Genomic DNA, 134,607 nt, shown 5'->3' with positions numbered 1-134,607 from the left:
CTAGTTTCGGCCCGCCGGAAATGGCTTCGGGCGTGCGTCACTTCCGCCCGCCGGCGCGAGGCCAGGGGACCGAGGCCGGGGGGCGGAGCCCGGGACCAGCCTTCCTGCCCGCCCCCTGCAAGCTGAGGGGCGGGGCAGCGAGGTAGATCCGGCAGGGACCCGGGTAGTCGTGCCTTGCTCGAGCGCTCCGTGTCCTTCTGTCCGTCTCTGGATGAATTAATTGGGTTTCTATTGCCATTGCTGGATGACCCACTTTCCCCCAAATGCGAGCCCGGGTGGCCCTGGAACGGGCGGTTACAGGCGCTGGGGGAGGGCCGGCCAAGAAGCAGCGACTTGGGAAGGGGGCCATAGTTGACTTAAAAACGGACAAGAGGGCTTCCCTGGTGGCGCAGTGGTTGAGAGTCCGCCTGCCGACGCAGGGGACATGGGTTCGTGCCCTGGTCCGGGAAGATCCCACGTGCCGCGGAACGGCTAGGCCCGTGAGCCATGGCCGCTGAGCCTGCGCGTCCGGAACCTGTGCTCCGCAACGGGAGAGGCCACAGCAGTGAGAGGCCTGCGTACCGCAAAAAAAAAAAAGGGCAAGAACGGTGAGGTCCCGGGGGCTCTCAAGAGCCAACCCCGAACCAAGGCCAGGTGGAAGGGGTCCAGGCTCATGAAGGAAATGTGAAGTCAGCGCTTTCCCCCCAGTGGAATGGAGCAAAGGTCTAGCGATGCTTCATCCCCTCCTGATAGCTGCTACACCTTGTGGAAGAGGAACAGTTGGGCTCTCCTTCAGAGCTCCACATTCTTGTTTTGTTGCGGCCCGGTTGGCGGGATCTTAGTTCCCCCACCAGAGACTGAACCCCCTGGCCCTCTGCAAGCGCAGAGTCCTAACCATTGGACGGCCAGGGAATTCCCACAAAGGTCCAAATTCTTAAAATGTAGGGATTCAGGGAGTTGAAATGGTAAACAGCCGGTGCTGACGTGGGGGAGGTCCAGAAGTAATCTAGGAGATAAGATTCTTGCATGCAGCCTGTTACTGCTCTGCTCCTTACAGATGGCTCCGGAGTCACTTTTTAAAGGCAGAAATTAAGACACTCTTAATTTCAGTTCTAGTGAGAAGGTCTTTGGGGACACTTTCTTCCAGAATTCGTTACACTGGCTTAGCAAACCCATGACCCTTGTTACTGGCAAGCAACCACAGTATCTGTTTCAGTTTTAAACCACTGTTTTAAGGGCCTTCCCTGGTGGTCCAGCGGTAAAGAATCCGCCTTCCAATGCAGGGGACAATCCCTGGTCCCGGGGAACTAAGATCCCGCATGCTGCGGGGCAACGAAGCCCCCGCACCATGACTGCTGAGCTCACACTCCTCAACGAGAGAGCCCATGCACCCTGGAGCCCTCGTGCCACAACTAGAAAGATAAAGCCGCACTCCACAACTAGAGAAGCCTGAGCGCCACGACAAAAGATCCCGCACACCTCGACGAAGATCCCGTGTACCGCAAATACGACCCGACACAGCCAAGAAAACAAGGAAAATAAATAAATTTAAAAAAGAAAACAATGGTTTTAAATATTTTATTCCACACCTGACAGATGTATACTTAGAACTTTTTATGACACCTAGTGCACAGATCAGCAGCAGCCTGACGCATGGCAGAGACCTTATTATCTCTAATGGGTTGAAACAAATATGATCCACGCTGCCCTTGCATAGATATATTGGACTCGTGTTATCCAACTATAAGAGCCCATAACTAAATGCTTTGACTCCTATGACTACAGACCCTCGACATCATAGCTAAAATTAAAAGAACTCTAACCATGAGATGTTTATTCAACAAGTATTGATTGCCTGCCTGCCATGTATTAAGCCCTTGACTTACCACAGGTTATTTCTCACAACCTTATGAAAGAATCCCACTCTTAAAATCCCAGTTTAACAGAGGAGGAAACCAAGGCTTGGCAGGGCTGCCTGACTTACTCATAAGATCATACAGGTGGTAGAGGCGGCGCCAAACTGGAGCCTAAGACTCTCTCCTGCCAGAGCCATCCTTTCAATTCCTTGATTCAGGCTCTCACTGAACTGTTCTGCCTGCTGTTCCAGTTCAGATAATGTTCAAAGTCAACAACATAAATCCCCCTCAACAATATTTTTTTGAATAATTAAGTGTAGAAGAACTCATATTCTTCCAAAGTCTAACTTTGATTTAATGCAATGTAACAATGAAAATTAAAGTCAACATAATTTTTAAATCTTTGTAAACCATTGTTTAGGGAATTATAGCAAACACGAGCACCTGCTAAATTCATCTTTTTTGTTTATCAACAAATATTGACTATAGACACATCAAAAACTACAGAAGTAGACAGGAGATGGTGGAAGTGAAATTACACCTGCTAAATCAATAAGACATGGACCTTTGGAAACTTGACCATCAAAAGAAAAGAATCTAACTCAGTAAGTAGAATAGGAAAGATTAGTATAGAAAAGATCCTAATGCAGCAAGTAGCTGAGAAAGAAATTTGAAGGAGGAAATGGTAATGGGTCAAAGCTATATATGGGAAAATCCAAACAACAAGCCCTTCTAAGTAGGAACTGATGACAGAGCTTGGCTTATGAAACACAGGTGCTAATTAAAATACTGATCTGCCTCATTTCCCCCAAGGCGCCAGTCTTTAAGAGACGGGAAACAAAGCAGTTCAGAGAGACCATAGGTTAATCCACAGGGCTCAAAGACCCCTGTGCTGGGAAGTTCAGGAACAGGACTGCTCCCTCAAACACCAGGAAGCAGGGCTTCCCTGGTGGCGCAGTGGTTGAGGATCTGCCTGTGAATGCAGGGGACACGGGTTCGAGCCCTGGTCTGGGAAGATCCCACACGCCGTGGAGCAACTGAGCCCGTGAGCCACGGCCGCTGAGCCTGCGCGTCCAGAGCCTGTGCTCTGCAACAAGAGAGGCTGTGATAGTGAGAGGCCCGCGCACCACGATGAAGAGTGGCCCCCGCTCGCCGGAACTAGAGAAAGCCCTCGCACAGAAACGAAGACCCAACACAGCCAAAAATAAATATAAAAATAAATTAATTAATTTAAGAAAAAAACCACCAGGAAGCAAAAACAACTCATTGGGCTCCACATGTAGCACTCATTACATCATAGAGCCTTTCTGGTAAACGATAATGTCCATTCTTTTAGGTCCTTGACTCAGACCCCCTACTATTTCTGCTTCCGTAGGCCTTTGCTATTCAAATTCCAGAGAGGTCAGAAACTGCAGAGTGTTAGAAACCCGATTCCAGAAGCTACCATTCAAATTAACCTTATGGGTAAACAGTGTGTTCAGAAATACAAGTGCAATGAGATTCCATCTTATCTGGCTTTACCAACTTGGACTAAGGAAAATTACTCAGTTGTCCTGAACAGCTGCCCTTCAGAAAGACTACAGAACCATTTCATTCCCACAATTCCAACAAAAGTAAGGAGCAGAAACAACCCAGAAGTAGGGCGCTATCTGGTGGACTAATTTCACAAAGTCCAGAATATCACTCCCTGTGGTAAATAGAATAATAGCCCCCAAAGATGTCCCCATTCTCATTCCCTGGAACCTGAGAATATGCTGCCTGATATGGCAGAAGGGTCTTTGCTGGTGTGAGTAAGTGAAGGATCTTGAGATAGGGGTATATCCTGGATTATCCGAGTGGGCTCAATGTAATCACAGGGGTCTTAGGAGAGGGAGGCAGGAAAGTCAGTCAGAGATGGAGACGGGACAATTGAAGCAGGGGTTGAAGTGACACAGGGCCCCAGGGCAAAGAACATGGGCAGCTTCTTGGATCTGGAAAAGGAAAACAGATTCTCCCCCAAAGCTCCCCAAAAGATCATAACCCTGCCAACTCATTTTGGACTTCTGATCTCCAGAACTCTAGGATAATAAATTTGTGTTGTTTTAGGTCACTAAATTTGCAGTAATCTGTTACCGCATCCATAGGAAATTAATATATTCCCACAACAATCAAATACTCCAACACCCAAACAGCTGATCAAATTCATATTTCATAATTAAATCAAATTTCATAATTAAACCATTGTAGTTGAAGTATAAATGCCCTTAGGAGGAATAATAGCTTTTTAGCCTTATCATTTTTTAGTATGTACAAGCTATCACATCTTTTTCTGAGAGGAAGTTTGAAAGAGAAAGAGCTTGGGGATTAAATGAGGCCAAGGAAGGACCTGTAGAGGAGGAAGGGGTGTCTAGAAAGAAGAAAGAGGAAGTCACTGCGAACATTTTGTTTCACAGTTTTGCCTGGGCCCGACCTTGGCCATGGTTTTACCTCCTGAATGTGCTTTGCTCTGTTCCACGACCCAAGGCATCACCCCTGATGCTCAGCACCATGACCTAGCTTGTTATCACCTCACGGCTTTTGCCCTTGCTGTTCCCTTGGCTTCGAATGTCTTTCCCCAGACCTTTGCAAAGCAGGCTCCCTTCACTCCACCCATTGTCACTTAGAGTGGCCTTCGCCAAGTTCTCTGTCCGACCTAGCCACTTCTCCCCCACCTCTCTGCAGCACATTATCTTGGTTTATTTTCTTTGTTGCAAAGAATCACTAATGGACATTATCCTGCTTGATTTCTTGTTTATTATCTGTCTCCCCAGCAAAAATACAATCTCCATGGAAGAAGGAACTTTGTCTCGTCCTCAGTCTATCCCCAGTACCTAGAATCATGCCTCACACATAGTAAGTGCTCAATAAATGCCATTGAATGTATTGAATGAGTGAATCAGTTATGTGACATCCGAACTCTTCCATGTCACCTTCTTGATTAAGCCTTCCCCAACCACGTTATTTAAAACTGTAAAACATCTCCAGTCCTTCTCAGCCACCTCCCCTACATTACTTTTCTTTATAACACTTATTACCATCTAATATATTTAATAATTTACTTAGTTTTAAAATTATTTGTCTCCCCTATCAGACATGAAGCACCCCAAATGTAGGAACTTCTGTCTGCTTTGTTCTCAGCCTTGGCCTCAGGCTTAGAACAACACATAGTATTGAATGAATGAATAGATGTTGCATAGGGAGCAGAATTCTCCTAAAAATCCAGATTTGGGGATCTTCTTGAAAATGTGGGAAATCCCACAGCATTGAACACCCTTCCCCACACCAGTCAGTGGAGCTGAGGACAGGCTACCCGGATTAGACAGAACGTGGGCTTTCTCAGGGCCACGTTCTCCACCACCCCTACCTCTGTTAAGAGGTTGTCAGTTGCAAAACCCATCTCACTTGTACTTTGTTTATCTCAGGGTAGAGAAATATTTCTCTAACCTTGTCTCTGTCCAAACTGAAGGAAATGAACGCTAGACTGGAAGGCCCAGCCGTCCATTCTCACTCACATTATAGACTACAGAAATACCAAGACATTTAGAATTCCCTAAGTGTGCTACACTCCTTAATCCCTTTGGGTCTTTGCATACAGAATACCCCTGTCTGGAATGCTTTTCCTCCATCTCCACCTGAAAACTTTCTCATCCTGACACTGTGAATGGAACACTGAAGGATCAGGAGGTGAGAATGGAGAGGTGGGAAGAAGCACGATCATATGGGACCATTGTCCTCTACATTAGGGAGTTTCTAGGATTTTCTTCTACAAGTGATAGAAAACAACTTAAGAGCTGTCTGTTTTAGAGAGAAGCTGAGAGATCCTTTGCCATGTAGCCTGGGAAATATGAATATTATATATTTATATAATAAAGAGAATGTTATATTTCTGCCATCTGAAGTCAGTCTGTGTTCAGAACACTTGTGGTCTGACGTGGCAATGAATACTGTTCCAACAGCAAGCCACGTCACCTCAACACAAAGCCTGAACAATTGCAATCGTCACAGTGCCCACTAGGGGCTGATCTCACACAACATTTCTATACCTACAACCTAAGTTCTACACTTCCTCATTTCTGACTATTGACTTTTATCCACACCATTCTCTCAAGCCTCAAAGTCCTTGAAATTCTTTCTCTAATTTGTCTCCAGTATCTGATAGCAACAAATACTTCATTGGAAACTGATGGAGTTAGGACTGCTGAGCAGTGGTCCAGCTGAGGTTTGTACCATCTCAAGGTCACCATTGAGCCTCGAGTTTTGGAGCAGAGCTCCTTGGTAGCTCTGGTAGACAGGATAAGTCAGTCAGCTACAGGCATGGTTTATCCTTAACTGAAAATATTTTCACAATATCCATGATGGGGAGTAAAATCACATTTTGAGGGAATAGGATTTGTGAATTCTACAGTAGGTATGCAACTTAATTTTTTAAAAAGAGGTTCGACTAGCTGGAAAAATAACTATAGAGGTAAAATGGACACAGTTATGAAAGCCCAGAGAAGTGAGGAGGCATCTGGAGAGTTTCTCTCATTTCTCCCCCTTTACCTCATCAAATCAGTTAACTTAAGTAAGTGGGTAAGATACAGAATAAAAATTTTAATGCCATTTTTTTTTACTGGGGGGAGAGGGTAGTTCTAGGAGCACGAGAATCACCTGCGAAGTTTTTTAAACTTACCAACATCCAAACCTCACACCAGAGCAATTATATCAGAATTCTTCAGTTGGAGCCCAGGTAATGCATGTTTTTAAAATATTCCCAGGTGACTCAAAGCACAGTGTTGACAACCACTTCTCAGGCCTCTTTGGGCCTCAGGTACTCAATGAGCACTTGTTGAAATGAATTTGTAAAATGATGAGGTTAACAAAGATGACTTCTACTGTCCATTCTAACTCTACAGGTCAATAAGTTCATGGCCAACTATAATGTAATTTTTTTCATATTCAAAATAATCCCCCCAATCTAGACTTTTCTGTACGAGAAATAAGCAGGCATCTATTCAACACTGGTATAGACTGAGGAAGTAATTTCTCTACCCCTTGGGAGAGCCATGAGATAAATGAAGAATTACATGCTATTGGACTAATATGGAAATTATCTGAGTTTGTGTTACACATATGGTATGGGTCCATCTCAGATCTTTTTAGCTTATTTGGGTGTATTGTCACAGTGGCTTAGAACTGGCTGAAATGAAATATTTTTTTTCCTTCTACATTGTGTCACTCAAACTTTACACCTTTAGCAACAGGTAATCTAACTGTCCAATAAGAAATACGAGTTTTGGGCTTCCCTGGTGGCGCAGTGGTTGAGAGTCCGCCTGCTGATGCAGGAGACACGGGTTCGTGCCCCGGTCCGGGAAGATCCCACGTGCTGCGGAGCGGCTGGGCCCGTGAGCCATGGCCGCTGGGCCTGCGCGTCTGGAGCCTGTGCTCGGCGGCGGGAGAGGCCACAACAGTGAGAGGCCCACGTACCGCAAAAAAAAAAAAGAAATACGAGTTTGTCTACTAGTATAATCTGTGATCAAGGATTAAATGAAGTATAATAGGACTGTTTCATGACCTCTGTAAATGAGATCTCAGTGAGAGACAGGATATTGTCTTGGCTCCCATTACAACTGATTCCAGGAAAATGGAAATTGGCTTTCTTGGCCCAGGTCTACGTAAGCATTTGTTCTCTCACTTTACAGAAGCAAATTCTCTTTCTTTTAGAATTTGCAAAGATTGAATTCAATGTCATTAGTGACCATATCTTTTTATAATTTGTATAGCCTTAATGCACAGCAATTTCTATCTTTCTCCCTTCCTCCCTTCCTTCCTTCCTTCCTTCCTTCCTTCCTTCCTTTCCTTCCTTCCTTCCTTCCTTCCTTCCTTCCTTCCTTCCTTTTCTTCCTTCCTTCCTTCCTTCCTTTCTTCCTTCCTTCCTTCCTTCCTTCCTTTCCTTCCTTCCTTCCTTCCTTCCTTCCTTCCTTCCTTCCTTCCTTCCTTTCCTTCTTTCTTTCCTTCTTTCTTTCTTTCTTTCTTTCTTTCTTTCTTTCTTTCTTTCTTTCTTTCTTTCTTTCTTATCATTTTTAAAGGCTATTAAAAGCCAACTGAATCATGTACCTGGTAAAAGGTAAGCCCAGGAAAGCAAAAGTCAGGAAAAATTAATTAAAAAGCCAGTATCATCCACTTGCCTTTGAGCAGATAAGGATTATTACAGAGAAAGACAAAGTCAAGGTTCATCTTTTGAAATAAAAAAATAGGATTTTTGAGTCTAAGACAGTAGTCTTGAAAGCCAGGCTTTGTTGAGAAACAGTTTTCTGAATTAGTTTATTTTAGTTCCCACTGGCATATCTTGAGGAGAAACAGGTGAGAAAGATGAAATCTTCAAGGTGGAGCATAGCTGAGTAGAAACCTTGCCCCAATGAGATGGCTGTATTTAAAACAGGGAGAGACCGAATTAAGAGTAATGTATACCTGAAATTAACACTATTATAAATCAACTTACTTTAATTTGTTTCAAGAAGAGTGTCTTAACTGGTAGATTTAAGGCCCTACCCCCTGCACACACACTACCCTGTGGGGTGAGAGTGTGAGGACAAACTGATCCACCTTCAAAAATAAAGCAGCTATAATATTATTTGTCAATGTGAATGGTCGTGTATGAACATCCTCAACCCCCAAACGACGGCCAGCTTTAATCAGAGCTAAGACTTATTTTCTGCACAGAAAAGATAAGGAGCAAGGCTGCACTGGAGGGCTAGTCCCTCACTTAATTCGATGCAATGAATACAAGCATGGGTACAAGATGATAAGTGGGGCCAGTGGAAAGAAGTGGTTCTTCTGATTATGACTTCTGGAAGCAATCGTGAAGGAGGTGACTTTTTTGTTGGACTTTAATGCTCAGATAGATCTGAAGGGATTGGAGGGAAGGTTTTGGCTGGCAAAGAATGGTATGGGAGATGCCATGAAGGCCAGGGCACACTAAAATAAAAAGGATTAGGTGATGCTCTTGCTAGACTCTGGTGTCTAGTAAAAGTTAATGATTTAATGACCAGAAAGCCCAACCTGAGAGATGATTTGTCCTTTCATAGCTCTTCAACGTTTTATGATGTATTAATACATCATGAACATAATATTGATCATTGTATTGAAAATCCTAACAACCATATTCAAATATAGAGAATGGACATAATTTATAATCTGTCCTATTTTTACATAGAACACTGCCCGCAAAAAAAAAAAAAAAGAGAAAAAAAAATTCTTGATGTGATCAAACACCAAGTCAGGGAAAGAAACATGTACTGGCTTAAAAATCTAAAGAGACTGAGGTCACCTGTCATTTCTTGCCAAGTGTACAGCCACTGGATTCTAGAAAAATGAGAAGCTGGTTGTTCATTTTATAAGTAAACCACAAAGTTAAAGATTCACCACATATTGCATTAAAAACCAATAGCTGGTACAAGCTGGTACTGTGTATTTCTGATACAAGAAATGAGCCATGCCTGCTATTAACGAATAATGACATGATACTATGGAAGACTACCTCGGAAAGCATACCAGAGCGGCTTAGTCGTATCATTTAATCTTGCTGGTAATTATTTCTGGGCTTCTCACCGAGAGACTTCAGAATTCTCTAGGCCAGGAGTTCTCAACTGGGGGCAATGTTGTCTCCAGGGGACGTTTGACAATGTCTGGAGACATGTTTGGTTGTCACAACTGGAGAAGATATACTGGCATCCAGTGGGTAGAAGCCAGAAAGGCTGCCCTAAAATGCATAGGATAGTCCCACACATACACACAAAAAAGAATTACCTGCTCAAAATATCAACAGTGCCGCGGCTGAGAACTCTCCTTGGCACGAAAATGAGTACTCGAAAAGCATTCACCCCCAAATTTCTGACTCCAAATCCTAAATCAGTTCTGCAGATTTTTGGTGCAATCATTGTACAGGAATCTATATCCACCCTAATATATGCAGTTGTCAGGTAGAAAGTAGGGGCATGAATTCAAATCCTCACTTGACTATTTATTGAGTGAACTCTCGTTTAACCCCTTTGGGCCTTAGGTCCCTATTTGTAAAATGGGGAAATAATAGTAACTATCTCGTAAAGTTGATGTGATGTTTAAGTAAATAAACAAAAGTAAAATTCTTAGAACACAGTCTTGCCCACAACACTAAATAAATGTAAAATTTTGTATTGTTAGTATTAATTTTATCATCATCATCATCATTACTTGGCATAAAGAGAAATGTAAAGGTTTTCATTTACCTAGACTGATTTCCAAAAGTTCAGTCATTAGAATAGTAATTTTATTATTTCCAGTATCATCTAAACTACTATTTACTTAAGATTTTCCTTTAAATTGTCACACTTCACACTCTTCATAAACTTTTCCTGTCCTTTGCAGGTTTGATACCTTAACTGTAACTTCCTAATGCACATAAAATAATGCCATGCTATCAAAGCAAAGATTTTGTGTTTGACATAAAGTCATCTCATGTGTCCTGTGCCCCACTGGTAAACATGCCACAGTTAGACAGCCAACCCCTTTCTAATGGACTCCTGTCATTCATTTGGCTGCCCAACAGCAAAACATTTTATTAATCTTGCTGGAGGCAGAGTCCACCTCCCATCAAAGAAGTTATAAATGCCAATACTCCCTTTCCCAGCTGCCTTTGCAGCCGAGGCAAGAGCACGTGACCTCAGCCTCACCAATCAGACGTGCTTGGCCCAGAGTGTGAATCAGGAGCTGCTGACCAAAAGAAGCAGGCATGTGTCAATCTTCTCAGTCTTAGCACCATGAGCTTCAGTGGCTATAGTGGCATGCAGCCCTGGGAGGCTGAGGTGGCAGAGATTCTCTCGCTGACCCAAGATTACCCAGTATTGAGTGAATTCCCAGAACTGCAAACTCAAATGCTAGAGGGACCAAGGCAAGTAAATGTGCAACACGAGCCAGGTCAGGTTGTAGGGGTGACGGTGCAATCTTGAGGTCTCGTATCCTCTTCTAATGTGGGCATCTACTGCTCGGTTCCAGCCATTGGTTTTCCTGTGGAGATAGAAGCCCTGTACTACCAGGTCTGATTTTTTGAGAGAAACAGGAACTCTGAATTTTATGTGGACTTGATGGGCAACCAATTCAAACACACAAATAAACACGCACCGTGTAGGGCATCATTGATGGGCACGTGCCTGTGAGCCAGCTTCTGTCCTCAGGCCACCTATATGCAAATGCCGGGGTATTCCTAAATCCTCTCACTTCTTATCTCGCCTTCAGTGGAAGGGTTAATGAAGAGAGAAGTTAAAGCAGCCTCTCTATACCCCTGTAATATTTGTAAGACTTCAAGTAGCTGATAATATGAAGTAAAAACATCATTAGTAATAATAATATTATTAAGTAGTAGTATCACTTATTAATATTATTAAGCAGTAATAATAACTGTAATATTAGTAAGACTTTGAGACTCCCATAGTTTCTACTGGCCTTCTACGCAGAAGCCTTATTCCCTGAATACAACACAGTTCCATGTCTGTATTTTGTTCATGTTGTTTCATCTTCCTTTATCAGCCCCACTTTGCCTGACTCCTTTTCCTTCTAGACCCTATTCAAGGCTCACCTCCACCTGGAAGCCTCTCCTGGTTTCCTTTCCCACTTCTTCCTCCCCCACTCATCCACCTTAGGTTAGGTATCCCATAATAGGAACAAGGATAATGTTCCAAACATTTTAAAAAAGCAATGTCTTTGTACCAATTCTCTAGAAAACAGCTAGACAAAGCTTACCTCTTAACAGTTTATCAGGGGGTATAATCCCAGGGCAGCAAGAGTAAGGGGGAAATAATTGGAGTCAGGAAAGGACAAAAAACAAACATAAGATACTACGTTCCTAAGCAGGCCACCACTTCTCAAGAAAACACAGCTGGTTGCTAAGTCCTGTGTGATGCCTCTCAGAGGCAGTATGAAACTGCTGTACCTCAAAGCAGTTACTTGGGTGGTAGGAGGGGTGAGGGATCCGTATTTTAGCTCCTTCCTGTCTTCAGCCTCCCATTGGTCACAATGTGAGCCGTGGGCTGGTGACGTCCCCACACCAGAATGAGTGGCCATGTGCACACAGATCTAACAGTGGGCCTGCCTCGCCCGTGGCACTTCCCCATCATATGAAATGATGTGTATGTGCTTTTTTCAACAATTACACGGTCAATGACACCAATAGCATCCTTATCACTTACGTCTTTAGCATTTACATGTTGCCCAGCACACAGGAGGGAGGGAGGTGAGTTTGGTTTAGGTCGGCAGATATCTGTAAAACATCTAGAGGTTGTCAAGTGGAATGAAACCCAGAGGTGGGTGATAACCATGTTGAAATACAAAAATCCATTTTTTTGGCTGTGCAGCTTATGGGATCCTGGTGCCCTGACCAGGGATCAAACCCGGGCCCTCAGCAGTGAAAGCTCGGAGCCCTAACCGGTGGGCTGCCAGGGAATTCCCAATACCGCAGCTTTAACGGGTCTTGTTGTATTAGTCAGGGTTCTCCAGAGAAACAGAACCAACAGGATATATAGATAGTTATATATAGAGGAGATTTATTATAAAAATTGGATCACTATATATAAGAGGAGGTTTATTATAGGAATTGGTTCACACAGTTACGGAGGCCAAGGTGTCCCACAGTCTGCCATCTGCAAGCAGAGAAGCGGGAAAGCCCGTGGTATAATTCAGTCTGAGTCCAAAGGCCTGAGAACCAAGAGCTCCGAAATCCCAGGGCCGGAGGAGACGAAGGAGAGCAGGAATTGGTTCTTCCTTCACCTTTTTTGTTCTATTAGGGCCTCCGGAGGATTGGATGATCCCTGCTCACATTGGTGAGATCGGATCTTCTCTACTCAGTCTACTGAACCAAATACTGATCTCTTCCTAAAACACCCTCACAGACACACCCAGGAATAATGTTTTACCAGCTATCTGGGCATCCCTTTCCCCAGTCAAGTTGACACAGAATTAACCAGCACACCTAGCAATCCAAGGTGTATGGGCTTCTGGCCTTGCTCTCCATTCCTACACCTCCCCCACTGCCTCTCCTACCCTCTCTGGCCTCTCGGGTATCTAGATTCTCTTCAGGTACCACAAGACAATCTTACCTTGGGTAGTGGCTCTGGATAAAATGCCACCAAATTAAAACAATCTGCAGTGTATGTAATATCTACCATTAGGCACCTGGGGTTTTACTCTTGTTGATGTTGAGTGATGTTCACACGCCTATACAATGCAGTTGACTTTTCTACAAGAAGGTTTTTGTGTATTTTTTCAACGAAATAAAAATGTTCCTTTTAATGGTCTCTATTGTACTAATTAGTTTTAAACACTTGCCCCCAGTAGAGTTTCTCTCCACCCCCAGAATTCCCCTGATGACACAGAACTAACAATAAATGAGCATTTTTACATAGAAAATGAGTCCTCACCCATATGGAATTTTTGTATTTATTAGGGGGTAAAAAGTACCTTTTGCAATTCTTTTCATGTCTCATTTTGTGCATCCACTTAGCACATAATTATTCTTTGTGTTTTTCTCAGCTATTTACTAGACATCTGGCTACATAGCACCTGGGTAGATCTCTTCACTCACTGATACTTTAAAAGGCTTCATGTTTTCTAGCCATTTAACATGTACTCCAAAAGTAAACTGCAGAATTTTCAATTTTCTCTTCTCCAGGGGCTAATAAATATACGAGTGGGATTAAAAGGTGGATTTTAAAACATAAATTATGGAAAATAAAATAAGTCACTGTATCTAAATTATGAATTAAACTCTTAGTAATGCTTGATTCCACTTATTACTTTAAGAATCTTATCTCTAAAAGTAGTCTTGACTATCAGGAAAGATAAAGAAACCTAGTTATCTGTTAAAAAGTGGTGCATAAAGTTCACCACTTCACGCTTTTGGCAACTACATTTTGAATGGCATATTGGTCAGCAGGTGATTTTTTAACTTTCTGTTGTATTAATTACTTATCTGTTATCACTATGCATGACTTATATTACAATTTGCTACAGCCTTTCTTTAAAGATAGTTTGGGAATATTCATGAGATCTGAAATGCAGGCTGAAAAAAAAGATTTTTATGGAACTGCATGACTTAGTCTACCTTTTGCCATGTGTAGTTCATCAAATAAAGCTTAATCAGACTGCTAAGAGGAGCCCACACAGGCTGTGGTCCTTGGGAAAGCAAAGGGCTTCAGAACAAATAACTTTCAACATGTACCTTCTTTATAGAAAGTTCAGGCCTTGAAGTCAGCCAGTAATATAGAGCCAAAATATGGGGGAGTTCAAAAGGCTTGGAACTCTTATCTCAGGCATCGTAGTCATAGCGTACCCTTAAAAAGTAAAATTTAATTTATAACATGAGTCAGGCTTTAAGATGCCATAAAAGTAACGGAGTTTGAAAGTGGGGATCCTGCATCTTGCTACTGACACTGCTTTGCCCAGAATCATGAAATGAAAGCCAGAAATAAAAATACTCTTTTGCACATTGACACAGGCAATGTTAGCCTTGGCCAAATTTTTGGAATGACGACGAAAAAAGTCTTTCATTGGTGCCAATACACTTTAATAAGAAAGGTCTCCATAAATGGACCTAGGTGGAATCATAGAATCAAAGTCGTCTTAAAACAGAAGGAACTTTACAAGGTACTTGGCCTAACCCTCTTGGCTTTAGAATTATAAAAATGGAAGCACTTTATAAAGAGGAAGGAACTTGGGTATGGTCATCAGATAGTTACAGAGACACGGGATGGTGTGGAGCATCTTGTGGCCGAGGTGACCAAGGAGACCCACGTGTCCTGCGTGACCTTGTTGTACACTGCCACCTGCTCTAACTCACTGCGATCAGGCCAACTCTGATTCTAATCAGACCTCTTTACACAAATGAAATTATATTTGCTAATTAAAAACATTAAATCAATTAAAGTTTATTATTAATTTGTAATGAAAAAATAAAACCATCTGAGAAAAGATTGCTTCTGTTCATGTGATATGTATATTCCTGAAAATTTGCAAGGTTAATGTTTACAATCAAGTATAGTTTAGATACTTGTGCTCGCTTCATATGACTCCCGGGGTACTCAGCAGAGTTAACTGCTTTCTTTCTTGAAACACTCTCTTATCTTGCCTTTCTAGCCACCACATCCTTCCAGTTCTCCTCTGCTCAAACTCACGGCTCCTTCTCTGCCTTCTGCTCTTTCTCTGTTCAGCAGGTGACCATTGGCACAGGTAAGGCTCAGTCCTGGGCCTCATTTCTCTTTCCTTCTCTCTCCTTTTCTCTCTCTTCACACTCTCTATCAATAATCTTCCTCTGGGTCTTCCCTGGTGGTGCAGTGGTTAAGAATCTGCCTGCCAATGCAGGGGACATGGGTTCAAGCCCTGGTCCGGGAAGATCCCACATGCCGCGGAGCAACTAAGCCCATGCGCCACAGCTACTGAGTCTGTGTGCCACAACTACTGAAGCCCACACGCCTAGAGCCCGTGCTCCGCAACAAGAGAAGCCACTGCAATGAGAAGCCCGCGCACCTCAACGAAGAGTAGCCCCGGCTCGCCACAACTAGAGAAAGCCCACACGCAGCAACGAAGACCCAACACAGCCAAAAATAAATAAAAGTAAATTGAATTAATTAATTTAAAATAATAATAATCTCCCTCCTGCTTATGACTTCATACATGCCAACGATTCCCAAAGTTTTCTCTAACCCAGGCATCATTCATCCCCAAATGCCAGTCTGCCGTAGCCACCTGGGTGTCTAATAAGCATCTCGAACTCAACATGACCAAAGCCCAAAATCTTGATGCCCTGCTGGGAGATCTCTTCAATTCACCCCAGCCTTCCTCACCTCACATCTGGGAGAGACATCTTTGATTTTCCTTTGCCCTCTGTCCCCACATCCAATCCATCAGCAAATCCTCTTGGCTCCACCTCCAAATCCGAGCCCACCTCTAAACTCCGCCTTTGCATCCAGGCCAGCTCCATCGCTCACCTGCTCAGCTGCAAAAGCCTCTTCACCTATCTCTTCTGCTCTGCCTACCTGGGATCCATCACGTACACACAGCAAGGGCTATCTTTGAAACGCTAAATCAGATCGCACTGCTCTCTTGTCTGAAACGCTAAATCAGATCGCACTGCTCTCTTGTCTAAAATTCTTTAGTGATTTTGCAATTCTCTACGAGTAAATTCCAAATCCCTCACCACAGCCCTCGAGGTCCTGCTTGGTCTGATCTGCTTTTCCCTTCTCTGCACTCAGCCCACTCTCCCCACCCTCCCCTCCAGCTGCCACAGGACATCTTTCCTCTGTTATTCAAAGGCACCAGAGCCTTTTGACCTCAAGACCTCTTTTGGCCTGAAATCGCCTCCCTTTGTCCTTCAAACGCTGTGTCTGTTCTTCAGGGCTCATCCCCCAGCCCCTTCCTCCTACTTGCCTCTCCTTCCTGCCCCCTGACAGGTGGTCTCCCCAACTGTTCACCTTCATATCACCCTGTTTCTTTCCTCACAGCCTCACACTTTTCACAATCTGTAACTATGTTGTTTGTGTCACTGTCTAGTCTTTATGTTTTCTCCAACAGAACGTGAATTCCACCAGGGCCGGGACTTGGTCTCGTCAGCACCAACCCCCAGAGCCACTGGCATGTAGTAGATACTCAATAGATTATCTATTTCATTCATGAACTAAGTAGTGGATTAGCATGCGCTAATTCTCCACACTTACAAGAACGGTCATGGGAAACAATTTAAGAATTACAGAATCACTCACACGCACATACTTCATCTGTGGGTATGTAGGTGAGAATCCCAGCCTTTCTAACCTGCACTGGTTTAAAGTGAGAAAAACATGCACAGACACACACACACACACACACACACACACACCCCACACCTATTTCCAGCCAAACCATCCAGTTATTAAAGGAATATTTGAACGAATTAAATTCCTGCTCAAGAAATTTTTCCATCCCTTGGGGTTTGTCATAACAAAATCTGGTCTGCGACAGACAGCTTTCTAAGGAATTCCTTCCTCTCACTCACTCACTCACCAAATACATGTTGTAAGTCAGCTGCCGTTATTTCCACATGCCATGTATGACAGGTGCCATACAAGCTCTGGATATAGAAGGGTGAAGTGGAGATATTCGCTGCCCTATTCCAGGGTGAGAACATGCAAACAGAGAAACAAATAAAAACAATCCAGTGGGGTGAGGGCTGACCTGGAAGAGACAGCCTGCCTCCCACGATGCTACATATGCATTTGTTTTATCTCGTTTCTTTTTTATCACTTTTTCTGATGAACCGTCTGACTTCTCTGATGGGCTCGCTCTTTCTTTTTTTTTTTTTTTAATAATAATTAACATTTATTAAACATTTACTAGGTTCCAGATATCATGCTCAGCTCTTTATATATAATATTTTTTTATTTTTTTACATCCTTATTGGAGTATAATTGCTTTACAATGGTGTGTTAGTTTCTGCTTTATAACAAAGTGAATCAGTTATACATATACATATGTTCCCATATCTCTTCCCTCTTGCGTCTCCCTCCCTCCCACCCTCCCTATCCCACCCCTCCAGGTGGTCACAAAGCACCGAGCTGATCTCCCTGTGCTATGCGGCTGCTTCCCACTAGCTATCTACCTTACGTTTGGTAGTGTATATATGTCCATGCCTCTTTCTTTTTACCACCCACCAAATATGCTTTCTGAGCCCCATCTTCAGCCTTCTATTCCCTTTCTCCGTGCTCGTCCTCTGCACATCTCAAGACGCTAACACCCCCTGGGTGAATGGCTCCCTGACCTGGCTCCGTCCGTCCCTGTCTTCTCAGCCAGGCCCAGCTCTTCTTCCTCCAACTGCCCTCTGAACTCCTCTCTTTGGGGGTCTTCTGGAACCTTGGCTTCCACGTTTCCCTGCTAGAGTAGCTCCTTCCTTGCTTGCCCTATTGCTAAAGGTCGGCACCGAGTCCCAGTCACTCCCGTTGGAAACCTTGGTTTCAAGTTTTCCGTTTGCTACTATTCGAGTGCAGCCATTCTCATCCACATCAACTTTCCAAGGTCTCCTCAACTCTCCCCCTGTCCCCTCCACATATCACACTCCTAGTCGCCTCCTGATCATTCCCCAAACAGCATTCACCACTACCAATGCTGTCACCCCATGGCCTTCCCCCGCCCCTTTCAAATTCTTGCCACGTCACAGCCCCCAGAGTAAGGCTCATGCCCCCAGGAAGTCTTCCTCATCCCTTTGAGATAGTCATTTACTACCTCAATTATATCTTGGCTTCCAACTGTACTTTTTAATATCTATCCTCTGCAGATAAATGTTAAGTTCCAGAAGGGCAACCACTCCGTCTTTTACCTTCCTTTCTTCTGCCCCGTGGTGCCTAGCACAGCACTATTACATTCCTCACTTAGCGACTGATACATATGTGTTGATGAGTGAGTGCTGGGTTCTGAAATCCTGCAGTATAGACCGAACATGTTTCATCTTCAGAGAAGCACTGACAATGGAGCCCTGTCAACCAGTCAGCACTGAGGCAGAGCTCACAGGGGCAGAGTCTACAGGATGGAGCCATCAGGAGAGGGATGCTGTGCAGTGACCTGGGCAGCTGTTGAAGGTGCCGGTGGCAGTGGCCAACCACAGGCAGATCAACCCAAGAGGATGCACAGAAAGCTGTACCGGAAGAGAAAGTTCCAAGGGAAGGGCACTCTGCTCCCCTTTTGGTGGCTCCAGTTAATTCTCAGACTCTGAGAGGCTTCAAAACACTCTGGGCTACTATTTCCACCTCTTCCTCCCATTCTCACAATTTCTCCTTTTTCCCTTTCCTTTCTCTTCTCTTACTCCCATTATGCCTTCCCTTTTGCCCTTCTGCAGTGGACATCTCTTGCTTTGGCCAGCCTACCATCCATTCACCCTCTTTTTATTTTTATTTATTTATTTACTTTTTTGCGGTACGCAGGTCTCTCACCGTTGCGGCCTCTCCCGTTGCGGAGCACAGGCTCCGGACGCACATGCTCAGCAGCCATGGCTCACGGGCCCAGCCGCTCCGCGGCATGTGGGATCTTCCCAGACCGGGGCACGAACCCGTGTCCCCTGCATCGGCAGGCGGACTCTCAACCACTGTGCCACCAGGGAAGCCCCACCCTTTTTTTACTAAGAGCACCCCAGTTTTCTCTGGGTGACCAGTCCCCCCACTCTCAGACCTCGTGGTTTGTAGGGGGGGGGGTTGGCTCCACGCTCAGCTCCAGAGGTGACAGGGAAATCCAGTCCTCACAACCTCCCTCCAGCTACGGTGGCCAGTTCACAGATGCGTGCTGAGTCCCAATTTGGGCCAGAGAATCGGACCAGGACATACAGTGAAACTTACAGGAAAGGAAAAGCTCTCGTGTTCTTTTCTACAGCTTTGGAATTGGGAGGATGAAAATATGAATCCGCTGGCAGTCATTTTGCCTGTGAGAGGGGGATCCCTTTAAATGGGGAGAAAGCAGAACTGAGAAATGGAGAGGGACAGTAGATCCTGGCGATATAGTTTGAGTAGCTGGATCCAGCTATGCCTGAAGCTAACTACTTTTTCCAGTTATACGAGCCATTAAATTCCTTGTTTAAGTTATTGTTAATCAGACTTTTAGTCACTTGCAACCAAAAGAGTCCCAACATACCTTCCTAAATCCAACTGTTCGTAGTATTTTAGGTCTGGAAGTAAATGTAGAGAGGAAGTCCAACTCTTACATTTACTTAGTTGAAACCCAAGAACTGGAGACTGTGACTCTGATAGTTGTACCAGAGACCAGCCTAAAATTCAGGTCTTTGCTCTCCCAGAGCTACGGTTTATTTTTTGGTTTGGAGGTTTTTTTGGCCACAAAATGCTACATTAAATCAAGGTGTTGTCTCTTATGTAGATGCTTTATCTCTCCAACCAGAACATAAGCCTCTGGCTGTGGGAACTGTGTCCGAAATTTTTCACATGCCCTGCAGCTTAGCATGATGTCTTACATGTGGTAAATATGCAGTAAGTCCTTGTTAACCAATCAGTGAGTTAAGAAGGTATTTTGATCTGTGAGAGTTTTGCTTTTATGCTTACGAGATGAAATGTGTTACTTTCAGGGTTTTTACTACTGAAAAAAATTTGGAGTATGAAAATACAGTTGTTTTCAGAAACTATAATCATTTCCTGCAGATTTTAGTCTTTTTGTCTTAAGCAAGATTTATTAGCATCTACATTTATTATTTAATGTAGAGAAAAAAGTGTAAACAAACATGACAAAATATTAACTTTTTTGCTTTTGTTTATATGGAAGAAAATAGCAGTCCAGGGACTTCCCTGGTGGGGCAGTGGTTGAGAATCCTCCTGCCAATGCAGGGGACATGGGTTCAATCCTGGTCTGGGAAGATCCCACATGCCACGGAGCAACTAAGCCCGTGCGCCACAACTACTGAGCCTGTGCTCTAGAGCCCACGAGCCACAACTACTGAAGCCCTTGTGCCTAGAGTCCGTGCTCCACAACAAGAGAAGCTACCACAATGAGAAGCCCCACTTACCACAACTAGAGAAAGCCCTCACGCAGAAGCAAAGACCCAATGCAGCCAAAAAAAAAAAAAAAAATCAGTCCAAAAATCAACTATAATTTTTGGGTTCTAATTAAATTACACTAAATAAAGAAAATACTATTAATTCTCCCTGCAGAAATAGATATTAGGCAAGTGTTCAACTTGACGGTTATATTTAGAAAATCAGCATCTGTGTATTTTTGTTATTTTGAATACTGTATGGCTACAATATAATCTGAAATACTTGTTTGTATTATCATATGAGCTTTCACCAGGGTATTTCTAAATGGATGTTTTATTAAATACAAATTATCCAGCATAATGTATTTGCTCTGAGAATCATAGCAACTGATGAGATTGTTTTGTTTGTTTTTTGAGATGTTGCATTAGTTTCCTAGGGCTGCCATGACAAAATGCCACAAACTGAGCAGCTTGAAACAACAGAAATTTATTCTCTCATGGTTCTGGAGGCTAGAAGTTCAAAGTCAACATGTTGGCAGGGCTGTTCTCCTTCTGAAATCTGTAGGGGAGAATCCTGCCCTGCCTCTTCCTGGCTTCCGATGGTGGCTATCAGTCCCTGGTGTTCCTTGGCTTGCAGCTAAATCACTCCAATCTCTGTCTCTGTCATTGCAAGGCCTTCCCCTGTGTGATGGAGTCTTTGTATGGCATTTTCCTCTTCTTATAAAAACACCAGTTATAGTGGGTTCTGGCCCATCCTAAGTATCTCCTCTTAGCTTGGTTACATCTGCAAAGACCCTATTTCCAAATAAAGTCACATTCAGAGGTACTGAGGGTTAGGACCTCAGTGTGTCTTTTTTTGGGGGGTGGGGGTGAGATACAATTTAACCCACAACAGATATATAAGTAACATTTTTAAGAAGTGTTAGAAACTTAACCTTGGTGGGCTAAGAAGGAAAGACTCTCTGGCAAGATTGATTTCTGACTTGCTACTGAGACACATAAAGTTAGATTAGAACTTTGGCTGGCATCACCACTTTGAGAACCACCAAAATCCAAGAGATGCAAATAAACAGGCCCAGTCTAATAAAGAAAGATGCAGCACCTGTAATAATTTAGAATCACTAAATATTCATAAAGATACCAAAAAAATAAAATCCCCAAACGCCTCCCATCACCCCTCCTGTGCCCTCTTTTCCTCCATCAAGTCTGCTCACTCTTCTTTCCTAGGCAGTTCTTTTTCTGCCCTCTGGACCTCCAGCTATGACATCCTTCCAGTAATGGCCTGGGGTCATAGGAATTCCCCCTTGCTGCTGTTGCTTGGAATTATCCCAGCCACCTCCTCACACTCCCACGGGGAAGGAGAAAAGGATGAGATGATACCAGAAATAGTTCTGTTTCAGTCAAATCCAAACTTGACTGTGGGTGCATTTAAATTATCAAGAGGTGGCTGTAGTGGTGGTGATCTAGAAAAATAAGGTGTGTCAGCTTCTTCCTTGGCCTCTAGGCTTTCTATCTTTCACCTCCCTGGAGCCATAAACCATATCTCTTCTTGATGAATTGCCGGTGTTCCATAACTGCGCAGAACTTATCTCCACACTGAGCACCGCACATCAAATTGCCCTTGTTCCTCCTGAACTTTGAGCTTCAACAGCCTGGGGTGGGAGAGGGAGGGAGGGAGGAAAACTGTCACTGATCAAGGGTTCTAGGAGGGGTCAGTGACACAGAGATCCATTCCAAAGCCAGCACGGAGGTAGGGCAGGGAAGACTAGGCCCTGAGAATACTGGGGCTGGGAAAAGGAGGTAGTGAAACTATAGAACGCAAACTAGACACTAAAGGCAAAGTACTCATGAATGGTCAAAGCGTTCGTTGTTAACTTATATCTTCTTCCTTCTGCCCCATTCCACTGTCAGTACCCAGAGGACAGCTGTGTCTTGTTTACCACTGCATCTCCAGCACCCAGCATCCCACCTGGCACACAATGGACTCCAATCTCTTTGGCCAGCTTTCATTTCCTGTCATTTGCAAAGCCCTGTCTTATTTCCGAGGTGTAGCACAAACTAAAACACCTGACCTGGAACACTTTCTCCTTTCAAATGATGCCCTTCTTCTCACCCCTTGGTTCACAGCCTAAATGTTAGCTCCTTGAAGAGTTCTATCTCTGTTTAAAGTAAATTACACGTACTCTCGTGCACACACACTTTAGCTTCCATCACAGCATCCTGTTCGGTTTCTCCGTAGCCCATACAACAATTCGTAATGATTTGTTCTTTGTATATCTCCTCCACTTGGCTGTACATTCCAGAAAGAGAAAATTCATATCCCTTTTGTTCACTGTTGTAGTCCCAGCAATTAGTCCATCCAAGAGAGGCACCAGATAAAGGTTAAAGAACAAAAGAATGAATATATAAGCAGAAGGTAATAAACCTATAAGAATTTTCATACTATGTTACGTGGTAAGGTAGCATAAAATAAGCATGGTATCTTAGACCAGAAGAGGAAGGCTGGATTAATTAATAACTACCTAGGATCGATTGAATAACCAAAACTAAAGCTGAATCTATTTCTTCCTTATTCTACATCAAAATCAATTCCAAATGAATCAAAGATGTAAACCTTAAAAAATGTCGTTTAAAAAAAAAAAACTTGAAGAAAATGTACAAGAAGTCTTAATCATCTTAATGCAGAGACTTTTTCTAAGCAAGCCAAAGAAGAAAAGATAGTTTTTATGTATTTAAATATATCTAGCACTTTCTTCACACACATATATGCACTGAAAACATCAACAGAGACAAAAGATAAATTGGGGAATTATAACTGTTATGCTTGACAAAGACCTGGATTTTATTATATATATTATTACAAGTATATAATGAAAAAACTAATAACTCAAAAATAAAGGACATAAACAAGCAGACCACAGAAGAATTCATGCAAATAGCTTTTAAGGATCGGGATATATAATTTTAAGAATATCAAAGGAAAGGAATGTAAATTAGTGCGATAACCATTCTTTATCTTTGAAATTGGCAGAAATGAAAAAGTTTGAAAATCTTCAGTGTTGGCCATTATGTGGAGAAAGGAGTACTGGCATATTACTGTAGGAAGGTATACACTTTGTCTTTTGAAAGTCAGCCTCGTGGGTCAGCTGGCCTTTGAAAGTCGTTCAGCATTTTTATGTCTGTGTATAGGACAACTTGGCAACATCTCTCAGAATTTTACAGCATATACATTTTGGCCAGCTATTGCATTCTTAGATTTTATTCTACAGATAAACATGCACACATATGCAAAGATGCATAAATGAAGATAGTCATTCAAAAGACCAAAATAACCTAAATGACCTTGATTAAATAAGCTTTGGTTCATACCCATAGTAGACGAACATGCGGCCACCGAAAAAGAAATGTGCCAATGTCTTGTATCTATTTAGTATATGAAGCCCAGAAGGCATGGAATAGAAGGCAATGTACCAACCCATTTGTTGAAAAAAAGCATACCAAAGATAGCTAGGCAGATAAACAGATAAACATGGCTGTGTATGCATACCATTTCTGGAAGGACTCAAACCACAGAGGGCATGGACTGAGTGGTCAGTAAGCTTACTTTTCATGGTACCTCTTCATATTATTAGGGGGGAAAATGTACCATCTGCACATATTACTTTTTAAATTTAGAAACTAGCTAAATTATAAAAATGATGTTAGCATAACTCAATGTAGCCTTCAAAAAGATCCTTTGTAATAATAAGGGTGATGTTAGTAAAATAAGAAGATTTTTCAGTCTTGTTTGGTTAATGCTTTTATCACTCCAAGGTATAAAATCTTAGCGAAAACGTACTTTTTTTTTTTTTTTTGGTCGCACCATGCGGCTTGCGGGATCTTAGTTCCCCGACCAGGGATCGAACCCAAATCTCCTGCTTTGGGAGTACAGAGTCTTAACCACTGGACCACCAGGGAAGCTCCTAAAGGTATAAAATTTTAAATGAACACCTAAAATAAAAAATAATAACTCTTGCAATAATCCAGGAGTGAGAAAGGTTTAGCCCTTTAGCTGTGAATAAGATATTCAACTTGCAAAGCCAACACTCGATTTATTAATAAATATTTTAGTTTTAAAAGATGGCCAACCAAGGCAGCGTGGGCAGGTTAAGATCATTTGTAGCTGCTGCCACTCCCTACCCATCCCCAACAATGTATTCAAATGCAATGCCAACGGTTACTTATTAAACTCAAGAGATATTATGCCCTGGGAAAACCATTATAAACTTGGCCTGTAGGAGAACTGATCTCTTAATGAAATACAGAACAACGATCTCTCAAAAAAAGAAAATGGGCAATCGCCATGTAAGTATTTATTGCTTTCGGGAATCAAACCAAGTTCTAATTTTGGTTAGCATGTGGAGAAATTTAAACTATGAAATCATGATTGATACTTTTATACTTTATCATTGTGATCACTCCTAATTGTTGGTTTTCACAACGGCAAACCATGCTTTCAAAATGCATTTGGAATATATTTTTTCTCCGTTAGTCAGAAATCTCTTTGGAGGCGTGAAAGAGAAGTATTTAAAACAAGGTGGTAAACGGTGCCTTGCAGAGAGCAAGCAGTTAAAATAGTATTTAAGGAATATATGACTAAAGATGTTAGTTTGCAGCAAAGCTGCACAAAGTTTCATAGACTGTGCCCATCGGTGTTTTGGGAATACAGGCTCATGTTGCAAATATCAGTAGATAAAGATACAAGTATTCTCATAAACCTATACAACTTGGATTGAAAGGTGAAAATATCCCAGTATTTTTTCTAAACACACCAAATGACCAGATATTTGCAAATACTAACGGAATGGATTTAATATTTTACTTTTCTTCTGAAATGTCTAGGCTCATGTGAATAGCATGTCTATAAACTATTAATGGCTAAAAACTGACAAAAATACTACCATTTGGAGCCAACTATGCATAAGGCAGGTCAGAGTTAAATCTTGATTTTTTTTTTTTTTTTTTACAGTGAAAAAGGTATACTTAAAGCTATGGCAATAAGAATTTTAATAAGGTTTTGTTGCACCTAATGTGGCTTCCCACAGGAAGACGTATTTATTGTGTGTACACTAGGAGCGAAGAGAATAAAACTCCAAAATCTTCTGTAAACTAGAACTTTGTTAATAAGATTTTCTCCTTTGCTCTAAATCAAACTTGTGCTCAGATGGTGGCAAACCTACAAGCGTTTTCTTCGAAAAGACATTATTTTTAAAATCATCTGTAAGTAGCATTTTCATACTAGCCAAGGTTACGAAGCTTCCATTTAGATTATCTTTCAGAGAAACTGAAACCTACTTTTAAAATACTTCTGATCCCGGAAAAAATTTTTTAAATAATAAAATAAAATACTTCTGATCCTGCCTGGGCTCCCTGGTGGTCCAGTGGTTTGGACTCCAAGCTTCCAGGGCAGGGGTCATGGGTTTGATCCCTGGTCAGGGAACTAAGATCCTGCAAGCCATGCAGCACAGCCAAAAGAAAAAAAATTTTTTTAATAAATAAAATAAAATACTTGTGAACCATGCAGAGGACCTCAGGAAAAATCATTGGCTCCTGGTTGAGCAGCTTAAGAGGATGTTTTCACCCCTTGAAAGTCACCCCTTGAAAGAGGCAGCTGGCTTGTGTGAGTGGTCTAGCATTTTATGTATTTCTTTTTTGAATCCCCAGAGCCAATCTTACTCCCTGTCAGAAGGCAGGCAACCGTTGTACGAAGGGCAGGCCCAACCCTTGGCAGCCGTGCAGCCTCTCAGCCACCCATCAGGGAGCGGAGAGCCAGAGTTCCATCAGCCTGTAAGCACTTTATTTTCCCTCCAAATCATAGGTATGACCAGGCTTTCTCATGGGCCCATATTACTCACCAGTGACTTGTTATACTGGACCATCTACAATCCTCTGGTCTGAAAATGTCACCATCAGGCATTACTTCCAGGCAGGGAAATTTTTCCCTAGAAAATGTTTGTTATAATATTTGCAGCTAAGGTAAAAATGCAATTTAGGAACTCAGCTTCCCTTCCCAACAGTGTCCGCTTAATGGTGTACTGGAACAGAATACGTGATCCTACACCATGCCCCTGTGACATTGTAGAAAATATTAGTGGAATTTAACATGTGCATAAAGAATGAATATGTTCTAAGACTGTGTTTCTAGATGAGTAAATGCAAAACCTTTTTAAAGGACAAATTACTGCATTAGACAATGACTTGAATGTGTACAAACTTAAAACTACGATGCTTAGAGTTTTAAAGCAACTACACAACCAAAACAAATTTGCAAACTAAATGCTAGTAAAATTCAAGTCCATGATGTGCAAAAGTATGGTATTGATTTAGTGTAACAGATAATGTTATTTTGCTGAGATTAAATGTAAAAATGGCGCAGATTGCTATAATGTGGTTTTTCTGAGTTGCAGCATGTCTAAAATATGATGCAGTGTGTGACTTCTTAGCTCTCCTGTCACGTTTCTCTATCCAAACTACTGAGAAACTTTTGTTTGTATGACTCCCTGTAAGACAATTGGGCCTTCTCTTGGCTAAAATGCAGGCTTTTTATATTAAACCTCCCTCTGTTCTCTGTTCTTTCACCATGAGCTTGTAACAATTAGAGTACGGCTATTTGGCATGCTTTTTAAATAGAAACACAAATGCAGGCATTGAAGTCACGTGCTAGCCCCTGCTCATCCTCGTGATACAGTATGCTTTATATTTGTTTTTATATATTAGTGATTATCAGCACTAAAGACACTATATAAAAAGCCTACTAGGAAGGTTGAATTCCCAAAAATATGTCCACAAACCAGAGTCCACAGATAACTGTTTGACAGATATTGCTCTAAAGCCAATAGAATGTTGGCCAGGAAATTACATTTTCCAAGGTACTCTGATATGGAATCCTAGCCAATTCTGAAAACTGAAAAATTACTTTTTTTTCGCTTTCCTCCAATCCTTTTGCCATCATTTTTTGAACTCAAGACATAGTGTTTGTGCCTAACCTATTTGGGGCAGTAATAACGGACACTTGGATATTATCATTTGCTGAAACACAGTGTTCAGAGTTCGCTTAGCCTGGAGGCCATGTCCCTGTGCTCAGAGAGCTCTGTGCAGAGACAGAAAAATAGATCCACAGGAAAAAGCTTAGGTTCAGCCAGATGACTCTTCTATTCTACTGTGTGAATTGTTTTCAAGAGGATCACCATCTAGAGGAAAATAGAATATTGACACAAAGAGTGAGATGACTTTGCCATAAGAGTGTGGCTAGAGGTGGCAGAGTCATAGACAGAGAGCAAGATCTAGGGGTGCCATGGATAAATGTGGAAATAATCACAAACTTAAGAGGACTGTTGATTTCTGGAAATTTTTTTCCAGACTAATGCACAGGCGCTAGAAAGGACTGCTGCCTTGTTACTCATAGTATGGACCCTGGGCTAGCAGCAACATCCACATGGCCTGGGTGCTTCTAGAAGTGCAGAATCTCAGGCCCACTCAGACCTACTGAATCAGGATCTACATTTTAACAAGATCCTCAAGTGATTCCCATGCACGTTAAAGTCTGAGAAGCAATGGACTGGGGAACAAGTTCTTAAACTGGGCTGGGTGTCACCTGGGGAGTTCCAAAAACCGCTGATGCCTGAGTCCCACCCCCAGAGTCTGAATTAATTAGTCTGGCGGTTGGCCTGGGCGCTGGGAGTTCTAAATGCTCCCCAGGCGATGCTAATGCGCACAGAGTTTGAGAAACAGTGAACTACACACCACGATCCGGACAAGACCAGCTCAGCACCCCGCGGATGTCATTCTGAGTCGGTAAATGAAAACCAACTTGCAAATGTTAGAACATCTGCTCAGCGATCTGCCACGGTGTTTGTCAACATGCCACGTTTATGACTCACTTGTGGTAATATTTAGCCAACACAAATATTGTCTGAAATGGAGACTAGTTTGGGACTTGTAGCAGGAGTTCCGAACCAGCAAGTTCAGAAGAAGGTGGATCGGGAATACCTGGGAGCTACATGACAGGTGGGGACCAGGTCCAGATTCCTGAGGAAAGAAGGGAGGCTCTAGAGACAGGTGAGAATGTGTTTGGGAATTTCAGACAAAAGTAAGCACGGCTTGGGGCTTCCCTGGTGGCGCAGTGGTTAGAGGTCCGCCTGCCGATGCAGGGGACACGGGTTCGTGCCCCGGTCCGGGAAGATCCCACATGCCGCAGAGTGGCTGGGCCCGTGAGCCATGGCCGCTGGGCCTGCACGTCCGGAGCCTATGCTCCGCGGCGGGAGAGGCCACAGCAGTGAGAGGCCCGCGTATTGCCAAAAAAAAAAAAGTAAGCACGGCTTTAACCAAGAGTGTACACTCAACTGTGATCCTCAGCCTAGACCATGCAGTAATATCTCTCCTATCAGGAAACCTTTTGTCCCAGAAAGGTAGTCCTTCATATTACCACTATCCATAAGAGGAAACAAAAAAGGCTTCTGATGTGAAAACATGACATGCACTAAAGCATACCTTCTCTATTTAATGACAACTCACCCACTTAAAGTCTAGCTACATTTTTTGGCACAATTACACGATCTGGGCTGTGGAGATTTCTTGGCTATAATAGATTAAAAGCAGTCATTTTAAAGAGGTGGGGGGAAAAGGCTGGCAAGGACAAAACCACTGACAGAAGGAAGAACATGCAAACTGAAAACTTGACCCAAGAACTCTAGTTATAGGAACCCAGGGTCACTTTGTGTAGGGGATGGATTCTAGCATATCCCAGCGCACCTGGGCAACTCTGCTCTACAGCTCGGCAACATGAATCCAAAGGCCCAGCAAAGATGGACACCACTGTAGGTTTAAAGGGGCCTTTTGAAATGATGGTAATAACAGACATTTTTCAAGTGCTTGCTAGACTGTGCGCAGTTCTGGGAGCTGTGGTCCTCATGTAGGAGCATGGGTCTACTATCAGGTATTCCTCAGTGCAATAGTCCCAAATGTGGCCCCCAGACCAGCATCATTTATTATCGCCTAGGCTTTTGTTAGGAATGCAAATGATCAGCTCCCCACCCCCACATCTACTGAATCAGAAACTCTGGGGGTACTGCCCAGCAATTGCCACTGAAAAAGCCCTCCAGGAGGTTCTGGTGTTCCTCGGTGTTTGAGAACCAGCGTTGAAGCAAAAGCCTCCCACAGGCCTCACTAGAGCTGTGCCCTTGCTCTGACCACGAACCATCCCCACCCCTCAGCCTGCCCACATGCCCTGACCGTGGCATTTCAAGCCTTCTTATTCCCATGCCCTCCTCCTGGGCTTCTTACACCAAATGCAACCCAGAGAACTACCCCTTCCTGCTCCTTCCTCTACCCCAGACCAGGCCGCACACTCTCCTGCCTCCCATCTCAGAGCTGCACAGTGAACTGGCGGCAGAAAGGCAGGGAGCCACTCTCCGTCCTCTCAGGCAGCTTGACATATTCTTTTAGAGAAACTACCAGAATCCAGGTGCTGTTTGAGGCTCTGGAGATAAAAAGAGGAATAAGATAAACGACCAGAGTCCATATGCCCTCAAAACAGCTCACAGTCTGGTCAGGAGGCACACAAATAAATAATTATAATGACGTGTGGTGGACACACTAAGAGAAACGTGTCCATGGTCACAAGGTTCAAAAGTTGGACAGAGGAGGGAATGATGCCCTGTTGGAGAAGTGAGAGTAGAATAGGGTCTCTAGAGTGGAGAAAGGCATTCTTTGTAATGCAGGAGCACAGAGAGGTCCAGGAAGGCTGGTGCTGCTGGTGAGTTGAGCTCTAGCCCTGCCAAAGCACTCAGCACATCACAGAGCAATTGCCTGGGCAGCTGCTACCCTGTCCCCCAGGCTGTGAGCTTCTGGGGGCAGACACTGTGTCTCACTCACTGCTGTAGCTCTGGGGCTTGACACATAACAGGCGTTCCATACATATTTTTGATAGAAAGATCGATGAGCAGGGACAGAGACAGGAGACAAGACTAGACAGGAGCACAGGGTTGAGACCCGAAGTCCCTTGCATGCCATGCAATGTATATTGGTTTCCTAGGGCTGCTGTGCAAACTACCACAAACTGGGGGGTTTCAAACAATGGAAATTTATTCTCTCAAAGTTCTGGAGTCTAGGGACTTTGAAATCAGCATGTTAGCAGGGCCACACTCCCTCCGAAGGCTCTAGGGAAGAATCCTTTCTTGCCTCTTTCAGACTCTGGTGGCCCTGGGGCACTGCATTCCTTGGCTCCTGGCAGGATAACCCTAATTTCTGCCTCCATCTTCACAGGGCCTTCTTCCCTATGTGTCTCTATGCTTTCTCCTCTTCTTCTAAGGACACCAGTCATTGGCATTAGGACCCTCCCTAAGTCCAGAATGAGCTCATCTTTCTTTTGTTTTAAACCACCTATAGAGGTTTGGCGTTCTTTCCTTATTTATCTTTGGCTGCATTGGGTCTTTGTTGCTGCGCGCGGGCTTTCTCTAGTTGCCTCTAGCGGGGGCTACTCTTCGTTGCAGTGCATGGGCTTCTCATTGCAGTGGCTTCTCTTGTTGCGGAGCACAGGCTCTAGGCGCACGGGCTTCAGTAGTTGTGGCACGTGGGCTCAATAGTTGTGGCTCGGAGGCTCAGTAGTTGTGGCACATGGGCTTAGTTGCTCTGCGGCATGTGAGATCTTCCTGGACCAGGGCTCGAACCCATGACCCCTGCATTGGCCGGTGGATTCTTAACCACTGTGCCACTGGGGAAGTCCTGAGCTCATCTTGAGATCCTTAACTAATTACATCTGCAAAGGCTCTACTTCCAAATAAGGTCACATTCTGAGGTTCTGAGTAGACATGAATAGGGGACACTATTCAACCCATTACACCAAGGAAATTGCGCTTTATTGCCTTAAGCTAGTAGTGGTTTTTAAACTTTACACAACAGATTCCTTTGGAAGGCTTGTTTAAACAGAGAGCTGGGCCCCATCAGCAGAGCGTCTGATTCAGTAGACACTCTATGGTGGGGCCTGAGAATCTGTATTTCTGACAAGTTCCCTGGTGATGCTGATGCTGCCGGTCTAGGCACCACATTTTGAGAACCACTACCTTAGGCAGTAGAGAAGCCCTAATCGATCTCAGACGAGGGAATGACAAGGTAAGCACTGCCCTTTGGATGGACCATGCTGGAAGCTGGTGGAGAAAGGTCTGGAGAGAAATATGACCAAAGGCAAGTAAAGCACTTGAAAGCCTGCAGAAAGATGATGAACCCCTGCCCCCAACTAAAACAGTGACAATGGGATTGGAGAGACAAGGACAGATTGGAGGGTCAAATCGACATAACTGGCTGACTGACAGGATATGGGAGGTGAGGGACAAGAAAGACTACAGAGGGACTCCAAGGTAACTGGCTTGTGCATGCAAGTGGATGATGGTGATGCACCCGGGGGATGAGGCAAAGTTTGCAAGGTGAGAGGATGAGTTTGGTTTGGGGATCTGTTGAGTTTGAGATTTCTGTGTTCCACCTGGGTTTAATGCCTAGCAGGTAGCTGGATCTGGAACTCAAGAGAGAAGTCTGGGATTGAGGTAATTTGTGTGTATAAATTCTGTTTTTTTGTCTGTTTTGTCTTTAAGTTAGTATGTATTTGTTCACAGACTACGGGACTCACAGTGGCTTAAATAACGAAGACTTTTTTTTTTAACATCTTTATTGGGGTATAATTGCTTTACAATGGTGTGTTAGTTTCTGCTTTATAACAAAGTGAATCAGTTATACATATGTTGCCATATCTCTTCCCTCTTGCGTCTCCCTCCCTCCCGCCCTCCCTACCCCACCTCTTAATGATTAACCCTAGCAGGAATCTGAAAGGAGGGCACTCTAGGGCTGGTTCAGCAGTCCAGCCACGTCATTAAGGACTCAGGCTATGTCTGCCTTTCCATTCTGCCACCTTGAGGTACTGGCAACATCTCCCCTCCTGGATGCAAGATAATGGCCATGTGTGTGTTCAAATTAGTAATCTCACATGATAGGGTCACAAGAAGGAAGGAGGGGGATGGAGAAAAAAAATGTCTTTCTCCTCCTGTACCAGTCCCCTATCAGTGAGGAAAATCTTTTGGGAATGCCCAGGCAGACATCCCTTTCTATCTCATCGGCCAGAATTGGTCAAAAGCCCATCCTAGACCAATCACTGGCAAAGGTGAAGGGGATAGTGATGGATCATGATTCATCTCCAGGGCTGGGGAAATCATCTTGTCAGCTAGTGTTCTTTCCTCTCTTTCTCCCTCTCTCACACACTCTTTTTCTTTCCATGTCCTAGCCTTATTCTCTCCTATTGAAAATGAACTTTTTCTTTTCAATGATGGGGGAGGCAAAAGGAGTTGATGAGAGGGAGGCCTGGCCACAGGTAGTTCAGGCACCACAGAGAGTTCCATGGCCTCACGTAACTCCAGATTAACTACCCCAAGGAAATGAGTTTCCTCTAAGCATCTACACATACAATGCCAGCGAAAATTCTGATTGGCTGAGGTACGTGCCTACCTCTTTGAATATCACTGTGGCCAAGGTTGACCTTACCTATCGTTAGGGATGGGCAACATTGCTTTATCAGTATTGCTTTCTTATAACTATTGTTTTTATTAATGTTACTACTTCAATGACTATGACTACTATTGGATGGACTGAAATAGAAAGAGAATGAAGATTTGAAGATCAGATGGGAAGGCAGTAAACTAATTCACCCTTTTAGTGATGGAGGTTTGGATTGTGGTGGGAATGAAAAGGAAGATAAAAATGTTAAGAAGAATTTTAAAGAAATAATTAATAAGTTTGGATCCAATGCATATTGCAACTCTCTTACCAGGGGAAGAATGACATTCATTGTTTTGATTCTGGAGGAGACAAAAACTTGCTCAAAGCAAATTTAGCTCTTTCACCTTGTTTCCTTTTCAGCAAATCTGAACTTGTTCACATACTGTTGGTTATGTCCTACTACACAGCACTATTCCACGCTGTAACAGCTCAGCTCAGCCCCCAATATTTTCACTTTTCAATTCCATCTGCCCAGTTATCATTGACTCTGGAGGATGCCAGAGTACACTAGCTTCCTTTTTTCCTGTAAGCGATGAATCCCAAGTTCATACTCTCAGTGAATTGGCAAAAAACGAAAGAAAAGAAAAAAACAGCCTTTGGCAATAGAAGAAGGAAATGGATAATTCTTTTCCAATGAGAAAAGTGCTTCATTTTTCATAACTCTTGAAGGCACAGTTCCTTTCACAGTTGAGAAATAGTTGTCACCTCCCCATCACCACCTTTCCCTCAACTTTTGTTGAGGCAGTACAGCAGTCATTGGATATCTAGAGGTGTAACCCTCTTCAGAGGTCTCTAACGCCCCAAACAATCAGTGGACAACCTCAAAGCAGACATTTTCCCCAGGACACAAAGTCTGGTTTCAAGACAATGCATGTTATTCTGCCTCGAGAAGAAATTCTGAGTTGTCCAGCCCAGCACAGCACTGAAGGGCCCCCAGGGATGAGCCAACTGGGGCTGCCAGTGAGGCTGTGATGCAGACAAAGAGGCAGGGGGTGATGACAGACTTCTCCCTTTGGACCCACTTTAACTCAAATTCTTCCTCCTAGTTACCTTATCCCACTACTCATCTTTCAGATTTGTCATCTGGGTTCCTTTGAAATCAAATCAAAGAGAGAAAGACACCATAGTCCACTTCTAATCCTCCCTTTTAGGTAACCACAGCGATGCGTTCTTTGTGACTGGGGACCTTGCTTTAGTCAGTACCTATGTACCATTTACCACCAGAAGCTCAGCCTTCTCAACACCTTGAAGTAACATGTTGACAGAACTGTTATAGCCATTAGGTCAGGGCTGTAGACCCTTCACATACCAGATTTTAGCACTATTGGCATTTGCAACCAGATAATTCTGTGCTGTGAGGGGCTGTTCTGTGCCCTGTGGGATGTTTAGCAGAATCCTTGGCCTCTATGACTAGACACCACTAACACTCCCCTATTTGTGACAAGCAAAAATGTCTCTGGACATTGCCAAATGTCCTCAGGGAGGCAAATAGCTCCTGGTTGGTTGGGAACCACTTCATGAGACACAGACCTTAAATGGGAAGGCTGGGCTAGTGGGCAGATGTCCCCATAATATCTTTATGTGGCTGAATTTCAACCAGCGATGATGCATTCCTGCCCCTCTGGCCTAGGCTCTCCCTCACACTGATTTGCCTCTCTTGTCACAGGGTAAAAGCCAACTCATCTTGAAGCTTGACCCTTGTCCTCCTGTTGATGACAACGGCAGCTGAGAGGTGGTGGTTTTCCCCCAAAAGGCTGTTAGCTCATAAGTTCTGATGGCCAGAATGCAAAGGGCCTCCCTGCAGAAATACCCAGTAACAGGGCTGCTAAGCTACTGGTTTTCCTGCCTAGATGAACAGTGCTCATCTGGAAAGACATAATCATGAGTGAAATAATCAGGAGTCAATTTGCTCACCTCTCCTCTGGGTGTAGCCCACAAAAGGGCTGCCCCAATAAATCGCCCTCTACCAGAGCTCAGGGCATGGTAGGCCCATCACATTGTTTGCGTTTCTGAGTGTACTGCCAGTAACTTTGCAAACAACGGTACCCACCACCTTGAAGAGTCTTAAGTCCACATGTCCTTAAGGTCAGGTCTCAATCCCATAGTCACTTTTGATGGTAAATATCACATTGACATGTATAACCCAGACAGCATAGCCTAAAGAAACTTGTCTTTCTGGAAAATGACCTAACTATACCAATCTTCATTAAAAGGTGTTCTTAAAATGCCAACATAAAAATAACCCCACATTTAGGAGAAAGATCACTTTTTTAATCTAAAAAGTTTCACTTATTTTTCAGAACACACAGCATATGTAAGCATATATCATATTGAGACCTGATCCAAGGGGATGTTTTTTCTATTTTCAGCCTTATTTGACGAATGATGCAAATATTTGTACCCATTTAGAATGATGACCAAACTACTAATAGTCATACCTGTCACTTTATAACTGCATCTCTGAGAGGGTGAATAAACAGCAGCGAAGAGCTCCCTGTATTCTCAGCACCTTTCAAAGGTTTCCTAACACACTTTCCCAGCTATCTTGTCTACATCCTTGGCTAACAGACTTCAAAAGCTGATCCAAGTGAGAATAGGATCTAAGAACAGCAGATTCAGCTTTGTTATCACTGAGACCATGGTGACCATTAACTTTTTGCTCTGACAAACATTTACGTAGATTTTGATTTAAAACCAAAAAAGACAAGACTTTTAATCAAATTTATTGTTTCAAGGAAACCATGCCCAAGAAGCAATCAACTTAATTAAACAATATGCCACTAATTACCCAAGATTCATGTTTAAAGATATGAATGACCCCTCTATTGTGTTTCAAATTGCCCATCAGTGACTACTAAACGTATCTGTGGAAATGTCACCAGGATATTTTCCGGCTGAATTCAGTTTATTGACTTTAAATAGTGCAATACTTTGCATTCGTGCTAACTGGTTTCAAAGTACAAATGAGTGACCAGTTAGAGGTGAAGGAACATTGTCCTGAGAGAGAGGAGTCCAGTTTTTTCCATAAGCAAGTAAGTGACCCTGCGCAGATGACTTAACCACCAAGCCTCAGTTTATCTGTAAAATGAGGGAATTGGATACATTGAATAATGTTTCCCAGACTTCAGACTTAAGTGTGACCTTCTTGAACATTGCCAGATACATGTGCCACATGTTGTACTAATAATTCTAGTAACTATTTTCTTTAAATCCACTCATCTTTTTGACACAAATTTATCTTAAAAAGAAACTTTGTATTAGTACCATAAATGGAAAACCAATATCAGTTGATGTTAATACAGAAAGTGAGTGTATTACATTCGAACTAAATACTATTGCCAGCCAAAGGCTCAGATCCTGTCACCTGTTTTCTGATAAAAAAGACCTTTTGCATGAAATAGAGAAGGCGTTTGCAAAGTAACTATTTGAGGCTTTCTGGACCACACAACCTTTGTCGCAACTACTCAGTTCTGCCACGGTAGTGTGGAAGCAACCACTGACCAAATGTATATGAGTGGGTTGGCTATGTTCCAATAAAACTTTACTTACAAAAACAGGTGATGGGCTGGATTTGGCCCCAGCCTACAGTTTGTCAACCCTTAGGCTGGAGGAGTGTGAAAGACACACTATTACCTGGCAAAGACTGACTACTCAGAAGAATCTAGAGAGAATTTTACTTTATTTTATTCTTTTAACATCTTTATTGGAGTATAATTGCTTTACAATGGTGTGTTAGTTTCTGCTTTATAACAAAGTGAATCAGCTATACATATACATATATCCCCATACCTCCTCCCTCTTGCGTCTCCCTCCCTCCCACCCTCCCTATCCCACCCCTCTAGGTGGTCACAAAGCATCGAGCTGATCTCCCTGTGCCATGTGGCTGCTTCCCACTAGCTATCTATTTTACATTTGGTAGTGTATATATGTCCATGCCACTCTCTCACTTTGTCCCAGCTTACCCTTCCCCCTCCCCGTGTCCTCAAGTCCATTCTCTAGTAGGTCTGCATCTTTATTCCTGTCTTGCCCCTAGGTTCTTCAGAACCATCTTTTTTTTTTTTTTATTCCATATATATGTGTTAGCACACAGTATTTGTTTTTCTCTTTCTGACTTACTTCACGCTGTACGACAGACTCTAGGTCCGTCCATCTCACTACAAGTAACTCAATTTCGTTTGTTTTTATGGCTAACATTCCATTGTATATATGTGCCACATCTTCTTTATCCATTAAAAGGAACTCCTTTCCCAGTTGGAAACTAATGGGCTTTAATACCTTCAGTGTTCCATGTCACTCACTTTGAAAAATGCTTGGTTGAATTTCTACCCTAAGAATCTATGATAAACCTCTTCCCTTTATCTTTTGCTCCTTGGATAAAGTCTAGGATTTCTTACTTGTACAGCCCTCAGTGTATATATTTTTTAAGTTGTCTTTCTCATTCACTGGGATGTCAATGGGAAAGTTCCTAATTTTTATCAGACCAATGGTTCTCAACCTTGGTTGCACATTAGAATTATCTGGAGAGTTTTGAAAATTCCTATACCTAGTATATACCTGTATCTTAATGATTCTGATCTAATAGGCCCAGGATGTGACTCAGTCATTTGTGTATGCTCACAACTGGCTGTGGCAAACTTGCAAAGTCAGTCCAATCCAGGGTGACCAACTATGCCGGTTTCCCTGGAACGGGCCCAGGGTTAGCACTGAAAATCCAGGATTTCCTGGGAAATCCTCAACCTTCGGCAGTCAGACAGCTGTTCACCTTAGTGCCAGCCACCACTGGCAGAAAATCCTCGACTCTCTCCAAGAGGATCAGGAACAGTTTCAGAGAGGAAATGAGGCTTCAGCAAATTTCCTTATGTAGATCCATTCTCCACTGTTGCCCCTAGAATGAATGGTGGGCAACCAGGTGTTTAAAAAATGGATGGGCACGAGGATCCGTGCTGTCAGTCCCCAAGCTTCTTTGGCCCTCTGAGGACTCAGGTAGGACAGTGAGGAATCCATCACAGCATCTGTCCTCTGCCTCCCCTACCTCACACTGATAGGCCCCTTGCTAATAAGACAAACTGGCAGTCATTTTGCATAGATTCTGTCAATAGGGAGAAGTGACCTTTTTTTTTTCTTTTTTTTTTTTGCGGTACGTGGGCCTCTCACTGTTGTGGCCTCTCCCACTGCGGAGCATAGGCTCCGGACGCGCAGGCCCAGCGGCCATGGCTCACGGGCCCAGCCGCTCCGCGGCATGTGGGATCCTCCCGGACCGGGGCACGAACCCGCGTCCCCTGCATCAGCAGGCGGACTCTCAACCACTGCGCCACCTGGGAAGCCCGAGAAGTGGCCTTTTACCTGTGAAAATGTTTGACAGTTTATCAGGTTGGAAAGCAGTCACCCGAAAGGAGCAAACATCAGAAACTGGCCATCCTGCTGGCCTCATGCCTTTTCAGTCTTCAAAATGCCTCCGCTAAAATGCAACTCCCTGGCACACCGTGGTCCTCGAACGACGATCCCTGTGAGCTAAGGGCAAGATGCTTTAGGAAAGGGGGAACTGGAAGATTTGGGGTGAGATGGGGAGAGAAGGAGGAAGAGTCCTGAGAGCCTGTTGGAGACGGTCAGAAAAGCCAGTCCCTCCCTGGCCAGCTCTGATTACCATTATGAGATCTCTCTGCCCAGTACTCTCATTGTCTTTTTTCCCCCAGCTTTATTGAAATATACAATTGACGCATAATATTACGTAAGTTTAAGGTGTGCACTGTGTCAATTTAATACACTTATAGATTGCAAAATGATTACCAGCATAGCATTAGCTAACACCTGCAGCATGGCACTTAGTTACCGTTTCTTTTTTGTGGTGAGAACATTTAAGATGCTTTCTTAGCAACTTTCAAGCATATAATACCGTTTATATATATAATATATATATTTATATATAATACCATTTATATATATATAGTTTCTGTATTATTTAACTATCATCACTATGCTGTACATTAGACCACCAGAACTTATTCATCTTATAACTGCAAGTTCGTACCCTCTGGCCAACCTCTCCCCCTTTCCCCTAGTCCCTGGTAACCACCATCCTAGTCTCTGCCTCTATGAGTTCAGCTTTTTTAGATTCCACATATAAATGATATCATACAGTATTTGTCTTTCTCTGACTTATTTCACCTAGCAGAATGACCTCAAGGTCCATCCATGTTGTCACAAATAACAGGATTTCCTTCTTTCTCGTGGCTGAGTAATATTCCTTTATATATAATATTCCTTTTCGGGCTTCCCTGGTGGCGCAGTGGTTGGGAGTCTGCCTGCCGATGCAGGGCACGCGGGTTCGTGCCCCGGTCCAGGAAGATCCCACATGCCGCGGAGCGGCTGGGCCCGTGAGCCATGGCCGCTGAGCCTGCGCGTCCGGAGCCTGTGCTCCGCAACGGGAGAGGCCATAGCAGTGAGAGGCCCACGTACCGCAAAAAAATAAATAAATAAATAAATATATATATATATATTCCTTTTCTTCCTTCTTTCCTTCCTTCCTTCGTTTCTTTCTTTCTTTCTTTCTACCACATCCTCTTTATATATTCATCCGTTGACAGACACATATGTTGTTTCCATATCTTGGCTATTGTGAATGATGCTGCAGTGAATCACACTGTCTTATTTTATCTTCCTAAGATGCTGCTGGCTACAGCAGGTATTAGTCCCAGTTTACAGAAAAGAAGCAGAAAATATGATTCTATTTGACTCCGAAGGAATATTGGGAGCAGAGTTTGATAATAACGCCTCTCCTGCACACACACTTTGCCCTGAGAGAGGCTGTCCCTTTTGCCTTGCAAATAGTGATAACTGGCCTTCATTTTTCATTTCACGTCCTATTTTCTCATCATCAAGAATATATATTGATCCCATGGTCATGCAAGTGGTCCTCAGCTTCTCTGGTCAGCAGACAAGTCACAGGTCTCAACTGGTGTTTCTACTAAAAATACAGCATTCTAATAGTTGAAATGAGCTTTCTATCATTAAATTTTTTAAATAAATAATTTTGACAGGACCAAAAAAAAATGGTTGATGAGAAGTCAATAGTAGAGTTTCTGTATCCAGACTGTGTAGGTTTGAATTCCATTACTTACTAGCTGTGTGACCTCAGGCAATTAATTAACCTCTCTGTGCTTTGATTTCCTCATCTGCAAAATAGGAGGTCATAATACCTACTTCATAGGGTTGCTGTGAGGACTGAGTGACTATACGTAAATTGCTTGGACCAGTGCCTGGCACTTAGTAAGTGCGTAATATTCAGCTGTCATTCTCAATTTGAAGTGTTTCTCCCATAAATTTCTCTTAAACTCTTAGCTCCTGCTACTACTTCTCTACAAGTACAAAATCGTTTCTGATTTAGGAGAGAATTATGTAATCAGCTATTTTAAAGTTGCCACACAAGGCACCATGTCAGGCGCTCATTCGACACTCAGCAGGAATCAGGTCAAAAGGGAAGGAAGTAATAAAAATAAGGCTGAGCCCTCCCCACATGCCAGCATCCGGCTCAGCACTTTTGATCCATATCCTCACAACAACCCACAAGAGACAGATACTATTATTACCATCTTTCAGATGGAAAACAGAGACTTAGAAACGATAAGGAGAGAAATAGCATCACGCCAGATTCAAGGGTAGATATCTTGGAACAGGGGGGTTACCTATGTGATCAGAAAGAAGTCTCTCTCCCAAAATGAACCTCAGTATCCCCAAGTCTATACAAGGCGAGTTTAGCCTAAACGGCCAATGTTAACTCAAGTACCAGTAACTAGCATGGGGATGGTCATTGCTAACGCTGAGGAGAACACAGGCATGTCTGGGCCTCTCCCCAGCACGGCCTTCATTTTGCTCCTAATAAGAGCAGGCCATCACTTAGTTCTAATCCTGGCCCTCTTTCTAGTCTCCCCAGCCCCGCTCCTGATTCCATGTCAGCTCAAACAGTAGCCCTCTTTAGATCAGTGTACAGAGAGCCCTCTGCCCTCTGCTCCCCAGCGTTTCCTCGGAGACTTCCTGTCTCAGAGTCTGGATACCAAGCAACCACTTTTAAATATTTACCGAGGAGACTGCAGTCAGACAAGCCTTCTGGGGAGCAAACAATCCAAATGCCACTCCCATTACATTTTGATATTATTTCAGAGTTTACAAATGACCCTTACAACCTTATGTCACCCAGCATCCCACCTCCTACGTGCCACCCACTGTGTGCTTACTGTCATCCGGCACTGTGCTACTGCATCCCGGACACAACTGCATCCAAACTTCACACTACCCATGAGCTGGTGCACCTCCACTGTGAAGATGAGACGACAAAGGCTCGGGGAGATGGGTCAGCTTGCCCTAGGTCCTACGACCAGCAAGAGGCAAAGCGTAACTGGACACAGTAGGTCTGACTCCCAAGTCCACATTGTGTCTTTATGTCACATTTAGATCAATCATGTTTGTTCTGCAGCGGCGCTGTGACAGGTCATAGTAAGCACACATGTACACAGACCCAGAAAGCAGCATGCTGTAGTCTCTCCCTGGAATATCCTTTCCCCCACCTCCACCCCTCCTCTTCCCCCTTTTTTTCTGCTTGCCTAACTCCTACTCATCTTTCAAGAACCAGCACACATGTCAACTTCTCCATAAAAATTCCCCTTTCTCCTCTCAGCTATTGGCAGCCAAAGTGCTTACGTATCATAACGCAATTGTCATTGATCTATTTCCATGTTGATTTCTCTGAGGACAGGGGCTACGACTCATAGACATTGAGTGCCCCCCTCACCCGGGGTAGTGCTTGCGACGCAAGAGACGTTCAGTACTTGTTTGTTGAAGGAAGAGGAGGGAAGAAAAAAAGGAGGTGGAAGGAGAAAAGGGAAGAAGGAAAAGGGAAAAGAGAAGGGAGGAGAGGAAGCAGGGGAAAAGAGAGGAACTGTTCAGAGGATGGTCTAATTTGCCTGCTGTGTATTGCTTTTTAATGAATTCACATGTCTCTCGTGGGACAGTATATTCTTATTTTCCAGTGTTGATGTTATCCAAATAGAAGATGAGGTCACCTGATCAGGTCATTCCTACTGATGGGCAGGAGTGTATTTAAATAAGGGTATACGCAGGTTGGATGACCCACCTGGAAAATTTTGGTTACTATATAATGTATAGAGCAATGAGTTTGCAAACACAGCCCTCAGCTAACTTTTTCACACACCCCTTCCCCAGAGTTTGCTGTGAGTGGAGGCAGATTTCTGGAAACCCCCTTTCGATCTTAAGAGTTAAGCCTTCCTTGAACTGTACTGGGTCAGAAGCCTTTGAGCAGGTGTCTGTTGCTCCACTCTGGCCCTTCTGCCTGGGGATATCAGATGCAGAGCCACGCTTCTTCCTGGGCGGTTGCTGTGCTGAAGCTGGCACATCCCTGAGTCATTTCAGAGTGGGTGTTTTCAACATTCTTTCTGCCCAGGTGACACTGCTTCCTAGGCTCCTAAAATTTCAGTTTATTTTCTCCGCATCCTCCCTCCAGAAAAAAATCGTTCATTCGTTTCCTTGTTTTAAATGCAAGAACATGAAAACACAGAAAACTGACATGTAGACGCACTAGAAGGAAGAACAAAACAGAAAAGCTCCCAGCGTAGTCACGCACCAGGCAGCGCCCTTTGTAGAGTTAGGAGTATTCGTTCCATTTTGAGCCTGACACACCAGCATGATGGCCAGCACTGCACCTGCCTTGTATCTCAATGGGACCCTCACACCCAGGGGTGCGAATTAGCACACTGGCCAGAATATGGTGTTGCGGTGTCAGCCCAGATCACCTGGACTCCACAGAGCCTGAATTTTTAACCATTTTACTGCCCTGGGTGAAATGCATGCCTGGATCCCAACTGCAGGCAATGAATGAAAAACTGATCCTCAGAGTGCCATTTACAAGGTGAAAACCCCTCAGGCAATATTCTGGAAAGGTCCTTACTGATCTGCCTTCAACAAATATTGTTTACATTTATCGAGCCCGTGCCCTCTGCTAGGCCTCATTTTAGATGTTTTGCATGAATGACTTCATTGAAACTCTCACAAGAGACCTATGAGATAGGGGGTATTATTACCCGCATTTTGCCATGAGGCAACCACAGCACAGAAAGGTTCCCAAACTTGCCCGAGGTCACAGAAGCAATAAGCAGTACCGCTGGGATTCAAATCTAGTCTGACTAGAAACCTATGTTCTTAAAGTTGACTATTATATCCTCGGTGGCTACCTATTATAAACACGGTGTCTGGGGCATTGCGAGATAGATAACAGATGGATAGATGGATAGATAGGTGACAGAATCTCACAATATCGTTTGGAAGATGTCTGTTTATTTCTACATGTATACCTTCCAAATTTGTCAAGTCAATATACGCAGAATCAAAACCCTAAATATCACTACAAGACAAAACCCAAGAGTTGGCCCAAAGCAGCAGAGGCAGGACAAGCTTGCCTGTGGTTCCTCTAAATATCTGGCACTGGAAATGTTATCTCACGTAAGCCCCAGATCTCAGAAGGCAGACACTGCCCCCATTTTACAGATGAGGAAATGGTGGCTTAGAGTTTAAATGGTCCAACTTTACATGACTGCTGAGGGGCAGGACCACATTCAAACTTAGATCCACGTGGGCTCAAACCCAGACTCTGTAATCTTTTTTTTTTTTTTTTTTTTTTTTTGCGGTACACGGGACTCTCACTGTTGTGGCCTCTCCCATTGCGGAGCACGGGCTCCGGACGCGCAGGCTCAGCGGCCATGGCTCACGGGCCCAGCCGCTCCGCGGCATGTGGGATCTTCCCGGACCGGGGCACGAACCTGTGTCCCCTGCATTGGCAGGCGGACTCTCAACCACTGCGCCACCAGAGAAGCCCTGTAATCATTTTTATTAACATCTAACATCATGTCTTTTTTAATGTGTCTTCTGAGTGTCAATGAAAATACTGTTTAAAAAATAACAAATCAAAACAAAACAAAACCAAAAGAAGGAATGTTGCCCCATCTCTTTTACACCTCGTAGTTGAGAGCAGGCGAACTATCCATTTATTTGTCTCAACCCTCACAAACTCAACCCTCTGTCCCCATCCTGGAGTCCCCTGCACCCCCGTTTTGTGTCTGACTCACGTTCTCGCAGACCTGCTTTATATGGAAGTTCTGTTCAGCGGCCTCAGGTTTCAAACACAAAATCTCCTGATGGGCAAACAGGCCCAAGGCCCCAAAGTCAGCTGCCTGGCCCACTAACAATGAACAATGGAGGTGGAATGTCCTTTCCGTGTATATTCCCGAGAAATTCGTTACCCAGATCATTGGAACAAGCCAAGGACACCCCTTGCATCAACACTGGCCATCGCTGATGAATGCATCCATTGTAGACACAGTCCCAGCCATGCCGAGGGGAAGATTCCTTCCACACAGACTGTTTTCTTTTTCTCTCTTTCCTTTTTAAATCACGTCACATGGTTCCTTCCCTCTGACATCAAATATCCTGCTGTTACTAGGAACAAGCTGGAATTCTCTTCTGATAAGGAAAGCTAACCAACATGGCTAAGAGTCATTCATTCCTAGAAGGGGACAGTGACTTCAACCTGCCCTGCTGAGGGTCATGCATCTGATACAGACTTCTACGCTGCATTATTTGTAAAGCAAAAAAGGAAAAAATTAAGTCTCAATATCATCTTTATTCCTAACATGGAGTTCAACACTCTCCCACTGCACCCCACGCCACCCCACCAGACATTACTATTATTTTGGACTAAAAGACATTTATTTTTACTCATTTTTTGGCCTTGGATAAACAAACTGGACATGTTCGGAGGGTCCTTTTCCCATCCCTCCACTCTTATAACTCTATGATATTTGTATCATGGAACCATCTTGCTAAAACAGAGAGGGAATGTCATTTCATACCTGACAGTCAGACAGTCCTGGTTCGAGCCCTGGCTCCGATTCAGCCGTTACCTAGCCAGGTGATCTTAACCAAGTCTCCTCATGGCTTCTGCAAGCCCTGACAGCATCTTTGAGCAAATGAGGAAAAAGTATTCCTCTGGGGGAGAAGCAGCCCTGCCAGCACAGAGCTTGGCAAGCGTATCCCCAGCAAGACCCAGCTCCCGCTGCCCTCAGGCCAGGCATAACCTGAACAGCCATTCACAAGTTCACAGCCATTCTCTGTTCCAACTTGTCAGTTGTGAAGTGGGATAGATAATAAGTCCACCAAACTCTTGCACCGATGAGGCTAAAATGACACACAGAATAGTTTATGAAGACTGTCACGAGATTTCTGCAGCTCCGGTTTAACTCTACCTCACTTCCTAGGTCGCACCTAATACTCCTGATGAAAAGCAAAGACACAATTTACTTCTTTGAGATTGCTACTTCCCACACTCCCACACCCCGAGAACCAGCCCTTTTAGAATGTGATCAAAAGGCAGGGTGGTCTTGGTCAGTGTGCAGCCTGTGCAGCTGCACAGGGCCCCACGCTCAGAAAGGCCCTGCTCTTCGTTTAATGCTCTGATGTCACCATCTGGAAATTCTTAATTATTTTTGAACAAGGAGCCCTACACTTTCCTTTTCCACTGAGCCCCACAAATTACGTCTCTGGTCCTCCCAACAAGCCTTCAGAAGCACCAGATAGCCTTCTTACAGCCCACAAAAGATTGGGAAAGGAACATGGGACACGCCATCGCTCTGCCGAACGTGAAGGCCCCAGTCATAATTAGAGTGTGAGGCAGGATGGTGCACGGGACCCAAGAGCATGAGATTCAGGAGGCAGACTGAGCTGGTGCAAACCTGCATCCTGCAAGACCACAGAAAAATTCCCTAACCTGCCTGAATCCAGGCTTCCTCCTCTGTAAAGCAGACAGCAAATGCCTACTCTTCCCTGTGAATAATGAAGAAAGGTCTGTCAATGAAGAAGTTGTCTAGCACATGGCGGGCGCTCAACAAATGTGAGTCCCTCTCCCAGCTTGTTTCAGGAATGGATACTTCAAGATGGGCCAATGGACTACGTTCCAAAAGGCAGTGGGGTGATGGGGGCCCTGAGATCCCTTTGGCTCTTAAGATTATATGATTCTCCATTAACCAAAACCTAGAAGCCAGCCTTCCTCCAGTCCATAGTTATTCAACCTCAATCTTTCCCTCTCTCTTTCTCTCTCTCTCTCCATTTCCACCCTTCTTGTCTTTGCTTTGCTTCATTCTGAACCCACGCTTCCTTCATGTAGTGGACAGCATGGCTGCCAACAGCCCTAGACTCACACTCTGTTGGCTTAGCAAACCCAGCAGGGAGAGACATCTCTCTCTCAATATCTATATATCAACCCAGGGAAAACTCTAATTGACCCTGCTTGGATTACATCCCCACTCCTGAACCAGTCACTAGTGCCAGAGTGACAGGGTGCGTGTCCACCCAAGGGCAGGACGATGGGAATCAAGCTTCATGACTGACATCCCCCCGTGAGACCACATGAAATGGGGGAGGGGAAGTCCCCCAAAGGACGTAGGGATACCAGGCAGATAAATGCAACTCGTCCTCTGTGCTTTATGTGGTGTACTGCTCATTCGTAATAGGTGCCCAGAGAAATGAAGGGAGGGACAGGGAAATCGGGGAGTGTAGACAGTAGCACTTAAACCAGCCTTCACTGAAGGATGGGAAATAAGTGGCATATGTCATCAAAGACCATGTCTGTGAGGAAAGACAAAGAGAAAACACAGGGTGTGTTCAAAGCTACTCGTTGCATGAGTGCAACTAACCTCACATCTTTAATTTTTTTTTTTTTTTTTTTTTTTTTTTTGCGGTACGCAGGCCTCTCACTGTTGTGGCCTCTCCTGTTGCGGAGCACAGGCTCCAGACGCGCAGGCTCAGCGGCCATGGCTCACGGGCCCAGCCGCTCTGCGGCATGTGGGATCCTCCCGGACCGGGGCACGAACCCATGTCCCCTGCATCGGCAGGCGGACTCTCAACCACTGCGCCACCAGGGAAGCCCACATCTTGTAAATTTTTAATAGCCATGCATTGATTTTTATGCTTACCTTTTGTTTAGGCAAGCAACACTGGTTTTCCACTTCAGTGCTAATAGAAAGTTTCTTTTTGAAAAATAAGCGAAAACAAAGTAGGTCAATTGAAAGAAAAATAATAAGCAAATAATAATAATGTAGACATAGATAGCTGTGGACATTCAGTGCATGTATTATGCCAATGACTGAAGTATGGGAAACATTAGTATATATACAGAACTTTTTCTCCCCAAGGAGCGGTAAAAACCAATAACTCTGTTATTGCTCGTCCATAGGTTTATCTCTGGCAAGCTAAATATTATGTCTCTCATTGTGTGAATGGTAAAGCTTGTAGCCCAGATTGTCAAATGGATCTGTAATAAGATCCTAGAATCCTCAGCTTCTGGCCAAAAACACCTGTTCTCTAGACATACTGTGTCCCGTGGCGAAGGTTGAAAACCAGCATTCCAGGACATTGGTCCACTGTATTGCTCTCTGTTTCAGAGACAGACACACAAAGGTGGGGTTAATATGAAAATCACTTCTCCCCGACTTGGCAGGGCTGATTGTCCTCGAGAACACAGGGGGCCATTCTCCATGGTCATCCAAGTCCAGCTGGCTCCAGGGAGCACCAGCCATCTCTCTGGGGCCAGAGTTTCCCCAGCTGATTTCCACATGTACCCATGTGTAAAGCGGCGGCTGGTCCCTCGTTTGGATGACTGCTTGGTCTTCCCGTTAGCTGCCAACTTCAGCCAGAGATAATTATTAAATGCCTATATTGTCCACTCAACCTTTTCAATTATTTTTTTCTAGGCCAAAGAGAAAGATCAGGGTTTTGATGCTGATCGAGATGCCAAAAAGCTGAACAAAGCCTGCAAAGGAATGGGTATGAAAGATATTTTGTTTGCTAATTTACTACTGAAGTTGATTAAACTTGATCTCATGTCCAACTTTCCCACGATCTTAGGAAGATGACCTCCCACTTATCTCGTATCTTCCAAGCTAAGTTGATCACTTTTAAGGTTCCCTTTATAAAAGTTCCCAAAGTTATAAGCAGGTCCTATTACTTGTCAGGATTCAACATAACAGCTAGAAATTTAATATTATGACATTTAATTTGAACTTGAGATGGGGGAAACTTCATGAGAAGTGTCATTTATACAATTCTAATGTCATCTAAACCCTCTTATGCCTTTTATGGGAGTTGGTAGGGAATCAGGGCTGATGAGAACTGGATTAGGGACCTGGAAGCTGTATCTACGAGCAGAGCAAGTGGAGATAAAACTGTGGCCAAGGTTGAGAATCAAGAGGCAACACTGGAGCAACTATTTACATCCAGGCCTAAGTGCATGGCCAAGGATGGGTGACTAAGCAAGAGATCAGGAGTAAGGTAAACCCAGGAACAAGGTGAGATGAGGGAGGGAGCGTCTAGGGCTAGGGCCATGAAAAGAGGCTCTGGAACCCAAGGAAGTCACTGATAAAACAAGGTTCTAGTCCCAGAAGCTTGGAAGAAGGTGGAATTTGAAGCTCAGATGGAAGGATTTACCTTGAGTGGGAGGGCAGAGGGGAGGGAGGGAAGACTGAGTGCAAAAATAGATACATTCATGGGTGTTGTAAGAGGAGAAGGCTGAAGGCGGTCATGCCTAGTAATGGGACATGGCTCCATGAGTGTGAGGCAAAGTTACCTGCTAAAGACATGGGTTTGACAGTGGAGTATGGAGTTTGGGTGATAATTTGGAATACTAGCTCTTGAGTGGAAAAGAAGGCGGAGGTGGCCAGTATCGACTTCTCATGCTGAGAGCCCTACTGAATAAGAGAAGAAAAAGGAGGAGGCCAAAGAACAGACTTACCTGCCTTCAATGGTATCTTAAGTTCTGGAACTGTACAGAAAAGGCAGCTTTCTAATAATAGGTAATGTTTATTGAACTCTTTTGCCATACATTTTGCATGCATTACTTCATTTGACAATAGCAAACCTCATTTAATCCTAATTTTCCAGATGATTAAAGTGAGGCTCAGAGGGGCTAAATGACTTGTCTGGACTCACACATCTACTGAGTAGGTGGTCCAGCTAGCATTAAGCCCAGGCAGGAATTAATTTCCTGCTCTTGACCACCAGCTGATGACCTTCCTAGCTTAGGGCAGCTTTCATCTCCATGGGGGCCTTCAGAGCTCTTTAACACACATCTCACATTCACTCAACAAAGCAACAAACACTTATTAAGCACCTTCTCTGGAGGGTCATGTGTGACATGTTTAGGGACCTGCACTTTATTCTGAAACAAGGTGGAATCGAGCAAGAATTCATCTGGAAAGCAGCACAGAGAGTTGACGGGAGGACGGTGGGAAGGGAGATAGGGGGACAAGTTCGGAGGTGACCAGGGGACAGATGATGAGGCTGCTGGGCAGTGAGTACAGACAAGAAGGAAAAGATTTGAGGCATTAATGGTCAGACACCACAGGGGTTGGTCACAGACCAGTCGGCGTGTGAGGTAAAGTGAGAAGTCAGAAAGAACCCCCAGGTTTCTGTCTCAGGGAACGAGATAGGTGTTATCATTCATCGAGAAAAGGAGTATAAAAGGAGCCTCCAGTGTGCTGGTGAAAGTGTAGGGCTTACTTTAGACATGTTGAATTCAAGTGTCTGAGAAAATCCAATGGAATGACCCACGTTAGTAGAAATATGTCTAGAACCCGGGAGAGAGACGTGGACAGAGACGGTCGACTTGGGAGACACCAACACGTGGGTGGTGGTTGAAGCTATGGGTGAGGATGCGCTCACCCAGGAAGTCTGTGTAAAGAGAGGAGAGATGCAGGAAATCCCAGCATTTAAAGCAAATGTAAAAGTGAGACCAGGAAGGAGTGGCCAAAGAGACAAGATGGGAAACAGGAGAGAATGTGTCTCCAGAAGTAAAGGGAAAAGAGAGTTCCCAGAAGAAAGGAGTGGGAACCAGTATAAAACCCTATCCACCCTGAGGTCAAGTAAGATGAAGAGTGAGAGCTGGATTTTACAGCTAAGAATAAATTGACCATCTCTGCCAGAGTGGTTCTCAGCAGACAGCTGGAAGTACAAGGTTCATTGCCCTTCACTGGGGTGAAAATGGGGATGAGGTTCTATCCCATCAGAGAAGAGAGAGGCTCACAGCTGACAGAATGTTGAGGTGACGGGAGACTAGACACATAAAGAGGGAGTCCACTGAAAGGGAGAGCTTGTAAATACAGGAGGGAAAGGGGGTTGCTGACAAAAACAAGATTTTAGAAAGCCTGGAGGAGGGGGAAGTTCAAACCACAGATATCAGGATTGACCTTGAATGGAAAGAGGAGGTGCGACTGAGAGCTGGAATTGATACATTCATGGGGGTAACAGGGGCAGAACGTTGAAGGAGCTCTGGCCTGGCAATGTGACATTGCTCAGTAAGGTGGGAGGCGAGGTTATCTGCTCAAAGTGTTGGGTTTGACGACGTAGTATGAGGTGTGAGTGGTGCTTTGGCATAGACGTTGAGTAGAGATGACCAGGAAATGACTGCTGGTCCCCTGTGAGGTCTCCGTTGCCTAGAGAGACCACGATTTCACGTTGGCTCAGCCCACACGGCTCTGTGATTTTCTCCTGCAGCCTAAAGGGAGGACAGGGGAAATGGATGTTAGGTTGACCCCGGGTTTGCTGATCAGGGGTTCCAGAGGAACAAGAAAGTGAGGGCATTTGAGGGGGCATTGCCTTGGGAGAAAAAAGATAGAGGGACCAAGGGGCAAGGTTGATTAATTTCCTCAACTTTATTTTCTTACATCTACTGGGGAACTTTTAATATTCTAGGCATTGAGCCAAGCGCTTTATATACAAAATCTCATTAAGTTATTCTCACAAAAATCCACTTTTCAGATGAGGAAAGAGGCTGTGACAAGTTAAGTAGCCCAAAGCCACAAGCCCGTAAGTGGTGAACACTGGGATGGAACCAATTCCTATCATTGCCTGAAGCACAGAGGCAGCGGGTGGGACAGGGCTGAGAAGAAATGGCTGGTAGGAGCCATCTCAGTCCACAGGCTATTTTATTAAATTTTCCTTTTCCTTATCGTGCTATAATTCACCTAGCATAAAATCCACCCTCTGACAGCGTATAATTTAGTGGCGTTTAGTATATTCACAGGATTGTGTAATCATCACCTCTAATTCGAGAACATTTTCATCACCTAAAAGAAACCCCACATAGATTCACAGCCACTCCCGCTTTATCCTCCCTTCAGGTCCAGTCAATCACTGGTCCACTTTCTGTCTCTATGGATTTGCCTATTCTGGGCGTTTCATGTACCTGGAATTATACAATAGGTGGCCTCTTGCGTCTGGCTTCTTTCACTTGGCCTAATGTTTTATGAAGACAAGTGCCAGATTTTTACTTAGAGGTAAATCAGTGCAGATTTACTTTCCTAGGAATGGGTACTGTGGTAGAATACAGATGGCCATAAACTCTTTGTGTGACTCCAGAGAAAAGAACTGGGATCCACAGCGGAAGTTCTAGGAAGACATCTTTTGCTTCTGTATAAGGAACTATCTAACTATAGAACAGTCTGCCTTGCCCAAGAAATGCTGAAGTCCCAAAGGAGCTGGGGTGGGAGACAATCTGGTAGGAAAGTGGTAGAAGGGATTTCTACAGAGTAAGTATTGTTGAATAAATGGGTGGGGTGGGGCTGGGAATGAAGGATGACAAGCAGGTTGGTTTGGGGGCATCAGAGGAAAGCTCAGCAGAGAGGAGCTGGTCCTTGCTCACGTCCTGGCTAATCCTGTATTCGGACAACAGCTGTTGGGAGGTATGTCTGCCTGCAAGTGTCAGGATGTTTATAGTTCTGAGCTGTGCTGAGCGGCTGAGCCAGCCTCACAGGTGTCCCCCTGCTGCCTCTCGAGTGAGGGCCTGGCATCTGGATGTGGGTTGGAGACAGGAGCTGCAGTGGGTGTGGGAATGAGTCAGCTGTGGTTTATGATAAATCCCCAAGCTCTTAGCCACCACACTAGTTTAGTTCGCCAAGCACAGATGGAGCACCTACTGAATGCCAGCCCTGCCGTGTACTCCACCCCCTCCTGTGGGTGCGGCCACAAGGCGAGGCCATTCTTGTGCTGGTGACTGTTGGAGAGCCGCTTCTAGGTGCCAAGCTCTGTGCTGGGTACCACACGTACATCACCTTGTGTAACCCTACCAACACCCCTGTAAAGTTGTACTGTAATGACAACAGATGAGAGTGCCGAGGCTCAGAGGTTAAATACTTGCCCAAGGTCAAAAAGATATGAGATGAAGGTAGGGTGGCTGCAACCTAGGGCCATCTCGAAAAGATATCATTTGGATGAAGGTCTAGAATTCCCACCTCTACTAACAAGAGCAAGACCAAGCAGAATCGTACCATTGGCAAAATTCGTCTGCAAGATCTCGTTGCTATACCAGCCCTGCAAGGTCTGGATTTAAATGTCTAGGGCCATGCTGTCCAACAGCCACCAAGGTGAGGCATACCGATCACTTTTAATATTTTTTTAAACAGACCTCTCTCAAACCGCTTTTTTTTTTTTTGGCCACGAGGCACGTGGGATCTTTGTTCCCCGACCAGGGATCATACCCCCACCCCCTGCATTGGAAGCTCAGAGTCTTAACCACTGGACTACCAGGGAAGTCCCTATTTTTAATTTTTGAGAAGCCAAATTTTTTTTTAATGCTGGTGAAATTAATTTTAATTATACTTTAGCTAACTCAATACTGTATCAAAAATATCATTTCAACAGATAGTCAATATCAAAGTTATTCATGAGATACTTGACGTCCCGTTTTTTGAATTAAGTCTCCAAAAGACCGTATGTAGTCTATGCTTGCAGAGCATTTCAACTTGACCAGCCACGCCCTGAGTCCTCAATAGCCACATGCATCCACTGTATCAGGTAGAGTGAGGTCAGAGGCCCTAGGCATCAAGAAGTTTATGTGCACTCCTCAGCCGTTCACCCACCTATGCAAGTCCTCAGCCGTTCACCCACCTGTGCAAGTCAAAGTAATAAGAATGCTGTACCATAAAATAATATTTGATTCTTACAAATATCATAAAACTGACAATTTCCTTGTTTGTGGTTTCTTTGGTGCCCCTGCTTTCCTGGCTCCTAAGTACCTGCTTGGTCTGGGTTTTGGTTAACCCAGAACCCCCGACGCTGACACTGACAGGCCCTCCTCTCAGGGCTCCATGCCCACCCTGTTGCCCCCATCCCAGCAAGGCCCTTCTGAAGATGACGTGTGGATAGTGTGTGGACCCCAACATTCATTATCCTCTCTTTTTTTTTTTTTTTTTCTCGGGACGCGGGCCTCTCACTGTTGTGTCCTCTCCCGTTGCGGAGCACAGGCTCCGGACGCGCAGGCTCAGCGGCCATGGCTCACGGGCCCAGACGCTCCGCGGCATGTGGGATCTTCCCGGACCGGGGCACGAACCCGTGTCCCCTGCATCGGCAGGCAGACTCTCAACCACTGCGCCACCAGGGAAGCCCCTATTATCCTCTCTGAAATGTAAGAGGATGTTTGTCATTCTCCCTCCGAGAAACACAGAAACAGGGGCTTAGAGGGAAAAGCTGCTATGGAGCTGCTATGGGCAGAGACGGCTGTGGCTGGCTTTGGGGCCTGCTGGGAAGCGGCTCACTCATTAGGCACCAGAGTCCCAGGGGTATCGGGGAGGGAACTTCAAACCCAGAGGTCCCCACCCTGCTGAGACTCAGCTCGGTGTGTTCCCAGAAAATGGCTGGAAGAGCCAAAGCCAGGAGGCCCTGTGGCACTCCCGGGGTTGACGGTCACCCAGTTCTGACCTCTACTGTGTAATTACTGCGTCAGATGAACAGAGCTGAGGTTCCTTCTTTTCTCAGTTTTTTAAAAAGTCTTTCCCAGAACCACTGGGGACTGGCCCTAGTGCCTCAAATCATTGTAAATGTTTACAGGAAATTGTTCCACTGCACGGACTGCTTATATGACACACATACTGTGAAATGTAAAATGAGGTCACTGTTTGCTAAATCGCTTCTCAGTCGGGTAGTGGGAACAGCTCCCTGGATAAACCTGATACCCGGACTCAAAGGGCTCGAGAGAAATCTAGTCATTTCCAGGCTCTCCCCGACCTCCAGGCTGCTGCTGGGACATCCCCAGACTGCTTTGCTTTCTGCTCTCCTTTTAAAAAAAACACTCAGGAAGGAAAGTCTAAAACACCTTATTTTTAAAATTTTAACTCAATTTTCCTGAATTATGCAGATATGGGTTGACTATAGCGACAGAGTAGAGGATTTCCTATTGGTCCCTGCTACGTACAGGCCACGTGAGTAGCACACACAGCTTACAACTAAGCAGAGACCAGCTCCATCATAATGCAGTGCAAACTTCTCCATGCATGCATTTCCACATTCGTTCACTCAGCAGGTCAAGTCTGATGAACACTGAGAGCCTTCTCTGTGGATATTGCAATGAGCAAAGCCCCCTGCCCCCATGGGACTTGCAGTGTGGGGTGGCAGAGACAGGACAGAGGAGGAGGACAGGTAATGTGAGGGACACCGGCAGGTGTCCCAGGAAAGTCCAGCGAGTTGAGTCCTGAAAGAAGAATGGGAATAAAGGTGAGGGCTGAAGCTAAAGATGTTGCAGGCAGAGGCAAGAGACCAGGCTGTTATTCTGGATTTGAAGGAGCCTAGATGGAAAGGTTCAGGCTGATCTGCTCCACAGAAAGGCCACTCTGGAGACTGTGAATGCTGATTGGAAAAGGTGAGAGTAAGACAGGAACACCATCTGGGGATCAGCTCTGGTGAATGATACAACAGAGGTGAGGATGGAGAGCGATGGGTGGGTCTCAGGGCTACCAAGGAGGTGAATGGTGAGGTCTTCAAATTAGATGTGGGGCGAGGGGAAAGAGAGAGCCAGGGGTGAGCACCCGCACCCCTCCATTCCTGGCTGGCACAATACAGTGAATGGGCCACCTGGGAGGCAGGAAGCCTCCTTCCAGAGATGACAACTGTAAGGGTAAAGGTCTGAGATGTGGAGGCCCTAGACCTGGGCTGGAGCAGCCCATGTGAAAAAAAAAAAAAGTTGGGGGACTGGATTCAGAGATTTTTTTTTTTTTTTTTTTTTTTGCGGTACGCGGGCCTCTCACCGCTGTGGCCTCTCCCGTTGCGGAGCACAGGCCCCGGACGCGCAGGCTCAGCGGCCATGGCCCACGGGCCCAGCTGCTCCGCGGCATGTGGGATCCTCCTGGACCGGGGCACGAACCCACGTCCCCCGCACCGGCAGGCGGACTCTCAACCACTGCGCCACCAGGGAAGCCCCAGAGATTTTTTATGAGAAAAAGAAATCCCTTTTGAGGTGAGATTTCTGGCACTCCCCTGGTTAAAAAGAAACAATGTCACAGAGGAAGTAACTGGATACACAGTACGCAGGTGAGGCTACAGGAGGAAATGAAGAGGAAGGACAGAAATAAGTGCTGGAAGTGAGCCGGAATGAGGCAGGCAACGAACGCTGACTATTTTTGCAAGTGAACTCATCCTAGAATTTTCTGTTTCTCCAACTGGAATCAGAGAGCTAGATCTTCCCAGAACCGTAAAGGTGGAACTAGTCCTTGAGACTAGGTGAACAGTCCACGGACACAGAGCTGGTGGCTGTCCTAGGAGCAGCGCACAGCTCTCTCACCCCTGGGTCAGAGCAGTCTTTCTAAGTCCCAGCACTGCCTTTCCAAACGTGGCACTGAGGGCTGGGGCCAGAGTCAAACGCTTGAAGTCTTTGGCAACACCCCTTTTCTTCCCTTCCCTGTCTCCAGCCAGGTCCCTCTTCAGCCCTTCCCGCAACCTTGACCCAGATTTCTCCTGTTCCCAACCCGTCTATCAAAATGCATCTGCCCCGTGTTTTGTTCCTTCAGGATCCTGATCTCTCAGCGGAACAGGAGCTAACGTACAAGTCCAACTAATTCAATTCCACTGAAAAATTGCCAAGTGTGCTATTTACAGGCAGCAGACATTGAGAGGAGGGCCAGGAACAGGCTAATGTAGGAAATCTCCAGACTCTGGGCTGTGAAGAGGGGTTTTTTTTATTCCTTTCTTGAAGTCTTGAGATACTGCTGAGGACAGTGGATGGACTGGCTTCCTAGGGCTGCCATAACAAAGTACCACACACTGGGTGTCTTTAAACAGACATTTATTGTCTCTCAATGCCGGAGGCCAGGAGTCTGAAACCAAGAAGTCAGCAGGCCATCCTCCCGCAAGGTGCTAGGGAAGGACCATTCTATGCCTCTCTTCTAGCTTCTGGTAGCCACAGGCGTTCCTTGGCTTGTAGATGCATCACTCCGATCCTCCGAACTCACACGGAGTTCTCCTGTGTCCCTTCACACCATCTCCCTCTGTGTGAGTCTCCCTCTGTGCCCCAATTTCCACTTTTTATAAAGACACCAGTTATACTGGATTAGGTCCCACCGTAATGATTTCATTTTCACTCGATTACTTACATACCTTAGAATGTGACCTATTTCCAAATAAGGTCACATTCTAAGGTACTGGGGGTTAAGACTTCAATGTATTCGGGGGAGACACAATTTAACACATAATAGTAGGTGTCCCGCAACAGCCAGGTTACAAGAGAGGAGTCAGATGGGAGGTCTGCCAGTGCCAGGATGGACAAAGTGATAATATTCGAACAGAGCTTTACTATTGTCTAGATACGAATTTTTAGAGTCTCTGTCTCATCCTCTCACAGCCCCTACGCGATCAGATTGTCATAACTTCCTTCTACCAGAGAGTAAAAGTGAGACTTGGAGCAGCACTGCCCAAAAGAAACATAATGCAAGCCACACATGGAATTTCCAGAAGCCACATTTTTTAAAAGTAAAAAGAAACAAGTGAAATTAATTTTAATAATATATTTTGTTTAGTTAAAGACATTAACATTCTAACGGGTAATCAGTATAAAAATTATTGAGCTAGTGCTTCCCTGGTGGCGCAGTGGTTAAGAATCCGCCTGCCAATGCAGGGGACACGGCTTCAAGCCCTGGTCCGGGAAGATCCCACATGCCGCAGAGCAACTAAGCCCGTGCGCCACAACTACCGATCCTACGCTCTAGAGCCCTCCAGCCACAACTACTGAAACCCGCGTGCCTAGAGCCCGTGGTCTACAAGAGAAGCCACCGCCATGAGAAGCCTGCGCACCGCAACAACGATCCAATGCAGCCAAAAATAAATCAATAAAACAAATAATTTTTTTAAAATTAAAAAAAATTATTGAGATATTCTACACCCTTTTTTTACACCAAGTCTTTGAAATCCAGTATGCATTTCACAAAAACACATAACTATTAAAACCTTAAACGGTCCTAAAATGATCTTTCATTCCTTCAGTGGTATGCATAGTACCACACCCTAGAAGAGCAGATCTGACAGGCAAGACGGACCCAACAGCCCCACTCACCCAAGGAAGACGGCAGTACGTGGCACCTAATAGTACACACTACCTTTCAGTAACCGCTCCCTATGGCCTAGGTACCAGCTTAGAATGTCACATACATGCAGTCTTATGTATATATTATATAATCTGATGAAAGCTTACCTAACATGCAGTGACTCTAGAGATATATAAGCAATGCTCTTTAGAGGAACGGCGGGAGCAGAAACGTAATGTTTCAGGATTTCTGAAAGTGCCTGACCTACCGACAAATGTGGCTCCGGTGAGGTGAGTGAGGCTGGGTGTGTTTGTGGGCAGAGATGGGTCTAGAAGAGCAGTTTGAGACCGTGCTTCAGGAAGTCTCAATGTCACACTAAGGGACAATGATTTAGTTCTGGAAATCACGAAGCATCACTAGAGGTTTTAAAATTAGGGAGTGAAATGAGCACACGCGTACTTCCAGATGATGATTCTGACGGCAGTGTGGAAGGTAGGCTGCAGAGACCAGAGCCTGGTGTCAGGGAGGATGAAAACCAGCAGGCCTCTTATGCAGGGGCAGGGGGAATGAAGAGGGCGGAGTCATCTCGTAGCTGAGACAGATGGGCGTGGCGGTGTCGGAAAATAAAAGCAAACGGAAGGTGGGCCCTCAAAAGTGACTTTGGATTTTCTAATTCAGGTGATGCCACACACTGAGATGAAATTAACGGGGTGGGGAGTGGATTCAAGGATAGACGGGATGAGCTCTGCTTTAGCTCCGTGGGGAATTGAAAGGCCTTGGGATCTCCATGGGAAGCTGGCCACAGGCAGCTGGAAATAGGATCTAAACTCAGGAAGGGTAAGGGCTGGAGGTGCTAGTTTAGGATGCACCAGCCAAAGGGCAATGGTCACGGGTTGGGGTGGGGGGAGTGATGGCAATTAGCAAGGAGACCTGGCAGCTGAGTGTAGAGGGCAGGTAGAAGAAGGGCTGATGGGGGATGCTGAGAGGGAGATGGTGGAGGGGCTGAAGGGAGGAACGGAGGACAGAGGCAAAGCACTCAAGCAGAGAACAGTCAACAAATTCCAATACTGCCGAACAGTAAGGTACATGCGGGAACTAAGAAGAGGGTCTGAGCTGTGCCTCAGTTTCCTCCTCTGTAAATACGAGTTTGAGCCAGAAGGCTTCTGATGCTCCTTCCAGCTCAGTCACTGGGGTGACAGCCCAGGGACAGTGGCCTCAGCACAAGTCTTGCCTGGATCTGAGGCAGCCCTGGGGCACTTGGTCATGTATGCTCCCCGGTGTCCCAGGACCCATGTGCACCTCAGGGCAACCATGGACCCCTACTTGGATTTCATTCTCACAATAGCCTTGTCTATTATCACCCCCATCTTATAGGTGGGAAAACTGAGGCTTGGTGAGGCTAATTATTTGCCCGATGTCATAGGGTTTAAGGGATTTGAATCCAGTCCGAAGAAACTGAATTCAGGGTTCGCTGATCAAATAGTCTTTCTCACCCTCACACCTGCAACACCTGGGTCATCTTTCCAATCCTGTCTCCAGGTTCAAAAAATGATACGCTCCCCTTCTTTCTTAGTCATTATCATTTCAGTGCTGATCAAATACCTACAATGAACAAGTATTACTATGAACATCAGGGAAAAAATCGTTTTAGGAAGAGTGTGATTCAAAAGAGTTTAAAGGGGAACTGCCCCACATGCTCCCAATTAGGACTTCTCTCCTGAGATTAACAAGTTTATGGATGCGCTTGATACTATAGCAATTTGGGTCTATATCTTTTTTTTTTTTTTTTGCGGTACGCGGGCCTCTCACTGTTGCGGCCTCTCCCACTGCGGAGCACAGGCTCCGGACGTGCGGGCTCAGCGGCCATGGCTCACGGGTCCAGCCACTCCACGGCATGTGGGATCTTCCCGGACCGGGGCACGAACCCGTGTCCCCTGCATCGGCAGGTGGGCTCTCAACCACTGCGCCACCAGGGAAGCCCTGGGTTTATATCTTAATCTCTTCCACTCCATTTTAAGTACTTGCAGACCAAGGAACATACCATATTTTTTTTTTTTTACCGTTTTTTTGAGGTATAAGTCACACACCATACAATTCACCCATTTAAAGTGTTCAATTCAGTTGTTTTTAATGTATTCACAGAAATATGAAACCATCACCACAATTTAGAACATTTTCATCACTTTAAAAAGAAACCTCCTACACTTTAGCTATCACACCTCTGCCCACCCCCTCCCCAGCCACTATTCTACTTTCTGTCTCTATAGATTTCCCTATTCCGGACTTCCATATGAATGGAATCATAATATGTGGTCTTCTGTGACTGGCTTCTTTCACTTAGCAAAATGTGTTTACGGTCCATCCCATTCATACTGTAGAATGTGTCAGTACTTCATTCCTTTTTCTGGCCAAGTAATATTCCACTGTATGGATATAGCACCTTTTAATTATCCATTGTCCACTGATGGACATTCAGGTGGTTTGCACATTTTGACTATTATGAATGATGCTGCTATGAACATCTGAATACAAGTTTTGTGTAGACATAAGTTTTCATTTCTCTTGCATTTATGCCAAGGAGTGAAATTAAGGAATAGACCATATTCGTTCCTCTTTCCACTACAGTGCCTAGCGTTGCGCTTCATGCAGTGTGAGGCCTCAGTGGGTATTTGTCAAGTGAGTGAAAAGAATACAGTTCTCAGCATAAGATATTACAGCCAAAGGGTCCACCTAGGTTCCACCAAAGCCTGTGACCACCACCCTGGCTTCCCCAGATTGACTAAAATAAACGTCCATCTTGTTTCTTGCTCATTGTGATTTTGCCTCTTTCTCCTGCACTTCAGGAACTGATGAAGCCACCATCATTCAAATCCTATCAAGCAGGACATCGAATGAGAGGCAACAAATAAAACAAAAGTACAAGACAACGTATGGCAAGGTGACGCTGAGGGTCCTCGGCCGTGTGCACACGGCCTTCGTCTTGACTGTCTCTTCTGCTTCTTTTATGTTCCCAAGACAGTGAGGACTATCCTTAAAGCTTTATTGAATTAGCCCAAGAGAAACAAAATGAAGCAACCATTTAAAACTTTAATTGACTTCAGAAAAACTGAAATGGCCTTGTTAACAGCCTGTAAAATCAATACTGGTTAACTCATTATTTTTCCAACTGACTTCTTTTTAAGTTGATTCCTCAGTCTTTTTTTCCCACTCATTTGGATTAATTCCACATATTAACTTATAGATAGGCCAGGGATTTGAAAACCAGTTTTCACAGGTGGGTCTTTATGTAAGAATTCTTCATTTATTCAGATGTCTTCAAGAATGATATATTCTTCATAAGTGATTGTTACAAAAACTAAAAAACCAAAACCAAAAAACCCTCCATTTCGTTAAGCATCAACGCCTTTTTCTTTCTTTGCGTATCTTTTCTTTCATTCTTCTTGTTGATGGTGTTACATTTAGAAATCTTTAAGAATGCATTAGGCTTTCTGTTTTCTTTATTAATATAGCATGAACACGATTTAACATTTTCTTAATGTCATTAGAATTATCAGTTTGCCAAATAAATATGAATTATTATGCTGCGTTCTAATCCAAATTTATACTTCCTTTACAGTTTCAGTAACTCTATGTATAAATAGAGATAGAGATAGAGGTGGATTTTCTTACTTATTTGTCACTGGGGAAGCAACAGTCTCTCTAGGCCTTGGTCTCCTCACAAAATGAAAATGGTAATTTGCCTCCCTTCTCAGGCTGCTGTGAGAATCAAGCAGGGTAATGCTGGCACCTACCAGTAAAGGGAGGCTGTGATAGGTGTAATTGTCTCCACCTTACAGAGAGAAAAAGTGGAGCGCATCTGTTTAAATGACTCATGCAAAACCCCACACTTAGTAGGAAAAGGAACCAGCATTCAAATCGAAGTCTTCCATCTCCAGGGCCAGCCTCCACTCCGGAAGAATCCATTGCCATGAGAGGAGCTGTTTATTTATACATTAAACAGTCCAGACAGCTGTGCTTTTGTAGTTCTTCTGCTTCCCTCTTCACAATCAGGCTTGTCAATGTCACTCATTGATGACCCTGGTGAAAATAAGTGCAGCTGCAGTTCAGCTGCATTTAATTGAATTGAATGACATTGAACTTTCATCCTTGTCAGCACGCCTGACTACAGCATCCTCTCAAGTGCTGTGTCTACTTATATCCTACCGATATGGAAAGTCAGATACAGGCATCTTAAGCTTTGGTGTAAAATAAGTGTAAATGGGTTCAAAGTGAGGACTCAGGGGCTCTGTGAAAGCATGCTCTAGCACAAAACTCTGCAACACCTACATCTGCCAATCATTTGCTTACTTTCCAATTCTCAGCTGTGTTTCAAACAGCTGGGACTGCCAAAGAAGTGATCGAGAATCACGCCACAAAGCTAGAAGACGTTAGAGACAATCAAATCTAAAGTCAGCTGAGCTCCAAAGAGAATAAGTATCCCAAGGTGACACAGCTAGTTAGCAGGAAACCAGGATTAGAGCCGAAGAATCCTGAGCTGGCTCCTAGGTCCAAACAGAATGTAAACACACGAGGATTTGTTTTCATCCTTGTGACGTACCAGAGCAGCCAGCTGGGATTTCTCTTCTCTACAGTTCTATATAATGCCCATCTGACTTGGAAAAATATTTCCAGTCTTCAGGTAGATCCACACCAGAGTACTGACCAAAGGCCTGTCTTCACAAGATCAGGTTAGACGCAGCAGCTGCCATGGGATGGAGCCAGTAATATCACAACCTGCTATTAAGACTGCAGATCCCAGGGCCTTGGACAAAAATCTTCTGGGATTTTCCTCCCAGGTCCGGAGCTCAGAGGTTCATTTGAGAAATAGTTGATTTGCCTTCTCTCTGAAAGTTCCTTTCAACATGACATCATCATCAATCATCACTTATTGAACATTGAAAATGTGCCAGGCACTGTGTTCATTGTTTACAAGGATTGTCTTATTTAATTCTCCCAACAACCTTAAGAAGTAAGTCTTATTATTCTTCCCATTTTTCAGAGAAGGAAACTGACAGTTGGTGAAATTAAGCACCTTTCCTAGGTCGCAGAGCTACATGACTGTGTTGTTAGACACCATGCCATGGTGCTGAGTAGCCAGGCCCACCCCATGCTGTAATGTGGTCTATCGGCTTCCAGTCTGACCCACACGGGGCTGTCTCCGTGTGAAGGTCCTGCTCTGAGGTCCTGCATTTAACTTGGGACATTGTCACCTGAGAAGTTCATGCACTTCCCTTCCCCCACCTGAGTTCTTTCCCACGTGTGTCCCTTTCAGAATTTAACAAAATGCCAAAGTGACTGTATATCAGGTTTGCCCAGGACAGTCCCTCTTTAATTCCTGTTGTCACCCTGCCATTATTAATAGTGTCCCCCCTTTCACTGTCAAAAGCATCCCAACTTGGACAATGAATGATCTGGTCCCCTAGAGATGACAAGCCTGTATTTCAGTCCTCTCTAGCCAAGTATTTGGAGATGAGTCCTTTATCTTATTGAGGTTCAGTCCATGGGAATAATGCAATACCTCTCCTGCCAGGGCTGTTTTAGGGATCAGTGAGGAAGCTCTCTGAACCCCAAAATATTCTGCAAATGCTGGTTGTTACTTCGATTCATCTTTGGGGTCCCCAGCCCTGAGCAGGGGATCTTCCCTCTGCCAGCCTTGGCAGAAGATGGATGGGCACTTGGGAGACGACTGTCCTCCAGAGCAGGGCACTCATGCCTGTAGAGCTCCAGTCTAGATTGTGCCCTGTGTGTCCACAGCAGGTGTCCTGCGGTGGGGAGAGCAAACACCTGTCCCTCTGCTCTCAGCATGTTCCCAGACAAGACTCTTGCTGTCTTCCCACAGGACCTGGAGGAGGTGCTCAAGAAGGAGCTGAGTGGATGCTTCGAGAAGACAGCCTTGGCCCTTCTGCAACACCCCAGCGAGTATGCCGCCCGGCAGCTGCAGAAGGCCATGAAGGGCCTGGGCACGAATGAGGCGATGCTCATCGAGGTCCTGTGCACGAGAACCAATAAGGTGAGTCCCAGCCGAGCCCTGGACCAACTCCCAAGGGAGCGTCCATATGCCCATCAGAGATGGTTACAGCAGCCAGAAGGGAAAGTCCTCCCTGCATTCCACCCACGGGGTGAGCAAGTGTCTGGGCAGAAACGCATCCACTTGGTTCACACTGGAGAGATCCCTCTTCCAATCTTCTGATGGTCATTCTTGGTGTCACTGCTCCTGGCTTGACAGGATAGATCCTTCCAGAAGCACAGTGTCAATCCAGCTTTCATTTTTCTAAAGAGATGCACAGTTTTACACGAAGGAGGAAAGTTCTACTTTACCCTCCCAGCCTGACTTTGCGGGTCTCCTGGCACAAATAATACAACAGTCCAAGCATGGCTGCATCTAGCGGAGAGCACAAGAACAGGCAGGGGGGTGGGGGGTGCCAGGGGGGTCCCAGTGAACACCCCCGGGGCCGCCACCACTTCCCCAGAGGTTTCCATGTCCTCTATCCTGTCCTCCCCTGATCCCTTGGGCACATGCCACCATCTCAGGAGCTGAAAAGGACGTTCGTTAAGGCCCTCGCAGAAGCCCATTCATCTTTGGTTCCAGAACCCATAAGGGCCAAGGACTTCATCAGAAGAGAGGGCCCACAGGGCATTATCTGGGGAACCTCTGCCTCTTCCACAACACCCATCACATAGAATGGGGAGGTCCAGCGAGGAAATGCCAGGAAAATCCAACACTCTTGAGGCCTCCGGGTAGGAAGCAGAAACAGCACTTGGAGCAGATGGCGAGGAAAGCTGCCCCAGCGCTCTGACACTGCAGTGCCGTTTGAGCCCCTGAGTGCCTACCACCTGGGCTGGTTCCTCCTGCCCAGCCTGTGCCGTCCACCCACGTCTCCTGAAGCACCACCAGGCTCCACGCTAACGCTGTAAACCCCTTTCCTGAACATCTCTGGACTTCTCTTCTTCCCAAAGGATAATAAAACCCCTCCATTTGGGGAGTTTCAGGTTAGGATTGTGCCTTAAGGGAAGGTTAGCACAGGAGGGCGGTATCAATTCAGTCCAATAACCACACAACTCTCCTTACTCAATATTCCCATCCTTTCCAGAAGCACCAAAGTCCTAGCGACCAGGCAGCCAATATTTGGGCAGCCTGCCTTGGCAAGAAGGTTAATTTGGTCATTACTTTTCTAATCACACTTGCCTACACGTGGTTCACCCGCAGCCTAATTTCTTTCAGGTCCTGGTCTCAAACAATGAACAGGTTCTTTTTTTTTTTTTTTTTTGCAATCAAATAGATCTGACAGTAAAAAGAAGAAAAGCAGGGAGAGAGCAGGCCCTGGGTTCAGGCAGATCCTGAGAGTGGGCTGGAAGGAGGAGAAAGGGGAGGGGGCTGCAGAGTCACAGATGTTCGGCCCCCACCTGCTTCCTCCTCTCTCCCACCCACCGAAGCAACATTGGCCTGACCCTCATCTTCTATCGTTCCCTCTCCCTTCTCCCCATCACTGCCCCATGGCTTTCATTTTAAACAGTTTAGGAGCGATGCTGTAGGGAAATGCCTGCTCTTATACGCTGCTGGTTCAAGTGTAAACGGAGGCAGCTCCCAAGTGGGTCAAGCCATTGCAATATACAGCCATACTCTGTTTCATTGTGCTTCGCTTTACCGCGATTTTGCAAATAGCATGTTTGTGGCAACCCTTCATCAAGCAAGCCTATCAGCACCATTTCTCCAAAAGCATTTGCTCACTTCCTGTCTCTGTGTCATATTTTGGTATTTCTCACAATATTTCAGACCCTCCACTGGCAGAAAGATGACGTCTTGCTGAAGGCTCAGGTGATGGTTAGAATTTTTAGCAATAAAGTTTTTTTTTCTTTTTGCGGTACGTGGGCCTCTCACTGTGTGGCCTCTCCCGTTGCGGAGCACAGGCTCCAGACGCGCAGGCTCAGTGGCCATGGCTCACGGGCCCAGCCACTCCACGGCATGTGGGATCCTCCCGGACCGGGGCACGAACCCGCGTCCCCTGCATCAGCAGGCGGACTCTCAACCACTGCGCCACCAGGGAAACCCACAATAAAGTATTTTTAAATTAAGTTATGTGCACTGTTTTTTTAGATATAATGCTATCACACACTTAACAGACCACAGTAGAGTATAATCATAACTTTTGTGTGTACTGGGAAACCGAAAGATTCGTGTGGCTCGCTTTATTATGATACTCATTTTATAGGGGTGGTCTGGAACCAAACCCACAGTATCTCCAAGGTGTGCCTGTAAAGCAGTTCTTCCTGGCACACACCCTGGAGAGAGGCTTGCACTCCTGTACACAGCAAATTGTTTACTGAGTGCAGCCTTGTTTGAAGTAGAGAAAAATTGAAAATAGCCTAAATGTCCATCAATCAGAGGCTGGCTAAATAAACAGGGGCTTGCTGTAGGATGGAACCTTTTGTATCCATTTAAAAAAAACACTAGGTGACTAACTAATGTACAAGCCTAGCTGGACCTCCAAAACCTATTACTGAGTGAAAAAATAAGTCAAAGAACAAACAATATGAACAGTATTCCACTTTTTAAACACATACACAAAACAGTTCTATATATTTGCAGTAGCACAAACATATGTATACAAATGTAAAGGGAAAATATGCACTGAACTTCTAACACTGGCTACCTGGGTGGGGAAGGGAGAGTGAGATGGGGTGAGGGGGTAGTGAAAGAAGATGTTAGCTTAGCTGTAATGTTTTCACTTTTAACTAAGGATGACATATGCTAAAGGACTCCACACAGCTGGGGACTTGCTCTAGGCCTAGACCTTGACCTGTAGGGACAACCCCCTTTGGAGGAAGTCATAAAGGCATCCCGTGTCCAGAGACAAGCTCCTGCCTCTTCCCTTTGCTTGTCTCTGCCTATATTATTGATTAACCCCACCTCGGAGTATTGATTTTTTTTTTATTACCTCTCCTAGGAAATCATCGCCATTAAAGAGGCCTACCAAAGATGTAAGTGACCGTTTGTTCTGACTTTAAAGAATGTTCCTTCCAAAATACCTCTGGGAGACTAAATCTGCATTCTCTCCTCCTTTCTTCTTCCCCAAAAGTATTTGACAGGAGCCTTGAATCAGATGTCAAAGGTGACACAAGTGGAAGCCTAAAAAAAATTCTGGTCTCCCTGCTACAGGTAAAAGTAAAAAGGTCTAACCTGCCTTATGATCTTGGGAAACAGCCCTTGGCAGCATGGGACCATGATGAAAAAGGCAATTTCGATGATAAACACTTCCTTCCTTTATTAAATATGTTACTGAGGGATCATCAACCTGTGTTCTGTCAGCCCAGCTCATGTGAAATTATTCAATGGGTATTTTTCCCATCATAACAATCCACCCAGTCATTTGCAGTTTACAGTTCCTTTTTGTTAGTGTGTTATCTCATTAAGCATCACCACCTCACTTTGCCAGTGAGGAACCGCTAGGTGTACACACAGTAAGACACAGCTTAGGAGCAAGAACCAGCCCATCTGACCCCAAGTAGGGCCCTTTTCATGACACAACTTACTTGCAGGATTCACCCCAAGTCTAGGCCTGTAAGAACTGCTGCAGGGAGCTTGGCCTCGAAAGCAGGGCTTTAAGAATTGGCCCTGCTAGGACACAGCGCCCGCGGCCCCCGGCCAGATGGCACCTGCACTCTCACGACACACCCATCTTTATGAGCTTTGTGTGTTTCCTCCGCTTCATTACTCTCGACGTGGAGAGACTGATAGCAGAGAATACACAGAGTAGGCTTCACCTGTAGCACAAAGAGTATATAAGTGTTCTCCTGCTGTGTAACAACTTGCTGCAAACTCAGCAACCTCAACTACGCAGACCCATGATCTAGCGGTTTCCATGGGGCAGGGGTCCTGTGGCGGGTTAGCCAGGGTCTCACCAGGCTGAAATCAAGGTGTCGGCCAGGGCTGCCATCTCATCTGAGGCCTGGGGTCCTCTTCCAAGCTCACTGGCAGTTGGTAGATTTCGGTTCCCTGTGGTTTTACGACTGATGTCCCTGTGTTCCTGCTAGCTGTCAACCAGAGACCACTTAGCTCCTAGAGGCCATCTGCAGTTCACTGTCGTGGCCCCATAGACAGTTCAGAGCGTGGCTATTTGGTTTCTTCCAGGCCAGCAGGAGTTCATGTCTCTGACTTCTTCCATCTCTGACCTTAACGAGCTCACCTGATTGGGTCAGACCTACCCAGGATAACTGATTAGGGATTTTAATTACATCTATAAACATCCCCTTTGCCATATAAACATAATATGATCACAGGAGTGGTATCTCACCATATTCACAGGTCTTACCCACACTCAAAAGAAGGGGATTATACAGGAGTGTGGGCCACCTGGGTCATCTTAGAATTCCACCTGCCACTAAGGGCTTAGGTTAGACCTCCAAAACTTTCCATGACCAACATTCAGGGCTCTTCAAGGCTGGGACCCTGAGAAGTGAAATTTGATATTCTGGAAGGAAGACTAATATCTTCCCAACAGACTCATTCTAGGGGACATAATGAGGTTTCTTAGAGGTCAGTGGGGTTTGTGAGTGACCCTGGTTTCTACAAAAAAAAGGGGAAAATGTGTTGTCACAGAAGCTACTGTTTATCAGTTGTGCCCAAAAGATGGCAGCAAAGAGCAGCATTGCCACTTTGCCAGGTTTTGTCTAGCTTCAGGCCACCCCTCTGAAATCACCCCCTTTTCTAGGACTTTCCCTTTTTGTTTTCTGTGGTCAAGCAGGAACTCAAGTTAATAACAATGTGTTGATTTTTCTAGGCTAATCGCGATGAAGGAGATAATGTAGACAAAGATCTAGCTGGTCAGGATGCCAAAGATCTGTACGATGTAAGTATGCAGATGTGTCAGTCTCTGCAAATCCTTTTTTTTTTTAATTAACATTATTTTCAACAACTGTTACTTTATTTTATGTGAATTGGAATTACTTGGGAAATAAGTATGATCTTTAAAATATTTTTCATATATACGGTCTTCATGAACCTGAAAGAATTGCTTTTTCTATTCTTATATTCTGGGGTTAACCACCTTAGATCCACTTTGGAACAAGGGAAGGTATAAATAATATACATATGTGAGGTATACTTGTGGGTTAGAAGTTTAAAGTGCTAGATCGATCAATGTGGCTTAGATTCAGTGCATATTTTGTTTCCTGTAAGGGAGGCCTGGTCACAGCTCTGTTTATTCAGTCTTTTTGCAAAAGGCTTTTTCAAAATGTTTGCACTCGGCCCTCTAGGCAGGGGAAGGCCGCTGGGGCACGGACGAGCTCACCTTCAGTGAAGTCCTGGCCAAGAGGAATCACAAACAGTTACGAGCCACCTTTCAAGCCTACCAAGTTGTAAGTGATCCAGTACTAAGGCAAGGAGTTCACACGGAAACTGAGTCTCAAGTTATTTCCAAAAGAAGCTGAGTTCTGGGATGTGGAACTGGGCGGCAGGGGGTGGGGTGTCTTTTACAATAGTGGTTCTCAATCGTGGTGATTTTGCACCCCCCAAGGGACATTTGATAATGTCTGGAAACATGTGGGGTTGTCACAACAAGGTGCGCTGGGGCAAGCAGCACTGTTGGCATCCAGAGCGTCAAGGCCAGGGATGCTGCTGAACAGCCCACAGTGCCCAGGGCTGTGACAAACAGTCATTCGGCCCCCAGTGCACTGCTGAGTCTGGGAAACCCTGCTTTGCAGCAGAGGCTAGGGAAGCAGGGGAGTGTCAAGTTTAGGAGCAAAGCCCTAGAGCCAGAGGTTACAGGTTCAAGTCCCGGTTCTATCACTAACAAGTGACCCGATGTCACCATCCTCATTTGTAAAACAGGGACCATGAACATCAACACCCCACCCTCACGGGGTTATTTTAGGTGTTAAATAAGATGAATATAAAAGGCTCAGGACAGTATCCGGCATGTGGTAAGCTTACATATGTTTGCTGTTACTATTATTCCAATTGACAGTTGGGCTAACAGTGCCTACTGCTCCCAAAACAGATGTGATAATACCTCAGAGATACACTCTTGGAAAGATGTGTATCAGTTACTTTTATACAGTTATTTATTTTAATCTAATGATAATTTTAAGTCAACGAGGTGAGTTAGCTATTTCAAGGCGCTTAGTGGTTAATCCTTCCCTGAAAATCAGTCTTTAATTGCAAGAAGACCTTTGTGGAATATCAGATTTTGTTTTGGTCTCCTATTTTATATTTGTGGAATGGTTTTAAAGGACATCTGTACCCTGTGTCTCATTTCAATTTCACAAGAATACTGTAACTCAAAAGTAGGCTGAAGAGCCATTGTTACCCACAACTGCTGGTGGAGGAAAATCTGTTACAAGTAAGGAACCATCTGTAACTTATCAGGACCACACAGCAAGTCAGTAGCAGAAAGTGGATGAGAATTCCAAGATTCCCCAGCCTGAGCTCCTACCTCAGCTAGAGCTGGCCGCTCCTCACTCAAAATAGCATTTCCTATGTGTTGCCAGCAGATGAAAAGACAACAAAGCTTTGGAATTTTATCATCACTGTATATAAGCCCTTAGGGCCCTCTGCTTTCAAATCCTGCCCAGAGCCGTGATCAAAGGCAGCTGACCCTGTACTCCCCTGGCCCCTGGGCCTGGAGCTGTGTAGACTGAGCTGGAAGCCTTCTCCATGACCTAGACCCTCTTCCCATAAGACTGGGGCTATGGATGGAGTTTCTGGGGTGGCTGTCATTGGAGATCACTATAGAAACACACATATGTGTGAGGGTGTGTGTGTGTGTGTGTACATGAACTACTGACTATCTAAGGATACTCCCTAGGCCAATTGTTCTCATAATTAATCCCCAAACAGCAGAATCCGTATCACTTGACACAATGTTTAAAATGAGAATTCTTAGTGCCGGCCCTGGACCTACTGAATCAGCTTCCTTGGAGTTAGGGTCCTATAGTCTGTGTTTTAACAAATCTTCCAGATTCTGATACATGTTAAGGTTTAACAAGTCTGCTCTAGGCTACTAGCTGTATGACCCTGGGCAAGTTATTAAGGGTTCTGTGCCTCAGTTCCCCCAACCGTATAATAGGGATAATAATAGTACCTACTTCACAGGGTTAGTAAGGATTAAATGAATTAACAGATTTAAAGCATTTATTGCCTGGCATGAAGTAGGTGCTCAATTAACATTAGCAGTTGTTATGAGTCGCCTTATGTGAACCGACAGTGTCAAAAAACAGAGCTAAAACTCAAATGGTCAGTAAGAGAATCAATTGATCTGATAATTCTTTACATGAAACCAGCTCTAAAATGCTACCTATTCATCATTCCGAAAGCCTTGCTGGAACATTGTTCATCTTGATCTTTATCATCGATCTTCTGAGTTCATCCTGATCTTGGGAACCTGGCTCCATAAATCTTCTCATGGTCTCCGGCTAAAGGCACTAAGATGCTAAGGGTCAGATCAGTGAAGTGTGTCACACGGCATAGGCTGTCCTGGCATAGAGTCGAATTTTAATTTTTGGCGCAAAAACTCAGGTTTTTGCCCTTTATCTGCCCTCTAGACCTGAGTCTTAACTGTTGACACGCTCGGAGATCCCAACCCAAGCAACAAAGCTTCCCCAACTCTGCAGCATCATGAAAGATTATTACCGTCCCCAAATCTACCAAATATGAAAGGCTTGTAGAGTTATAAAGTTCCCAAAACATGGCTCAGTATAAATTGTAGGTACACATACCCATAGCCCCAGGTCACTGCCTCACCACCACACCCCTCACCAGAAAGTTCTCCCCTCCCCTAAAGTGTCCCTAAGCCCACTCCAGAACCTTTAGCCCTTTAACTGCTATAACCAAAGTCAGAGTGCACAGGGCTCTGCCGTGGGCACGCTGTCAGTTTGGGGCATTGGTTTTAAAAGAAACCTCTTACTCTTCTAATAATCTCCCCACAGGCAATGCTACCTGGTAAACTAGAAGCCTTTGAGGCTTGTCTGGAATCCACCCTGGCAATGGGTTTTTGTACCGAGATCAGAAAACCTGGTTTTGTCCAAAGAGCCCCCTAAGAATTAAGTGTTCCGATAAGTGAGAAGCATTCCATTTGCAAAGGGGCATCTCAGTAGCTTGGGCCAGTGGATTGTTTTCCATTTGTGCTCAATGGAGTCCCTGGAGGTGGCTTGGTAGCTACCAGGAGGGAATGGGGGGCAGGAGGTAGGTAGAGAACAAAGGGCAATGCCGTCTCACTGTATCTCATGAATAGTGCCCCCGGAGTTGGGCAGCAAAGAGACTGAGAGGCCAGGAACCTGGCATTACCGTCTAGGGCTGCGGTAAGGAGCCCATCTCCCGCCTCTCCAGAACAGCTCTGCTTTCCTGCTTTTATCTGTTGTGTAGGCTGAGATGCTACAGAAAATTTAAAAACACTGTTCTAGCCCAGTACTAACAATAATAATGGAAAGTGGTTTAATGTGAGGATTTTTTTTTTTTTTTTACTAAACACAGACCTGTGTGAGGACAATGTCCTCTTGAAACACAATCTCAGTCTACACAACAAGAACCCTGTTCATGGGAAAAGTGATAGCAGTTTCTTCTGAAATCCCAGCTCCCACATCCAACCCCCAACACCTCAGAACAGCTAAGAAAGGGACTGAAAGCCCCCCCAATCCAATCCCCTTCTTATCTAGGTCGATTCCACACCAGACCTCTAGATGGGCCAACTATGATGAGGACATCAAGCTACGGGTTTCATTAAATCTGGACCCTCCTTCCCCCCATATCTATTGTGCTCGTATCACAAAGAATATGTTGTTTACCAGTGTTTTCAGAATAAACTACATAAACTCCACTGGCATGTCCTCAAAGGTCCCAATTATTTATAGACTCACAATTGTGTCATATCCTCAAGAGATAATTTCTAAGAAAGAAGTTTCAGTATTTCTAATGCTTAATTGCATTTCCCAAACCCAACCAAAAGTTCTCCTTTCTCTTTATATGCCTGCCCTGAGCTTGGCCCAGGCGGTACTTGTGTTAAGCGTGGTCACAATTTACTCTGAACTTCAGCTTCTATAAATATTTGGAAGGAAACCTAATGTGTAATGCTGTGCAGAGCAAGCTGGCGGTGAATATTAGATCATCTGGAGTCTCCCCAGAGGGAAAGAAAGCAGCATTTGACGTGGTCAGCCCCTGGCTCCCAGCCCAAGTAGCCCCACAGTATCAGAAACATTAGACCAAGTCCTTACCATGAACTTCACAACCTCTATTCATGTCACCCAAAGTGTAGGTGCCCGAGCTCCCAGTCTCAGTCCACAACGGAGGAAGGTGTGGGAGATGATTATAACCATAGCCTCCTGGAAAATTGGAAATGGAAAGAATTTTTATAAACACATAGGAAACTCAAGTACGATAGAAACATAAAGAATATTGTTGCAGTATTTATTCATTGTTTTTCCACTCCCTGATTTCACAGAGGAGGAAACTGAGGCTGAGGGAGTGGTCCTGACTGGGGTCACATCCATTAGGGGTCAAATCGGGACTAACTCCTAGGCCATGAGAGTCCCCACTCGAATGGCGGGCAACCATCCCCAGCCCTGCAAGGGCTGAGGCCAGAGAGGAATCCCAGAGTTCCTCTGGTCCTCACGTGACCAAATCTGGAAGAGTCTATTGCTTTTTGTAGAAGAACGAGCCTCAAGTGCACCAAGGCCAAAAGCAAAACCTGGACTAACAGCTGCACTTTCTTTCTCCAGCTCATTGGCAAAGACATCGAAGAGGCCATCGAAGCAGAAACGTCAGGAGATCTGCAGAAGGCCTACTTAACTCTCGGTAAAGTAAAGCTAGGAGAGCCCCTGATTTGGGTTGGGCTCCCGGGAACCAGACTTGGAGACAGAGGTCTGTGCGCAGGAAGCTTTCAGGGAATAGCTGGGGGGCCACACACCTAAGCAGCGCTGCGGAGGGAGAGAACGAACGTGATGCAGATGTAACAGGAGCTGTGCTGGCCCCCAAGGAGCCCTGAAGTCAGGATGTCCAAAGTGGAGGCAAGGAGACCAGGTCTTCACACCCTACATCAAGCAGCCGTCAGGCTGCACCCAGGGAGCATCTGCAACCTTGGGGAAGACAGCTGCCTCTTTTGACTCCTAACAGATATGACCCCAGTCAGTCCCTCCCTCCTGAGAAGGGTCTCAACCCTGAGCAGCCGGCAGGTAACACTTGGCATGAGTGCCTGCTGTCCTGAAGACAGCAGCTGGGGGAGCTACCACAGCATCCACGACAGTCCCACTAAGATCATGGAGCCCCGAGAGCCTCCATCAACAGCCTGGGACCATCGTCTAGTCTCATGGGGCGGCATGCGGTTCACGTGACACACACTCAAAAGCACCCAGGTTCGGATCCAGGAACAAGTTTCTGCGGGTGCCTGATGGCCCAAGGGTGACCTTTTCCATTTGGTTCCCTTCAACACTGGAATGAATGAGGTCTGTGTAGAAAGCAAGGCGGGGGAGACTAGATCAAGGCCGTGCCAAGCGAACGCCAGGCATTTCTCTCCAGGTGTTGCCTGTAGGCAGGAAATAGCAGAGAGATGGGTACCGGGCTGTGGCTGGCAGGCTCATTTCTCATTTTTGCAAGCCCCGGAATGAAGGCATTGTCCATTGTCCACACTCCGGTGGCGAGGAGGCCAGGGCAGCGACCCAAATGGCATGAGAAATGGAGAGAATATCCCCAGAAGAAGAGGAAGAACCAAAAAAGCAGCCCCTGGAAGCTACAAAATGTGCTCTCGCTGCCAAACCCTTTTGTTTTGTTTTTCTGATGGGATTTTGGGGGCAATGTCAGCAATTGATTTTTTTTTTCCACCCTCATTTTGCATTCAGATTAGCAGGTCTGCTATTGTTACAGAGGCCTGAACATCTTTAATGTCACTCCCGTCCCACAATGGATACACACAGATGACTGTCCTTAGGGCTATAAGGATGAGTGTGTTAAGTAAACGGAGAGATCTACTCATGGCCCAGCTACAAGGCTCCAAAGCCTTTCTGTACCTGCAGTGTAAAGAAGCAGGAGAACGCCAGAGTTCAGTCAGAAGATTAATAGTAATTCTTATTAGTATTAAGTATTAATGGTAATAAAGCCATTCAACCCTTTAACATTTACTTAGCACCTGCCTGGGCCAGCAGTTGAGCCAGGCGTGGGGATCAGGGGCAAATAGGGCCAGTTCCTGTTCTTAAGAAGCTTCAAACTCATGGCAGATACACACAAATCAACAGACTGAGCTACAGTAAAGATAAAACCAATCAGAGCAAAGCAGGTACAGAGGAAGGAAAGGACCCATCCCTGCAGTTGGGGGACCATGAAATGCAGGAGCTGGGTGGACTCCACTGGCAGCAAATATAAAAGAGATTAGAAAAGACCTTGAAAAGGAACCACACAAAGAGTGGAACATGACTTCATGACTAAATTATCTACACACTCCCCACCCTACTCCCGCATAACTCATAAAGATGCCAGTTTGCCACTAAAATTGAGGAGGTGTTATGAGACCAAACGGTTCCCACTGCTTGCAGCCTTCGGAGCAGCACTTCTCAAAGTGGGGTCCATGGACCCCCTGCATCAGACTCACGTGGGGAGGCGTGTGAAAGTGCAGTTTCTGGAGGCCCACTCCAGGTTACCCACTTAGGACTTCCTGGAATGCAGCCCAAAGCCACACATTGACAAGCTCCTCCCGTGATCATCTTATGCCCCCTGGAGTTTGAGAGCCCCTGCTCTGCAGGCCAGGAGGGGCAAGAGGCACCGCGGGCTGGCTGGCTGCCCTTCCTCTCACACGCACGAAGATCTTTATTCCCGCCTCCTCCCAAGCCGGCCCCACCCAAACTTTCGGGGTATTCCTGCCGCTGCGAACAACAAAGGTTGTTCACCAGGCATAGACTGTATACGGTAGAAAAGTTGAGAGTTTTCTCCCCAGAATATCAGGAGGAAGGAGTGTCGGGGGGAAGTCACTGGTGTGGGGACAGAACGACGATCACTGCAGCGTCAGTTAGTACGAGCGCACAGGACGGGGTCCTCGGGAAAACCTTGTGAGGCCACTAGCTCAGAACGTCTGGGGGTGTGTGTCACAGTGAGTCTCAAACACACTGCTCCCCAAATTGCCAGGTTCACCCCCCACCCCATCACCACCACCACCAATCCAGCAGCTTGTGGATTCAGACTCCTGGGTCTGGGCTTCTCCACTGACACGCTGGTGGCTGCCACATGACCTATAAAATAAGGAGACAGACCACCCACCCCCACAACCTAGACTCTGCTTTCCTAATTCTGTTCCTCCCCCTTCCTTGTAAGCATTCTATCGGCAGTTACCTAGAAGACAAGAGTTCTCACTGCAGGACATAATGCACATAAGGATGTGCATTCCACACTTATGCTGAATGTATTACTTATTATTTATTACTAACATCAAAAATGTTAAGTGTTCTAGGTAAATGTCAGCAACATAAACAGTAAAGGGTTCATTCTCCCAAAGTGTTAGTCCTGGTGGACCCATATGAGCCTTGGAGGAGGGGAGAGCAATCATGATTTATCCCCAGGAGCAGAGATGCGCCCCATCCCCTGATTGGTGAATAGAAACCATACTTTGTTAATCTGTGGATTAGATCATACTTTATTCATTTCTGGCTGGGGCAGGGCCAGAAAAGAGCAACTGGCAGCATCACAGAAAGGTGCTCTGTAGACAGGATCAAACACTGCATCAAGCCCACATCCCAGATGGAAAACTAAGATGATTGTGGGGACCTTGGAAAAGATTCAGAGATGAGGCTCACAAATAAAACCCAGTGAGGGACTTCCCTGGTGGTCCAGTGGGTAAGACTCTGTGCTCCCAATGCAGGGGGCCTGGACTCCAACCCTGCTCGGGGAACTAGATCCCGCATGATGCCTCAACTAAGAGCCCATGTGCCGCAACTAAGACCCGGGGCAGCCAAAATAAATAAATAAATATTTTTAAAAAGTAAAACCTAGTGAGGAAAAACAAAAGAAAGGAAGGTTGTTTAGCATGGGCAGAGGAGGCCCACGGTCCAACTGACTGTATCTTCAAGATTATGAAGTTTTATATGGCAAGGTTGCCAGCCAGTCCGTGTTTCCCCTCCAAACCCAACTCTGACATCAGAGATTTCTCTTAGAGATGAGAAGGTATTCCTGCTGGTGAGAATCATGAACTTTACAAGGAGGACCTGAGGATGGTCACAGCCCTCCACCTCCTGCCAAGGGTCTTCAGGGAACAGGAGAGGTTCTTAGGTGTCGGAAGGGGTTTTGGTCGAAGAGTCCAGATGCCCTGACCCCAGGGGAATCTTCCAGATCCCATTATCAACAGTGTGAAGTCTGCCCCTTTCAAACACCGGCCTCACAATTCCATCAACTCCAAGGGCAGCCAGGTGACACTCTGAGCCAGCTCTGTTCCTTCCCAGGGTCTCTGTGTTATTCCACAAAACATGAACACATCACGTTCTCTCTCCCTTTGCCCTGCCCAGTGAGGAGTGCCCGGGACCTCGAGGGCTACTTTGCTGACCGTCTGTACAAGGCCATGAAGGGTGCGGGGACTGACGAGGAGACCCTCATTGACATCATTGTGACCCAGGCGGAGGTAAGACGCACTCGTTGGGCTCCACCTTCTTGTTTTGCCACCACTGATGTCATCTACAGGTCGTTTTTAGTAAGAGCCTATTTACAGAAAGAGTAAAACAGAGAGGGCCCTTGCCTTCCCAGACTTTGTAGAGGACAGTGTGCTGTGCTTCAGTCCGTTTCTTTTAATACAAATACAGTAACGTTAGCGGCTTCTATGTCTGTCATCTGTGGCTTCGGAGAGCTCGGGGTAGTGTGTGGAGGGAAACTGGAGGGGTTGTTCCGGATAGGGCAGCTCCATTTTAAGGAAGGTAAAACAGACACTCTGAAAGGTGAACAATGGACTAGATCACCGGAGCAAGTAATTTCCCGACTCCTGAGCTAGGCCTTTATTTCCTTAAACACATCCCAGAAGCACAATTTTGCACAAAAAACCACATCAGTACAAGACAATGTTTCTCAACCTTTTTAAAATTAGCGATCGCCCACCCTCCCCCCCAGGGAGCCTTCTTAGACCCAGTTTTCTCCTAACTGTCACTCCCCTCCAAGAAATGTTAACACGACATACACTGTGTGAATCTGTTTATGTTCCCTATGTACATAAGTAATTAATTTTACATAAAAAGATTAAGATGTTTTTTCACCCTCTAAGAACCAGTTTTTGCCCCTGTTGGGAACAATATCGCCCCCCTTTGAGAGTGCATGCGTATAACAAAGGCACAGGGAGAGGAGTGGCCAGAAGCTTGGGAGCAGCTGTCAAGACTCATATTCAGAATACAGGGCCACAGAGAGGAGGAATTGCAGAATAAATGGGAAATGGCATTTCATCCACAGCAGAGAGGCCTTGGAGAGTGAAGTGGAACTGGGCACTTGAAAACCACAGACATCTTCCCTCAAAAACGTGTTAAATGAGGGAGAAAAGATACCAACCCAAATTCTGGCCCCTAGCTTTTTGACAAATAATACTTAATATCTGACACTGTTTTGAAATATAACTTAGCAACACAACTATTCTTTCGTTTTTATTTCTATTCCTGGAATTTCTCCTCCCCCTCTTTCTCCTCTCCTCCCTCCTCCACAATTCATATTTCCCTCTCTCTCTTAAGCCCCTTTCTTTTTCCTCCTCCCCTCTCCCTCCTCCAGTCTCTCTGCCACTCTCTTTGTTTTATTTTGGTTGCTCTGATTCTCTGTTTCCCTTATCTCTCCAGGTCTCAGCCTTCTCTGTCTCTCTGTCTCTTAGTAACTCACCCCCCCCAGCCAGAGTCTCTGGAGATCCTAAGACACTCCAAGGAGCAGGTTGGTGACAAAGCCCAGCAAGGATTCTAAAGACTCCAGGGGGTTGGACCACTCCGAGGGCTCCTCAGGGTGCCATATTCACTCCAGCATGCATGAGCTGTAGCGTGTTTATTCCAAGATGCTCTGTCCTATCTCAGTACTGACCACAGGTCCTGGGTCATCTCCACATGGGGACCATCCCCTCGGAATGCTTCCGGCCCAGCCAGATATATTGGCCAGATCCCCTAATCCGCCAAAGCCACCAGGTACTAGAACAGAGCCCCGTGAGCCCCACCCCATCCCTGCAGTGACCCACCCCTCCCACCACTTCCTGCCCCTCCCCCAGCTGAGCAGCCTACCAGCCAGGGGAGCAGGGATCACAGCCCACCTGCCTGATGCAGTCTCTCTCTTGTGCAGCATCCACTTCCAACAATTCCTCCCTCTCCTACCCTCTCCTGTTCTCATCTTTCTCTCTCCTGTTGGGCCCTCTAATTGGGGCAGGAGAAGAAAAGAACCAGAAGCTTGAGTAATGGTTTGTGAGTCTCTCAAGAAAGCAAGATAGAGTCTAAATTAAAAACAACGATAACAACAAAGCTAAAAACAAAAAACTCCTGGTTAAAGAGAGCTCTGTGCTTCTTTTATGAGACTTACTGTGTTCTTTCTGGAATTATATCTTCCATGGTGCAAGTGTTATCTCCTTTACTAGGTGGTCAGAATCTTCAGAGCAGAACAATCTTTTTATACTTGTTTCTTCTGAGTCCTTTCCCCACCTCCAGCACCTAGGTTTTTCAAGCTTTTCAATGAGTTACAGTTGATCCCTGAACAACACGGATTTGGTGCACCCATATGCAGATTTTTTCAGTAAATAACAGTACCTGTATTTTCATTTTATGGATCTTTACATTAACTAAGTGTGGGGAGAAGCTTGTGCTCCATTAGAGATCACAATATGTAGAATCAAAAGAACTAGGGTTTGAGGCTTGATTCTATCCAAACTGTTTCAGCTTCCTGCCCTTGGGTGAGTCATTGATCAAATTCCTTTGTTTTTGAGGCAGAGATAACAATACACAGATTCTAGACTGCATGGGGTGTCTGTGTTCCTAATTCCTGTATTGCTCAAGGGTCAACCGTAGATTCAAAATAAGTCCTAAAAATTGATAATGAATTGAATTTTGTTGTTTGGCACTAATATTCTTGCTGATCAGGGTACAAGAGAAAAAAAAAAGGCATCATTTCAAACTGTGTTGACAATTTTCTTAAGCTTATACTAAGAGTCAGCAAACTGTGGCCTGCAAGCCAAATCAGGCCCACCACCTGTTTTTGTACAGTCCTGTTACCTGAAAATGATTATTTTAAAGTAACTGTAAAAAACTCAAAGGAAAAATAATATTTTTGTAACACATAAAATCATATGAAGTTCAAGTTTTAGTGTCCATAAACAGTTTTACTGGAACAGACACACAGACACTGAACTCAGCTTTCCTATTCTCAGCCACGAAAGAGGAAGAATAATAACTCCGACTCTTAAGGGCTGCTTTGAGGCATTAATGAGCAAGTGAGAATGACGTGCTCAGAACAGTGGCTGCCTGTGTTTATGGTGAAAACGCTATAAATGTCCCAGTTGCTGTTGTTATCTCTCCTACAGGTGGACCTTCAGGGGATAAAAGCCAAGTTCCAAGAGAAGTATCAGAAGTCTCTCTCTGACATGGTTCGCTCAGACACCTCTGGGGACTTCCAGAAACTGCTGGTGGCCCTCCTGCACTGAACCGAGTCAGCACAGCCGGAGCACAGGAAGGAACCACCTTTGTCAAGAGCCCCCCCAAACCAGATTTGCAAGTGCCACTCCAGCACGAAACACTCTCGAGGGTCCTGGTTTATTTCCTTGGCAGCCTGAGCCATACGGCCAGGGCAAACTGTTTAAGTTAAGGGCAGCAGCCTCAAGACGCTTGACTAGGTCACCCTGAATGCTGGTTTAGCTAGTATCTGGGCTGCCTCTTAATTTTCCTTGAGGGCAGTCACTGAATGCTTTCTGAGCAAAGATGAAATCTGTAGTTGATGAAAAGCTATGCCTTCGTAATAAAACATTTAAAAGAATACGTATCACACAGGGATATGTATGTTCTGGGTAAAGAGCAAATGGTTGAAGTACAAGAAAGACCAAAGTAAGCAATTCATTCATTTTCCTTCTGTGTGCTCAATTTCAAATCCTCCATGTTAATGGAAGATGTGGATTACGCCTACATCAGCTGCTTTTCCAAAGACTGGGTTGATTTGCTTTGGTGTTTGTCCTGTAAATAAATGACTTGTGAAATGTCAACATAGTTGGAAAATGCAAACAGTTACACTTATTAATAATCACCAAGGACAGTCACCAAGGCCAGCGGCAAGGAAACAACTGACTTGCCTATACGAAACGTAACGAGAGGTAAAATTCCCTGATCTGCTACCTGGTTTAAATGGGTTTTCTTGCTTCTCTAGACATTTAAGCCATTTGAGTCTTCCCTGGGATCTTCAGATACAATCAGGCTGGGTACAGTGCCAACAGGGTCAAGGTTAATGGTCTGACTCTCAAATGGATTGATCCTGCACCAGTAGCATCTCTGTTCCAAGGTGTTTGTCTCATAGCCACGTGCTGCTACACGTGAAGGGGTCTCTGTCATGAGAACACGGACACTTTGGTCCAATAATTATAGTCATCGTTCACTGGATGATTATTTGTGCCTGGCACTGCTAATTGGCTTACTTTCATACTTAATTTTCCCAACATCCCTATAAGATTCATATTACTCCCATTTATGAGCTGAAGCAACTGAGACATTAAGTAATCTGGCTAAACTCATTCACAAATGACAGAACCGAGATTTGAATTCAGGGCTGGTGACTCCAGAATCCATCTTAGTAACTGCTTTTCTTGGGAAAATAACACAAAGTACATGGAAATGGGTCTGTATTCATTCACCTGCTTAAGTTCCTACTATTTGCCAATCACTGTGCTGGGCTCTGGGGATACAAAGATAAAGAGAACACTGGCCACACCTTGGGCAGTTCATTCCCAGACCAGTAGTGTAGACGGATGCCTCCAATATTCATCAGACGCTGTCAGTGCATTGATACAGGCATGTAAAGCTCTCTACCCATGAGTAAGAAGAGTGAACACAGAGCTCTGCCTGGGGGAACTGGGGAATGCTTTACAGAGATGCAGTTGTGCTGGGTTTTGAATACATAGAAGCCTTCCAGAAAAACAAAGAAAGAAGCACATGGGTAGAGGCTCGGAAACATGAGAGAGCAGGATGTGTTCAGGAGGCGTTGAAATCCATTCTACTGGTGAATAGACGTGGTGAAAGGAAGGAGAGGGTCGGGGAGGCGGGTGATGAAGAGTATGTTTGGGTCACATCAGCCGTGGTTTTGCCTTCCAAGTGTGAGCTTGGTCTTCTGGGCAATGGTGGTCATTGGAGATGTTTAAATGAGTGAGAACACGATCAGATTTGGGTCTTGGGAAATCACTTTGGTGGTGTAATCAACACAGAGCATACCAGCCCAAGTACGCTGTGCTGTCTTTCTAGCAGCTGTAAAAGCGTGATCAACAAATTAAGAGGTTATGTTAACATCTGTATCCTCGACACACTGGTTTATCTACCTAACAGACACTGCCGTCATGAGCTTTAACACGTAAAATGGTTCAGTGACAAAACACACTCATGTTCACTTGTTGTCTTTTAAAAAACAAACGAAAACAACCAGTTCTTGGGATCTGAGCTTACAGTAAGGACAGAAAAACAAACCAGTGGACTGAAAAGAGATCTATTAAAAACAGCCATCCTTTGAGAGTGTTGAAGGCCATGACTGACATGGAGAAGAGAGGAAAGGGATTTCACAGGGGAGGAAACAGGCTGAGTAAGATGGAGAAGCAAAGTCATTTGCACAAGGTCACACACAGGAAGAATCAGGGCCAGAATTCAGACGCAAGTCCTTCTGACCCTGATGTCTGAGCTCTTAGCCAATTAGCTCACGTCCATGCGTGCTTTCTCCAGACCTTGCTGCTCCAGGCACCAGGCACCTCTCTGCCTGTTGCTCACCACTCACAGGCAGAAGCCAGTTTCCACCCTTGACCTGGGGGCTGCCTCACAAGAGAACTCCCCCATCTGGTCTGTCCCCAGAGTGTCCCACCCTCCCTGTCATGGTCAGGAATTTCCTCCTTTTCCCTTCCATACACCCCTGCCTGGCCCAGGCTCCCCCTCCCCTCTCCCCAGGCCCCTACTCTCAGAGGGCAGGGCCTGCCTGGGGATGGGGAAGGAGGAGAGGACAAAGGTAGAAGGAAGGGGGGAGAGCAACCCTGTCTTGTCACCCTCCCGCTGCACAGCCCTGTTCCCCAGTCCACCCACCTACTTCCCCCAGGGCCACTGGGGAAATCCTAGCTCCTGCCACCCGGGTGTTCGGGTAGGTGGGGAGGGGGTCTGAATCCCTCCTCCAGGGCTGCATGGGGAGAGCAGGTCCTGTGGGTGCACGTGGTAACTCACCATCCATTTCCCCATGAAATTCTGCCCCTCTTGGCATATAATCAATATAGCCATATAATCGATCCCTGTAAATCTAAGGAGAGTGTTTAAAAGCGAAGATTAAAAAGAAAAAGGAGACTAGAATAACGGTCCAGAAGAGGAGACAGAGGTTATATCACATATACAGAGATAGATGGTGGAGCAGAAGAGGGATATCCAGGCTGCCTTCAGGAAGACGTCAGCCCAATCAGAGTTAGATGTGTCAGCCCCCAGAACACCCCACCGTCCTCACCCAGAGGGCACTGGGTCCCTGCCCCAGCAGTGCAGAGTCTGGCTCCTGCAGCAGCAAAAGACCGATGCACGGGACTCCTCCAGGCTGCAAACTAGCTATTTCTCAGACCACACTACAGCCCATAAAAATGCCTCAGATAAGCCCCCAGAAACTAGGTAAGTCAAGAAATAAGGGTGCCGGGAAACCAGAAGTGGTATTCGGCTCTCCATACCAACCAGCGAGAGCTGCCACATTGTATGCAGAGAGATGTCAAGGCTGCCTGCTTGTGCCACTACAATTTCTTGCATGACCAGGGCATAGAGCGGTGACCACTATGTTAAGAGAGGGTCAAGACGAAGAAAAGTGGGTGGGGTGGGGGCAGGGAGAGAGGGTTTCAAAAGAAACTTTTTTTTATTTCTGTAAATTTTAGGTTTACAGAAAAGTTGTAATTATACTACAGAGAGTTCCCATATATCCCACGCCCAGTTTCCCAAATGTAGCATTAATATTGTACATTTGTCACAACTTATGAAATAATATGGATACATTATAATTGAGTAAAGTCAATACTTGATTCACATTTCCTTAGTTTTTACCCAATGTCATTTCTCTGTGCCAGGGTCCCATGAGAATACCACATTACATTTAGTTGTTATGTGTCTTTAGGCTCCTCTAGACTGTGACAGTTCCTCAAACTTTCCTTGTTTCTGTTGACCTTGACAATGTTGAGGAGAGTACTGGGCAGGTATTTTGTAGAATGTCCTTCCATTTGGGTTTGTCTGATACTTTTCTCACGGCTAGACTGGGGTTATGGGTTTGTCTGGAAGATCACAAAGGTAAGGTGCTGTTCCCATCACAGCATTATCAAGGATACAAGGGTACATGCCATCAAGGTGACTTAACACTGCTGACGTTGATCTTCTGGCTCAGGTAGTGACTGTCAGGTTTCTCCGCTGTACTCATTAGAAGGAAGTCACTGTGCATGGCCCATACTTCAGGGGCAGGGAGTTACGCTCTACCACCCAGAGGGAGCAGTAGCTACATTATTTGGGATTCTTCTGTTTAGGTTTGTCTGTTCTCCCCCATTTATTTATTGATTCAATAATTCACTTATATCACTATAGACTTATGAACACTTATTTTGTACTTTGGGTTATAATCCAAGACTATACTATTCATTTTGTTGCTCAAATTGTTCCAGCTTTGTCTATTGGGAGCTTTTCCAGTCGGCTCCTGTGTCCTTCTGACATGCCCCCTCACTTTGCTTCTTGAGTACTTCTTTTGTTTCTGACACTGTAAGATGCTCCAGGCTCATTTTGCATATTCCCTTCCCCAGCCCTGGAATCTGCCATTTCTCCAAGAAGCCCTGGTCCTTTTATGGGAGAATGATATTAGAAAACAAAATCTGGGCACTGGGTGTGCTAATTGCTTCTAGGCCCACTCAGTGGACAGAGCTAGGAAATATAAGTGTATACACTAACCCATGTATACACACGTATCTATATTTATACATATATGTAGGTAGATGATACAGATATAGCTGTACAGGTATAGATGTAGATGTAGACATAGACATAAATCCACCTGTATCTATATTAAGTTAGACATGAGTTCATACAATGTCTTCAGCTTTCATTCAGTACCACACGGTTCATGCTAGTAGGATATTTGACATCTTGAAAACATCACAATGAGACAAGAGAGTGGGAGGGAAGCTCCTAGAAAAAGGAGCCATGGGGGAAGAAGCAAAGAAAACCACACAGTGCCCTGCATGTGCCACTGATTGAATGTATTTCCATTTTGAATGGCAGAGTTTGTGCCCAGATCTGGGGAGAAAGGGTAGTCCATGTCTGAATGGTCCTCCACTACCAGGTACCCAAGGAAATATCCTTAGGTTCTGAAGAGGATGCTCCACGGCTCCTTTGTGACCAAACCAGAAATACTGAAGTCTTCTGTTCCTAAGGTAACCAACTTCCAATGAGTTCAAAATGTGTTCCGCCAACACTGATACCATGCAAAGGAAAGGGAAATAAAGACCATCTTCAGCACTAGAATGAAGAGACAGTGGGTTCTTATGGCAGTCTCTTCCTGAAAATGATTTTTTTCCCCCTATAAGTGTAACTTTAGGATTCCTTAGAACAAGGATGTCTCAGAACAAAAGAGGCCAGAAGCATTTTTAGACTCTGGGCTAGAAGAAAAGAAGCACTAGTTTTGAATCGTTCCTCACCGTGAGTAATGTGGGCCAGGATAACATGACTCACAAACCAAAATGGACACACTAATTGGCTGAACTCTGAACCCAACCCAAGTATTAATTTTTTTTTAACTACACTGAAAACAAAATCAAAGTTGTTGTTTTTAAAATCCTACCAAACCAGTTCAAATTAGAACCAGTCTTTGGAAATGGTAGAGCCAGAAGAAAAAAAGAATTAGAAAAGCAAAATCATTTCCATACAAGTATTTCATTCAAGTGTCTGGCACATACAAATATGCACTGTCTATGTATTTCTATCAGTAGGAGCTCTTTTAAATGAATCTCACTTAACCTATTAGCCAGATTAAGTAACATGCCCCATACTCTCTATAAAGTCTATTGGTGGAGGTCCTGGATGCTCTGGAGGCTGGTGGCTTGTGGGGCACTGGGTAGGAAGCCCTCCCTTCTGGTGGATCGTGCATTTTGCAAGAGTGCATTGCATTTGTTCCCTAACCTGTCTATACCTGTTGTACTCAGTATTGTAATTACATAATTTAATTCAATATTAAATAAGTCGATCAACTATAAGTACAAAAGGAAAGACTTCTTGTTTCTATGAAAGCTAAATCAAATGTTTGGAAAGACTAGATAAAGGTGTGTTGCATTTAAAATAAAAAGACTGAACGGGGGCTTCCCTGGTGGCGCAGTGGTTGAGAATCTGCCTGCTAATGCAGGGGACACGGGTTCGAGCCCTGGTCTGGGAAGATTTCACATGCCACGGAGCAACTAGGCCCGTGCGCCACAACTACTGAGCCTGCGCGTCTGGAGTCTGTGCTCCGCAACAAGAGAGGTTGCGATAGTGAGATGCCCGCGCACCGTAATGAGGAGTGGCCTCCGCTTGCCACAACCAGAGAAAGCCCTCGCACAGAAACAAAGACCCAACACAGCCCAAAATAAATAAATAAATAAATTAATTAATTAAAAAAAAAAGACTGAACGACAACACTGATGCCCATCAATGGCTCATCTGCAAAGGAAAAGTACCCAGGACCATGTAGCAGGGTCCTGTCAGTTCTATTACTCAAAATAGCTTCGACTTTCCATGTTTTACCACCTCCAGAGCTCTCACTCCAGGTCAAGCCTCCATCCTCTCTATCCTGAATCCCTATAATGGCTTCATATGTGGGTCTCCTGCTTCCCTGGTTGCTTCATCTCTGACTCCTTCTGGAACCTCCACTCTCCCCCCTCATTCACCAGGCACCGGCCACACTGACCTTTTATCTACTCCTCAAACTTGTCATGCTACTTCCTGCCTCAGGACTTCTGTACCTGTAGTTCTCTCCACCTAGGACTCCCCTTCTCCTAGACTGCCCTGTGATCCGATCGCAGTGTATGTCTCCCCCTCCAGAGGCTTACGCCGGCCATCCTAACTAGTCCCATTCCCATCACTGCCCTCAAAACACTCCCAAACTTTCCCTTAAACATTATCTTGTATTGTCTTCATAACCGTTGTCACCATCCATAGTTATCTTATTTGTTTACATATTCACTGTCTACACCCCCCATTAGAATATAAGTTCAAGGAGGGCAGGGACTTTTTCTCTATTATTCACCACTGTAACCCCAGCACCTAGAACAATGTCTGGCGCATTGTAGATGCTCAATAAAATGTGGCTGAACAAATGAACACCTAACACAATTTTCTTCTTCCCCCTTTCCAGCCAACTTTATCCTTTGACTTCCAAGTTTCCTTTCTGTTGCAACATCACAATCTTGCCTTGCCTGCCCCACCCTCATGTAGCTAGTCTCCCCCTCTAAGCAATCCCTTTTACACAGTTCCATCAGAGCACTTAGTGTATTATTCTTCATCCTTCTTTGTCCATATCCCCAACTAGACCAGGAGCTCTGTGAGATGGAGGACCACATCTTCCTCAGCCTTCCAGCCCCAACACACAGAGCAATTCTCTATATCTCTCACCACCCTGCCAGCCCGGACCGCTAGATTATTTCATATCTAATCTTTTCCTCCATCCTCTTCTCTATCACAGTGCTGCCTTTATAGCACTTATCATCGCCCCAAATCATCTCATCTCTAGTTATTCATTTATTTGTTCTGCTTATCTACTGCCTGCCTTCCAAACTGTATCCCTAGTGACTAGAACAGTGACTGACACATAGTAGGTGCTCAATAAAGATCCGTTTACAAAGGGCTCATTCAATGTGTTTGTTAAATGAAGGACTAATTAATCGATTAGCCACCATGACCACTATAAATCTCAGGACACCCAAAGAACAGGGAGATTCGATGCTATGTTTACAGCAGTTACTCATGGTTTCCAAAACAAGACACAGGGACACGATTCATGAAAATCACATTCTGAAGCAAATGTTTGTGAGGAGGGGGGAACGGGGCAAGCAGACATTTCGCTAATGAGCAAAACAGGTCTCAAACTGCTCCAGGGCATCTACTGCCTGAATGACTGACTGGTTGCTTCTTTTGTTTGGCATTGAGACAGGAGCAGCAGGTCTCTCTGCAGCTCTATTAATTCTATGCCAATTAGTCCAGCTAGTAGCAGGTCTATAGATTAATTGCCCAGATGTTTGATTTCATCAGAGGTTACATGGCATACGCAGCCCAAGAAGATTCACATAGATCTTGGCACACAGAGGATGGAGGAAAGGGATGACACTCAGCAAAACAGGTCTCAAAGGCAAGTTCTTAGAAGACTTCAGGCAGTTTCAACAGCCCCTTTCCAAGAGGGAGACCTCAGGCCGCCTGCCTTCTCCAGGCCCCTCAACCTGAGCCAGCTGGGGAGTAGGGACGTGAGATTTGCTGGTGATGTCGGCTTGGCGTCTTCCATGTGACATGTAACGAATATCAACCATATTAAGTCACTCTAGGTCCCCAGCATTGCTAAAGATGCGATAAACAGAAGTTGGGCCATGCGGCCACCACAAGGGCAGCGAAAGTGGAGGCTGGAGCTGAGCCAGCTTATGTCTTATTATGAATAAGATAGGCCAGTTAATCATGCCTGAAGTTTGTGAGAGACGTGAGTGGTACCCAGCACAGTGCTTTCCACCTTCGGCTGCTTCCCCACCAGGGAAGCTTACGGAATGCTGAGCGTGGGCCTCACCTCAAAGATTTGGATTTTATTGGACTCAAGGGTGCAACCTGGGAATTGGGAATTTTTTAATTTCCCCAGGGCTTGAATGGGAAGCCAGGATGAGAGCCACTGCCCTAACACAGCTGCAGATTGAGGGGCTCTGAAACCCAGCCCCTGCCTTCACCCATGGACACTCCCCCAAACTCCCATCCCCCCTCCGGACTCATTTTAAGCAAAGAGGAAAGGGAAGGACCGCTCACTGACTCCTGTCACAAAAGGGCCCTTCTGGGGACATACAGTGTACCTCTATACAGCTTATATTGAAGTCCTCATAATTTCCTATAAAACCTAATTCCTTAAACTAGAATTCTGAGCCATCTATCTACCTGCTCATGCATTCCTCCAACAATGCATGAGTATCTGCTATGGACTCGATGTTCTTGCTTGCATGAAGATTTCATTCCATTAGGGGAGCCAGAATAAACAATAAGATGTTACAAATAGAATAATTTCATTAAACAAAAAAATGTAATAAAAAATAAAACAGGGTAATATGACATAGAGAGACAGGTGGGGGGACACAAGCCACTTCAGGTGGCCAGGAAAGGTACTTGTGATGGAGGAACGTAAGCCAAGTCCTGAACATTGAGAAGCCAGCCGTACGACTACCTGAGGGAAAAGCAAGTGCCCAGGCCCACTTCAACTCCTCTGCTGTCCCGTGGGGTGTCACCAGCTCCCCCATTTGGCATTTTGCATTTTGGCCTTGTCCTACCAGAAATGCCATCTTCCAATCCAAATCTATGACTGCTCAAAGAATCCCCTCCTCTCTAGCAGCTTCCCAGATCCAGTCCCTTCCTCATTCTGACCGCTCATTACCTCACCTGAAATGTCTGGAAATGCCTTTGATAAATCACAATGGGTATAAAAGCATAAGACTTACTATTAAGTCTTACTATTCATACCTCCTTAGCCTCCTGCCTGATTTGCCTTGAATCATCACACCCCTGATTTTGTGGTCTTGTTGTTTCACCTGGGTACAACCGGTCTCCTTCCATGGGATCATTGGTCCTTCTGGGCATAAGTCAGGTTTTCTGTTCCTTTGGTACTCCTAGTTGCTCCTCAAACAGAGCTAGGCATTCGTTCATAGCCCCTGACCAGAGCTCTTTACAGGAGGATTTGACTAGGTTGGCAATTCAGTGCTTGTTTGAATACAAGAATTAATTAGTAAGCCTTGCCTCCAAACCACAGCCTTCATTCTCTTTTGTACTAGCATTATCTCCATTTTATAGGTGAGAAAGCCAAGGCACAGAGAGATTAAGTAACTTGCCACAGGTCACACAGTTGGTAAGTGGCAGAGCTGGGATTCAAACCCAGGTCTACCTGGTACCAGATGCTGGACCACACTGCATGACCTCGTCCTGAGAAGAATGCAGGTCAGTAGTCCCAGTCTCAACTTTTCAACAAAGAAACTAAAACTCATAAAAGAATTAACAGAGGGAGCCTGGTTCATAGATTGAGTTGGTGCCAAAGCCAGGGCAGTTATTCATGGCTGTGGATGCCAAGGCCTCTGGGCTTCTGCTTTGCCACATCCCTTCAGAAAAGTCAAAATTCTGGTTGGGATTCAGCCGAAGTATCAGATCATCACTGTGCCCTCTACTGAATTTCAGTGCTGTCAGGTTGCTGCTGACAATAGATGAAATAATGAAATGGTCCGTGGGCAGAGGGCCAGAGAATATTCATTCACTTTCAATAATATTTTCTTTCGTTTTTTCCTCTGTTTGGACTGCTGGAATGGTGGAGTTGGGGAAGGACAGGAGGAAGAAGCTAACATTATCCAGCACCCCGAGCCAAGTCCCATGACCTCATCTGCAGTTTGGGCTCAATGAACGGTTGCCAGAGTTAGCAAATGAAGACAGGATACACACTTAAATTTGCATTCCAGGCAGTGAGAACATATTTTAGCGTAAGTATGTCTTGCTCAATATCTGGGACCCTACTTAACGAAACCTGCCTCCCAGGATTATGGTGAGGATTAAAGAACACACAGGACATACAGTGCTCACAGGTATCTGACTACGGCGAAGGGGTGGCACTAGGTCTGTTCAAAGACTGCTTTTTGTCCTTTATATAACAGCTGGCAACACACCCTGCCCTGGACCCTCATGCAAAAGAGAAAAATGGCCACCATGCATTATCGACTCACAGTTTAATAAGCAAATTCACCTAGAGAAGACACTGCTCCTTTCAGTAGGTGAGGCTGTCTTGCTCCACTTTGCCCCCAGGGAAAACAGGGTGAAAGGGTAGAATCCAGTGGCCAAACCTGGTAAGTTCAGAAAAGTTCCTCCTGAGAAACAATAATAGAAGAGATAAAGGGTTAGCAGTTTTGCAAACAGAAATAACTTGGCTAAGCAAAGGAGAAAATGAGGTGGGCAGATGGTAAGGGGAGGGGTGTAGGTGGGGAACAGGGCCAGGGGAGAACACGTGAAGAAAATTTGTGGGAGAGTGTCAAGTGGGAAAGGCCTGTCGCGCCTAAATCAGAACATCTGGGCGCCTTGTATGAGGCATGGGGAGGATGGGAATGTTTCTCAAAGGTCCTCAGGCACAGCTGTGGGGCAAACGAGTTTGTCTTCAACACTCTTTGCTCCGCCCTTTGAGCAGTAACTCCAGGTCCGGCCACCCCCCTGCCCAGCGATCCCCTCACATCTCAGAAACATTGTTCTAAGAAAAGCACCACCTTCATCCCCCACGCCCTCCCAGGTTTGGCACTGTTCTGTTTACTTGTCCAAAGTGCTCCTTCTAAGACCCCAACCCTTATGTGACAAACTAACCACAGGGCTGGAACATTCTTTCCAGGGATAATTCATATTTGGTAACTAACATCTTCTAGAATGATCTTTTTCCCTTCTCCCCTGCACTTTCCTCCTCATTGTTGTCTAATTCATTACCTGCTCTAATTGGCGGAAGGAGTGCTTTTTAGGGAGAAGAGAGGGTTACCATGCGGCCTGGTAAAAACGAGATCTTTGTGTGTCTCTCCAAATACATTCTATGAGCAGTGAAGACAGTAGGTGTTCATTAATTTTGTGTTGGGATGATTTAATCAATTAGTGTGCGCTGGTGACTCTCCTAATTTCAGAAAAGATCATCCTCATTACTGTTCTTATGCAATCATTTCTGGAGGAAGATCCACTAACAATTGGGAATCTCAGTCGTGTCATCAGTTGCCCATCCCCCGTCTCTATAATGTTCTACTTTGGAACAGAGAAAGTTTCCCTTCAGGCACTTGTGTTGAAGAAAGTTCTGGAGATGACAGTGGGAATGATGTGCACATCTTCCAGGTAGAATGGCAGGTTTCTGGTTGCTATTATTACCACCAATATTCTGCACTGCCTTTGGGCGACCAACAATGCACTAGGTGTTATGAAAAGTTTAATTAGCAGACTCCCTGACCTCCAGGTCATGTCTGAAACTCCATGGTCTGTTCTGGCCTGCCCATTGGAATGGAAGACACAAGAAGATACTTCTTACTTCCTTACCCAAAGCCCTGGGGAGTTGGGCAAGCTTTCCTAGCAATGGGGGTTACCAGATCAACTGTGCTGTCTTTGCTCACTCTTTTTTTCTATCTTTTGATTATTCAGGTGTAGGAGAAAGTAAAGTGCTGACAACGGAAGCCTTTATCCAAAGGGCTCCTGGAATCCCTGGTAGGTTCTGAGGACTGAACCTCAAGAACAATGTGTGAAGCTAATACAAAACAGTGTCTCTCTGGTAGCATCTATTTCCCACCAAAAATGATTTACAAGGAATGGTGAACGCTCACCACAACCTCAGAAAGATAGGACTGATTACAACCCAATATCAGAATCAACTCAATATCAGAAGCAGACACGATTGGCTTGTGAGAAACAGTGAGTGATCTATTCACGCTTTATCTCACGAAAGAGAGGAGATTCAATTCTTTGAAAAGTCAATAAAGAGAGAGTTCTTTATTTCTACACTCCTACTCCTTGACTCAGAGACTAGACTAACCTTAAAACTGACCAGCTATCCTCTACTACACAAGTGACATCTTTTGAGGCAGCCAGAGTACAGCTTTATGCACACACACATGCACCCCCCAAAATCTTTCTGTATCCTTTTAGAGACTACAACTTTCAAGCAACCAATAGTACAAGATGTGGAAGATGGTGGGGAGAGTCCCTGCCAGGGACCCTCTGCAACCTGAAGGTGGAATAGAGTTGGTAAAAATCAAATTTTGAAAGATGTGGGGAAGACAAGAAGAGCCTGTTGGGGCATTTTTTGGACAGTTGGGGGTTATAGGTTTTTTTGCATTGCAGATAGAAGAGAATCACACCTCAACCCAACAGGGCCAAACTTTGTGTATGTCACTAACCCTGGGAATGGAGCTAGGAAGTGGGAAGAATAATCAGCCATCCCTCCAACTACAGATGTAAGAAGGACATTCAAGTAGCACCCAAGGGGATAGTTAACCGTTCCAAAGGCAAGCTATATAGTCTGTTATTTGCCCATACCTGGGTCTGGATTAATCTTCTCATTCAAAGATGAATACATAAAGAAAAGAGACAGACTGAAAGTATACTGCAGGACATGAAAAGAGAACACCATTCTTAAGACTCAAGAGTATGTCCAGAAGAAACTTTTTCAAAAACTTCAGCGTCAACAGAAAGAAAAATGACATTCCTTCTGTAAAATTGGCAGAAATCCATTATGATCATACTGAGACAGAAAGAGAGTTAGAAGAGCTATGGGATTATTTTGGAGGGATAAAGATGCAATAACATATTTCAATACTGCATTAGAAGCAGCAAAGAGGAAAATTAACCATATGGAAAAGTACACCAGTGGTGTAAAGGGTAAATTTGGGTGAGTATTATAGAATGCAAAGACAAGCAAGTAAATATTTTAAAAGAGATAATAATTTAAATAAGGAGGCCAAGTTAAAAGAATATATCTGTGTTGTTCATGTAGGTACAAAACTGCAACAGAAGTAATAAAGATATAATTGAAGAAAAATTTCCTGGGCTGAATGAAGTCTGGAATATACAAATCAACAGCCATGTTTTATAGGCAAAATTTATAAAAAGAACATACACCTGGACATATCCTGGCAATGCTTTTAATTAAAAGAATAGAGAAAAAATTTTAACAAACAAAAAAGGATATAAATCAGTCAACTGTCAAACTTCTACTCTGCAGCACTGAACGTTTTCCAGGATAAAATGGGTGGTTTTCAGAAATTTTTGATGAAAATAATTATTTATTTATTTATTTTTAGTTAATATATAATTGACATATAACTTTATATTAGTTTCAGGTGTACAACATAATGATCTGATATTTGTATATATTGTGAAATGATCACCACAATAAGTCTAGTTAACATCCGTCACCACACACAGTCACAATTTTATTTTCTTGTGATGAGAACTTTTAAGATCTATTCTTTTAGCAACTTTCAAATATGTAGTACAGTATTACTAACTATAGTCATCATGCTGTACATTACATCCCCATGACATTTATTTTATAACTGGAACTTTGTTGTGAAGAAAAAAATTCTTGACCTAAACTATTACACCTAGCCAGAATGTTGTCCGTCGATGGTAGGAAACAAAAAAAGAATCTTAGATAAGGAAGGATTCATAAAAATGCACCTCCCCCATATTCTACCTAAAAAAATTCAAATCAATGAACCCCAGGTAATAGAAGGATGAGTCAGAATTAAGCATTTGAGAATGGGGAAGTTGTGCCATAAAAGAACTGGCAGTGAAGATGTAAATCAGCTAAGTATGGAGCTAAGTCTAAATAATTTTTGTAAATATGATTTAAAAGCAAATGATAAAGCCATTCTTTGAAATAATTTGATGACAATAATCTGGGCCTTAAATTCCAGGTTACCTTTACAAAAACCAGGGAGATGTAAGTAAAATGTTTCCAATTCTTTTTCTTATCTAGCAGGGAGTCAAAAATATTCTTTTATTTTTGATCATTAGAAAAACACAGATTAAAAAATGTTTTGGAAAACTTAAAAGAAAGCCACCAGTAAAAATATAAACAGGCTGGGCTTTGCTGAACCAAGATGGAGGAGTAGAAGGACGTGCTTTCACTCTCTCTTGGGAGAACACCAGAATCACAACTAGCTGCTGGACAATTATCGACAGGAAGACACTGGAACTCACCAAATAAGATACCCCACATCCAAAGACAAAGGAGAAGCCACAATGAGACAGTAGGAGGGGTGCAATCACAGCAAAATCAAAGCCCATAACTGCTGGGTGGGTGACTCACAGACTGGAGAACACTTATACCACAGAAGTCCACCCACTGGAATGAAGGTTCTGAGCCACACGTCAGGCTTTCCAACCTGGGGGTCCAGCAACGGGAGGAGGAATTCCTAGAGAATCAGACTTTGAAGGCTAGTAGGATTTGATGGCAGGACTTTGACAGGATTGGGGGAAACAGAGACTCCACTCTTGGACGGCACACACAAAGTAGTGTGCGCATCAGGACCCAGGGAAAGGAGCAGTGAACCCAGGGGAGACTGAACCAGACCTACTTGCTAGTGTTGGAGGGTCTCCTGTGGAGGCGGGGGGTGGCTGTGGCTCACCATGGGGATGGGGACACTGGCAGCAGAAGCTATTGGAAGTACTCCTTGGAGTCAGCCTTCCCGGAGTCTGCCATTAGCCCCACCAAGGAGCCCAGGTAGGCTCCAGTGTTGGGTCGCCTCAGGCCAAACAACTAACAGGGAGGGAACACAGCCCCACCCATCAGCACTCAAGCAGATTAAAGTTTTACTGAGCTCTGCCCATCAGAGCAACACCCAGCTCTACCCACCACCAGTCCCTCCCATCAGGAAACCTGCACAAGCCTCTTAGATAGCCTCATCCATCAGAGGACAGACAGCAGAAGCAAGAAAAACTGCAATCCTGCAGCCTGTGTAACAAAAACCACATTCACAGAAAGATAGACAAGATGAAAAGGCAGAGGGCTATGCACCAGATGAAGGAACAAGATAAAATCCCAGAAAAACAACTAAATGAAGTGGAGATAGGCAACCTTCCAGAAAAAGAATTCAGAATGATGATAGCGAAGATGACCCAGGATCTCAGAAAAACAATGGAGGCAAAGATGGAGAAGATACAAGAAATGTTTAACAAAGACCTAGAAGAATTAAAGAACAAACAAACAGAGATGAACAATACAATAACTGAAATGAAAACTACACTAGAAGGAATCAATAGCAGAATAACTGAGGCAGAAGAACGGATAAGTGACTTGGAAGACAGAATGGTGGAATTCACTGCTGCAGAACAGAAGAAAGAAAAAAGAACGAAAAGAAATGAAGACAGCCTAAGAGACCTCTGGGACAACATTAAACGCAAAAACATTCGCGTTATAGGGGTCCCAGAAGGAGAAGAGAGAGAGAAAGGACCCGAGAAAATATTTGAAGAGATTATAGTCGAAAACTTCCCTAACATGGGAAAGGAAATAGCCACCCAAGTCCAGGAAGTGCAGCGAGTCCCATACAGGATAAACGCAAGGAGAAACACACTGAGACACATAGTAATCAAGTTGGCAAAAATTAAAGACAAATTGAAAACAGCAAGAGAAAAATGACAAATAACGTACAAGGGAACTCCCATAAGGTTAACAGCTGACTTCTCAGCAGAAACTTACAAGCCAGAAGGGAGTAGCATGATATACTTTAAGTGATGAAAGGGAAGAACCTACAACCAAGATTACTCTACCCGGCAAGGATCTCATTCAGATTCGATGGAGAAATCAAAAGCTTTACAGACAAGCAAAAGCTAAGAGAATTCAGCACCACCAAACCAGCTCTACAACAAATGCTAAAGGAACTTCTCTAAGTGGGAAACACAAGAGAGGAAAAGGAAATACAAAAACAAACCCAAAACAATTAAGAAAATGGTCACAGGAACATACATTTCGATAATTACCTTAAACGTGAATGGATTAAATGCTCCAACCAAAAGACACAGGCTCGCTGAATGGATACAAAAACAAGACCCATATATATGCTGCCTACAAGAGACACACTTCAGACCTAGGGACACATACAGACTGAAAGTGAGGGGATGGAAAAAGATATTCCATGCAAATGGAAATCAAAAGAAAGCTGGAGGGCTTCCCTGGTGGCACAGTGGTTGAGAGTCCGCCTGCCTATGCAGGGGACACGGGTTTGTGCCCCGGTCCGGGAAGATCCCACAGGCCATGGAGCAGCTGGGCCCGTAAGCCATGGCCGCTAAGCCTGCGCGTCCAGAGCCTGTGCTCCGCAACGTAAGAGGTCACAACAGTGAGAGGCCCACGTACCGCAAAAAAAAAAAAAAAAAAAAAAAGAAAGCTGGAGTAGCAATACTCAAATCAGATAAAATAGACTTTAAAATAAAGAATGTTACAAGAGACAAGGAAGGACACTACATAATGATCAAGGGATCAATCCAAGAAGAAGATATAACAATTATAAATATATATGCACCCAACATAGGAGCACCTCAAAACATAAGGCAACTGTTAACAGCTGTAAAAGAGGAAATTGACAGTAACACAATAAAAGTGGGGGACTTTAACACCTCACTTACACCAATGGACAGATCATCCAAAATGAAAATAAATAAGGAAACAGAAGCTTTAAATGACACAACACACCAGATAGATTTAATTGCTATTTATAGGACATTCCATCCAAAAACAGCAGATTGCACTTTCTTCTCAAGTGCGCATGGAACATTCTCCAGCACAGATCACATCTTGGGTCACACACCAAGCCTCAGTAAATTTAAGAAAATTGAAATCATATCAAGCATCTTTTCTGACCACAACACTATGAGATTAGAAATGAATTATAGGGGGAAAAAAGTAAAACACACAAACACATGGAGACTAAACGCTATGTTACTAACCAAGAGATCACTGAAGAAATCAAAGAGGAAATCAAGAAATACCTAGAGACAATGAAAACACGACAATCCAAAACCTATGGGATGCAGCAAAAGCAGTTCTAAGAGGGAATTTTATAGCTATACAAGCCTACCTCAAGAAACAAGAAAAATCTCAAATAAATAATCTAACTTTACACCTAGAAAAACTAGAGAAAGAAGAACAAACAAAATCCAAAGGTAGCAGAAGGAAAGAAATCATAAAGATCAGAGCAGAAATAAATGACATAGAAACAAAGAAAACAATAGCAAAGATTAATAAAACTAAAAGCTGGTTCTTTGAGAAGATATACAAAATTGATAAACCATTAGCCAGACTCATAAAGAAAAAGAGGGAGAGGACTCAAATCAATAAAATTAGAAATGAAAAAGGAGAAGTTACAACAGACACCGCAGAAATACAAAGCATCCTAAGAGACTACTACAAGCAACTCTATGCCAATAAAATGGACAAGCTGGAAGAAATGGTCAAATTCTTAGAAAGGTATAACCTTCCAAGACTGAACCAGGAAGAACTAGACAATATGAACAGACCAATCACAAGTAATGAAATTGAAGCTGTGATTAAAAATCTTCCAACAAACCAAAGTCCTGGACCAGACGGCTTCACAGGCAAATTCTATCGAACATTTAAAGAAGAGCTAACACGCATCCTTCCCAAACTCTTCCAAAAAATTGCAGAGGAAGGAACATTCCCAAACTCATTCTATAAGGCCACCATCACCCTGACACCAAAACCAGACAAAGATACTACAAAAAAAGAAAATTACAGACCAATATCACTGATGAATACAGATGCAAAAATCCTCAACAAAATACTAGCAAACAGAATCCAACAACACATTAAAAGGATCATACACTGTGATCAAGTGGGATTTATCCCAGGGATGCAAGGATTCTTCAATATATGCAAATCAATCAATGTGATACACCATATTAACAAACTGAAGAATAAAAACCATATGATCATCTCAATAGATGCAGAAAAAGCTTTTGACAAAATTCAACACCCATTTATGATAAAAACTCTCCAGAAAGTGGGCACAGAGGAAATCTACCTCAACATAATAAAGGCCATATATGGCAAACCCACAGCAAACATCATTCTCAATGATGAAAAACTGAGAGCATTTCCTCTAAGATCAGGAATGAGACAAGGATGTCCACTCTCACTGCTATTATTCAACACAGTTTTGGAAGTCCTAGCCTTGGCAATCAGAGAAGAAAAAGAAATAAAAGGAATATAAATTGGAAGAGAAGAAGTAAAACAATCACTGTTTGCAGATGACATGATACTATACATAGAAAATCCTAAAGACGCCACCAGAAAACTAGAGCTGATCAATGAATCTGGTAAAGTTGCAGGATACAAAATTAATGCACAGAAATCTCTTGCATTCCTATACACTAATGATGAAATATCTGAATGAGAAATTAGGGAAACACTCCCATTTACTGTTGCAACAAAAAGAATAAAATACCTAGGAATAAACCTACCTAGGGAGACAAAAGACCTGTATGCAGAAAACTATAAGACACTGGTGAAAGAAATTAAAGATGATACCAACAGATGTAGAGATATACCATGTTCTTGGATTGGAAGAATCAATATTGTGAAAATGACTATACTACCCAAAGCAATCTACAGATTCAATGCATTCCCTATCAAATTACCAATGGCATTTTTTATGTAACTAGAACAAAAAAATCTTAAAATTTGTATGGAGACACAAAAGACCCCGAATAGCCAAAGCAGTCTTGAGGGAAAAAAACGGAGCTGGAGGAATCAGACTCTCTGACTTCCGACTATACTACAAAGCTACAGTAATCAAGACAATATGGTACTGGCACAAAAACAGAAACATAGATCAATGGAACAAGATAGAAAGCCCAGAGATAAACCCATGCACCTATTGTCAACTAATCTATGATAAAGGAGGCAAGGATATCCAATGGAGAAAAGACAGTCTCTCCAATAAGTGGTGCTGGGAAAACTGGACAGCTACATGTAAAAGAATGAAATTAGAACACTCCCTAACACCATACACAAAAATAAACTCAAAATGGATTAGAGACCTAAATGTAAGACCAGACATGATAAAACTCTTAGAGGAAAACACAGGAAGAACACACTTTGACATAAATCACAGCAAGATCTTTTTTGATCCACCTCGTAGAGTAATAGAAATAAAAACAAAAATAAACAAATGGGACCTAATGAAACTTCAAAGCTTTTGCACAGCAAAGGAAACCATAAACAAGACCAAAAGACAACCCTCAGAATGGGAGAAAATATTTGCAAACAAATCAATGGACAAAGGATTAATCTCCAAAATATATAAACAGCTCATGCAGCTTGATATTAAAAAAACAAACAACCCAATCCAAAAATGGGCAGAAGAACTAAGTAGACATTTCTCCAAAGAAGACATATAGATGGCCAAGAAGCACATGAAAAGCTGCTCAACATCACTAATTATTAGAGAAATGCAAATCAAAACTACAGTGAGGTATCACCTCACACCAGTTAGAATGGGCTTCATCAGAAAATCTACAAACAACAAATGCTGGAGAGGGTGTGGAGAAAAGGGAACCCTCTTGCACTGTTGCTGGGAATGTAAACTGATACAGCCACTATGGAGAACAGTATGGAGGTTCCTTAAAAAATTAAAAATAGAATTACCATATGATCCAGCAATCCCATTACTGGGCATATACCCAGAGAAAACCACAATTCAAAAAGACACATGCACCCCAGTGTTCATTGCAGCACTATTTACAATAGCCAGGTCATGGAAGCAACCTAAATGCCCATCAACAGATGAATGGATAAAGAAGATGTGCTACATATATACAATGGAATATTACTCAGCCATAAAAAGGAATGAAATTGGGTCATTTGTTGGGACATGGATGGATCTAGAGACTGTCATACAAGTGAAGTAAGTCAGAAAGAGATAAACAAATATCGTATATTAACGCATATATGTGGAACCTAGAAAAATGGTACACGTGAACCGGTTTCCAGGGCAGAAATGGAGACACAGATGTAGAGAACAAACGTATGGACACCAAGGGGGGAAAGTGGCAGTGGTGGTGGTGATGGTGGGATGAATTGGGTGATTGGGATTGACACGTATACACTGATGTGTATAAAACTGATGACTAATAAGAACCTGCTGTATAAAAATAACATTCTTTTCTCCCAGTTAAAAAAAAAAATGAAATAAAGAGTCTGGAAAAGGCAAACAGTCTCCAGTGTCAGTCTCTGTCAGGAAATTCCATTCTTATTCTTCTCTGCCTTTCCTGATAAGGGCAGGGGAATAAGACTTATCCCTGCCCTCAAGGAGCTACAAGAGAGCTACAAGGAGCTAGAAGAGAGATGAAAACACGTTATTAAAATTCAGCCTGATGTGAGAACTTTTCAAAGATGTGTGTATAAAATTCCCCTTTGGGGGTGACCCAGAATTCACGGTGGGAGGGGAGTGAGGTGGGAAGGAGAAAGGTTGAGGAAGGCTTCCCTTCAAAACACTTAAATTATTAACTTGTCTGTCTACCAGATTGTGAGCACCGGAAGAGCAGGGACCTTGTCTTACTCAATGGATAAATGGATAGATGGATGGATGATGAATGGATGAATGGATAAATGGATGATGGATGGTTGGACAGACAGATGGATGGACCCTTAGTTAATCAGACCAATTCAATTGGTCTTGCTCAATTCACATTTCCCCTAGGGATTCTAATTAATCCTACTTCTAAAGGATTAAAGTTCATCCTCCCAACAGACCTTCCTCTGTAGGTCATCCACTTTCTATACCACAGCAGCAAATTGCCAAACTATGCCTCAGTGGCCTAGGGAGAGTCAAGTTCCTGTCTAAATTCCTATCTCCCCATCAGGGAGTGCCTGCCCGGGAGAGCAGAGACGCCAAGGCAGTGTATTATTCTTTGTGACTCACAGTGCTAAAACAGGAGAATAAGAATGTATCCTTGATCGTATTATTTCTTTATTCCTGATTTGATTTAGAGCTCAGAAAGCTGATTTGTGGCATAAATGATGTATGAAGTCAGACTTTAGTTTGTGGGGAGAAGTGGGACCAGACAGCTGGGTTATGTACCAATCATCCCCTAGCAGTCCTGACATCATCTCTGTCGGCCTTTTTTCCCCCTTGCCCTCCCTGGGGGAAAGAAAATATGAAGATATTTTCTGGCAGTGGGACAGCATGGAGGAAGAGCTGGGAATGCAGTCATTTGCACAACTGGCCTAGTAAAATTAGCTAGGCTTTTAGCTCTCAGAGGACAGTCGTCATGGCAACCCCAGAATCAAGGAGCAGGACGCCTTTTGGCCATTGTCTAGAGCACAAAGTCCTTATTCAGCTTTCCACAAGCTGGTTAAACAAACATACCCAGACAGATAGGTACAGATAGACAGGCACTCACAGACACAGAAAAGTTTTAAAATCACACAGCAAGGGGCAAGTTCCTTCCTACAGCTTTTGATGACCCAGATCACTGAAACCGTATTTGTCTGCTCCTCAGTTTTCTCCTGCACCTGCAGACTGTGGGAAGTGGAGATACTCTGATGCCATCAGAGAACAGTCTTCCAGGTCTCAAGGAGCTGTCCCAAAGCCTTTAAGTGTACATATGTCCCTTCTTGAAACACAGGTCCTGGGAACTGTCCCAGCCATGGTTCACTGGTTAGTGTGAAATAACACCTTGCCTTGAAGGGTTTTAGGAGGACTGGACATGTGTGATATAGCACATTTTGTGGCTTCCTTGTCTGTAGTTGTCAGACGTGAGGCTGACCTGAGCCAGCAGCACTGCCCTTCCATGGGAATCCAGGCCCAGCTCACCCAAACAGGAAAGAAACCGAGGCCTCCCAAGTCCAAGCAGCCTGTAATATCAATGCAAAACTCTATGGGGAAACTGAAGGCTTTCTGAATTTACTTAAAAGGGCAAAATAATAAGAATACCAGCTGGCAGCTTGACTGGTGTTCAGGCCAGAGCCTCTGGCTTCAGGCCAGAGATGTGCAGAATCTCTGAGGAGGCCCCTTTGCTGAGGCTCAGCCCCTAGCATTCCCTTCTCTGGCCTTTTCAGGACACAAACCACAGGGTGAGCTGAGAAAGGCACAGCTCAGAAGTCACCTGCCCATATCTTCGTGGCCAAGTGAGAAAGTACAGAAAGGTTAGGTGACTGGTCTAAAGACACACAGCCTGTCCATGACAGAGCCTGGACTGGAATCCAGGACTCCCAAAAGCTGAATAGGTAATGAGGAACATAGCAATTGCTCAGGGCAAAGGAAACAGGTAGAGTGAGTAGGAGACTAAATTAGATGCTGAAAACTGGGCACCAGGACCTACTGGAATCTCATGAGATTATTTTCAGAGTAATGGTATAATACTAACCAAAATTTACTGTGAAACTACATTGTGCCAGCACTTTACTAGATGTTTCTCATACATTATTTCTCTGTGACAAGGTTATCCCCATTTAATAGATGGAGAAACTGAGGCTGCAAAAGTGGTTACCAAAGGGGAAGGGGAGTGGGACAGATTTGGGGTATGGGATTAAGAGATACAAACTGCTATTATAAAATAGATAAGCAACAAGGATATATTGTATGGAACAAGGAATTACGGCCATTATCTTGTAATAACTTTAAACGGAGTATAATCTATAAAAATACTGAATCACCATGCGGTAAACTAATATGACATTGTAAACCAATTATACTTCAATAAAAAAAATAAGCTACCTGCCCAAGACCACATAGATGCTGAGGGGAAGTGTCAAGATTCTCCCAAGTCTTCATGCCCTCGAAGCCTGACTCTTGGCTCCTTATGACAACAACTTTCATCACAAGGAGAGGTAAGGAGCTGAATGTCCTCATTTATCTTAAGTTCCCATATGTTCAGACCCTAAACTAAGACATCTCCCAGAGAAGGTCAGGACATAAAATTAAGACAAAGAACATAAAACTTTGGGAGACAAATAGATTCATGAATTGAAAGCAGCCGGCTGGGGTCACATGTGGTGGGTAATAGATACGTTTTCTGGACTGGGCTTAGTGTTATATGTGTGTGTTTGCTAGGAGGTAAACACCAAGATTATTTGTGTCTTTTCCTTACGTTTAGTGTAGAGCCAGAATTCTCCTAGTAGGCCAGGCCAATGGCATGGGGCCTGTTTTTTTAAACTTTAGAATCCGAAGGATTTAATAAGTTGGTCAGACATTGAGGCTGCATACCAGGGCTCGTCTGAGGACCTGACAGGGCTGGATTCCAGAAGGTCTAATTAGTTAGAAAACGTAGGGGAAGCTTCAAGAGTCCTGCCAATGGGTGGAGCCATGTTAGTTGCCCTCACAAGCTCTTGGCTTGCCCACTGGCTGGAAGAGAAATAATATAGTCATTTCAGAACAATAAGGAAGTTATTTTTTCCTTGTGCTGACTCTGAGGCCAAGGGCTAAAGCACTAGCTTTGGAGTTGAGAAGACCTCAGCTCAGTTCCCAACCTTGAACTCAACTCTTGCTCTGTGGTATAAAGCAATTATTTTACTTTTCGCTTCATCATGTTATTGGATTTGATCAAAATGAGGGACATCCAGGGCTGCTCCAGAGCACGGTTTGCATTGCAGTCTAATGGACACGCACCAAGCTGTACACGGCAGCCCTGCTAAACTTATACAGCAGGTGGGGCATGAAGGCCACCCAGCAGAGCTCCCTCTCTTTCCCTAGTCTCCATTCTGTTACGCTCAATTCAGGAACTATATATAATTCACCCACTATGTGTCAGGCACTGTGCTAGGTGCTGGGGACAGAGAGACAATTAAGACAAAGTTTTTGCTGTCCAGACACTTCCATTCTAACAAGAGGGATGCAAACAGGCAAACATAATTGCAATGAGGGTATGAGGCATGTACTATTGGAAGTGTGCAGAGGGTGTGGAAACAGTACAGAGGAGTACTGAGTACTGAGAGGGTCGAGGAAGACTTTCAGAGATGCTGATATACAAACAATGTTTTGAAGGATGAATAGTAGTTCAGAAGTGAAAATGGAAAGGACAGCAAAGGGAAGAGTACATACAAAGGCCCAGAAACGCAAACAGAGGGACCTCAGGCCCTTTCAGGAATTTGGCTACTTGCTCGTATGCCCCCAGCACGGCTCAGAAGTGCAAGAACAGTCACCAGTTCTGATAGCTGTACAAACAGCTGCTCTCTCCAGCTCCTTGCTTGTACCTCCAAGGGTCTCTGATCCACTTGGCTCAGATCTTTTGCTCCTAATTCCAGCCTCCAGGCGCCTGGCCCCAACAACATGGGATGGATGTTTTCCTGACCTTCATTTTCTTCTGGGCGTGATCTACTCTGTGATCTGCCACTATAAGAGACACTCCCCCTCCTCCCACCATGCTCCGTGGTGCCCTAAAGGCCAGCCCAGCCCAGCCTTCCCAACAGGGACCAGACACATACAAGGATCTGCAAGTTGTCTGAAGGAGCTAGAGTGAAAAATATAAGTGGGACAGGGGAGTGGCAGGAGACCAATATGGTTCCTGCGAAGGAGTATGGACTTTATCCTACAGACGGGGGAGCCACTGAAGGGCACGATGCAGTGGTGGGGGGAACGTGGAGACTGGCAGATTCTGATTTGTCTTCTTCAGGGTGACTCTGGTGGTGACGGGGTGGATGTACTGGAGGGAGAGACAGGAGCAAGGGGAAAATCAGCACAGGAGGCTGTTGCAATGGTCCGAGCAAGACTTGAGCAGGTGAGAAAGCTGGGCTTCCCTGCCATTCACTGCTGGTACCCTCAATCGGGACCTCCCTGGAGACAGGGGCAGAACAGACCTGGGGTCCCTTTAACTCATCCTGGTTGTTCTATAACCCTCCATCATGGTTCTAACTCTTACATTTGAAGGCTGCATTCTACTCCATCACCATCATTGCTCTCCTCTCCTCCTCCCCCTCCTCCCCCTCTTCCCCTCCCCCTCCCCTCCCCCCTCTCTCCTCTCCCCCTCCCCCTCCTCCCCCTCCTCCTCTTCCTCCTCCTCCCTCTACTCTCCTCCCCCTCCTCTTCCTTCCTGTCCTCCTCCTCCCCCTCCCCCTCCCCTCCCCTCTTCCCCCTCCCCCTCCCCTCCCCTCTTCCCCCTCCTCTTCTTCCTCCCCTTCTGCCCCTCCTCCTCCTCCTTCTCCTTCTTCTTCCTTTCATTATCTCTCTCTCTCTCCCACCCACCCCCGTCTCCTGGAGCAACATATTTTGCCTCCTTCCTCTAGCACAAGCCTCCCTGAAGGGAGAAAATGGAAAAATAAAACAGAAAAGCAAATCTGAACTATAACAAACTAACTGAAGAATAGTCAGCAGGGGTCTTGTGAGAAGCAGGTATGACCCACAAGACTACTGCCCTTGCCACTTTAAAACAGAAGCCCCCGTCATAAGGAGGATCAATAAAGGTTTGGTCTTGCCCACGTCTAGAAACTCTGGGAGGCTCCACAAATATTTAAAACAAGTTTCATCACAGACACCATCACCTTGGAGCCTGGAGGAGGAACTCTCAGCCCTCTGCAACGATCCTGCCAGCAGACAGTTGGAAATAGAGACCCACTAAACAACACCCTTGGGCCCATGTTCTGGCTTCCCTGTGACCATCTGCCACCTTCAACTTGCCCAGGACTATCTTCAGTGACTTTCCCCAGGTCACGGCAACCTGTTTACAGACATCTAGAATTCCCAGGCACTTTTAGGACAAGGGACTCGGGATGTGTCCAAGTGGGCATCAAAGTCTTCTCTAAGAGAAGCCGTTCCTCCAGATCTATTTCTGCCGATGTAAACACTTGCCAAAGAAACAAGGCATGTGGGCATGCGCTGGCGCTGCAGGCCCTCGGGTTGCTGCAAAAGGCAACTGGAAAGTCACATGTCATAACAGTGGAAAGTACATATGCAACTATTCTTAGCCCTGGAATGTATACACTGTCTCCCTGCCCAGCAGTTCTTTCACAAAGGTCTAGAAAACTGTGAAAGTGCCTTCAGCATAAACAAATCCAGAATTCTCCCAGGACAAATTATTTGCCAACTGAAGGAAAGGCCTGGGTTTATGGTTTCATTTGGAGCGAGAGGTGGAAACTCTCCGGAGGGACCAGCCGGAGCAGGTATCGGTGGATGTCACTGCAGCAAAACAAGGTAAATAGCTCGAATGTTTAATTCTTCTGCAGGTAGACGGGCAGCCAGATGCCATCCAATAAACCCTGTCCAGGGTATTGTTTGGTCTCTGCTTTCTATTTACCTCATTTAAAAAACAAAACCCACAAGACTCTGTGAAGTCATGCTTTAAAAAAGAAAAAAAAAAATCTCAAAGGTCCACTTTCATCCCTCATTTCTGTCTTGTTACAGAGGCCACACCCCCAGAATGACACCTGTGGGGAATGACTAACACCCAGAAAGATGTTTAGATGAGTTTACTAAATAACAGACATGCTGAGAAGCTGGAGAAAGGTTCACAGACTTCTGCTGGTCAAATGCACAGACTGTCATCTTGCTTCAGGTTAACATTTCAGACCACGTGACCATTTGCCACCTTCAACTTGCCCAACTTATCCAACCACCTTTTCTTTTTTTTTTTGGTTTTTCTTGTTTTGTTTTTCTCAGATTGTCCGCAGATGCTATTTGCCTGTTACCTTTGAGAGTAATCGTAACCTAAAAGAGAGGTGTCAGCTGTGAGGCCCACGCCACAGGTGGTCTCCCTTTCTGGTCTTCACTGAGCCATATTCTTGGCAATACCCACAGGCGTCTTGGTTGAACGGACATAGGTGCTCTAAGTCTTGAAGCCGCCGCAGCTAAACCCTCCAGCACGTGCTCCCTCTCGGGACTTCTCCCCATCTCTGTAGGATGGACGAGGCATCGCCAGATGGGCTGCTCTTCAAAGACCATGACTTCTCCTCTGACTTGTTGAGGCAGCTCAATGGCTTGAGGCAAAGCAGGATCCTGACTGACGTGAGCATCTGCACGGGGGCCTGGGAGATCCCCTGCCACCGCAGCGTGCTGGCCTCCAGCAGCCCCTACTTCCGGGCCATGTTCTGCAGCAACTTCCGGGAGAGCAGCGAGCCCAAAGTCCAGCTGAAAGGCCTCGACTCCGCAACTCTGGAGCGGATCATCCTGTATGTGTACACGGGCGAGGCACACATCACAGTGGAAAGCGTCCTGCCCTTGATGGAGGCCGCCTCCATGCTGCAGTACCCCAGGCTGCTTGAGGCCTGCTCCTCCTTCCTCCAGAGCCAGCTGGCCCCCAGCAACTGCCTGGGCATGATCAGACTCTCTGAAATCTTCAGCTGTGAGACCCTCAGGAAGAAAGCCAGGGAGGTGGCCCTGACATACTTCCCAGAGGTGGCCGCATCGGCTGATTTGAAGGAGCTCTGGGCCTTGGAACTGATAGACTACCTGGGAGATGACGGGCTCTGTGCGGAGGAGGAGAAGGTGTTCGAGGCCCTCATGGTTTGGATCAAGCATGACCTCCAGACCCGGAAGCAATACATGCAGGAACTGTTCAAGCAGGTCAGGCTGCAGTACGTCCACCCAGCCTTCTTCTACCACTTCATTGCCAACGACACCCTCCTGCAGTCCTCGCCCCCCTGCCAGACCATCTTGGAGACAGCCAAGAGGCAGCTATTTTCTCCGTACAGCACCACCAGTGCCCCGGGCCTCCAACCTCTGTGGCATGTCCCCCCAAGAAACTCTTACCAAGACTTCCTCATCCTCTTGGGTGGAAGGAAGGACAACCAGCAGACCACCAGGGACGTCCTGCTGTACGACGGACAGACCGGCCAATGGCAGAGCCTTGCTAAACTCCCGGCCCGGCTGTATAAGGCCTCGGCCGTCACCTTGCACCACAGCATCTACCTGCTGGGAGGCATGGCGGTGGACGCGGGGAACAGTGTGCCCAGCCCCAAGGTCTACATCTTCTCCCTGAAATTCAATCAGTGGAGGTTGGGGCAGCCCATGCTGGCAGCCCGCTACTCCCACAGAAGCACTGCCCACAAGAACTTCATCTTCTCCATCGGGGGGATTGGAGAAGGACACGGGGTCATGGGCTCCATGGAGAGATATGACAGCATCTGCAACGTCTGGGAGAGGATGGCCAGCATGCCACTGGGGGTCCTCCACCCTGCAGTCGCTGTGAAAGACCAAAGACTCTACCTTTTTGGAGGAGAGGACATCATGCAGAACCCTGTGCGCCTTATCCAGGTAAATGGTCCCTCCCACCATGGCTACACATACACACATGCACACACACACACACATATACATACATAAATACATGCATATACACATATGTACATGTACACTGCATACACAAACACATACGTATATATACATACACATACATACATGCTTGTCAGTTGCAGGGGAAGGAGAAAGGAGAGAGGGAGAGAAGGAAGGAAGGAAGGAAGTTAGGTTAATTTCAGCCAGATTTTATCCATTTACGAATTCTTTTTGTATAAGATTAATACAAAGGTACATCAGATACATCTAAAGGTTCTCCCTGGAACACATCGAATGCCAGATAGTGAAGTCCTACAGGAATACTGCAGATGCTTCTAACCAAAATCAGTAAGGCCTTAGAAGAAGACTCCCAAGCACTGGTCCATAGTCTGTTACCAAATCCCCAGGAACCTGACCTCAGATCTGCTGAATCAAAATCTCTATGTATGGGGTCTTGACATTTACTGTACAAACGTTTACAGGAGATTCTAAGGCACAGCCAGGCTGTGGAACCCCTGCCTTAACGATAGGTAGATGCTAATTTCACTAACAAGCTCTCTGAGAAGTGTGATTAATAGAGATCAGAATGTCAGAATACTGGGTGTTTTCCACCTTGACACAAGTTCTAATCTCTGCAGTTCACCTAGATATGAAAAACTTCAAGCTTCTACGTGATATATAATCAAGGAGGCCCCTGAGATCTGCTGTGTTCATTTAGAGGAGTTATAGTGGGTGCCAACCACAGAGAAGGCCCTGGGGACATGGACATGAGCAGTAAATCCCACTTACCCTCCAGGAGCTTATGAGACAACTGCAATTCAGATGCTGAATAGAGGGGTGCTCTAAGAGCATAAGGGGTGCCCTAAACCAGTCTCGAGGGAATCGGGGAGGGTGTGAGGGTTCACTGAACTTTGGAGGGAACTCTGTGAGGTTGGTTTAAGCTGACTTGAGCAGAGAGGCAGAGGAAGAGAGAAGGTAGGTGAGGATGAAGAGTAAAAGAGGAGGAGAGGGCTTCCCTGGTGGCGCAGTGGTTGAGAGTCTGCCTGCCGACGCAGGGGACACGGGTTCGTGCCCCGGTCCAGGAGGATCCCACGTGCCGCGGAGCGGCTGGGCCCGTGAGCCATGGCCGCTGAGCCTGCGCGTCTGGAGCCTGTGTTCCACAGCGGGAGAGGCCACAGCAGTGAGAGGCCCACGTACCACCAAAAAAAAAAAAGGAGGAGGACGCACAGGGTGGACAGAGGGCTCTGACGTGGACAGAGGTGGGCGGGCAGCTTCTCTGAGCAGACGAGCCTGCGTCTGCGTCTGGAACAGGAGTCACAGTCACCTGCTGAGGGAGGGGTGGCGTTCCCGGGTAAGGGAACAGCTGGCACAAAGGCCCCGAAGTAGAAAGGGGCACGGCCCTTCGCCTGGAGGTGCCGAAAGCATGACCAGGTTGCAGCAAGTCTGTGCACCAAGGCGGAGCTGGGGATGGTCAGTCCCCCCATAATCTCTCTCAGCCCCCTTCCCAAGCCACGCAAGCAACCCCCTCCACCAGACTGCTGCCCCTGAGACCCCCCTACAGAAATTCCAGAACATTCCTGGGGGGATGAGTGTGGAGATGAGGCTGATCTGGCAGGGCTCCCCAGGAACTGGGGTTCACGCCTAAGAGCAGCAGGGTCGGTGAAGTTGTCAAATTTGCATTTTTAGAATCTCCTGGACGCTTTGTGGAGAAGGCACTGCAAGAGGCGTGAGTGGACAAAGGAAGGAGAGTTGGGAGATTCTTCTAGAGGTCCAGGCAAGGGATGATGGCGGCTCAGACTAAGTTGGTGCCAGTGGAAACAGAGAAAAGTGATCATTTCAATGCAATCCTTTTCTTGTTTTTCTCTCTCCTTCACTTCTCCAGCCCATATTGTCGACTCTTCGCTGACCATCTAGGCAGATTCTAAGTCTGTTCCAAATCCCACTCATTTACTTGAGCCAAGGGAGACATGTTCTGATCCCCTCCAAGCTCTGGCCACACAACACAGGTGTAATAAAGAGCTTCTGTGTAAAGCTAGAGCCCCTCCTACATTTTTTTAAAACCATTTTTCAAAATAATGTCAACAAATATGTTGATGATTTCACATTACAAAATTGTTACCGATTCCTAAGAATAAATACAAAGCTCAAAAAAGCTTCTAAGCTACCTCATCAAGAAATGCTTAGGACGATTAAACAAGAAGCTTAAATAGCCAAAAAACGAAAACCAAAACACTAACATGTGAGAGATCCTTTTACACCGCAGTCATGGGAAGGGGAAATGGGGAAAGTATTAATTTGGAAGCTCTTCTTATCTACTTAGCATTAGCTTTGTAATGGAAATTGTACTCATTCAGGTATCGTTCAAGATGGATGCTTGGGGTTACTTGATGGGGCAGGTTAGATTTTCAAGTATAGGTTCAAAGATTTCTTCATCGGATGGTTTATCTGCACGCAAGCATTCTTTTTAAGGACGAGGCTGCCATGGCGTTACTGTGCAAATTGTGTGTGTACGCGTACCTTTCTACCTGGCCTTCTTTCTACCCCTATTGCTGGATGGCGTTAAGCACATCCTTTACCATAACAAAGTATCACTTCCTCCATGGGTCAAAGACCATCCTTTGTTGTCCTTGCCTCATCCTCTCTGGTGGCATGGTGAGGATTGTGAACAAATGTTTAATCTATTTTTGAAACCATCCCCAAAGCTAATAGAGAACAGAAAGCCAGGAGCCATTTACTCAAGTAAAATGCAACCAGTGTTTGCTTTTCCTCCAAGGACCTCCTGTTTCCAAAGAGTGTTGCCTACATATTTGCAGATGAAACCATGAGGCTTGACAGCCATTGTGGTTGCCCCTGTCTCTAGCTGTGGCCTCCTCTATGCTTCACCAACTTTAAGGACGGACAGAGACTTCAAGAGGGCTTCGGTCTTGAAAGCCTCCATCAAGAAAGCCACACCAAAGAAAAAGGAACCGTCCTGCACTGTTGGTGGGAATGTAAACTGGTACAGCCGCTATGGAGAACAGTATGGAGGTTCCTTAAAAAATTTTAAATAGAGTTACCAAATGATCCAGCAATCCCACTCCTGGGCATATATCTGGAGAAGACCATAATTCAAAAAGATACAGGACCCCAGTGCTCATTGCAGCACTACTTAACACTAGCCAAGACATGGAAGCAACCTAAATGTCCATCAATAGATGAATGGATAAAGAAGATGTGGTACATATACACAATGGAATATTACTCAGCCATAAAAAAGAATAAACTAATGTCATTCACACAACATGGATGGACACAGAGATTATCATACTAAGTGAAGTAAGCCAGACAGAGGAAGACAAATATCATATGACATTGCTTATCTGTGGAATCTAAAAAAAAAACAACAACAAAAAAGATACAAATGAACTGACTTACAAAACAAAAACAGACCCACAGATATAGAAAACAAACTTATAGTTATCAAAGGGGAAAGCTGGGGTGGCAGGGGGATAAATTAGGAGATTGGGATTAACATACACACACACACATATAAAATAGGTAACCAACCAGGACCTACTGTATAGCACAGGGAACTATACTCCATATTTTGTAATAATCTATAAGGGAAAAGAATCTGAATTCAGTTATATATATATATAACTGAATCACTGTGCTGTTCACCTGAAACTAACACAACATTGTAAATCAACTATACTTCAATTTAAAGAATCTACAAAAGGGACTTCCCTGGCGGTCCAGTGGTTAAGACTCTGCGCTTCCACTGCAGGGGACAGGGGTTTGATCCCTGATCAGGGAATTAAGATCCCACATGCTGCAGGGCACGGCCAAAAGTACAAACCATCACCAAATATCTTTAAACACTACTAATACTGAAATAAAAGCAAATTAAAATAGTAAATGCTTTTTTTAAATTTTAAAAAAAAAAGAAAGAAAAGCCGTATCTCCATGGCCCCAAGCAGAGCCATGAGTGTGGTGGATGAAGGCACAGATTCTGGGTTCAATCAGACCAGCTCTTCTACTACTCTAGCTGTGTGACCTTGAGCATGTCATTTCACCTCTCTCAGCCTCAATGGTCTAATCTGGAAAATAGAGGGAAGTAATGGTATCTACATCATAGGATGGTTGTGAAGATCAAATTTGGTGAAATGATAAAGTATAAGGCCTTTAATATGGTGGCAAAAATATTTTGTACAGAAAGAATTTCCGGTCAAGAATATTGGAATACTTTGTTCCTTCGTTTCATCCTATATCTCTTGTGCTAAATTCTGCCAGTAATGCACTAATTGGCATTTGACACTTAAACTTTAAACTGCGGGATCTAACAGGAGCACGTGTTCTGGGCATCATGATTTGCTGCTCTATTTCAGACGAAGGCCAAGGAATCCTGCCTCCACCTCTTTGCTCTTTCTTCCTTTTCTCATGCTTACTTTCTTCTAGGATTCTAATGACTTTCAGGCATGACCTGTTGTTCAAAAGCCTTCCTCTTTTAGCCCTAAATTTATTCTTGGCCCTAAGAGGCTCTCGGATACGCTGGAACATTTAGAAATTTAAACATGAGCCAGAAATAAAAATGATTGAAAAATCACTGGTTTTACGCATGTCCAAGTTGCTCCATTTCTCATTGAAAGGAAAGAAATGAGCCAAGCAAGGTAAGCAAACACATACTACAAACACTTAACTCTTTCTGTTATTTAATTATATTGTTTACTGATAGTAAGATAACTACATTTTAAGAACTGGGAAAAAAAGTGAAAAGAAAGAGAAATCACTGCTCTTTCACCCTCTTAATTACTATTTCTATCTTTTAAAAACGTTATCACTTTAAAATGCAGTGCCGTGATTATATTTCTCTGTCAGGTTTATCACATTTCCAGAAACACGTGGTTCAAAATGGAGACGAGAATGATCAAGAATGTATGTGCCCCTGCCGTGGTACTTGGGGAACGGATTGTCATCGTGGGAGGTGAGTTTTAACAGAAGATCGAGAGGCTGGACACGAACCTGGCATCTCCCACGGGAAAATGGTCACTGATGTTTTTCTACAAGACAGTCTTTCTTTTTCTTATAAATTTATTTATTTATTTATTTTTGGCTGCGTTGGGTCTTCGTTGCTGCGCGTGGGTTTTCTCTAGTTGTGGCGAGCGGAGGCTGCTCTTCGTTGACATGCACGGGCTTCTCATTGCGGCGGCTTCTCTAGTTGCGGAGCACGGGCTCTAGGCACACGGGCTTCAGTAGTTGTGGCTCGCGGGCTCTGGAGCGCAGGCTCAGTAGTTGTGGCGCACGGGCTTAGTTGCTCTGTGGCATGTGAGATCTTCTTGGACCAGGGATCGAACCCATGTCCCCTGCATTGGCAGGTGGATTCTTAACCACTGCGCCACCAGGGATGTCCCAAGACAGTCTTTTTAAAAGCACATAACTGAACCACTTTGCTCTACACCTGAAACTAACACAACATTGTAAATCAACAACTCCCCCACATAAAATTTTAAAAAATAAAATAAAAGTACACCCATCCAACTAGGGGAGTGTGGATGACTTGACAAAGCTCTTTTCTCATCCAGAAGTTTCTCCTTGTCAAACAAGGAATGAAATAATGAACATATTTCACAGAGTTGTGATCATAAAATGTGCTCATCTATCTAAACCACTTGGCACTATCCCAGACCCGGGGCAAATACTCAGAAAAACATTTGCTGTTGTAAGTAAGATTAGCTGCTAAGGGATCATTTCTCTGTAGTTGTAGTATAATACTATGGTTAGGAGGGCTGGTTTGGGGGTCAGATAGACCTGGGTTCAAATCCTGACTCTGCCACTAACTGGCTGTACATTCTTAGGCAAGTTATTCATCTCTTTGTGCCTCTGTGTGCTGATCTGTGAAATGGGGATCAGAAGAGTACCCACCAGATAGGGCTGTCGTGGGGACCCACTTCTGAGTTCCCAAAGGCTCCGTCTTGGGATTGTGAAAGCTCTTGGATGAGCATATGAGAAAGATGAAAAAGCTAACGAGGCTGAGAAGGGCACTGGAATCTCTGCTCCCTATCTAAGAACGAACGACATAAGTGTTGCCCTCACTTCGAGTTAAGATGCAGAGACTGAAGTCAGACGGATCTGGGTCCAAATCCCAGCTCTGCCACACACAAGACCTTGGGCAGGTTATGGAAACATTCCATGCTTTACCTCAGAGTCCAGCCTCAGGGTTAGGCGATGACAGAGATCAGACAGGTCCCTGGACCGCTGACCTCCAGTCCCAAATAAGCATCGCTGACCCTGTCGATATGCCATTTGTTTTTCAGGTTACACAAGGAGGATCCTTGCTTATGACCCTCAGTCCAACAAATTTGTCAAATGCGCAGACATGAAAGACCGGAGGATGCACCACGGGGCCACGGTGATGGGGAACAAGCTCTACGTGACGGGTGGGCGGCATCTGACCACGGACTGTAGCATCGAGGACTCGGCCTCCTTCGACTGCTACGACCCTGAGACCGACACCTGGACGTCCCAGGGGCAGCTGCCTCATAAGCTCTTTGACCATGCCTGCCTCACTCTCCGGTGCATCCCTCACCCCTCCACCACCCCCTGAAGCCCACGAGAAACTGAGAAGTCATCTGTCCTAGTCAAGATGCTCTTGTTGCAAGAGACAGAACACAGCTCCAAAAAGCTTAACCCTGGAAGGGTGTAGGGAGAGCTCACAGAACTGAAAGTTCCAGAGCCTGGAGGCCTGGGACCAAGCATACTGTTGACAGAACACTGTCTCTCTGTCTCTGTCTCTATCTCTGTCTCTGCCCCTCTATCTTTTCTCTCTCCCTTTCCCTCTCTCCCTCTCTCCTTCTCCACTTCATCTCTGTTAGGCTCTACTCTACAAATAAGCTTCTTTATCCACACAGTGTGAGAACAATGGCAACTGATAAATCCAGACCCACACTCTCTAGCTTGGCATCTTCGGGAAGAACTTTACCATTATCCATATAGTAACTGCCTCCCAAAACGAGGCTGATTGGCCCTTTTGGCACTCCATGCCTCCCTCCTGAGCCAATCACTGCTTCCAGGTTGTGCTACTAGAGTTGGCTTGTCCTGGATCATGTCTCTACGGGCAGAGGTGGGGTTAACAGTTGTCACGGACAACCTATTTGAACCGCACATAATGGGATAGAAATGGTTCCCCAAAGCAAGAAATAAATGCTGAGCGGATTAAAAAACACATCTTCCCAGAACATCACAGAAGTTCACAATGAGAGGGCAAAGACACACAAGAGGGTTTCTGGACGCACTTGGTCCAGGTGGCAGCAAGAGCAATTGCCATGACTGTGTTTCTCTGCGTTCTAGGATGTAGTGCATTGGAATTCCAGGAGAGTATGTGAAACTCAGTATCCAGCGTTTGCAAAATTATCTGCACCAGCAGAATAAAGTGTGTTTCTGGTGCCAAATGATGTTTTTCTTCTAGCCTCTGTGGAGCTGTAAACCTACAGAATTAAGCAGGATTTTCAATTTGGTAAATGTTATGAGAATTGCTGTTCTGAGGAAAGCCAACAAATTCCTTGAGAGATTACCGCAATTACGGCCCTTCCAATGCCAGGGCTGACTTTCCCTACGGCCCTCTTTGTCTCAAAGAGCCTCCCACACTGGCTCAGTCCCAAACTCAGGAATTAGCTGAAGCTGCTAGCACATTACAATCACCTGGGAAGATGTTTGAAAATGGGGTCACGTCCCATTTGGGATGGACAGACAGGGATTTTCACAGGTGGGACCAGAGCTCTGTATTTTTGAAAAGCAGCCCAGATCATTGTAATGCACATGCAGTGAGGTCGAGAACCACCGCCCGCTCAGCTGCAGGCACAGAAGACCTTCACCTGCTGGTCCCATCCCCATCCTGGCCTGCACCCCCCACCAGCCCAGCAAGGGAGGCGAAGTCCTCTCCCCACCCGGGATGAGTCTTGCCGCCCTGAGCCTGGCACCACGGTGCCCCCAAGCTGATGCCTTCCTCCCCATCCAGCTCTCCACGTCCATGTTCTGGACTTTTCCTTTCTTCCTAGTTTGTATTTCTTGCGCTCTTTCTCCTGCTGGGGTCTGAAGCTCTGCCCTGCTCCCCAGACTACTTGGTTGTGGTCCAGACACCCTCCCCAGATGGTCATCCTGGACGCTGTCACCTGAGCTGTTGGCTGGCCTTATTTCAGCCTCTTCTCTTTTTTTTTCAATTTTTTTTTTTTTTTTTTTTTTGCGGCACGCGGGCCTCTCACTGTTGTGGCCCCTCCCGTTGTGGAGCACAGGCTCCGGACGCGCAGGCTCAGCGGCCATGGCTCACGGGCCCAGCCGCTCCGCGGCATGTGGGATCTTCCCGGACCGGGGCACGAACCCGTGTCCCCTGCATCGGCAGGCGGACTCCCAACCACTGCGCCACCAGGGAAGCCCAGCCTCTTCTCTTTGAGCCTCTTTGTTCAGGCTCTCGATCCCACCTCTCCCTCAAACTGTACTTGTGAAAGTGACCAGTGACTCCGACAGTGCCTACACGGCAGCCCATTTTCACTTCTTGTCGGACTTGACCAGTCAGCAGCATATGACCCACGGATGCTCCCTCCAATTTGAAATACCCTCCTCTCGGCTTCTGGGACACCCACTTGCTCTTGCTTCTCTTCCTCCTCCCTGCAGTTCATTCTCTTTCCTTGTTTCCTTGGCAAATACGTGGTGGCTGACTCACCCCAGTGCTCAGCCCTGAGACCGTTTTCGTATCAACTCTCACTCCCGGGGTGCGTGAGCTCTCCCAGTGCGCGCCTCTCCATACTGTCCCAACGCTGCTGACCTTCCAGCTTTCTCTAAGCCTGGACTCCAGTGCTCGCCCTACGTCTCCACGTCAGTGTTAAGCAGACATCTCGAACTAAACATGTTCAAGTTCACTCTTTCCTCTCCAAGACAACTCCTCCCACAGGCTTCTCCACTCTGGGACAGAACAAGACCTTCTCCCAGCTTCTCAGGCCCAAAGCCTCGGACACTACTCTCGGCTCTTTCTCTCACACTTCAGTCCATTTGTTCCAAGAACATGCAGAGGCCGACCGCGTCTCACCACGCGTAGCTCTGTCTCTGGTCCCAGCTGCCATCTTGACTCAGCTGGACTTATCACCATCATTTCTTCACTGGTCTCTCCGCTTCCACCTTTGCCCCGAACCTCTTCTCAACGCGGCAGCCTGTGTGATCTTTCACACATATAAAACGTAAGTCAGCGTAGGTCATTCCCCTGTTCCCTCCAAAGCCTTCCCAGCTGTCTCAGACCACCTGCAGGGAACTGCAAGCTCGCTCACCCACCGGCCCTGCCACCTCTCCGCTCTCAGCTGCTGGCCTCATCTCCCACCGTGTACCCGCCTCCCTCAGCATTAGCCTCCAGCTCACAATTCCCAGCAAGTCTCCACTTTCTGTTTCCACCCTTGCTGTGCCCTCCACCTGAAAACGCTGGCCCCAGTTCATAACCACGTGGCTCACTCCCTCAAGTTCTGCTGACGGCCCTCATCTGATCCATCAACAGGTCCTGTCCGCGACACCCCTGAAATAGACCACGAACACCTCCAGTGCCTCTGTCTTCATTGCTGCTTCTCTGAGTGCAGCCATCCTCGCCTCCTACCAGCCTCCTAATAGACTCACCGCTTCCACTCCTGTCCCTCTGATCCTTCCTCAGGTAAGAGGTATTCTTTTTAAAGCACGGACCTGATCGTGTTACTTTCCTGCCTAAAATAATGTTGAGTCTTCCAGAGACATCTGCCCGAAGCCCCCAATCCTCCATCTAGTCTCTAGGGCCTTCCACGACCCAGCACCTGCCTATCTCTCTGCCCTTACCTGTTGCTACTCCTCTTCCCCACTCTCCCACACCTGCAGTCATCTCTGCTTCAGTCATCCTTTATTAGTCCCCCTCCTCTCTCTTGCCACAGGGCCTTTGCACTTGCTCTTGCCCCTGCCTGATACACACCTCCCTCACCTCTTCACCTAATGTAATTTCAATTTATACCTGACACTCCAGACTTTAAAAGTCACTGCATCAAGGAGGCCCTCCATGCCCCCTGCCACCCCAGCCTGGGTCAGCTCTCCTATATGTCCCCTTTGAGACCCTCACCCTATTTGTGATGACTTGATCATCATTTTCCCCTCTAGAGTCTTACATCTGTCTTTCCTCTGCATTCCCAGAGTCGGAGCTGGGCTCAGTGTCAGCCACATGGATCGCAGATCCCCAATAAACGTATGATGAGTGGATGAAAGAATTAGTAAATGAACGTGGAAGCTGAATCAACACTGTCTCTGGGACCTCCATCTCAAACTCAGAGGTAGGTCTGTGTAGGCACTAGTTTACGCCCCCTCAGGCCCTCTGCTAAGGAGGGCAGTCCGTCCTTCCCTCTTTCCCTCCCTTTGCCCCTCTTGAACTGAGTCTGGCGAGTCTGGTTGGCACGGCCTACCTCGGTCAAGCCTGCAGGGTAAAGGGCTTTGTCCAGAGGGCACTATTTGCCTGGGAGTCTTGCCATCTATAAACTCCTCCTGTGGCCTCCAATAGTCCTTCTGTCACAGACACTTGCTAATGCCTTGACTTTCTTTTCCCTTCGTCTCAGTAAGCTGCCAGAGTTTGTGGTTACTCAGAAGCTGTCCAAGTCTCCCTGGGGCGCGGAAGAACTATGTAAATTGTCTGCTGGGATTCAGAGAGAAAGATGGCACCGGAGCCAGACACATTCGGACACACACGGCAGGCCCGCTCGCGCATCGAATCAGACGCACCTGTGACAGGTGCGCTCACACACCTGGGCATCCTGAGGGCCAAAGCCCGTATCTGAGCTGGGGGGCACAGCGACCCTCAGGACACGAGGGATCCTTTCCAATCTGCTGAGGATAACCTCAGTCCAACGAAGGAGAGAGAAGGGTTTGGCACAAAGCTTCCTTGGTCTCACTGGCTGAGGCGAGAGTCACAGTCCAGAGCTGAGGCCAAAATATATTTAGCCAGCAGCAGTTAAATTGAAACATTTCAAGTAGAAAAATGTCAACTAGCCTGACTGACCATCTCAACAGGCAACAAGGGAAGGTGGGAAAATGAAGCAGAGCTGAGTGCTAAGCAAGAAAACATCAACAAAAATATCAAACGCCCTCTGTCCCGACACACCGCAGTGAGCAGGAGGGGGCCGGCAGAGAGAACAGCGCCAGAGGGAAGGACCTGCAGCAGCGGAGTGGTAAGTGGAGCGCTGCAGGGGCTGCTAGCTTCAGCACTGAAACATGCCCCTCCCAGCCCCAACTCCCAGCAGGTAATATCAAACACCCTCTGTCCCGACACACCGCAGTGAGCAGGAGGGGGCCGGCAGAGAGAACAGCGCCAGAGGGAAGGAACTGCAGCAGCCGAGTGGCAAGTGGAGCGCTGCAGGGGCTGCTAGCTTCAGCACTGAAACATGCCCCTCCCAGCCCCAACTCCCAGCAGGTAATATCAAACACCCTCTGTCCCGACACACCGCAGTGAGCAGGAGGGGGCCGGCAGAGAAAACAGCGCCAGAGGAAAGGAACTGCAGCAGCGGAGTGGCAAGTGGAGCGCTGCAGGGGCTGCTAGCTTCAGCACTGAAACATGCCCCTCCCAGCCCCAACTCCCAGCAGGTATCTTGGAAGAAGGTCTGCTGTGCTGAGGCCACAGTGCACCCAGCCATGCACTGACCAGGACATGGTCAGCAGACGCTGCACTGGCTGTCCCCTGGCAGAGCTACACAGCCCCAGCGGGAGAGAGTTGCTGGCATCCTGGCCCCATGCAAACCCTCCCTGACTCTCGCCCCAGGAGCAGTGGTGGCTTTGAAGGTGAACGCCGACCTGGAGCCTCCAGTCTCCCCTCCAGGAGGTGTCCTTAAGATCCTGCTTCATCCTCTTCTGCATCCATTGTGTCTGGTAAACAAGAGCAAGTCCCAAGTATCCACATCTTAAAACCAAAGTCCCGAGGTAGACTGAATTTACCTTTGCCACCTACAACAAAAATCTGTAATGTCCCAGAGGCAAGGGCTGTAACTAGCTTTATTCAAACACGTTCTCAGGACGTCTGACACCACCCTCCCCACCCGGCTCCAACATGCCCCCATGCCTTTGCACATGCTACTTCTGCTATGACGCCTTCCCCAGCGCCACCTACTGAATTCTTACTTGGCCTCCATCTCCTCCATGGAGCCCTTTCCAACCTTTCTACCCTCTTCCCTTCCCCCCCTTTATTCCAGCTCCTTTCACGTTGCAGCACCACAGAGACCTGGCAAATGGAACTGAAAGGGGAGCTCTTCATGGAGGCAAAGACAGACTCTCAGTGCCCTAGAAACCCCGGGCCAAATTCAATCAGCACTTGGCACGCAGACAATGCTGACATAGTTGTGGAATGAATGAGCGGCTGCACAAACGAACGGGTCCTAAACACCACTGGGGTGTCCATGCTGCTCTGGGTGAGAACAAGGCCTTAATTATCAAACGCATTGAGCTCTAAGTCAGGGAGGACCCCCGATGGTGTCTAAGCTTTAAACATTATTATTGCAGAATGAAACACATAGACTAGAGTAGTATGTAATATGGCGGGCAAGACAATGACACTGATTTTTACCCCAGGAACACTATTCAAAAGGGCACAGCTGATGGCCTTCAGATGATCCAGGTCCCCAGCACTCCCTGCATGCCTTCTGTCCTCTTGGATCATTTTTCAGAGAATCCCCCCTCTCCAGTCATCTGGACTTGGAAAGCATTAAATCCTTTCCCAGCTTCAGGGACCCCCGCTGACCTTCGCTTGCCAACAATTGTTTATTGGTGGAAGCAGCATGTGCTGCTGCAGAGAACACAAACGTGGGAGCAAATGAGACCTGGGCTTGGGCTCGGGTTCTGCCCCTCACTGGCACTGCAACTTCTGACAGGTTACCTCGACTCTCTGAGCTTCCGTTTCCACATCTGGAAAATGGGTGCATTTTTACCTGCCTGAGGGATTACTTGGAGAATGACAAGAAAGATGAAGACCGTTAACAGTACAGTGTCTGACACTGAGTGGGCAGTGAACACGGCCAAGTTCCTTTCTCTTCTTCCCTATTTGGTCCTGCTCCTGTCCCCATTACTGGCTAGTCTGCACGACCCCGATGAAAAACTTCCCTAAGAGCCCACTTTGACCAAGGAAGAGCAAATGACTCAGACAACCCTGAACAGCCTCTCCCCTCTGGCTGCCGTGGCTTCTCACACCTGAGGATCTGATTCCTGCATCTTGCTAACTGGTCCTCCTCTGGGAGCACTCTTGTCTTCTTCATTCATTCACTCATAGACTGTTATGCATGCAACAAATACTGACCAGAGACCCCTACATGCCAGGCACGGTGGTAAATATGGGGGTCATGGAGTCAACAAGGGGGTGAATGAGGCTCCTGCTGTTACCAGCCTCACAGACCGATGGGAGTTTTCCCAACCGGATGTGTTCAAACAGGGAAAGGATGCGAGAATGAGGGCAAGACTCTGACACTTGCTTTAGGACTCAGCTCAGACACTGTGTTGGTTCCCAAGCCTGCCATAACAAACTACCACAAACCTGGTGGCTTCAAACAACAGAAATTTGTTCTCCCACAGTTCTGGAGGCTAGAAATTCAAAATCAAGGTATCGGCAGGGCTGGGCTCCCTCTGAAGGCTCTAAGGAAGTATCTTTCCTCATCTCTTACAGATTCGGCTGGCTCCTGGAAAACGCTGCCATTCCTTGGCTGGTGGCTGCATCACTCCAATCTCTGCCTCTGTCATCACAGGACCTTCTTCTCTGTGTGTCCTTCTCTGTCTCTTATTGGACTTTGGGCCCACCCTAATCTAGTGTGATCTCATCTGGATCCTTACCTTATCACATCTGCAAAGACCCTGTTTCCAAATAAGGTCCCATTCTGAGGTTCTGAGTTGACATGAACTTGGGGAGGAGGCACTATCCATCCCACTACAGACAACATCTCCCCCAGGAAGGCATCCTGATGAGCCCTCATTGCCCTCTGTCCCCGGCTGGGCCACCAGGACACCGACACCTCCTCGTCTCCCCGTTTCATCAGGGGCATCTCGTGGCAGGGACCAGGTCTGAGAAGATACTCAGTAAATGTGTACTGAGCTGAACTAAACCATATCACAGGGACTAGCAACTCTTTAATGGATTCCAAGGTCAACGTATATGAGAAACAGCTTCCGAGTAGCTTCCCCAAAGTCCAAGGTGAGCAACGTCTGCCAAATGCCAATCAAGAAGGAGTTAGGGTCCATAAGGAGAAGTCCAGGGGTAGGCATGAGAAATGATCTAAGAGAACTAATCTGTTAGCATAATGTTACCACAATGTCTTATTCTCGGTCTTGCCAACATAAGCCTTTGGGGTGACGTGAGAGGCTGCACCTTAAAGCAGAAGCCAATGCTGTGGGTGCTGGAGGGAGGGGGTCTGGTTTCTGAAATGTCAGCTCTCATGCAGTCTTATAGGAATTCTAGGCTCCCATTCAAACACCACGTCATTCTCTTCATGTGGGGAACTGGGGTTTTGTTTTCCCTAAAGATAGGCACAAGTCTCTTTTCCTCTTCATTTCACTTGTTTAATTAAGATTCCAGGCCCTGCGGTCCAGAAATCTCCAGTAACACTCCCAGAAGAAGCTGATGGTCCAGAAAATGGTGCTTTGAGGACAGAGATTCAAGGACTCCAGGGGTCTGAGAGACACAAGCACAGAGGTAGGTCCTATTCGAAATCAAGAGGCTATCTCTGCAGTTTCCCCAAAGGACCCATTGGCTCTACTCACATTCAGAGACAAGAGGCCACGTCAGGGTAACTGCAAAATCAAAACCCTCTGAAAGGGGCTGGAAGGGAGGCAATGTGGAGACATCTATACTCAAGATAAGACCGAGGAGAAAATGGTAGAATTCATCAGCAGAGCCTCTGAGACACTTCTCTTTTGTGGAGTATTGGAGAAGAAAGCAGAATTAATCCCCACTTTGGCTATAGGTTTATTGGACTTATCTGAAGGGCAAAACTGAGAATGCTAATGGATTTGAAAGAGCCCAGATAATTCTCCACTTGAGACTGAGACTACCGGGGTCTGTGCCCATGGGTGCAACGATTAGCCCTCAGAAAACGTTTGCTGAGTGAAGGGATCCATGAGTGATGACTAATGTTTATTGCCCAATGGCTAAGCGCCGTACCCACGATACCTGGCTCAGGTATCACAAGAATCTTCCGGCATCTCCTCAGCACACTTCCTGAAACCCTATATCCAAAACAGCCTCCAGCCCACCCACTGCATTATTCTTGCTCACCCCGTGTATCTTCCCTTCATACCTTTTATCATAATTATTTATTGTTTTATTTGCTTTCCTGAGCTTACTTAGTTGACGCCCTCACCCAAATGGAGGTTCCATGAGGACGGAGAACAGGGCTGCCTTGGTCACACCTGTTTCCCTGGTTCCCGACACAGAGCAATCAAAACAGGTTTGCTGAATGAATGAATGAATGAATGGACGAATGGCAGTTGGGCATTAGGATGCAGCGCAAAGGAGGGAGAAGGTAAATTTTTAGAATAGCATGGTGGGGGGGGGCCCAGTATGAGGAAGGAGTTAACTGGCCCTGGGGAAGGCATGTTCCTTGTCCAGGTGAGGGCTACAGGAAGGTCACTCTGCAGGCAGCCAGGGGAAGGATGGAGAAATCCAGACAGTTTATTGATTTATTTTATATATTTATTTTTGGCTGTGTTGGGTCTTTGTTGCTGCACGTGGGCTTTCTCTAGCTGCGGCGAGCGGGGGCTACTCTTCCTTGCGGTGCACAGGCTTCTCACTGCGGTGGCTTCTCTTGTTGCGGAGCACGGGCTCTATGCATGTGGGCTTCAGTAGCTGTGGCACGCGGGCTCAGTAGCTGTGGCTTGTGGGCTCTAGAGCGCAGGCTCAATAGTTGTGGCGCATGGGCTTAGTTACTCCGTGGCATGTGGCATCTTCCCGGACCAGGGCTCAAACCCGTTTCCCCTGAACTGGCAGGCAGATTCTCAACCACTGCACCATCAGGGAAGTTCCCAGAGAGTTTAGATGAGCTGCTATTGCCAGTCCCTGGGAGGGATGATGAGTTCTGGCCACTAACATGACAGTGAGGAATAAAGGGAGGGGAGGACATGTGAAACAAGATGGCAGAGTCCACGGGGAACTGGACACTAATTGGATGCAGAAAGGGGAAGAGGTGGGAAGCAAGGAAGAGAGAGCGCACAGTTGCCAGCCTGCCAGGATGCCTGCGCCATCAGCAGAGAAGTGCAGGGCAAAAGCAAGGGGAAGTATGCCATGGGGCTGCCAGCCAGGAGGTGAAAGCCCCGAGACAGGTACAGAGGCATCCCATGTCCAGAGCAGTGTCCCGTGCCCAGGGGTTTGCACAAGCTCCATGGATCTGTAATCTTGCCTATAGTATGTCTCCCCCACTAGATCTTAGGGGTCTATCTTTCAGAACCCCTTTTGAAACTACCCAGTCACCACTGAAAACACCTCTGACAATGGCTTGTGTGGTGACCTTTCGCATCTGCAGAGGAGCCTATAAGGCAGTTTCTGAGTGGACGAGAGCACAGATGGGGCCAACGTGCCTGGCTGTGTGGCCCTGAGAAAATTAACCAACCTCTCTGTTTCTCAGTTTCCTCATCTCTAAATTGGGTATTATGATAATACACCTGCCTCCTCACAGAGTTTTTGAGAGAATTAACTGAATTAATATACATAAGTGCTGTCTGTAGGTTAGCCATTATTACCGTTTCTGTCCTTAAATATAATGCACTGCAAAGAGCTATCTGTAACTATGTGGCCTTGGGGAGGTCTCTTAACCTCTCTGAGCATCAGTATCCCCTTTGGCAAAATGGAGATGATGATGCTATCACTCTGTAGTGGGTTGAATCATGGCCCCAAAAGATAAAACCTTATTTGGAAAAAGGGTCTTTGCAAATGTAGTTACACAAAGCATCTCAGGATGAGATAATCCTGGATTAACTGGGTGAATCATAAATCCAGTGGCCAAGTGTTCTTATACGAGAAAGGCTGAGGGAGATCTGAGACACAGAGGAGAAGGCTGCGTGAAGACAAAGGCAAGAGACTGCAGCTACGCAGCCCACAAGCCAAGGATGCCTGAAGCCATCAGAAACTGGAGGAGACAAGGAATCGTCCTCGCCAGAGCCTCCGGAGGGAGGGCAGCCCTGGCAACAACCTGATTTTGGACTTCTGGCCTCCAGAACTTGAGAGAATACACTTCTGTTGTTTTAGGCCATCAAGTTGTTTCAGCAGCCAGAGGAAACTAATACACTCCCTCACAGGATTGCTGTAAGAATTAAAAGAGGTAACATCCATAACGTAGCTGGCAATCAACAATTCACAACAATTATTGTTATAATTTACCTCCTTTCTCTGGACCTTCATCTCCCCACCTGTAAAATCAGAATTTAGATGGGATAAAAATGTCCAAGTTTTTGCTACCTTGTGCCGGCTCCCTCACCCCTCAACTCCCTCACAAGGGAGGTTGGGACCATGTTAATTTCTCGTCTCCCTTCTGTCCCAATGTCCCCAAAGGACAGGTCTTTACATCTCTGTGTCCATCACGGAGGATGGTGGGCACTTATCCTCATCTTCAAACTGGACGTGATGATGAGACCACAGAATCCTGAGCAGTCACCCTCCAAATCTTCCAACATGAAAGAAGATCCTGGGTACGTCACTCAACCCCACTAGGACATGACTGCCCAGAGTATATTTTAGGAATTATAATATTTTCCCCCTTCTCAGGGCTTGATGAGAAGGAAGCACTTCAAACGACCACATCAATGTCTAAAGCAAAAACAGCAACCACGAATGGTGGGAGTGCTAACAGACATAAAAGTAAAACGTGCAATGACAGTAAGAATGTCAGTGACGTTTAAAATTTACAATGACCTTGTAAATGACAACGACAGCAGAAAGGATGGGAGGAAGGAGATGGCGATGCTTCATGGGTGTACTAGACGGGGACCTCTCACCAGACTATGCAAAGAGGCCCTTTAACTACTCTCCCCGGCTCCATTCTCTCCTCTTCTCACTCTTGCCCTGCCACTCATAGTCAGGACTGGAGGGACACTCCTAGCAGAAGGGCGGGAGCAATAGATCCATTTATCTTTCTAAAAAATAAATCTGGCCAGATCCCTCCCTTTCTTAAGTCCCTTTGAGGAATTCAAACTCCACTTCCATACCCATGAAGTCCTTTGTATGTGTAAGAATAAACAGCCTCGGGGCTTCCCTGGTGGCGCAGTGGTTAGGAATCCGCCTGTCAATGCAGGGCACAAGAGTTCGAGCCCTGGTCCAGGAAGATCCCACATGCCGTGGAGCAACTAAGCCCGTGCGCCACAACTACTGAGCCTGTGCTCTGGAGCCGTGAGCCACAACTACTGAAGCCCACGCACCTAGAGCCCGTGCTCCGCAACAAGAGAAGCCACCGCAATGAGAAGCACGCGCGCCACAACGAAGAGTGGCCCCAGCTCATCGCAGCTAGAGAAAGCCCACATGCAGCAACAAAGACCCAACACAGCCAAAAATAAATAAAATAAAATAAATTAATTAAAGAAAAGAAAAAGAATAAACAGCCTCCGCTTGATTATGTAACATGGTAGCGGAGGTCCCACCCAAAAGGTACTCAGTGAATGCTAATTTCCTTGCTGCCTCCACACTCCCTGCTCTCTTCAACTGGCCAGAAAGAGAATTCTCTTATTTCCTATTAACAAACAATGCTTAGCTATTAGCTGTAGCTGCAGATACATAGAAACAGAGACTAAATAGATCTCAGATTCTTGGCCACTGGCTCCCCATCCTATAGGGACACAGTGACCTGCTCTTTCATGCCAAAGGCACAGGACATGCTTCCTACAAGGGCTCAGTCCCAGTGAATGTGGTCAAAGCCTTAGATTCTCAAGAAGTTTTCAAGGAAATATTTTTGCCCTCAAAATTGCCTCCTTCTTTTTATCTAGAATAATGATTTATTTTGTTATTCAGTGACTGAAAATTCATGAAATTTTGTGGTTAGAGCAAAAACGTGCAGTGGGGCTGCACGTTTTTGCTCCATATGTCCATGCAGTGGGGCTGAGAAAATCTGACAGTGAAAACCACCGTTTCTTCCCCTAGAGTTTAAAGGCCTCCAGCCTCTTTTTTTTTTCTTATAATACTTTATCCCCTTAAAAACATTGCTTTAAAAAAATCATAACTAGATACAAGGTTCTATAAATAAAGACAATGGTCAAAGCACTGTATTTTCTTAGATTAGTTTCAAGATTCAAATTCTCAAATGCAAATGTAACATTTCCAAGTCATAGACCCAGAAGTAGAACTGACAGACCAGCTGGTCCAATCCAGAGAGGCAACATGGAGAAATGGAAACAACGGTGGGTCCCATGAGAAGCAACCAAGGACCTGGATTTGAGGTTCAGTCCTCCCTGCACTAGGCACAGGACCTTGGGCAGGTCACTAAGCAACCAAGTCCTGGCCTGTAAAACAGATGAATCTCATCTGCCCAGCATGCTTGAGAAAATTGCGATAGTAAATGGAAAAGCTGAAAGCGCTCTACAGTGACCAGGGCTAAATATTCTCCCACACTCTTCACTCTACCTCTCTGGACTCAAGGCCCACTTGGCCTGGGGAAACAAGAGTAAAGGGATAATTAGAGAAAGCCATGGAACACACATGCGTAACCAGCATCTGGATCAAGAATATTACAGCACCCTAGAAGGCCCCTCCACACCTTGTTCCAGTCATTAGACTTTCCAGGGGGAACCACTATCCTGACTTCCAAACCTCCTATTAGTTGTACCTATTTATGAATTTCATGTAAATGGAACTAGATAGGTTGAACTCGTCTACGTGACTTCTGCTCAACATTAAGTTTGTGAAATTCATTCACATTGTTATGTGTAATTATAACTTGTTCATACTTGTTGCCTATAGTATTTAACTACATGACAATATCACAATTCACGTATCTGTTTTACTCTTGATGAGCATTTGTGTAGCTTCCCATTTGGGGCTGTTATGAACATTCATGTGCATATCTTTTGGTGAACACTTGTGTGCTGATCTGTTGAGTGTATATCTACTAGTGAAATCGCTGGGTCACGGGGCGTGCATAAATTCAGCTTCATAAAAAACTGACGCAGCCAATCAGTTTCCCAAACTTGTTGTACCAACCTCTACTCCCACCAGCAGTGTATGAGAGCTCCAGTTGCTCCACATCTCAACAACACTTGATACTGTCTGTCTTTTTCATTTTAGCCATTCTGGTGGGTTGGAAGTGGCGTCACATTGCAGAATGATATTTTTAAAGTGTGAACCAGATTATGTTTCTCTGCCAATGGTTTCTTTCTGCAAGCAGAATAAAACCCAACTCTTCAACCTGACCTATCAGGCCTTGGTTACCTCTGACCTTCTCTCTGACCACTCACTCTACTCACTATTCCTCCACTCCACCACCTTTCCAATCTTCAGATATGCCAAGGTCATTCCCAACTCAGGTTCCTTATATTTGCTGTTTCCTCTGTCTAGGAAGTTTTCCTCCAGATCATCCCATGAATAACTACTTCTGGCTCACTCATACATTCAAAAAATATTACTGAGTGATTATCAGGTTCCTTCTCAAATGTCACCTCCCTCCAAGGATCTTTCCCTGATTACCATCAAATGCAGTCAAGATTACTCCATTACCACTACCACCACCACACGTTCACTCTCTAGCCCCTTATCTTGCTTTATTTTCCTGTTTAGTAATTATCACTACCTCTCATTTCCTCTTTTAAGATTTCTGCCTTATCACACTAGGATATAAACTAAGAGCAGAGACAGTCAGTGTATCTTCAACTAGAACAGTGCACACAGTAAGTATACAATAAATATTTATGGGATGAACAGAGAATGAAAGGGAAGGAATTCACATAGCCTTCTCAAAGTTAACCATAGAATATTAAAGCTAATGGAGCCCCTTCTATGTTTTTCTATCTTACTCCCCGCCCCCATCCCACCTGACTGATATAAAAATGAAGCTCAGAAGGATAAAGTGAATTGGTAAAGCCAGCAGCAGAAATGGAGTTTGAATCCAAGCTCATGATTTCTAGTTCTAGTATACTATTCTGCCTACAAGAACAGGGGACAAAGTCTAATCCCATTTGAATGAGTCTCTAATTACTGAATATTGGACATTAGGAACTGATTCAACCTGGAGAAGTCCCCTCTCATACCATGAAGGTAGACAACACATCAAGAGAATATGACACAGGAATCACTTCTGGTTTCCCCCCAAATCATCTCTGACCTTGGTTCAGAGGAAGAGGATGACACTGAGAGGGTAAATATGGATGAGGGTGGCTCTGAGTCTACCTCCCATTCTCTCAAGAAAAGAAAGTGAACCATCTTGGCAGGAATAATTTCCCTGGGCTCCAAGGGTCTGAGATCTACCAGGAGATCATGGCCTACCGGGAGAGGGCCCTGTCTCACATGCTTAGTTTGGGTGAGAATCAGGTTGTACCACAACACGAGCCTCACGGCCAGTTGCATAATTGGATATGTAATCAGTACCTTCAAGGACTTCAGCCAAAAACACTCCTGACACCACTTCGATCTTTTGCTGAATCAACTCCAAACCCCGTGACTGGATGGTTCACTGGTCTCCTCTGGGGTCATGACTATCAGGTGCTGACCCAGGAATTAGAACTAAATTCATAAGGGGAAAGATCCACTAGTTGGAACTCTGGTTTTTCCAGTGCTTCAACCTACTGCTCCTTGGGTTTCCAAGCAGTGATGGAGGCCATGCTGGTCTCTTCCTCATGAATCCAAATAAACGGAAGATAACCAGAGACCAACTAGATAAGATAGGGAGCTACCGTTTGGGAAGAAATCAACCAGAAATGATTAAAAAACAAAAACTTACAAAACCACAACCTCCTATCATAATTCCAAAAACCTCTGAAAACTTTTTTTCTTTTTTTTACAAATTTATTTATTTTTGGCTGCATTGGGTCTTCGTTGCTGCACGCGGGCTTTCTCTAGTTGTGGCTACTCTTTGTTGCGGTGCGCTGGCTTCTCATTGCGGTGGCTTCTCTTGTTGCAGAGCACAGGCTCTAGGCACGCGGGGGGCTTCAGTAGTTGTGGCTCGCGGGCTCCAGAGCGCAGGCTCAGTAGTTGTGGTGCACGGGCTTAGTTGCTCCGCGGCATGTGGGATCTTCCCGGACCAGGGCTCGAACCTGTGTCCCCTGCATTGACAGGCGGATTCTTAACCACTGCGCCACCAGGGGAGTCCCTGAAAATTGGGTTTTTTGCTTGATTGTTTTGTATATTTGTGGCAAATTCATCTGGCAGCAAATCCTGAGAGCGAAAACTGACATGAGACTATTTTTAGCCTTTATTTATCCTACTTCGTGTGCATACTCATACATTTTGATGTAGAAATATTACCGTTTGATTTTGAGGTGCTGAGTCAGACCCCAATGGAGTGATCAGAATATACAGTATATTGTACATCTTACTACTTTAATGAAAACTGAAAAATTCTTAATACCAAAACACATCTTGCTCCTAAGATTTTAGGTAAGCATGGCAGACCTGTAATTTTTCACTTACCTTATTTGTTCTGCACAAAAAACTAGGGCAGACAGTATTGTCCTCATTTAACAAATGAATAAACGGAGGCTCAGAGAAGTTATATGACCTGCTATCTATCACTGCATAACAAATTACTCCAACACTTAATGGTTTAAGACAAAAATAAACATTTATCCCTTCACACAGTTTCCGTGGATCAGGGATTTGAGAGTGGCTTAGTTGAGTGGTTCTGGTTACAGGCCTCTCATGAAATTGTAGTCAAGATGTTGACCAGTTATCCAGCGTGTTTTATCTGAAGGTTTGACTGAGGCTGAAGGATCCACTTCCAAGATGGCTCACTCACATGGCTGTTGGCAGGAGGCTTTGGTTTCTTGTTACATGAATCTTTCCCTAGGTCCGCTTCAGTACCCTCCCAATATGGCAACCAGATTCCCCCAGAGCAAGTAACCCAAAACAGAGCAGGATGGAAGCCACAATGTCTCTTATGACCTAGACTCACAAGTCACATTCCATCATTTTCATAATATTCGACTGGTTACAAAGGTCAGCCTTTCAAATATGAGGAAGAACTACGTAAGGACATAAATGCCACCGCAATTATATAATATTCTGTTTATGTTTTACAGATGAAGTCTAAGCAACTGGTCCAAGGTTGCATAGCTCGTCAGATGCAGAACAGGACTTGAAGCCAGGCTGACCAGTTCCAGAGTCCATACTTTTAACTGCGACATGATAATACCTCCTTCAATTTACTTGACTGTCCTCTAATATATTGGACATTTAAGTAAATTCTAGTTTCTTGTTACTATAAATCATACTGAACACTTTCCACATAAATCTGTATCTCCAGCTCCTGTTCTTTTGTTAGGACAAATGCCTAGAGGCAAAATTGCCAAGTCAAAAGGTACGAACTTTTTAAATCCTCTTGACATATATTACAAAAAATAATCTCCAGAAAGGAAACACCAATTAACAAACTCAGTGAATGTTCCTGTGAATGCCTGTCTCGCTACATCCTTGATACAACTGAATATCATTATTGTTTAAATATGTTAATTTTATAGGCTATAAATACTTATATTGATTTGCATTTCTTCATATAGTTATTATTATTTATCTGCACATTTAGGAGTTTTGGTTGTAAGCAATAGAATTTGACTAATTTAAAGTTTTTTGTATCCAAAGAATACAGGTGGCTCAGGGAATTAAAGGGAAGGTTGGAAAATATGGCTTGTAAAGAAAAGGAGACCAGAGCATGCCGAGGGCTCTAGGCAACAGGAAGGGATGGATGGCCTTAAAGGCCACAATCACTGGAATGAGTCGGTTTCAACATTCTATCCATCCTTGGGTCAAAGAGCCCAAGCCTGAATCATGTATCTCACCTTAGGTAGGGCAGGGCAAGTTGCCTTGATTCAACCAAGACAGCACTTAGTGGGGGAGAGGTAATTACCCAGAAGTAGGTAAATTGCTGTTACCAAAAGAAGGGATGGATCCTTTACAGCTGAAGAGCAATAAATGTCTACTACAGGGTTCAATTTGATGGCTCCCAAACCCATGCTGTTAAGTTAAAAATTCTCTGCTCCTTATGCTGGCTCATCGTCTATTTTTATTCATTGGTCAAGTAAAATAACTTTACTTTGTTTTTAACCTAAGAAGTTCAGCATCATTGGAGTCCCCACCATGGACAAGCCAGGGAAGAGTTCTCTTTGGTTGGGAGAAAAGTCTAAAAATGTAGAAATGTGGAGATACGATGCCTTCAACTTTGCCAAGTAAAATAACCAAGAACAAAGGGATTAGACCGGCTCTGGTCTGAATGTTTGTGACCCCCCCACCCCCACCCCGATCCCGCCCAAATTCATATGTTGAAATCTTAATGCCCTATGTGATGGTATTAGAAGGTGGGGCCTTTGGGAGGTGATTAAATACTGAGGGTGGAGCCCTCATGAATGGGATTAATGGTTTTATAGAAGAGACCCCAGATTGCTTCCCAGCCCAATTTCCGTCACATGAAAACTGATGCGACGAGAAGTTTGCAATGTAGAAGAGGGCCGTCACCTGACCATGCTGGCACCCTAATCTTGGACTTCCAGCCTCCAGAGCTGTGAGAAGTAAATTTCAATTGTTTATTAGTCACCCAGTTTATGGTATTTTGTTAGACTGAGATAAGCCCTTTACCAGGAGTTGGCAAACGTTTTCTGTGAAGAACCAGACAGTAAATATTTTAAGGTTTGAGGGGATAACATTCTCTACAACTACCCAATTCTGCTGTTGTAGCACAAACGTACCCAGAGACAATAAGGAAACAAATGGACCTGGTTGTCTTCCAACAAAACTTTACTGACAAAAACAGGTGGCAAGCAGGATTTAGTCTTGGGGAGGGGGGGATACTTTCCTGAACTTGTCTTTAAACCAAACAACAACAAAATGTATAAATGCTTCTGTTTGTGGTTATTTTAATCCTGGCTCCAAAACTGTAACATTTCTCCTGTGGTTTTAAGGAATTTACCTTCAGATGCCAATATTTAGGACAGCGTTCACTTGGTTTATCACCTGCATTTTAACTATAAATTACTTCAGGTGATTCTGGCTTGGAGAAAACATGAGAGCAATAATGAACTATTTGGTAGGGACTCAATATCCACCTCAAGATCAACTTCGCTATCCATGTAGATGGGGACAAGCAGATGTGTTTATTCATTCGAGAACATTCAACATGCATTTACTCAGCACATATTATGTGCCAGGGACTGAGGCTAGATACACAAAATACACAGGCCTAGGCCTTAAAGACTTTAAGCCTGGTGGAGAAAATTACAGTCTAGAAAAATAATCCATAGTTGCTGAGTGTTACTCTAGTGGATAATGGATGGGTGTTACAGAGAACTGAAATCAGGTTTGAAGAGCTGTAACTGTCTGAAAATGGAACAGGGTGCCTCATGGACAGGTCGGAAGAACTCCAGCTTTTCAGGATAACCAATGCCCAAGGCCAATTCCTAATCTGGGTAAATCTCAGACTGTACTGCTCTGTAAGATTCTACAATCACCAGATATCCCTTGGAGTGCCCGCAAGATTTATAAGAATTCCCCCTTCAGTGGGTGTCCTCCTCAATATGTCATGTTGAGCTCCCAGCAGCTGAATCTATACTATGTTCTGAGGCCTGTGTTCATGATTGATTGATCCAGGGGTTGACAACTGACCCAAGGAGGGTACAGTAGGAAGTCTCCAAAGATGGCCACCATCGATTCCGTTCCTCATTCTGTGCACATGCTACTCCTCACACCCAGAAGGGAAGTCTATTTCGCCTATGCTTGAATCTGGGTTGATCTGAGTGAATTTTCTGACCAAAGGTAATGGCAGAAGTGATGTTGTCTGACATCAAAGGCTAGGTCAGAAGACCTAGTCCTTAGTCCTTTGTAACATCTGCCCTTGGAACTCAGCTGCTGTGCTGTGAGGAAGTCAAGCAGCCCGATGAAGAGGCTCACATGGCGAGAAACTGAGGTCTCCCCATTGATGGTCTGGCTGAGATCCCAGCTGACAACCAGGAAC

General features: G+C 45.2%; 2 protein-coding genes across 3 annotated transcripts; both read left to right on the top strand.

Annotated features, from left to right (window-relative positions):
* Positions 1 to 24,623: 24,623 nt before the first annotated feature.
* Positions 24,624 to 80,469, top strand: ANXA13 (annexin A13). Of its 2 annotated transcripts, XM_065895211.1 has the most exons (12): positions 24,688 to 24,702; positions 26,062 to 26,184; positions 47,748 to 47,820; positions 60,179 to 60,273; positions 63,214 to 63,384; positions 66,320 to 66,353; positions 66,452 to 66,531; positions 68,153 to 68,221; positions 68,628 to 68,729; positions 73,083 to 73,158; positions 76,845 to 76,957; positions 79,856 to 80,270. In XM_065895211.1, the coding sequence occupies exons 1-12, from the start codon at positions 24,688 to 24,690 to the stop codon at positions 79,973 to 79,975; spliced, it is 1,071 nt and encodes a 356-aa protein (XP_065751283.1). In that variant the 3' UTR covers positions 79,976 to 80,270. The 2 variants fall into 2 exon arrangements, with proteins under 2 accessions (XP_065751284.1, XP_065751283.1); XM_065895212.1 differs by lacking the exon at positions 26,062 to 26,184 and having other exon boundaries at positions 24,624 to 24,702; positions 79,856 to 80,469.
* Positions 80,470 to 107,116: 26,647 nt separating this feature from the next.
* Positions 107,117 to 115,070, top strand: KLHL38 (kelch like family member 38). Its single transcript, XM_065895150.1, has 3 exons — positions 107,117 to 108,469; positions 113,345 to 113,450; positions 114,781 to 115,070. Exons 1-3 carry the CDS (start codon positions 107,117 to 107,119, stop codon positions 115,068 to 115,070), a joined length of 1,749 nt encoding a protein of 582 aa, XP_065751222.1.
* The last annotated feature ends 19,537 nt before the right edge of the window (positions 115,071 to 134,607 follow it).

This window comes from Phocoena phocoena, chromosome 17, assembly GCF_963924675.1.
Source record: "Phocoena phocoena chromosome 17, mPhoPho1.1, whole genome shotgun sequence".
NCBI lineage: Eukaryota > Metazoa > Chordata > Mammalia > Artiodactyla > Phocoenidae > Phocoena > Phocoena phocoena.
The sequence above is the reverse complement of the archived record's forward strand: the minus strand, read 5'-3'. Positions and strand labels throughout refer to the sequence as shown.

What these genes read in the sequence shown, in the direction of transcription:
- ANXA13 (XM_065895211.1), top strand. An exon ending in CAAAGCCTGCAAAGGAATGG is followed by an intron (nt 47,821 to 60,178) that starts GTATGAAAGATA and finishes CCTGCACTTCAG; the next exon opens with GAACTGATGAAGCCACCATC. An exon ending in CCTTTCAAGCCTACCAAGTT is followed by an intron (nt 68,730 to 73,082) that starts GTAAGTGATCCA and finishes TTCTTTCTCCAG; the next exon opens with CTCATTGGCAAAGACATCGA.
- KLHL38 (XM_065895150.1), top strand. Translation starts at nt 107,117, where the DNA reads ATGGACGAGGCATCGCCAGATGGGCTGCTCTTCAAAGACCATGACTTC. An exon ending in ACCCTGTGCGCCTTATCCAG is followed by an intron (nt 108,470 to 113,344) that starts GTAAATGGTCCC and finishes TTTCTCTGTCAG; the next exon opens with GTTTATCACATTTCCAGAAA. An exon ending in ACGGATTGTCATCGTGGGAG is followed by an intron (nt 113,451 to 114,780) that starts GTGAGTTTTAAC and finishes TTTGTTTTTCAG; the next exon opens with GTTACACAAGGAGGATCCTT.